We start from the raw sequence: 144,179 nt of genomic DNA on the forward strand, positions 1-144,179 counted from the left end.
GGATTTTTATAAGTGATAATATATGATGTTTTAATTTAGTGCAGTGTCTCAAAAATAGTAGCCAATTTCATGGCTGCAGTTACTTTACGATTATTATTTAAATATTGTTGTAGACGAACAATAATCAAAACTAATTTACCGGAGTTTTAATTAATAAAGAATACGAATGATACTTATTGATGTAAGGGCTCCATTTTAATAAATACATAATTGGGCCACAATCTTTCGTAAGCTGTCTAGCCACTGTTTGAGAAAATGACAGTAAATTATGTCAAATTGTCAACATCTTTTGTACATATACTTGAAATTATAGCCATATTCGCATATCATACCTGTAACTATGATAAGTCAAATTCACATATTTTCACACCCAGTGGAAGCCTGTTGTAGTCGAGATTTATTTGACTCAATTAAACATTCCCATATTGGGTCGGATTGCGGGAAAAAATATACCTCCAATCTACCGTGTAGTTACCAACTTTTTGTAGGTATATGTAATTGACAATAATAGCCTAATATAGCAACGCTATTAAGCATTGATGTCCATGTAGTACATACATTAAAATATTTTTATCATATTCATTTGTAATTCACAGTTCTAATTATTATACAATCTAACTTACAGTATACTTAAAATTTATAAAAAGAGTGTATAGCAATAAGGAAGACATCGATAGCCTGCATGAATTTCTTCATCAATATAGAAATACAGTACATATAGCCACGTGATTCTCTAAGAAAACATTAGCACGAATATCATTTCTAACGGCACCGGCTTTCATTTATTTTGACCGTTTTGTAATAATTTATGCATAAGAGCAATATTTGTATAGGTATTATGTTCGAACTAGCCGATGTTTTGGAGAAGCACATCACTGTCAAATATATATATTCAAATGTTATTTATTAAGCTTTATTTCCAGGGGGATTCTAGTAATGAATACGATGTAATGTGGTGGCTTAACCTGAAATTAAATCTGAAGTTCAAACGTTCACTAACTATGGCCCAAAATAAACCTTTTTAGACATGACTATTATTTGAATGATACCGTTTCGTTTGTGTAGAATATCATAAGTATGTAATTGTACGAAAATGGTATTTGGGCATATTTTTTAGCTTTTCAAACAATTTCAGTAGGTCTTAAAAAGATTCACTTTTTCATACCACTGTCTTTGGTTCGCATTCAGACAATGTCTAAATGAGACATTCGTCTGAAAAAACAGTCACTTGATATTTTAAAAACCTGTTTTTTTTTCTAATAACCTTATATTTAGTTAGTTACCTGTTGGAAAATTTCTAAACGAATATAATACATAACATACACTTAGCTAAAGGTTTCTAAGTTTAGGTAAAAAAACTGTAAAAAGCAACTACTAATTGCTATTGTAAACAAATCTTTGCTTAGTTGTTATAACGAACTGAAAGATGAAAAACAATGTATTTCGTGTTGTAATTATTAAAAAAAATGACATCACAATTATAAACATTAAAATTATTCATTTTTGAGTGTATTCAGCAGCACTTGAATGTAGCAAGCAGGAGCTGTCACATTTTTAATAATGTCTAATTTGTTAGGTTAATAAAATTTGTGAATTTCTTATTTTTACATTTGCCTTTCTGTACAAACAGATTACGTAATTTTTTCTATATTTGAATTCATTTCACTTACGAGTATCAGTGTTAACTCCACAATGACATGCTTGTTACTGTAACGTTTTCATATTTGTAGTAAAAAGCCTTATTTTTTTGTCCTAAATATGCATTATGACAATCTTTTTTCAGTGGCGAGGTGTCCTTAGAACTCGCTTTGCACTTGCTTGTATTATTATTATCAGGGCCCGTACTTTTCATGCCGTTGACAGAAAAATTACGTCACGCTACATAGAGTTTGATTCCAATTAATATTTTCGTAATAATTAATCATTTGTCAACCTCTTTAGGCAAGTTATACGTATACTTGACAATCAGTATAGAAACGTCTAACTGACTTTCATCTTATTGTCACTCAAATAAATAACAGATTGTTAATTTATTAAATAATACATATTTTTGATTTTTAACAGCGTAACAAGCTTTTATTCTCGTAACAAGTATTTATTTTGATACCCGTCAATAAGTAAGTTATCTAAATTTGTAGTATTGTAAAACAACTCCCTGTATGTTAAATTACGTCATTTTTGCGTCAACGGCATGAAAAGTACGGGCCCTGATTATTAACATCATAATATGTTTTAGTCTGGAGAAAACCGGCTTTCTTTGAGAAAAGTCGTCAACATCTCTTCTGAATACCTAAAACAGGTATTGATATGTTCCTCGTTATCTCCGGAAAACGAATTGATTGGTTTAAGTTTATGGAGGGGGCAACGGGTCGAAAAAAAGGGGAGGAAAGATGGCAACCGAATATCATTGATATTTATTCACATCTTGAATCCTATGGGACCTACCGGTTCGTGTGAGGTGTGGTTTGAAAAAATATTAAACGTACTATTATTGTTTTCTGATAACTGATTTTCTACCGTGCATGGATGGTATAAGTACTGATAAATTATGCTTCTAACTCAATAAAATATAAATTTACCGCAATTAATGTTATTACAAAATATATGAGAAATTTTATAAGCTTTCCAAAAATATACTTAGGTAAGGTTTACTGGTGTATGATATTATTTAACCAAGTAATGATGAATTTTGTTCAGCATGGATCACTACGCATCGCCACATAAATGGTGGCCGACCCTCGTCGACTTTCCACTATTACCTGTGTTCTATTTTACTGATAAATTCGTAAAAGGTGTCACTTGAAAGAAAATTAAACGTCCTATTATTGTTTCTCAATAACTGTAGTCATAACTGTGGTCGTATATAGCGTGAAGATGTAAACAAATATCAATGATGCTCGGCCGCCATCTGTCCCCCCCCCCCCCCCCCTTACCCCCCGCCTCCATAAAGCAAAACCAATCAATTCGTATTCTGGAGACAACGAGGAGCATATCCGTATCAGTTTTAGGTATTTAGAGGAGATGTCTACGAAAATCGTGAACCAGACAATCTTTGGTATTTTTTTCTACATTCGGCACCGTCCTTTCATTGTTGTATGTACCCTATACAAAACAAAAGCACAAATGTACCTACTTATAGATTGGGTCAGAATCTAAACGTTTCAGTAACATTTGTGGAAAAACACTTATTTAGTCATCATCATTAAGAAGCATTTACCCATAATTATCGCATTTGTTTTCCATTTTCACCCCACAACACATATAAATTTGATACAAATTACTCACTCCTAGTCATGATATGTTTTTGTTACACGATTGCTCCTAGATCTCACTTAAAATAGCTAACCTGATATAAACATTCAATTTGAAAATTTGTTATAAAAAAATCGGCAACAAAGTTAAATAAGATATCCTACATATCATATGTGGTTTATTATGAATAACAGCAAACACTCATATTATGATATACAGACAAAAATAATATGAATAATATTACGACAAAAAAACTAAGAGACTCAGTAATAAAGGAGCGAGTGGTTTTGCATTGCCAACATTTTATACCTGATTTATATAATTTATATTGCATTTAATTTTTAAATTAAAAATATGATTTGAGATGATAGCTTGATTTCTTAAAAATAAAAAGATTTTTTTGTATATATTTGTGTTCACTATAACATAGCTTTTGCCAAATACTATTCTATAAGGTAAGTAAGGACATATTTAGGGACTTCTAGCTTTGGGGATAGGGCTGGTTAGGTCATTTTAAAATCGCTAACTTCCTAATTCAGTCTCATAATTGCGTAAGAAATTGAAAAGTTTAAATTTACAAAAGGTATCTTGAAGCTCCCCATTTAAAGTGATGAGCAAACAGAAAGATAGAGTAACCCAAACAGTTATACCATTTCTTCGTGCTTGATAGCTTTAAATGTTGCTATTATTAAGCTCATTTCAAATAGAAATACATTAGGTACGTAGTCATTTCACAACACTGTTTTTCAACACAAATTTAATTGCATTTTAGAGTAATTGTCCATAATATTAAATAGTATCTCAAAGTAGTTGCCTCTTAATTTTAGATAGAATAGAGTAAAATATAAATATCCACAATAAAAAATAAATTAATATACCAAAGAAATCACATTGCTTCCGACAATACATTCAATTCCTACCACAGATATTTCTATGTATTACGCTACAGCGATGAAGTGTTATAAGTTATATAAGATACACCAATAACATAAAGACGATTAGTATACGGGCGGCGTGGGTTCGAGACGAGGAGTTCTCGGGGCTCACGATCATCACTGGCAGCTGCGTGGGCGCGGGCTCGATGCGAAACACGTTCACTGGAAAAGGACGCTTAATACAGTAACCGAGTGGAAGGAGAGAGATCATGTATTTAGGCGCCCGTTAACTAAATGTTCTGTTCAGCTTTACTAATCACTTGATTCATTTAATTAGTTAAGATTATTCCAGAAAATAGTATTTTACAAAATTTTACATCTTTCTTTCACTGTGATCATTAAAATAAGTGGATAGCAAAATTAATTGAGTTTCATTTTTTGAAGAAAATGTCACTCAAAGATCGTGTCATTCGCGAAGACGTATATCTTGACTCGTATAAATCTGCGCGTCATCGTGGATGACACGAACTATTTTATTATAATGCTCTCAGCGTTCGGATATCAACTGTTTTATTGAAACTCGTTTGACTCGTTTCAGTCAAATGAAAATCCTAGTTATCAAACTATAAATAAGTAACAAACTCGTTACGATATAAGAAAGTTATTAGATAAGTTTCTGATTCATTATTCCAGATCCAGGTGGTCTAAATATAAAGGAATATTGTCTTTGAAATAATAAGGAAAGAATTGCAATAGCAATAAACGTCTAAATCGTAAGACCTTGGATCTAATTGGATATTGATATTGATAAGCTGTGTCCGATCATACGTATTTTATCTTAATATGTCAATAATTTGCTACCTACATACCGGGAGGCTTTACGAGTATCTACTACATTCCTAATGGTTTAGTTTTAGTTTTGATTAAGAGTGGAAATGTATTTATAAAAATAAACAGATGATCAAGTTCTATATGACCTATCTAGTTAATTGTGGTGACACTTGGGGGAGGCCTTTGTCTAGCAGTGGACGTCTTTCGACTGAAATGATGATGATGATAAAGTTCAAAAAAATTCAAGATAGTTACTTAAATAGATAGGCTTCTGTAGGATTACTTAGGTATGGTTTGTAAATTGGCAAACGGGTGAGCCTTTTCGGTTCTTTAGTTACATGTGTTTATGACGTGTATGTGTATTTTGACGACCGGTTTGGCCTAGTGGGTAGTGACCCTGTCTACGAAGCTGATGGTCCCGGGTTCAAATCCTGGTAAGGGCATTTATTCGTGTGATGAGCATGGATATTTGTTCCTGAGTCATGGGTGTTTTCGATGTATTTAAGTATTTATAAATATTTATATATTATATATATCGTTGTCTAAGTACCCTCAACACAAGCCTTATTGAGCTTACTGTGGGACTTAGTCAATTTGTATAATAATGTCCTATAATATTTATTTATTTATTTATTTATTATGTGTGATAGGTAGTACCTAATGAACTAACCTACTGTACAAATATGACGTTATTTTAAATGTCGTCAAACCCATCTGAGAGAATTAGCTGGTGTTTTATTTTTGCTTTAGGCTTATGACTGACTTACTTACCTGGCATGTACATATTGAACTAATTATGTCGCGAACTCGAAAGATGATGTGGATCTTTAAAAATCTTGGACACGTAGCAACAAAAAAGCTACTTAATCAAATTTACATTTCTCTTGCTCAGTTGGTTCTTGCATACTGTATTCCAATCTGGGGTGGTGCCACAAAAACTAAGTTTATGGAATTAGTAAGGGCTCAACGAGCGTTAATCAAGGTAATGTACTTTAAGCCCTATTCATGCCCTAGCAGTGAGCTCTACCAAATTTCGGAACTGCTCTCAGTTAGAAAGTTATATTTATTATTTATTATTTATTTATTAATGCAGTTTTACGAAGGTTAAAGAAACCATATATGAACCCGAAACAGTCGAAAATAAATCTAAACGAAGAAAATCTGATGTGATAACAGCTGCAACCACCAACCAAAATCTACCAAACTCTGCCAACCAAAATCTGTTTTTGCAAAGAGGCAGTATGTAGCTCAGTCGGTTAAATTGTATAATTTTATAAATAAGTTGTTAAATATTTACCCCGTAAGCGCTAAAGAATGTTTAAATAAACTAAATTTATGGATTATAACTAAAAGCACACGCACACGCACACGTACACCGCACACGTACACACACACACACACACACACACACACACACAGAACAGTTTTTTTTCTTTCTATCTTTTAAGTTATTAAAAAAAAAGGTTCGATTTAAGTCTTAAGCCTAGCTATTGTACCTATATGTAAAAATTCTGTTACCACCTACGAGAGAGCTGTGTCTCTTGACACAAGTGTCATGTACGCTTAAAAAGAGGCACCAGCCCAGTCAAAATCACGTTTGTTTGTGCTAACTCAATAAACATTTTTATTTTATTATTTATTTATTTATTTATGCTTTAGTTATCTTCTTCGTCTGTTCTTCAAAACAGAGGATCGAGTCCACCAACATCTCTTTGACAAAGTTGTCTTACTTGCAACCTTACAAAGAGGTGGCCCTTTGTTGACTTGCAAATAGATACTAGAAAAAAATTAAACTTACTAGAAATTGTGTGATTTTGAATATCAGCGAATCCGTCGACCACGCTCGCATAGCTAGGGATGGTACTCAGGCAGGTGATGTCTACTGTCTGATTGGGCGTCCGTTCGAGCTCAGACAACGGGAAATGCAGCGAAGACGACGTGAGGCTCAGCTGCATGCCGTGATGCCGCCGGTGCACTGGCGTCGTACCGTGGGGGATCGTCAACTTCTCGTCTACCTGTCGTTACCATTAAAGCATTAATAAAACGAGTCGATCGAAAAATCGAAGATCATCTCGAATCGAAGATTCTTGGATAACTACTTTGATTGATTCACGAAAGCTGGCGTGGACAATATGTGATAGATCTTATGAATCAAATTATGCCTACTTATTAATTACTATATATCCTACTAATATTATAAATCCGAAAGTAACTATGTATGTCTATCGGTCTGTTACTCCTTCACAATTCAAACGTTGAACTGATTTAGACGATATTTGTTATAGAGATAGTTTTAAATAGTCCCAGGAAAGGACTAAGGATAGTTTTTATCACGGAATTAATTCCTGAACACAAACACAAAACACACAAAGCTAATGGATTTGTTGGACCCAGTAGCCTTCATTACGAACTCTTACTTGTTCATTACGTATCGCGGTAATGGACGATGTCGTTCTAAGTACCTTCTGTACCGTCTGAAGTCCGAATGGGTTTGTTAGGCCTGGTAGCGACCGTTTCTCTAGTGGGAACATAGTTAGTTAGTACAGAGCCGGAAACCGCTATTTACTTTTAGTATTTTGTTGGGTATGGATCTCCAAAACCGCCAGGAGATAGCGGCGCAGGCCGTCTACTCCAGCGGAATGGCTACATCAAAATGACTCCCGCCTCGTTGCAAATACCATGCCCAATAACATACCTACTAAAAATTGGTAGCGGTTTCCGGCCGACCGTTGCTATAACGCATATCTCTAGTTTACGGATGTAATTTTTTTACTTCTGGGTTCACTGGACCCATGAGCGACTAAGTACATGACTATTTGTCATTAACTAAAACGTTTAGTTAGCATAAAAGATTTTAGGGCATTGTCAGTATAGTATAGTAAAAAATAAAGAACCACTTAATTGACTATGATAATTAACTGATTTATTAGACTCTATATATAGATCAGTGGTGGCATCATTGTTCCATTTATATCACTTGTCACTATACCCGTCACTTTCGCACTTACATACTTGTTAGAACGTGACAGACATGGTGACAAATGACAAAGAGCCGACCATCATAGCCCTACAGCTATGGCAGCATGGTTCCATTTTTATCGCTTGTCACTATGCCCGTCACTTTCGCACTTAGGTACTTGTTAGAACGTGACAGGGATGGTGACAAATGATAAAAAACCGACCATCTTAGCCCTACTGTTTCCTTACCAAAATGCGAGTTATTTCGTAGTCGACATCAAGTAGGTGGTGGATTAATCTGTACCGCTGCTTGACACCACACACTTCTCAAAAGCCCACACTTGTCACAACTGTCGCGACTGACGAAAAATGTATTGCCAAAACAAATTACAACTAATATAACAAGCAGAAAGATTTGAAAATGGAGTTCCGGTTGATCCGGTTATAATATAAGCTGAAAATTGTCGAGTTTAGAGTTTTGTTCGTCGCGACATTAGTCTATTGTCGGCTAGCAGTACTGATAAATTCCGCTACTTGGCGCTAGATGTCGACTACGAAATAACTCGCATTTTGGTAAGAAAACTGATGTATGGAGTTATTACTCATTACTTATATTTCTCTCATTATGCTTATAGTTTACAATGTTTATAAGTACCTAATGCAAGTTGATTTTGTATTCTTCAATAAATATTTGATATAAATTCCTAATGAATTTTTTTCTAATCAATCAATAGGTTTTATAGCAGCTAGACTAGGCAGCACTTGGGTATATTCAAATAATATCTCAAAGTGAACGATGAGGTTGAAGCATCGTCTATTAATTAGGGCATTATTCATTGTCGAAATCAAAGATTACTTACTTATTTCAAACAAGAAAATGTGCTGATAAAAAGGGGCAACAAAGGCTTTATTTTAAATTATGATTATTATAATATTTATAATTGATTGAAGTGATAAATAGACTGAAGTGATTAATAAGATAATTTATGTAAATTGTAAACTTAGTACGTAAATCTACTTACATACCTACTTAGTATTCAAACAATTATTTGAGAATTGTATATAGTTTAAGTAGTCGATTTTGCTTTGGAATAGGGCCTAAAGTAGGTTACACAAAATTGTTGTTACATTAAAAATAAGGCAGACAAATGAACGCTGCAATGCAACAGCTATCTTTTGACTAGTTACGTCTTCCGCAGATCGCGATGTTGCGATTAAATCATGGCCCGGGTTCGAGCAGGATACGGCCCGGCTAAGTAGAGCGGCTGGGTGCACAAATTGCATATGCCCGTAATAACATTCTACTCGTTTACCTGGAACTGAGGGCTTTTCAATTTTCTCTCAAAAAGGTTTCAATCTGAAAAGGAGCGCATAATTTGATTTTTCGCAGTTTATTAAATCCGAGTTTTAGTGATAAAACGTGGTTCGTATTTAACCGATGTCAAAAAAATACTCATACTCATACTTGTTTATTGGTAAAATATAAGAATTTTACATGTCAGCAATTAAAATAGATTGTACAAGAATAGCTTAATGTAAACTATATTTTCATACATAATATGATTGAATATTTTTCTATCGAAAACTTTTTTTACACTAAAGAAAGTTAGTCCGGATCGACTTAGTGAAATAATGGTGATATTAATATTTACATAGTACCTACCTGATCAGCATTGACATAAAAGTTTTGATTTTATTTTTACAAAATGTCTCGTACCTAATTGGACTTTTAAATGTTAACCAATTTTATATACATTTGGAATATTCGATATGTACCATTAATATTGGAGACACATACCTAATAATTTGAAATAAACATCACGTCTTTTACAACCCGCTGCATTTCGTTACTCGACATCTGCTACAGTAAAACTTCACAAGTGAGGTCGTTAGTCAGCGGTTACTTTTTTCTTTCCGAGAGACGAAGGTGTTCAGTGACACAGAACGTTCAACTTCAGTCTTATTTAAACTTGTGGAGTTCTACCTAAACTTTACCTTGACATTATTTATAAACCAGGTGAGGTGCGGAGCGGGGTGTGCGGGGGCGCTGTGGCAGGTTGCATCCAGAAAGTCATTAGGTGAAAACCGTTTGTTTTTAATCTTTATTTTCGGCCGATACCTCTGGCGCACTGTAAATATGGGAATAATTAGTTGTTTGTGATACAATTTTACAAAATATATTTTTTAATAATTAGAAATTACGACACGAATTGAATACTGACTTTTCGCAGGCACTCGAAAAAAGATTAATGACAAAATGTGGATTTATATAATGTTCTCATTTGCACCGATTTCTAACATGATCTCACCAAACATAAAAAAATTCAAGATGGCGACTGTTATTTACAATGATTACCTATATAAAAATTAAAATAAAGAGGCGGCAGTCACTTAACAAATATGAGTCATTGGCGAGAGCAATAATAAGAATGTTATCGAAACCTTGGAAAAGGATGTAGAACCTTAAGATGTTACACACGTTCAGTTCAGGAATATTTTTCTATTTCTAAAAGTTGTATATTGTATAAAGATAACTTACCAATAATATTGAGTTCATATACTCTAGAGACTTTTGAGTATAAAGGCGAATCTAAGGCAATCTCACAAGCGTATGATCCTGAGGCTGGGAAATCTAATTTTTCTAACGTCACAGTGGTGGAGGATACGGTTGCTATCTGAAAGAGAATACGAATGGTTAAAGCAAATATGGAACACACAAATCCAAAAACAATAAATCGGCCAAGAGCATGTCGGGCCATGCTCAGTGTTAGGGTTTCGTACTTTTCGTAGTTATCATTATATACAGAACAGGTCAAACGGGGGCTATCAATTAGTAAGGGCCTGTTTCACAATGTCCAAGTAAAGTCCTGAATAAGCTACTTGCCACTTATCTCACGAATAAAAAGCGGCCAAGTGCGAGTCGGACTCGCCCATGAAGGGTTCCGTACCATTTATGACGTATTTAAAAAAACTACTTACTAGATCTCGTTCAGACCAATTTTCGGTGGAAGTTTGCATGGTAATGTATATCATATATTTTTTTTTAATTTTTCATTCTGTTATTTTAGAAATTACAGGGGGGGGGGGACCCATTTTTGCACTTTGGAAGTGTCTCTCGCGCAAACTATTCAGTTTAGAAAAAAATTATATTAGGAACCTTAATATCATTTTTGAAGACCTATCCATAGATACCCCACACGTATGGGTTTGATGAAAAAAGATTTTTTGAGTTTCAGTTCTAAGTATGGGGAACCCCCAAAATTTATTGTTTTTTTTTTCTATTTTTGTGTAAAAATCTTAATGCGGTTCATAGAATACATCTACTTACCAAGTTTGAACAGTATAGCTCTTATAGTTTCGGAAAAAAGTGGCTGTGACATAATTGGACAGACAGACGGACATGATGAATACTAAGCTTTTGTTTTTTTTTTCAAAATTTTTGGACTGAAAAGTTAGAGGGGGGGGGGGGGGAAGGGGGGGGCGTAACATATTATTTCTTTCGGAGCGATTATTGCCGAAAATATTCACTTTATTAAAAGTGGTTTGAAGACCCTTATTCGTTTTGAAAGGCCTATCCAACGATACTCCACACCCCACACTTATGGGTCAAAGCAAAACTAATCAATGAATATAATTTTGTATGGAGGGTACCCTAAATACACGCTACGAGCAAACGCACGGATTGCGGAGGTTGCGGGTTCCAGTCCTGCCGGAAGCGTAACTTTTCCATTTTTCCTTTAATATAAAATTTTGAGTATCGCTCGCAGACGTATCTGCTTGTTCAAAAAAAAAAACTTTAGTATGGGTTAGCAAATTGTTACTGGTTAATTCTCAATATAACTTGAGACTCCCTTAAAAAGATGTAATCATATTTCGGTAGATGTCGCTTTACGCCACCACAAAGGCGTGTATACGTAAGGGAATAAATGGAAAGATTTGCGAGGTTCTGGTAGGCTTCCGAAGCTCAATTGGTTAAGAGCAAACGCCCGGATTGCGGAGGTTGCTGGTTCAAGTCCAGCCGGAAGCGTAACGTTTTCTATTTTTCCTTTAATATAAAATTTCGAGTATCGCTCGCAGACGTATCTGCTCGTTAAAAATTACTTTACCCTAAAAATAATATTTACAGTACATATGGGGCTACTTTATAGCACTAGTGCGAGAAGTAGCATATTACGTTACTGTGTCGAACATTTAAAGGGCCATATGTACTGTAAAACGTTGTACGATACATGTGCGAATAGGTAATTCGCAACTCGTGTCGATTTAAAACACTCCCTTCGGTCGTGTTTTCATTTATCGCCACTCGTTTCGAATTTCCTATTTTTCGCACTTGTATCGTAATGTACTATTTTTGTAGTTTTATTAGTATGTATCCATGCCAAAATTGCAGCTTTCTAGCACTAACAATCACGGAGCATAGCCGCGGACGGACGGACAGACGGACATGGATCGTTCGATAGGGTGGGCATACCTAGAGGCCAATTTGAACTTTCAGTGAGACTTCCAAATGATATCTAAATGATGTCACAATGTACGTTTGATTGGCCTCCTATTAATAGCGCCGAAATCAATAATAGGAGCTACCTTAATATTCAAATACCAATTTCAACTTTCATTTCTGTAGTCTGAGCCCAGCTTTTACGTTAATAAGTTAATTAGTAAATATATTGATTTTACAATATTAGAAGTACAATGCGATAGCTGGATCGTGTTTTTAAATTGAAGATGATGTACTTAATGAAATAACTTGATAAGGTGTAGTCCCATCTGTGCCCGCCTCGCGTGACCACCGCCATACAAGAGGGGGGTACACATGGGAATGTTTTTTTTTTTTTTTAACATTTATGGCCTGGATGGACTAATGGGAATGAATTGTATGTAGCGTCTTTTCCCATCTGTGCCCAGCGGGGACGGATAAGACGAATACGAATAGACGTAGTCCCCATTTTTCTCTCTGGATATTAATATTATGAACGAAAATATAATTCCGTAGGTATACAAATTTTTGGAAGCTAACTCATAAAATAATAAAAAAAACGAGGTAAACTCGTAGATACGGTTAATACACACTAAATTGTGTAATAGTACATTACTGTAGAGGCCGGGAAACGAAGGGTTACAGGCCAAGTAGATATAGACAACAGAGTGTAGCGAGGTCGGCTAGGGACACGCGGCCGGCAACCGAGATTGTATAGTGCTTTTCTCAAACTTGCAATGAAATAATAATAAAAAATATGATGATGATGATGATGATTGTTTCATGTCCTAGTGTGATAGGTGCGTGGGGTATTGAAGGGGAATATTTTTTTAAATTTGTTTTGCGGGGGAACGTAAATTTGATTATATACTAAAATAAAAAGCGGCCAAGTGCGAGTCGGACTCGCCCATGAAGGGTTCCGTACCATTTATGACGTATTAAAAAAACTACTTACTAGATCTCGTTCAATATTTTACCACTTTGGACACACATTTTACCACTTTGGAAGTGTCTCTCGCACAAACTATTCAGTTTAGAAAAATATGATATTATAAACCTCAATATCATTTTTGAAGACCTATCCATAGATAGATACCCCACACGTAAGGGTTTGATGAAAAAAAAAAATTATGACGTATTAAAAAACTACTTACTCGATCTCGTTCAAACCAATTTTGGGTGGAAGTTTGCATGGTAATGTATATCATATATTTTTTTTAGATTTTTCATTCTGTTATTTTAGAAGTTACAGTGGGGGGGACACATTTTTTCACTTTGGAAGTGTCTCTCGCGCAAACTATTCAGTTAAGAAAAAAAATATATTAGGAACCTAAATATCATTTTTGAAGACCTATCCATAGATACCCCACACGTATGGGTTTGATGAGATTTTTTTTTTTTAATTTTATGACGTATAAAAAAAACTACTTACTAGATCTCGTTCAAACTAATTTTCGGTGGAAGTTTGCATGGCAATGTATATCATATATTTTTTTTAGAATTTTCATTCTGTTATTTTAGAAGTTACGGGGGGAGGGGACACACATTTTACCACTTTGGAAGTGTCTCTCGCGCAAACTATTCATTTTTGAAAAAAATTATAATAGAAACCTCAATATCATTTTTGAAGACCTATCCATAGATACCCCACACGTATGGGTTTGATGAAAAAAGATTTTTTGAGTTTCAGTTCTAAGTATGGCGAACCCCCAAAATTTATTCTTTTTTTTTCTATTTTTGTGTGAAAATCTTAATGCGGTTCATAGAATACATCCACTTACCAAGTTTGAACAGTATAGCTCTTATAGTTTCGGAAAAAAGTGGCTGTGATATAATCGGACAGACAGATAGACATGACGAATCTATAAGGGTTCCGTTTTTTGCCATTTGGCTACGGAACCCTAAAAAGCATGATGGCAGAATTTTGCATATAGGTTTTTTTTGGTTGAATGCCAAAACATGTCACAATTTGACGTTTAAAAACAAAAGCAGGTTGCTTTCCAGGCCTAGGTGTGTAAGATCGTCAACTGTCCTCTTATGGTGAGATGTTGTGCTTACTAATCAATCTTCCAATTTTAAGAATTACTTGTAATTGTTACTCCATTCCAGATAAGCAGATATTATTAGATCTTGAAATATGACAAGATCAGGGATTCTAAGCCTTTTATGTGAAATTTTAATATATTTTTTTTATATAGAGTACCTATATTTTTACATCTCCTTTCCTTCTTCCTCGCGTTGTCCCAGCATTTTGCCACAGCTCATATGCCTGGAGTCCGCTTGGCAACTAATCACAAGAATTGGCGTAAGCACTAGTTTTTACGAAAGCGACTGCCATCTGACCTTCCAACCCAAAGGAGTAAAGTAGGCCTTATGGGGATTAGTCCGGTTTCTTCACGATGTTTTCCTTCACCGAAAAGCGTCTGGTAAATAAATATCAAATGATATTTCGTACATAAGTTCTGAAAAACTCATTGGTAGGTACGAGCCGGGGTTTGAACCCGCGACCTCCGGATTGCAAGTCGCATGCTCTTACCGGTAGGCCACCAGCGTTTTTATAGTACCGATATTTTGACCAAAAATGCTGTCATGACCTACTTTTTATTTTATAAAAATAACATAACGAATTCTTAATGGACTTCCGATTATTTTTTTAAATATTCACTTAGTCAAAAATCGGTATTTTAAACCCCGTATTCGTTTTGAAAGGCCTATATAATGACACCACACACTAAGGTTGAAGAAAAAAAATTCACCCTACGGTTCAATTTGTCACTGTCTGTGTGATTAAAATAATACCCATGCCAATTTCATCTTTCTGGCACTAACGATCTCTGAGCTAAGCCTCAGATGCAGAGACAAACAACAGACAGACAGAGCGAAATTATGTTTTCCTTGTTAATAAAATATGGAAAAAATTGCTGTTAAAAATCATGTCCCATAGAAAATGTCAAGGTTAGACAGCCAAACTGTATGAAACAGCCAAATTTTTTTCATGATTTCGGGGTTGGTCCCATAGTAAAAGTTATCCAATATGATCTATATATTCACCCCGTAAATTATTGCAGGTCACTAAATAAATACCCGTGTATGTAAGCTTAGGCCGCACAATTCTATGGTTCAGACTACTTACATCTATAACAGCTCCAGTAAGAGGAACGATTTCATACGGGGGGTCTCGATTTCTGATGTACCTCATGAAGTGCTTCGCATCTTTGTAGAACACAACCTGAAATAAAAATTCAATTAGTGCCCTGTATTTGTTTGTATTGTGTTGTATATCTAGAGAAGTATTTTGAATAAAAAAGAATACAGTAAAATAATTATTTCATTATGTAATGTTCGAATGTCACTCCGACAACCAGAAATTGATTTTAATTTCTTGTTATAAAAATGTGTATTTATGAAATAGGGCGTATCGACATCCTGTATTTATTATATACATACTACTGCAACTCTGTATAATGGCGATGTGATTGCATTTTACTTTAGCAAAAATAGCGAAATCTGTTACTGAGGTACTTATATTCGTATATTGTAACAAAATAAGAAACTTGCAATCTCTTATTTCCATAATGTAGCACTCTGATTGAATAATTGTGATCAATGGGATCCACAGACACGGTTGCACGTGTGAGTTAAATAATTTGTCATTGATTTTATATTGCTCGGGGTGCTTTTTTGCGCGTACCAAATGTAAGTGAGCGATGATGTACTGCTGGTATGGTCACGTCTGAAAATATCGATACGACCAAAGTGCCAAAATATGTATATGTTATGGACCAAGTGATAAATTGGGCATTTTTCATAATGCCCGGGCATTATGAAAAATGCCCAATTTGAGATGGCCATGTGATAATAAATATGCAAATAATTAAATTGCCCGGGCATTATACATACTGCCGCTCACCTATTGGGCAAAGTAATAAAAAAACATTTTTCAATACTATTATTTTTAATTTTAACATGAAAGTGAACGTAAACTTCCTTCGTTTCCTAAGATGCATATAGCTATGATCATACATCATCTGCCTGCGCCATTTCCCATCATCTGGGGTCGGCTCTCCTTGTCCGTTTTCTCCATTCTGGGAGATTTTGGGCGATATCTGGGTTCATATTTGCTTGTTTCAGGTCTTTTTGGACCGTCGTTAGCCAAGTGGTGGAGGGCTTTCCGCGGCCATGCTTCGTTGATGGTATGTCTAGGGCTACTCGCATCATGTGGTCTTCAGGGCGCCTGAGGATGTGTCCATACCAGCGCAAACGTTTTTCTTGGACTTTTTCAACTATGGGGGCGATTTTAAAGCTACCTCTGATATATTCGTTCCTGATTTTGTCGAGCCTGGTGACGCCCGCTGGCCAGCGTAACATGCGCATCTCAGTGGTGTGCAGCTTTGTGAGATGTTTCTTGGTAGGTTCCATACAAAATAGCCGGGCGGATCGCGGTTTTGTAGAGTTTCCCTTTGGTTTTTAGGGACATTCTTTTTGTTTCATACCTATGGTTATACAACTAGAAATATAACCCAGAAGAAGCCTAAAGATACTGCTACAAAACAACAACCCTAGAAGATCCGATACTCCAGCATCGTGGCGCCGGTGCTGCTTAACTGAGTAGCGGTGGTCAAGGGAATCACCGCGGAGTTGGGCCGAACCGTCGACGCCAATCCGGTGAGGACAGGCTTTCGGTTCTAGCCCAAATCAGAAGAGGAGTACCGTACAGAGTTCAAGTATCTCGAAAAATTGGACAATGCCCTAGAGTGGAACACCTACGAGTTAGACTCGGATGAGAAGATGAAGGTGGCGCTCCAAGCTTTACCAGCAGACACGCCACTAAACGAAATCAAGAACGCTTGCGTGGACCTCGGGTTCACTGTAGAGCACATCAAGCAGATAAACGCCAGAGAGGGCAAGCCGGGCTGAGTTTACTTCTTGCAGCTCGCCGCCCTTCCTCCCCCTCCCCCTTGCGAGAATATACCACGATCTACAGGGTGAAAGAGTTTCTCTTCCTGAACTCCTTTATAATAGAAGCATGGAGGGGGAAATCTGGACCACCGCAGTGTCACAGCTGCCAGGGCTTCAGACACCATTCGAAGGTCGGTCATAGTCCGCAAAAGTGCGTCTTCTAGTTGTGCAGACCTCATCCAGCAATAAAATGCCGTAGGCCAAAAGAAGAGCCCTATACATGCGCCAACTACACGGGCTCTCATCTAGCCAGTTACAGGAGATGTATCTGAGAGAGGCCCATAATTGGAAGGTGGGCATGAACGCACACACGGTCCGTAAGAAGGCAGGCCCGGTGACGAAGGCTAGCGTTGCAAAACCCACGGTGGAATAGTCGGCGCCCGCATCTCTGATGGCGCTGGCGAATGCCCCTACTCAAGGCGGCGAAAGAGACCAACCAGCGGCCACCAACACCACCAAAAAGGCTACAAAGAAAAACATAAAAAAGACGAAGCCCACAGCTCCTGAAGCCGCAGCTCCAACCCAGCAGCAAGTGACAAGGATCTGGCTGTAATATTATTATCGTAAGGCTTTATTGAAATCAATTTTTCAGCATTTAATCTTATATGTACATCTATAGCTCTATATAAGTTTGACAGCCAATCCCTGGCATCCGTAGTCATTGCGTGCAGATTGCTTTCATGCCTCCCGAAAAACGTCTCTTGGGGCATTCTTCCACAATGTGCGTAGTTGTTTGGTCTGGCGCGCCACATTACAGTTTCGTGAGGGTTTGTAACCCCATTTGTAGAGGTTGTGTTTACAGCAGTGGTTATTTTGTTGATCTCGATACTGATACGCGCATGTAATACCTCTGGTGTTTCAGGCGTCCATAGGCTACGGTGACTGCTTACCATCAGGCGGGTCGTATGCTTGTATGCCACTGTCGTGGTATAAAAAAATACTGTTGGAAAACTGAGTTTGTGTGCAGTACGAGTTCCAGTTTTCCTTCCATTCCAGGTTAACGTCGAAGCATACTGGGCCCTGGATTTGGAAGTCTGACCATCTGGTCTACGAGATTTGAGCCGTGCGTTAGGGAAGCTACCCAGTGTTTTTTCTGTTTTATTTATGTAGCTAACCAGAGTCCTCTCCTTCTACATCGTTGAGAGGATGAACCTGAAGAAGCATGTCGTCGCAGTATTCCTCGACACAGAATAGGCGTTCGACAAGGTCTGGCATGAGGGCCTGCAAGCCAAAGCTGTCAACGTCATCGGCCCCACGTCGAGTCATACACGTTGTCAACTCCTTCCTCACCAACCGACGCTTTCAGGTGGCAGTTGACCTCGCGGGAGTCCCATAAGAAAGCTATCTATCGCCATCTTGTTATGCTTGGTACACCGATGATATTTCGGTGGTTGGCCGCGTCAAGCTGGGTCTGTTCGCAGACGACGCAGTGTACTACGCGTCGTCCATCACACCAACCCACGCCTCACTGAAGATAAATCGCTAGCTTGATGTCCTACCTGAGTGGCTGACCAAACGGAGGTTCTAGTTGGACGTCACCAAGACGCAGCCGCTCCTCACGAGAGCAGCCCATGCGAGCAATTACTAGGCGAGGAGATATATTGGAAGCTCATGGCACAATTCCTAGAGGTCACACAGGGGCATCACAACGGAGCAACACACGGAGGAGTTAGTGAGACCGGCTATAACTGCTTCGTCTACTGCTCCACAGCAGCCATTCCCCATACGAACAAAGCTGGGGATCTATAAGACTTACTTGCCAGGACTCTCCTGCTAGGAGACGCTGAGTCTCCAAGCGATTGTTAGAGCGCCGCCAAAAAGGGCCAGAAATGGCCACCTCAAATCCCCCAGAAAGGGAAGTAAAAAAAAGAAGTAGGTTTTTACTATAATTCGAAACTGAATTACAAAAATAAGATCCGTCCGCGTCCGCACGTTGCTATCACCGTCTCTGGTTGGTCAACGCGTGTCACGCGTTTGTTTTCCTCCTCACACCTCATCCAATGTATCTTTATTATCAAATTGCCCAACGACCATGTAGCAATATTCATAATGACCAGACAATGTGATAAATAATGAAGTTCAGGTAATAATTTATCACTTGGCCCGATATAGCTTGCCATTATTCATAATGCCCGGGCATTATATATAATGCCCACATTAATCACTTGGTCCATGACATATACATGACTTTATTGCCCATATATTAAGGTAGTGTATACATACTTTTGGCACATTTTTCGTATCGATATTTTCAGACGTGACTGTACCTGATATTAAATCAAAAGCAGATTGTTAAACTCGGCATGCCACTCCCTGTGACGGTCGACTCAATTGAAGTGAAGCACTGATTTGGCCAATTGTTGTGGAAATACTCTTAGGAGCAAAACTGTCCCAATAGCATATTAGTAGAATGTGGAGAAGTTGATGTCGATCAAGGGGAGAGGCACATGGTTAATACATAACAGTACTCCTTGAAATTGTCTACAAATCCGCCTAACGTAGATGTACTTGGCATTTACGGTTATTTTTTAATTTCGAACCTAAAAGTAGAAAAAACACATTTTTATTTTTCCAATATTTTTATTTCCTCCTATCGAAACTCCAAATAGGGAACCATGAATAATTAAGGAATTCTGCCACTATAAAATCATCATGAACTTGTTTTAATGGGGCATATTTTTGAAGTTACTTTTAGGTGACTTATAGTTCGGTGCAAAAGTGTACCATTAGCCATAGAAAGTGTCTGTTAGTTCAAACTTCAATGTTAAAGACGACTGTTATAACTAGAAAACTATGTTCACGATTTAAACAGTTGATACCTCATTTTAGAGTGGCTAAATTTCTTAATTATGTATGGTTCCCTATTTAGAGTTTCCATAGTACGAACTAGAAATGTTGGAAAAAATAAAAATGTGTTTTTTCTACTTTTCGAATCGAAATTGCAAAATAACCGTAAATGCCAAGTACATTATATGTTAGGCCGATTTTTGCCGAGTTTTATGTGCCCCTCCCCTTGATCGACATCAACTTCTCCACATTCTACTAATATGCTACTATTGGGACAGTTTTGCTCCTAAGTGTACATGTGCATTGATCTCGTGTATGTGCTAAAACGCATGTTACGCGAATTAGTAAATGGTTACATTACACTGGATTCATATTCGTTTATTCATAAATAAAATATTTTTGAAATACAATTGCATCGTGATTGCCATATTTTTATCATGTATATCATGTAAATAATCCAGATAGGTACTTATTTGTTTTTATTTTAAAATCAGGTTCGATAAGTAAAGTATTCTGACTTGAGACTATAGTTATAATTCATAAATTTCACTCGTTAAGATAATGAATCGCCATTAGTCTTAATGATTTATAAACTTATATTACTTCTTTGTGATTTCACGAACATGACTGTCTACATTGCCACCTATCACCGACATAAATATTTTTAAGTCCATCCATTACCATGTCTATAATATTATTAATAATAGGTATTATCAAAATAGATATAAAGAACACATAAAACAGATAAGATTTATTTCCTTTAAAATTAATCAAAACATATTAAAATACATTTGACTATACCTTACACGAGTCTTTAAAAAAAATCAGATTAGAAACCGAATCGTTTGATATTACACGAAAGTAAAGAGCCACGAGTTCATAAAATATGAACTTTTTAACGTTTGTTTCAAACTCCTTGAAAATAAATATTAAATGTAGATTTGCTGAGAACTATAGAGAATTGAATAATGGCGGATTTCGTCCTTTTATTCAGTACCTTTACAGCTATTTTCCAAGTTATACAATTTACGGCTAAGATAGGTAATTTAAATGTTAAGAGTCTCCGGCAAGCTCGGCCGAATTTCACCTTCTCATACAATCGGAGTTTTGCTTTCATTTTAAAACTACGTGTTGGATTGTAATGAAAGTTTGCACATACAAAGCCATGTTGTATATCTATGCCTGTAATAAGTTTATATAGCTCCTGCTTATAAAACAAACGAAACAGAGCAAAAACAAGTTTTGTATGAAAACCTTAATTCGCTAATGTAAGTACAAAGTTTCGACGCAATTTATCTAGTACCTACGTTTTAAAATGGGAGCGTAACTACGTTTGTATGGAGAACTGAGCTTGATGTGGGCTCTTAAGTATATATTGGTTACCTAATTGCTTAAATAACTCAAATGTCATATGAAATTCCTCGCGTTTTCAGAAAAGGTACAAAGCAGTTCACTTATTTTCTTAATTTTACCTAATAATGACGATAAGGCCCTACTAAAATTAAATTAAAATTGAATTACAAGCCATTATTTTTACGATTTATCTATTTGGATGTGTGTGTAGCCAGTAAAAGGAAAGTACACCGCATAAAATAACTTCCAATGAAATTGCTATTTCCAAAATAAAATAAAACTACGTCTAATTTAAAATAAATTTTCGTCTGCACTACTTATAGATTGTATACGTTTGTTTTTCTAATAAATATACCAGTAAATACTCGTACATGAGTATACACACAGTCACACGGTACCCTAAAAGTTATCGTTAGTTTAGGACCAATGTAAACAAATACTTTGTGACACAGTCAGTACATATGCTTCGGTCTAGAGTCTAGAGTGAACTTGAAGTTCCAATAAACATTTATTTATGTATGTCAAACTTTTGAGCAATTACGAGACAGTACAATGGCGGATTAAATTCCTCAGAGCATTCTACGAGTCAACTGTTATAAACCGAATACTCAAACTAATAGCCTTGTTTGTAGTAAAAAAGGAATAGTGTGTGACCAATAAACTTCAATTTTACTAAATTTGATAATAAAAAAACATTTTTGGCACGGAATGAAACCTCCTTTACAGAAAATTTAATTGAATTCGTCGGAGCCTTTCACAACATTATTGAACAATACTATTTTTTATTTCTTCTGTAGGTACTGATTATATTTCTGGATTGATGTTCTGTCAGCTATCTAGAATGTTATTTCTGACCTGCTAGCATGAGTTGCGTTCTCGCGCGCGACTCCATACATCTAGATCGGCGTAGCGCGGCTTCAAGTATGGACTCGAGCGCGAGAACGCAACTCATGCTAGCAAGTCTGATGGTTCCAGAAATAAAAAGAGAAATGAAGATTAGAATCAGGCTAAAAATCTCTTAAGAGGGAAAAATAGCTTTACGAATCTCACCAAATAACAGTATTTTTTCTTTTAAATTCCATTTCGGGAGAAAACTGTATCAATCTGCAACAGGACCTTGATAGACTATAAGTACTTACTGCCAACATAACAAACTGTCGCTGAATATTGCTAAATGTTATTCCATCTCATTCTCAAGAAAACGTAATCCTAAAATTCATAATTATTCTATTAATAACGTATATCTTCATAGAGTAAATGAGGTTAAAGATCTCGGCGTATACATCGACAATGAGTTGCAATTAACTACCCATGTAAATAAAATTGTTCAGAAAGCATACAAAATGCTCGGATTTATATTTCGACAAAGTAAGGATTTTAAAAATCCAAACACTATCATTCTTTTATACAACGCCTTCGTTTGATCCCACTTGGAATATGCTTCTACGGTATGGTCTCCTCATTTTGCTATTCACATTAATTCAATTGAAAGGATCCAAAATAAATTTATCAAGTTTATGAAATATAAATTCAAAACTTTTGACCACAACCGTCTGTAGTGGTTTTATGTAAAATCTTTAACCGATCGATTGACTCACCTAATCTGCTTTCGGACATATTCTTTCGATGTCCAGACCGTCGAACGCGTTCCTTTAACTTATTCTCAATACCTTCCAACTGAACTGTGTACGCGAAGAACAGATTTCTCGTAAGAGCATGCAAAAGTTATAATGAGAAGTACTATGATATTGATATATTTAATTCTACCTTACCTAAGTTTGTTTCTGCAATTAAGAACATAAATAAATAAATAACAGTAATAATAAAAAAACAAGTAGTAAATATTAAATTTGTATTCTCTAAGATAATGAGCTGCATGTAAATTAAGTATAAGCAAGGTATAGCGTCTTTCTTTTCTGTTGTTAAAGTTTAATAATCCTACCTAAATCTACTTTACAAATTCATAGAAGTTAAACCAAATTGTATAAGTCTGGTTTGAGCAACAAAGAATGTTATTATTCTATAAGTGGAAACTGTTATGGCTTGTGTGTATTCTATATTTGTTTAAAAATATGTATTATTTTCCGCTGTTTGTTTCCCAATAATAAAGAAATAAAGTAAAAAAAGTTTCCACTAACTAAATCTTAACAAATCACTTTGATTTTGATGTCTATCGCTACAGTATAACATTTATAGGTTTCGTTTTTTTGGAAAAAAAAAAAATATGTTTTGCAAATAAAATAAAAAGAAAACCAATAACCCTAGTTTTTCATCGTGTCAATAACATATTAAAAAATCATGAAGAATAGAAAATATTTACAAGTGGAAAAACGTTTTCATTTGTACGGACCATCACGTGGTATACTTCCCTCATAACAGATTATGTTAAGAGTCACACGAACCTAGCTGCCGCCATACAATCGAAGATACTTAATTATATAATTTCATATATGTTTTGGTCAAACTCGACAAATATTTTTTTTATTACCCAAGTATTATTATATTTGTACGTTTTCTGCACACAACACGTAATTTCTTTTTACATCTTGGCGAAAAAAAAACATTATAACGAATAAGTAAAGTTTTTCGATTATTTACAGATAAAAATTGCGAGTTTCCTTTAAAACTTTTATGTCTGCCAGTAGGTATATCTAAACCAAGACAGCGTCGCAGCCAAAAGGCGTTTTTCACTAAGTTATTACAAAAAACAAATTTTCACAAAAATTTACATTATCTCTAAACAAGACCGATTTCTGAAAATTTTATATGACATTTTAGTTTCTAAAACCGGTCAAGAGTACATCTTTAAAATCTGTTGGGTTTTACCAGCCCACATATATAGACTCCTTTCCGAAAGAGAAGAGTCGTGGAATGTATTGGGCCACATACATTCCACACAGACTATACTAGAATTAGTCGTTTAAAGGTATAACATATTACCCTTTGTCTCATCTTGGGAGGGGCATGGCCGTGCCCCTAGATACATATACATATCTATGTCTGGGAATAGTTTTTATTGGTAGAAATTGTAATACAAATGAATTAGGGCGAGTAGAAACTTTACATACAAAACATATACTTTCTCTATTTTCTCTGTATACATTTTTAAGACACATAGATATATGTTATGTAGATGTTCATGCCAAGTTTCATGTAATTTAAGCATATTTTTTAAAATGAGAGCGTAACTTCGATTGTATGGGAGCGGAATTCTGGTGGCAGGTTCGGATGACTCTTAAATAATAATATCCCTCATAACTTCCCTAAATAAAACAAATCTAACGGGACGAGGTTTCTCACGAGTTGAAAAATATCGAGCTTTATGGGCCGCTGGTCGTAACAATTACGTAATTATGCCGAATTTTATTCCCTAAATAAGTAATCATTTAGACACGAAGCATTTAAAATAATACCTAACAGTTTGGTTTTGACTTTTTTCTAACACTGAATCCCTGACTGAAGTCTATAGAGATCAGAAATAAAGAAGAGATAAGTATTTAATTTTGAGTAACCATAACGTCAATTTGAAAGAAATGTAAACGAAATGTAATTTTTTTTCAAAGAGCTAAAAATATTTAGGTTTTTTATTAATCGTCAATATACCGTTGAATTACTTGTGAACTTTTTTTGTCTCTTTCTTTTTGCTAATGACGTGAAAGGGACAAAGACAATAGAATCCAAATATTTCGAACTTGTATTAGGCCCCACACGTTGAAATGACATTCGAATATAAAGGTCACTTGAATGTTATTTCGTCTCACTCAGTGAGTAAAATGCAGTTTTTAAGCAGCAAATTACCCTTGTTCGAGCTGTTGACGTGAAAAAATATTTATTCGCCGTTTTCCACAGATTTTCGAGTGACGAATTCGAGCGCTCGAAATTAAAAAATCAGGTTGTACAAGTCTGCCAACACCACATGCAAAGGCCAAAAATTTACACGTAAAATTTTAGTTTCTTTTACTTTTCCCTAATCAGAACACAATCCCCACTATTCCTGTTACAACCTGTATAACAGCCATCGCCCGCATCGTATTTTGAGAATCAATGTTTTATGCATATCGCCAATGAAATTGGACCCTACCAAAATTTATTCGAATACCGCCTGATAATTCATAAAAATGCTGGAGTTTGAGGAAAGCCTCGATCAAACCCCGGGTTATCATGCATTCTTTGTGAGCACTTTTCGCTGAGATTTCTTTACAGAGTGACCTTGGCTGAGTGCCGACATTACCTATCCTTTTCTTTTGCTCTCCTTAGTTATTTCATTAGTTTGTGGAAAAGTATGCTGTTAATGGACAGTTATTTAATGTCGCTGCAGCTTTTGTATCAAACTGTCTGTAATTTTATCGTGCCTAATCGTAGTATCAAAAAATCTGCAAGTAAAGTAAATTTGTCAATTTATAATGACCTATTGTCGGCGCTATACGTGATAAATCAGCTCGTCAATTGTGTGTGGTGCATCTAAGTAAGTTAAAATAATTTGAATGATTTTTGTTAGGTGCAGTTCCGGCAGGTCGCAAAACTCAAACGTAAATGGAGAACCAATAAGAGCTTAACAAACGTTTGTAATCTTCGTTTAGGTACTTAAAAATAATGGGCCAGGGTTCAACCTTTCTTCGTCTCATTCGACATATACTCGTACTTACTACCAAAACGAGACGAACATTTTGGGTAGGCTTGACATGTTATGGCATTGGCTCATATAGGTATCTACCGCTACCCAGTCTCTGTTGTTTCCCATAAAGTTTTAAGTCATAATGTATTGTTCGCGTAAACGATAGAAACGCGTAACTTTTCAGGATTGCCATAAAACAAACCTAACCTAACCTATTTATAGTATAACCTAAGGAAATTCCTGAAAAGTTAACGGTTTCCGAGTTATGACTAACGATAATATGATTATCATAACATTATGACTTTCAATAATTATGCCAAACAATGGGATCCGACCGCTACCTACATCGATTTAAATATTTTATTTTACTCATATCGCCTTAGTTTGTTCACCATTAAAACTCACACACAGGCCTTCGTCCGTTGTTCCGTGAAACTCAGATTTGGATAGAGTATAAATAATTTTACCTATCTCACCAATTTGAAATGGATTATCTTTGCTCTAAGTTATTTGACAGCGGTTGTTATCAAGTTTTACTTCATTAGTAAAATTCGTTAAAAGTACCAAATGCCTACTCCATTTTCTTTGACAGTTCAAGTATTTTCCTGAAGTTTAAATTGTTTACATTAATTATATATTAATGATCAGGTAAAAGGCAGCAACTGTTTGCGTAACTAATTAGACAAACAGGTTTAAGAAAATCCTTTTAACGAAGTGGTGTATTGAAGGTTGGTAAAGTGCAAAACGACCAAGACAAAGGACCATGCCCAGCAACAGTTAAAACTCCTAGGGGATTAACTGGAATAATTACAACTTTAGACAAAAAGCATCTTGTCAAGAGTCACAAGAAGATAGATAGGGTTGAATAGTTACTCGGGTCAGCATAGTTTAAAATGTATGAGAAATCTAAATTAATTCGCTCATCGGAGATTTTTTGAGATGTAATTACCTATGTTACAAATACTATATAAAAAAAATGCTTCAGATAATATGCCCTATTTCTTTTTTAAATCCGAATTATTATTAAAATATTCATATTCATTTATTCATAAAATTAAAATTTTACATGTCATTGGTGTAATATTAATCACAATTCATTAAAATAATTATCATCAAAAAAAGAGTAAAATAAAAACAATAAATAACACGTAATAAATACTTAATCAATACAATTTACATAGTCAAAATTAAAACATTACATTAAAACTAAATTAATGTTTTGATTTATTTAATAGAAAAATAAACCAATACATTAATTGCCACACTTGAGATTTTGTAATATACTGTTCTCAAACATAATTACTCATTATGTGTTTATTTTTTGCGCTCAATAATTTTCGTTGCTAATAATATTTTTTACATAAAATAACTAAATTGTACACAACTATTACATGTTAATGTTAAATGATTTAGATTTATCGTGGGCACTTGATATTGTCACTCATGGCAAATCAATTTCTCCTCTATACCTTGCAGTTCTTGGTATGGTGCATATTAACAACGAGTGGGATATACGCGACTCATGGATGGCTGAGTGGGATGCCCAACAACTTAAGAATGAAGAACTTTTGATACTCGACCCAAAGAGACGTCCACCTGGCCGCGCCGGGTATAGAGTCAACTAAACCGCATTCGAACAGGCGTTGGAAACTTGGCATAAATGGTACTGGTGTGACTCCCGTCAGTGTGTGTGTGGTGACCCTAAGCAGACGGTCGAACACATTGTTCTTCAATGCCCTCTCATCAAATTCAAGTCACGGATCGAAGACCTCGCGAACCTCAATGAAAGGGCCATCGAGTATCTGAAGATCTCTTGATTCATATTTAAATTAAATCCAGTAACTAAATGCCATATGATAAATAAATAAACCTTATAACTGTTTACCTTATAAATAGAGTCTGCGTCGACGTTGTGATCGCAGTGGAGTGTGGCGTTGTGCTGGTGCACGACGAACCGGGGCATCCGCAGGTCCACCCACACGTCTGACATACCGGCAACTGTTGACAACAAATGACATTGTCATTTAGTGTCAGATAATTTCCATATTATCTGCCATTAGACTATTATATAATTATTTAAGTTATTTGGTATCCCATTGGGTCTGTTTAGAATTATAGAAGTTTAATCGGTATAATATAACTCTAACCTCTATCTAAATCTAAATCTACCTAAATCTCTATATGTCTCTATGTATCTGCTTTGCCTAAAGCTTGACTGGTAGAGAATGCCTCATGGCATTAAGTCCGCCTTTTTTACTATAAGGTTTTCTTTTGTGCAATAAAGATTAAATAAATAAATAAATATATGTCTCAGCTATTGCGATGATATAAAATAATCGAGCTTATAGTTTCAGATTTAGTTCCAGATAGTCCCATAGCTGTCCCAAATAGAACACTATATATACATTTTAATATGGTCGCAGCTGACAAGTTCTTTGGTAATACTAAGAAGTATATGTATAGATTTTGTTTTTCTTGGTAGAGAAAGGAAACTGTTCAACTTATTTATGCAATGGAGTGTAGTTTCTGTCGTATATTTTTTTCTCATATAGGTGACTAAATTTCCTCGATGAAATAAATTAACATGGAAGATGTGTAGGTTTGCTTTTCTTTGTAACTGCATATAATGGTGCAGTATAATTGAATGTTTAATGATAGCATAAAATGTAACGGAACAATAAAATTCTTTAGCAAATGCCGATGATTTTCTTATTAGAAAACGATATTCATAGTAAAAGTCCTAAATATAAATAAATACTGCTGGTGTATTTTTAAACTAAAGAAGAACCAACCTATACAGTGTACTCGTATATATCCAATACGGGTAATAATATTATACGGGACAAAAATCATGAATTAAGAAGTTTTTTGCAGTTGCACTTAATTATGATCCCGGAATTAATATCTGAAAATTTACCGAGCAGCCATGTACTGCAAACATTACGAGACATAACTTGATGCCTTATGGAGGTTGACAAAAATTAGCAGTAAAGAGACTGCAATACAGGCGTATCACGGCTATGTTTGCTCTGTACTTAGATATGATATTCTTGTTTGGGGGAATTCAAGTTATGCAAATCAAGCACTGTTAGCACAAAAACAGTGCATTAGAGCTATTTGTAATGTAGACATAATGACCTCATGCAGACCTCTATTTAGAAATATGAAACTTCTGACTGTGCCAAGCATGTATCTATATGAAATTTGTTTGTTTGTTAGAATGCATCCTGAACTTTTTACTACGTTTAAGGACATTTGTCAGTTTAATACAAGATACCCTAATCGTCTCGTCATACCCGCAAAAAAGACAGTAATGTATGGAAAGAGCGCTTACTGTATGGCAATAAAAATTTATAACTGTCTCCAAGATGAACTGAAATCATTACCATTTAGTCTATTTAAGCGTAAACTTAAAAGTTGGTTAATACAAGAGTGTTTTTATTCAATTGATGAATTTTTTGACTATTTCCGATATGATTAGACACTGATAATTGCAATTAGATTAAGTATGACATTTGTTTTTTTTTTTTGTTATAATTATAAGAAGTGACATGTATAATATTAGATTTATTAGCATAGTTAATAGATGTATGCGTGTTTGTGTTTTTGCATGCCAGTTGCTGGTAAAATATGCATGTGCTTCATTACTAAGTCCATCTTGTATACCATATTTTATGCAAAATAAAGATATTTTGATTTTGATTTTTGACATGGCACTACGAGATACGAGCTTTTAATACGAGTAGAAACTATCAACAAGCGTTGACAGTTACTTTAAAAAGCTTGTATCTCGTAACTTCTGAGTTTCTTTCTTTGCGGGCCGAATTATTTTGTGTGGAAAATTTAACTCAATATAGTCCTCACATTCAATACGGGCGTATATTTAAACGGTGGATAGTATAGTATAGGATAGGAATGCTATCCACCGTTTAAATATACGCCCGTATTGAAAGTACACACTGAATATCTGAAAATAAAACCCCGTTACGAAAAGATTCGTCTATGTTGGTCTATAACATAAATTGCAATCTGCGAAACTAAACCTAAACCTAAGGGTAATAGGTGCTAATAAATACCGGCCTTTTTCATTGAAATACTTATTTCCGAGGCGTTTAATATGTGACGCGCGTACGGCGAGCGCTGCACGTTACGCGTTTTATGATGATCACATACTCGCCTACAGACAGAGAGGAAGCTGAGAAAACACTTCAGGGCGAAAGCTGACCGTTTATCAGCTAATGTTTAGTTTACAATAAACGCCTAATCTCGGTTGACATATTTAGTAATACGCGATCTAACTTTGAGCTTGCTCTTTTTATCTTCATAATAATTTTAATTACCTATATTGTAGCTTCATTTCTTTCATATTGTTTATTAACTGTGATGTCTCTGATTTGGGCCTAACTCAATAATCCTATTTTTGTGTTTATATACATAGGATGTGATAAATATCGTAATCGTTTAGTGTTAGTATAAGTAACGATATCTGTTTTAAGTTCCGATTACAACGCTGTTGTAAAATTACTGTCCGAACTCCTAGAGGGAATTGTGTTAGGATGTAGGCTAAATCATTTTATATGGCATGTATCTGTTTTTTCCCCCAATAAAGAAAATAAAATAATGTAGATAACCTTGTTCAGTTCTAGGTAAGTCTGTGATAATTCTCAAAGCGGTACCTACTTGCCTAAGAAACGCAAGAATAATGAAAACATAATAATATCAGCCGTCTATATTTATCATTAATCCTATAGGCTGCAAGGCTATCAGATCAGTTTGGGCTCTCATGGGGTTTCTGAAATATTAGAACCAATGCCATAACTTATCCGCCACGCTGACTTGTTTTTGATACGATACCTCCTAAGTAATACTGAGTCAAGTGCCGGATTGTGCCACGATTTTAGAGAATAGGGTAATTAATGCGTTAATGCATTCACTGCCAACGTTTTCGTAGCGCTACACGCGTAGCCGATTCTAGCGTTTTACCGGTTTGTAGAGGAAAGCGACTACGGACAGAGCGCCCGCTGAGCGGGTTCCCGGCACTCAATGTGTTAAGATAAATAATGATTGAAAAAAAACACGCTCCCTGCACCGTGCACTGACAAGCCCTCTACATACAAGCCTTCTTGAGCTTACTGTGGGGCTTAATCAATGTGTGTACGAATATCCAACTTTTATTTATACTGTAAAAACAACGGAAAACCTACCTGATGTGGTGGCCTAATTTTCCCACATTATAATCATGAAGGCGTTTATGCCGCCTCCATTTATTGTATCGATCCCTCCTATCCAAACGTTAACGATGAACAAAGTATTTATGACATCTACTTCATGAAATAATTACATGTCTTCTTCCTCGCGTTGTCCCGGCATTTGCCACGGCTCATGGGAGCCTGGGGTCCGCTCGACAACTAATCCCAAGATTTGGCGTAGGCACTAGTTTTTACGAAAGCGACTGCCATCAGACCTTCCAACCCAGAGGATAAACTAGGCCTTGTTGGGATTAGTCCGGTTTCCTCACGATGTTTTCCTTCACCGAAAAGCGACTGGTAAATATCAAATGATATTTCGTACATAAGTTCCGAAAAACTCATTGGTACGAGCCGGGGTTTGAACCCGCGACCTCCGGATTGCAAGTCGCACGCTCTTACCGCTAGGCCACCAGCGCTTGCACACATGCATAGACGTAAAGGTTTAGGTTTCGTGTCATACCAGAAGGTTCTTTGTACGCCTTTTTACTAAGAAGGGAAGACTTTTTGCAATAACTCAAAAACGACTTAACCGATCATGTTCGTTGTCATGTTTATCCATTTTTTTTATGAAGCTTTACTTTTACGATTTTTTTTTTATATATTTTGGACACATGGTTCTATGGAGGGGGCACATATTTTTTCTATCGGAGCTTTATCGAAAACTTGATTATGTAAACCAGTATTCGTTTTGAAAGACCTATCCAACGATTCCAAAGACACCCTACACTATAGGGTTGAAGCGAAAAAAAAAACATCCCCAGCTTACGTGTAGGGGATACCACCCATTTTTTTTCTAGTTTTTATTTTACCACTTTGTTGGCGTGATTGATTTATACATCTATGCTAAATTGCAGCTTTCTAGCATTAACGATCACGGAGCAAAGCCTCGAACGGGCAGACGGATAACCAGACATGGCGAAACTATTTATAAGGGTTCGTGCTTCGTATTTGACCACGGAACCTCACAAAGGAAAATATTATATTATAATTATTACACGAACATTGTAGATTGTTATAAAGTATGCGACCTTAAACTTTTGTACTTGTATATTTAATACTAATAAAGTAGCCCTTGTGCTTCCAAAATGCTTTAGACTGTACCCAACTCGCAAATGAGAATTAGGTAATTTAGAGGTCCGAATAATAATAAACGCCTCAAGTCATAAAAAGAAGCTGTACTTGTTGTACAAAAAAACGAAGTTGTTTTCGACAGTCAAAGGCAATAAAAAATGGGTAGGGTGTGTTTGCGTAGAATATCTTTACAAACAAACCGTACTGTGGTTTTATCCTTATTGTTTGTATTAGAAAATAGATGAGGCTTTGTCTCTGGGGTGAAAGTATAATGTTTATTATTCTTAGGTTTTAATTGGCTTCTTAATGATACATTTTTATTTTTTTAATACAAGCAATATTTTCTATGCTATGAAGACAAGCGCCATCGGATACCAATCAGAACACATTAAATCGATGAAATAAGTACCTGAAGTTAACTGAAATATTTGAGAAGAGTAGTGTGTTTACTTGCCTCTAATATTTCTTATTGCAAAGCGAAGTCTCCATTTCAGCTTGGAAAAAATGCTTTCTTATGAACGTATGTTCTCCTCTACAAGTCGCATCTTTCAACCGCATGTCGTAAAATTTGTTGACAGAAAAGTAGGTAAGGTTAGAGTTGCGACTCCCTATAGTATTGAGCTGTTGAAAAAAAGGTAGGTTAGGTTAGGTTTGGTTATAACTGCAACTTCCCATTGTACTATTGCCAGAAAAGAAGTTTGGGTTAGGTTAGGAACTGCTGGTGTATTCCCATCTGTGCCCACCCCCCGATCTGATAGGGGGCAGACACAATTGGTAATGAATCATTTAGGCACAGGAATGGATCCTTCCCATTTGTGCCCGGCGGGCACAGATGGGAATACAACGATCTGCTGCCAAAAATGTAGGTAAGGTTAAGTTAGAACTGCGAACTAAATTTTTTGGCCAATGAGTCTAACATACAAAACGTAATGAGAAAAAACTCATAAATTATCATCGGTAAATTTGCATTTACACAGTCACAAGGCTGTATCTCATGAACCGTGAGTTGAAATTTTCACAGATGATGTGTTTCTGTTGCCGCTATAACAACAAATACTTAAAAGTACGGAACCCTCGGTGGGCGAGTCCGACTCGCAATTGTCCGGTTTTTGTTTCACTAATGAGTCAAATATTTTAGCACGCACTTCTAACCTAATCTAACCTCATCTACGTTTCTCTCAATAGTTTGATTCTGGAGGTCACAGTTTTAAACTAACTTAATCTACTTTCTGTCTATATTTAGTTTTTTTGAGGGGTCGAGGTACGCACTTACAACCCCTCTGGTGTTGCGGGTGTCCATGGGCGGTGGTAAATAATCGCTTTCCGTCAAGTGATTCGTCTGCTCGTTTGCCTTCTATATCATAAAAAAACCCAATCTAACCTAACCTACTTTTCTGTCATCAGTTCAATTCTGTGGGGGTCGCAGTTTTTGTATACTAAAACATAAGTAATTTATTTTTTGTTACACTTTTACTTATTTCAAGATCAATAATTTGAATGTATTAAAGTCCAAAGCAAAATTAACACTTGATAAAATTTTATTTTAGTTAATTCGTCCATTAAGTATATCTATTTTACTTCATCTATCAGGTGTCATGTCCGACTTTAGGTATTCCGTGCATTAGGTATATCGCCGTAAGGTATTCTTTTAATTAAATGTAACAGCTTTATATATTTCGTCTATTAAGTAAATCCAATTAAGGTATATCGTCCAGTTTCGTGCATTAAATAAAATTATAGCCAAGTAATTAAAAATAAGATGAATCGAGCATAGGTGTTTCAACATATAAATAAATGTTAGGTATTCTGATATGTAACCGTGTCACCGACTGAATCGATGAATGCCGAATCCCAAACTTAAGTAACCTAATTAAACGTACATTGTATTAAAACAATGAAGATCCGCATGATAATTACATTGTATTCCAGTGATAGTACTCTCTCGCCTCTTCTCTCGCAGGTTGCGTCGGGTTGATGATGCCATAACTCACGGGGCTAAACCATTCTGCAGGCAGTAGCTACGGCTCGTAAAGGTGTAAATTTAATCCTCTGTAAATTCAATTCTAACTCTTATTTTCATCTGATGCTAAACCCAAATTGTGTGTAAAATCTTTTTAAACCGTACTTTTATCTTCGTATTTACATTTTTTCCTTCTCATTTAGTAGATAAATCTAAGAGCGGAATTCAGACATGAAAAAACTATTATTGTTTCGTTACTGATATCACTTGTTGTCCACATTAATACTTATCTATTTGTTTAAGCAAGATGCATGATGGGCACCTAATTCTAAAATGAAATTTTATATTATTTTGTTTTTTCACTAATTGAATATAACTGAATTTTGTAATGGTTTCTATTATAATGACCACCGATAAAAAACAATGATACCCAAAAAACATTACGAAACACCAAAAAAAAAAGGGCTAAAATTACAAATCACCAGCTGTTTTAATCACGACTTCAAATTGTATTGGAACACCAAATATAATTAATGATCACCAATATTATCACCTAAATAAACCACTATGATTACCAAAAAATGTATACTATTACCAAATAAAGTAAATTGATGCCAAAATTAATATCCCCTCCCGCTAAACCCACCGCACCGCACATGCCGCGCTCGTCCGTCCCAATCATCAAAGTGGGTTAGGATATGTTAGAACTGCGACCCTTACAGAAACGAAATGCTACTAGAAAACTAGGTTAGGTTAGGTTTGAACTGCGACCCTTACAGAAACGAAATGCTACTGGAAAAGTGGGTTAGGTTAGGTTTGAACTATGACCTTTACAGGAAAGAAATGCTACTAGAAGAATGGGTTAGGTTAAGTTACAACTTCGAACCGTACAGAAACGAAATGCTACTAGAAAATTGGGTTAGGTTAGGTTTGAACTATGACCCTTACAGGAAAGAAATGCTACTAGAAGAATGGGTTAGGTTAAGTTACAACTTCGAACCGTACAGATACGAAATGCTACTAGAAAAGTGGGTTAGGATAGGTTACAACTGTGATCCTTACAGAATCGAGTAGCTATCATAAAAGTGGGTAAGGTTAGGTTAGAACTGCGACCGTTACAGAAACGAAATTAAAATTTTGGTGGTCATTTACTATTTTTGGGTTTCCAATGATTAGTTTGGAGTTATTGTGCACAATGAAAACATTATTAAATACAGCAATTTACATTAAAATGGAGTTCTAAATTTGGTGATCATTACAGTTTTTGGGTCTACAATGATTAGTTAGTTTGGAGTCGTTTTCTGTAATAGGATAACAAAATTTAAAATTAAAATGGAGTTCTGATTTTGGCGATCATTTAATATTTTTGAGTTAATAATGATTATTTACCTGTTTTAAAATAAACAAAAAAATGTAAAAAAATAGTAATAATTTCACATTAAAATTGTGTTTTAATTTTGGTGATAATTTATTATTTTTGGCGGTATAAACGATTTATTTGATGATAAATTTTACTAAATCTTGTGATCAGTTAAATACCAGACTTTTGTAATATTTTAATATACAGCACATGAATCAATAAAAATCGAGTCAAATGTATGTTCTAAAATGAGTTTAAGGTGGCGTACATTTTAAAGTTTAAATCGGTCTTTAGTTGGAAAATAATTAAAATCTTTTTTTGGTCTGTTTAAGTAATCCAAACACAACACAAGTCTAATTGTAAGACTAGGTTGATTTGTGTAAAATTCTCTTATACCTACTATTTACACGAATTTATTTATAATGTGGTTTTAATTGTCGTTATATTTCAAATGCAAAGTCTATGAACGAGCATGTCAAACAAACGGACTTGTCAAGTTGAGCTTGAACTCTAGCGCAAACCCTTTATAAACATAAGTTTGTGTTATATGCTACGTAATACATATAGTACCTAAATGTTTCACTTATTAAGATGTTAGGCAAACTACTTGACGTTACTGCCATGGTTTCGCAGGTTACTTACTTGTTATGGGTCGCTATTAGAAGGGTTGACTGTACTTATCTCGAGGAGTAGTTTATAAGTAGACTTAACATACTATATATTACACTTTACTTGATATAAGCCAAAACATGTTAAGGTTTATGTTATGGGTCTCAAGGTTTATTAAAATCGACACTAACTTAGCTACTACTACCTACCTACCTACCAACAAAATTAAACTACCTGACTAACTAAGATTATGAACACTATTGTAGACACTTATCGCAGAAAGGTCCGCCTAAAGCAAAGGGGGTGTAAAAAAAAAAGTTTTTTTTAAACCAAAAGTACGAATCATAAAAGACAGAAAATTTTAATCAAAAACGCTAAAATAAGCATGTTCTGTAGAAAAATCTTTTCTCTAAAATCAAAAACACTTTTTAACAAAAAATAAAACCCACTTCAGAAATTACCAGAAACGCCATACATGTATCTATAACATTTGAAGAGTTCCCTGGATTTCTCCAAGATCCCATCATCAGACCCCGACTTGGTGCCAACGGGACCATCTCGAGGTTATACCCGTTCGATTAAAAAAAAATTGAAAAGCGGTTCAAAATTCTCGGAGATACAAAAATAATAATAAACAGTCGAATTGAGAACCTCCTCCTTTTTTGAAGTCGGTTAAAAATGGCCGAGATAGACGCCTTCAAAAATGGGATGATTTTAGAGAGGGTTTTGATTTTAGAGAAAAGTTTTTTCCGATAAATGCTTAGTTTAACGTATTCTCTACGATAATAGTACATTACGATACAAGTGCGAAAAATAAGAAATTCGAAACGAGTGGCGATAAATTAAAACACGACTGAAGGGAGTGTTTTAAATCGACACGAGTTGCGAATTACCTATTCGCACATGTATGTTACAACGTTTTACAGTACATATGGCCCTTTAAATGTTCGACACAGTAACGTAATATGCCAATTTTCGCGCTAGTGCGGTAAAGTAGCACCATATGTACTGTAAAACAATAAAGAGTATGTGTCATAATGACACTACATCCATCGAAAATTTTACAAGTCCTAGAATCCTCCCAACTTTGAGGTCATCCAACACGTCTTTGGGTGAATCAACTTTTTTTGTTTTGTTATCCTGTCCCGTTGTCCAAGGGACAACAGTGGCACAGTTTGTTTGAAGAGACGTTGTATGCCGTTCTATTAACATGCTTAGTAGGGGGCCCATTATGGACATTGGTTATAACGACCACAAAAACGCAAGTTTAACCCACTTGTTACTGGACATACCAAACACTTCCGATTCGAATGAATTTTACTTGATGTATTATAAAAAATAAACACTATACGGGAAAAATATTGGAAAAAATGTATGTTTCATGGAAAACTGGGAAATAGGTGTTCTTTTAAAAGGACGATAGCAACATGTACCACCATGAGCATACAGGACGCCTCTCTATAACAAATGTTGATTCAAATTAAAACCCAAGTATATTATTAAACAGTTTTTTTTAGAAGTATGAAAATTTTCAAAACAAAACTTAGAGTGCAAAGTTATGTCACATTTTGGGCATATGAAATTTGCTTTTTAATGGCATTCGATACACCGAAGCTGAGTATTTCTGTAACGTTTTATATGATCTTTCCCTTCAAAGCGTGAACAATTACGGAACATTAGGGAAGTTCATGTATCCCTCCGTTTTTTTTTATAACTTTCAAGAAAAGCTGTTGCTACATATCTGCAAAAATTCAGAAAGTCGAATGCGTAGCCATGTCTAGTGCGTGGTAAATCAAGGAGAATTACAATTTTTTACCCCTAATCGTTGTTCTATACAACGCTATATCGGACTGACTGACCTGATTGGACCTATCGACGCCGTCCATATTCTCATTATACTTCTTTATTACAGTCGGCTGATCTACTAGTATGTACTTTTTTTGTTGCTATTGTTACTGCATTAGATGTAACTGTGACAACATGCCACTTGCAAACTACTATATTTGTTTATTTCGGGTTGACTGATATTGGAATGTTCCTCGAGGGGACTTCTGTAGTGCCTTATTTGTAGGCAAGAGGCATTTTGCCACACAATTTTCACGCACATTTCCAGTGGCTTGAAACCTCGAACTCGTAGTTCATCAATCTTCAACCACTAATCTTCTGATTCCACGCGTCTCCGTTTTGAAAGTTGGATTAATGGCACATCCTCGTAATCACTGGAGTCTCTTTCCGATCCAAAACAAACCTCTCCCTGCTGGGATTGAGATCCGGGTACATTGTTCAAATTCACTTGATTTTCATCCCCAGAGTCTTCATCTGTGATATCAGCATTGCAGTTTTCGGGAGGCAAAATAATGATAGAATTAAACTAAGAAACAATTATCTCACTTTAACGTTAAAGGTCGTGACCAAGTCGTCTTCCGCGCCCTAAAATGCAATACAAGTGATAGTAGCACATAACCCTATTGGTCGTTTAAAAGGACGGCTCGTAAAATCGCAATAAAATAAGACTTTTAATAATTTTTTCAATGTAAAATGATTATAACTCGATAGTAAACACTTGTTTTCGCTATATTCTTATTTTTATAAAAATATTGATTTAAATTTTATTTAGAAATACATACCTCGAAATTTCCATTGTTAATCACCGTAATTAAAGACGTATAATAAAATAAAAAACTGTATTTAATACACACAGTCAACTAGGTGTCCACTTACAATACTCGAAACGATTCGACTGAGTATAAACAAAAGCTTGATAAGTACCCTCATTGTTTGTGAGAATTTTAAATTGTTGACGTCCTTTTAAAAGAACTATAGTAACAAGTGGGTTAATACATTTAAGTACCATAAAATCAGTATTTCAATGAACTTTTGTCCCCTGGACAACTAATCGTAACTATGACAACGAGTGACGCTAAGAAGTTGATTCTCCCCTTTATCAGTCAAATAACTTGTTCACTGCTGGCTGTTAGTTGTCTATTATTATTAGAGCGCGAACTAAGGCGCTATTTACTGAATGTTACTGAACTGAATAAAACAATGTGAAACTATTTTGTTCCAAAACAATTCAAATAGCTAAATTGCTCTACATTATTCTTAAGTGATTAAAGTAATTTAGATATTGCTTATTATAATAGTTTAATTCAAATTTAATGAAAGGTGTTATACACATTTAATGATACTCGTATTATTAAATTAAAAATAAATATTATAGGACACAGATTGACTAAGTCTTACATAGATTATTATAGCGACAAAAGAAGTACATTAGAGTTTACCATATAAGAGGAAACATTAGTGATAATTTTTCCATACAAACGTTCCTGACATTTTCCTCTCTGGATTTTGGCCCTAAATGAATATTTAGAGTAATATATATGAGTTCAATATTACCAGTAAAGTTTACTTTAAAAAGTGCCAAATAAATGCGCCGTAAACAGACGCCTAGCTAGCATACAAAATCGGCAACAATAAGCGCATAATCGAAACTGTCAGACACAGATATTTTTTTTCTCATTCTGTTCCCAAAATTTCGTTACGATTGGTTAAGTCGTAGGGGGAGGAAAATGTCGAGAACGAAACCTCGATTTCGGATTTTTTTGCGCAGCAGGGTTTTTCACCTAAGCTGTAGTAAAGTTGTCCTTATCACACAAATTTTAGGAGCTGCCCCCGTCAGCGTGACGGAGATATTTCCCTAAAATTATCAAATCTGTAGTATCGCATTTTATAAAAGTTGGCACCACTGTCCATAATAACTTTTGAGGATTCAGTTTTATTTATTAACTTATAACATTACCTACAGACCCAACGTATCAAAGTCTCAGTTCCTGGAACTTTGTTAATTTAACTAGAAGCTTGTCTAACAATTTTAAATTAGATTTGAATAGGTATCTAGCTTACTAAGAGATTCAACTCCCAATAGGATTTGGTGACAGGGAATTAATTTACAGTAACTAAATATTTTTAAATAGTAGTTTGTATGACTGCTACATAATGTAGTGTACTTATGGAACACTACTGTACATAATTAGGCATTAAAATACGAGTGTGGGTTTAAGAAACGAACATAGTGAGTTTCTTAAAATGAACACGTGACTGTGTTTATCTACATACACATTATAAACTTTCTATGATATTATATTCACTAACCTCATATTACAGCCAACATTGGGGCATTGTTGCTTTCTTGGCGGAATTTTCGGATATAATGTGGCGCCTCCGAAATATCTTTATTGCTCATTTTCCACAGAACAAAACTTAAAATTAAAATTAATTCGAAGATTATATTTGTACATTAAATGGCGGTAAATAAAAACGTTTTTCACGCATGGCACACATCCGTAGTTTTTTTTTATTTTGAGACAAACCAAAGTCCCCCTATTTCGGTGTCGTTCGATACAAGCTAAAATGCGAGATTTTGGTGTAATAATGAAGCAATGACTACATTTTCACACATAAGAAATTTGTTATATCAACAGTTTATCTTAATATTGAAAAAAATTAAAAAACAAACATTTTGGACTATGGTTAGTGGTTAGTGTAGGGAACATCAGGTGCAACAAAAATTGAAAGGTGCAGAAAATAACCAGCGGCGTGTCGGGTGTGCCCACCTGAAAGGCATTAACGGGCCCAGGTAGATCTGAAGGGTATTGGATTTATGTGTTCTAAGGTATGTAAAAATATATTAATGACAACAAAAAAAAAAACTGCACATTGTAAATATCTATAATAGTTTGTTCTGTGTTTTCATTAATCGTAAGGAGGTTGTACTTTAACAATAAGTTGCCAAATTTTTCGTGGGTATTTTTTCATTCCACATCTCTGCCATTGTTATTAGAACGCAACGTCAAACAAGTTTGTAATAGTAGATTGTTAACCAAAGGTTGAAATGATGCCTATCATCCGAGTTAAACACTCTACTTTTTATTTAGAATACGAAAAAGTAAAATACATGTTATTTTTTTAGGGTTCCGTACCCAAAAGGTCAAACGGGACCCTATTACTGAGACTCCGCTGTCCGTCCGTCCGTCCGTCCGTCCGTTATTAGCCAGCCCGTTCGTCGTTAGCCAGTTGAAATTTCTACAGATTATGTATTTCTGTTGCCGTTATAACAACAAATACTAAAAACAGAATAAAATAAATATTATTTTCTAATCTCGAGGTTCTCATCCAATCAACGAAGTTAAGCAACGTCGGGCGGGGTCAGTACTTGGATGGGTGACCGTTTTTATAGATAATGGTACGGAACCTTTCCTGTGCGAGTTCGACTCGCATTTGGGCGTTTATTTTTCAAACATTACTAATTAGATTTTAATAGCATTTCTTGAGGGTGCCTTCAATTAACCATTTAGGTAAAAGGATTGTTATTTATGGAATGAGCTTTTCATACACCGAAAATATTACTCGACTCATTTTTAACTTTACCTAATATATAATATGTGTATCGTTTACCTAACTAGGTATTGCAATTTTGTATATAAGTTACGACGTTGTGACGTTGGTTATATATAAGGAAAACAAAATCCGACGATTAATTGCCAATTTCAGAATTCGACAAATGGATGAAACAAAAACAAAAACATTTTGACTCGTTAAAACAACAATCAGAGCACGCTCTTTATTATCATGTAACCTTGCTATAGGGCTATCTCACTCTGTTGGAAATAAGTTCTTTGGAACAAATGGAAAAGTAAAAAGCACTAGTTCGCGAAATCCAACTTTCCGCACGCTAAAGAGCTACCGTAAAGTAGCACTTTTTGAGCAACTGTATTAAAAATATATTTTACAGTACATATGGGGCTACTTTATAGCACTAGTGCGAGAAGTAGCATATTACGTTACTGTGTGGAACATTTAAAGGGCCATATGTACTGTAAAACGTTGTACGATACATGTGCGAATAGGTAATTCGCAACTCGTGTCGATTTAAAACACTCCCTTCGGTCGTGTTTTAATTTATCGCCACTCGTTTCGAATTTCCTATTTTTCGCACTTGTATCGTAATGTACTATTGAAATTTTCACGATTTTTACACATTATTAACTAACACAAACGGGACTTAATCGCGTAAATAATTAAACAGATTGATAGATAATCGGAGGTAAATTTAAAAATAATATTATACTAAATATAATAAATATAATAATAGATTAAGTCCCGTTTCTGTTAGGTAATAAATATATTTTTAATTTTAATTCAATCTTTTCGTTAATATCTACTCTTCCAAAGCAATTGCGTGAAATGAAAAGTCGGACTGTGAATTCTTCGTCTATAAAATAAGGAACAGCAATGCAATCGGATTGTCCGCGACCCATCCTTTCAGTAAGTCGAGCTCATAGATCCTAACCCACTGGATAGTGCATATAGAAAGACTCGCGCTCACCATTTAGAGGAACCATATCAACAATTCTTGAGACTGACAATGGACAATATAGAGTTTCTTAATCTAAAACAAATCACAGACGGAGACCCCATAGCTCAAGAGGATTTTTTTATTTTTTTTATTTGTTGTTACAATTACACATAAGCGGATGAATAGCAGGGGCTTAGCAATAGGCCTTTTAGCGTTCTTCAGACATAATGGCCAAAAATCAGATTAGGACTACTTAATAAAATAGTGTAATTTAGTCAAGTGACTTACGACGTCACACTCTACAAGTAAGTACATGAGATTATATGGTGAGCTGAAACCTTCGTATATGCATCATAATGCGGCATCTATGCGAAGAAATCTATGGTCGTGTTCAGATATAGAACGCGAACAAAATTTACATTCTACCGGGTTACGCCGGGTCCACTCGCCGTCTAGCAAACTGCTTCCCGCCAAGTCAACATTTTCATTACTCTTTAGAAACACAGCTTGGTTTTGGAGGAACTAAGAAGGAATTGAAACTGAATTGTTACTGTAAAAGCGGGAATACTATACAAAACTGAATGATGATATTAAAATAAATTAGAAAAAATATTCGTAGCATGCACTCGTAAATAATCAACGTTAGTAAACCTCTTTATTAGTATTTCGCATGTCATTTCGTGGCTTCTGCCTACACGAGGTCCTAGACCCAGAATAAGTTCTGGGGTCACTAGTAGACTTAACAAAGCTTAAAAATCTATTTAAGACGGCAGATGCCATTTAGCACAATCTGAATAGAACTAACCTCTCTTGGACAGTCCTGAAATTTGGTATGTATGTAAATTAAAGGCCCCTTATTCATATCCATACTATTGGACATTTGGGGACCTCGAGTAAGGTTAATATGTACCATTCTGGAGAAATTCGCGTTTTACTCAAAATCTACGTTATCTAGGAAAATATGGTTAAAGACAATTTAATAAGCTTCCGTTTCGCCATACACAATATTCACATAAAACTCATAGGTCCTGAGAAAAATAGAAAAAACAATAAGTTTTTGGCAAAAATTTCATTTTTGGTACAAGCTTTTATCGCTGACTGTACTTTAATTTCCACAGGCAACTAATACTCATCGAGACAATTCTAAAAACCCCAAACACAATTGGGTTGCGTTGTTTTATTACAGATCCTACGGCTACCTCCTGTCTCCATCATCAGATCAGCTTGTTGGTGCCATAATATTGCATTGTCACTCGACTTACATATGCATGCAAATTTTCAGCTTCATCGGAAACCGGGAAGTGGGTCAAATTTAACTTGCAAGATTTGTCCCATACATACTAACAGGGCAAGTTAAATAAAAGCTTCTCGTGGTCCCCAAAGCTCGATTTTTAAGGAATGTTAAAATGGATCCCAGAGACTGTATGTGTCAAATTTTATCACTGTCACTATTGTTTGAACCCCATTTAAGACCTAAAATCTGGTTTTGCAATCACAATATTTAGCCCTAAACATTTTACCCCTATTCATTTGAGTAATTTTGTATTGCATTGCATACGTGTACCAATTATGGATCTACTGATGTCTGTTTTATTGAAATCCGCTCAATAATTTAGGTGGTAGAAGAAAAAATATGATTTAATATTCTGCGTCTTCTCAAGGCGGCTCTACTGATTTTTCTTTATTAAAACAAGAGTAAACAGGTTGTGAAGGGCAAGAGGAATCTACCAATATGTCATTTTTAAAACTCCAGCCAGTATCCTAAGCTACAGGGTGTACTGAATCATCAGTACTTTACTTTCTGGTGAACTTGCAGTCAAGTAAAATGTTGATATTGGGATTTAGATCATGGATATAAGATGTATTTTCTTCGCAAAGACATCTAGGACTTTTGTGTGTAGAATTTAATAAGCTTTAATGTTGCCTTATACCATATTTTCCTGAATAACGTAAATTTTGAGTAAAACGCGAATTTCTCCAGGATGGTACACATTTTCCAAGATGGCTATATATAGAGATAGCGTAAAATGCTTTAATATCTTTAGAAATATAGTAGTAGCAGCAATCACTTTATTGTAGGTACCCACACAACACAGGATTACAAAAATAAATTATAATAATGGAAGTACAAAAGCAAACTTAGTCATATAAGTCAAATAAACCAGAATATATATTAAGATAAGCCATTAAATAATTGATAATACCTTTTTCAACGGTAACCACAAATCTCTCTTCGTGCTACCTCCTATTACCATAATTTGATTTCTTCTGACTTTGCTCATCAAAACGAAGCCTTCTGAATAAAAGTATTATGCCGTAAAGTTTTTAACTGGGTTTTTTATCTGATTATTCATATTTTTCATTAAGTATTGTATCTGTTGAAGTGGTTTTCCTGTGGGAATGTTCCATTCTGATTCAGAATTATCTGATGAGTTAATCATGAGCATTTCTCGTGTTTTCTTTTAAATAATTATCCTGCTCAAAACATCAATTACGTTACTTTCAAACTACTGCAACGGGTGTGTTATGTTTAATATAATTATAATTAAACTATCATACACTTGTCATAATGCCAATGGGCATTATTTTCGTATATCATTACTTGTTTTCATGTAATTTTTATTGTACGATGATTTTGTTATGTTATGTATTAATGTAAACCGTAATTGATATAATGTCTTTTGTTATATTATTTTTTATATAATGTACCTAATACGTTATGAAATCAAAATCATTTTTTATACGAGGTCACAGTTTTAACCTAACATACCTAACACATATTTTTGAAAGATTTTTATTTGTGCAGAGACCTACATATAATTATATAATGTCACTAGTTGATTAGTGAATGTAGAAGAATGTTTTTTTTTTTCGTTATTCAAAATAACGATATATTAAACTATGATATATGAAAAGTAATAATAAAACAAATGTAGGCAGTACACCCTGCTGCAACTATTCTCAGTGGCCAAAAGGACTCATCATGACATGATAAACTTTGGTTATACTCGTACACATGACTTTGTCAGTTTCTCACCCATCGGACGGCGGCATGTAGTACCTAACGCCTTTATTTATATTTTTTTCATCACCTATTACCATCAACTGTAGGTATAATCTTTTATAGTTTCCCACTGGGACACAGAAAAACGGAGCGAGCCAATATTTGTGGTTCAGTTAGTATGCAAACATTGTGATGGAATATAGGATGTATGTATGAAAGAATGGACAAGCACATGCCACTATCCACTCTCATATATTATTATCATAATCGATGCACGAGAAAACCAATTAATTGTCAAAAAACAGGAATTGATGGAATTTGAAATTGAGCGTTTCTCTTTATTGGTGTAGGAGTAAGGTGCCCGTCATGAAAAGGTCTCTAATAGAATTATTGATATACATAGATTAAAATAGAACATACGCATTGCACATTTTTGTATACCTCTTTATTTAGATACATCCTGAGTATTATAACCCAGGCTAATTGTATTTTTTAATAATACGTCGGTGGTAAACAAGCATACGGCCCGCCTGATGATATTTAATTAATATAGGTATGATATTAAATTTCAATTTTTACTCGTCCGTTTCCCACAGGTTAAAATTAGACATACTTAGTATTTTTTCCCTTTTTTGACATAAAAATAGTAGCCACGTAGTTTCTCTGAAATATAATTACCGAGCCGCAAGTAAAAGGTTAGTTCGTTCAAATGTTTGCATAAACTCGGAGCCATTAGCAAAGCAAAAGCTTTGTTTCAAGGACGGAACACAATTTGTTTTAGCAACGAGTAGGCAAATCGGGTCTAAATTACTAGCTGCCGAGATCGTGTCGAATAACCGAGTTTGAGAGTAGCTTTGTTTGCGACAAAACAGAAATAGGATGAAAAATGGACTTGAAAACGGGGCTTATTACTATTAGTCAGGTTCTCAAAATTGGTAAAAATCGGGACGTCAGCTCCAGCGAGCTTCGCAAACAACGCCGGGTGAGTAAATAGTCATTTTTTGTTTGCCCACACCCCGTCGACAGGAATACGTAATGACGGACTCGGGGCTTTGACGGTTTCTGACATTAAATTATAAATTACATTATCTGCCCTCGCTGTTGAGTTTTATTTATAAATCAGGCCTTGACAGCTTTTTATTAGTCGGTAGGTAATGTATAAATTGCCAGACATACGTGACATAAAATAACTCACAGCAATTACCCTACCCTATGATTTTCTTTCACGGCTATTATTATGTGAATTCGTGACGGTTAATATTGTAACTTCAAGGACAATTTTTCGACAATCAGCAATACTATTCGCTTAGCACATTTACATACAAACTTCTAAGCATCAGGTGTCACTTTTCTCTGCAGCTGACTGTACCTACATGAATACTATATTAGTTTATTATATGAAGCTTAATAATCACTATATGGCTGGACATTTCGTGAAACTTTGAATACGGAAGATAATGGGATGTCGGTAATAACTTTTTTCTGCTCTTCGACTACAATGCTTAAATGTGACATTATCTATGAAAAGGGACCTTATTGTCGATGGCGCTAACGCCACATTGCGTAGCGCGGCGTTGTTTATAATAAAAAAAAATAAAAATAATAAAATGTTTTTATTTAACCTCACAAAAGAAAATTTTACAAAATAAACTTAAGTTATATAATATGGGAGCTTCGTTGATAATGGCGTAAGCACCACCGACATTAAGCTCCCTTTTCATAGATAATGTCACAAATTAAGATTTCGTCTAGCAAACTATAATTGCGTACTTATCATGTATGGGCTCCCAACTCAACTGTATGATTCTTTTCGGTACGCTGTAGTCAACTATAAAAAAAATGATCAATCACGTGCCGCCGCGATTTCATAGAAAAGACTAAACGGGCACAGGGCGCGGGTTTCGTACTATATTTTTGTCTACTGAGATACTTACCAATTTTCATTAATTATTTAGGTTCTATAGTAAAAAATATATAATTATAGATGACTCGTAAAAAAAGTATTGTATTCAATAGTGATCTAATCAAGCTTTTTAATCTCGTACCTTACTTAGGCAACTCAGTAAGCTTCGTTGCCTAAACACGGTACTCGACTGAAAATCTCTCTACTATATCATGATTTTATAAAATGCGTATTACGTACGTAATACGTGTTCGACAAATAACATTTAATAACATTTAACCATTTTTCAATTATTCCAATTAAAAGCCGCTGTGTACCCGCCGAATTCACCTTTTCAAACAATTGACGTTACACTTTCATTTTATAAGGATATGCTGGAATTACATACCTGAAATCAGTTTTTGTTGCTAAAAATCACAACACAAATGCAATATAGCGATTATATTTTTTTCATTGAAATCTTCTAATCGCTCTATTTTAAAATGAAAGTCTATCTACGTTTGTATGGCGGCGGCTTTGTACTGGCAACTTTAAAAATGTTTGTTACCATTATTGCTACAATACCGTTAGTCACGCTGAAATATCATACATATTAACATTGATTTTTATATCTGAAATTAGACGCGGTACAAGCTTTAAGTACAGTCATAAATAAATTTAAAAAGTGTGTTTAAAAAAACTACTTTTTTAGCGGAAACTTAATTATAAATTATAAAAGCAGTTCCTAAAATAACAATATTTATTGAATATAAATAATAATAAGTAACGCAATTTTGGAAAAGAAACAATATTGGACATAACGCGTAATAGCGATTATTTTCTATATTATATTTCCAAATAAATTACAAGTTCAAGTTGATTGTCCAGTGTCGATGTCGCATAATATTGTCATGAACATGTTGGGGCAACCGTTAAGGCACGATACTTACATAAAGTCTATTATCGAAGGGATAATAGTTAAAAAAAACCGGCCAAGAGCATGTCGGGCCATGCTCAGAGTAGGGTTCCGTAGTTACTCTTCCGTCACAATAAGCTAAACTGGAGCTTAAAGTATGGTAGATTGTTAACCAAGGGATGAACTGTGGGTGTACGTCTTTTTACTATGAAGGGGAAACTTTTTGCGATAACTCAAAAACAGCTAAACTGATCATATCCGCTATAGTTTTCATTTAATGTCTTAAGCTCTACTTCCAAGATTTTTTTTCATATTTTTTGGACCTATGGTTCAAAAGTTAGAGGGGGGGGGACACATTTTTTTTTCTTTCGGAGTAATTATCTCCGAATATATATTTACTTTATCAAGAAATGTTTGTTGAAGACCCCTCTTAGTTTTGAAAGACCTTTCCAACGATATCCCACACTGTAGGGTTAAAGCAAAAAAAAAAAATTCACCCCCACTTTACGTGTAGGGGAGGTACCCTAAAAAATTATTTTTTTAGATTTTATTGTACGACTTTGTCGGCTTTATTGATTTATATATCCATGCCAAATTTCAGCTTTCTAGCACAAACGACCACGGAGCAAAGCCTCTGACAGACAGACAGACAGACGGACATGGCGAAACTATAAGGGTTCCTAGTTGACTACGGAACCCTAAAAAAGAGAGGCAAAGGAAGACCGAAACATGCTTTTTAGGACCAAGCTAGCAAAAAATTGACGTAGGTAGTGACGTATTAGGAGCTCAAAACAGTAGCAGATAGAAGCAATAGAACGTAGTGATTATTTGCTCTTTGGATAGAAGAATGGAATGGCGATTACTCCACCAACAAGAGCCATGCTCTTAAAATTCTGATGATGATGTTTTCGAGCAGAATTACGATCATAATGTTTAAAGTCTATTTTACCTGAATACCGCAATGGAGTTATAAACTTTATCTTAGCTACAATGCTCACAGTTTCATGATACATTTTGCTTTGTTATAATGAAACTATCTAAAACTTTGTATTCGTATTCATTCCGCAACGCCACTTTACCGACATTTTACTTTCGTACGATACCTAGTTGGACTTGATCGTAATTCTACAAGGTAATTGAAATTTGATTACTTACCTAGAATGTTTTATTTTACCTTAAATTTAAAGCCTGACATAAGTATCTAAGTAATGTTCAATCACAGATTATACAGACCATGGACCTAGAATACTAAGAACGTAGTTTCGCTAAAACACAAATAGGATTCCATCATCCACCAATTTTCTAGTACTACGCGCACTCACATTGACAGTTATCTCTATAGCCTCATCCACCAATCTGCCGTCAGTCGAATTAAAACGTCAGTGCATTCATTGTTAGAAGAAAAAAATAAAATATGCGTGGTCGAATGTTGAAAAAATTATACCGATCGAAAGAAAAAAAAAAGACGTGTGGCACTCGGGGACTGCCGCGGTAAAGCTATTGCATAGCATTTTGTATCAACTTATGCAATTATAATTATTTATTTATTTTATTTATGCAGTATTTCTTTTTCTTTGATATTAATACCACCATAACCAACCACCAGTAAACCAGTATAACGATATGATCTCAGTTGATAGGGATCTCGAGGTTTCACTTCTGATGGTTTTTTCGGAAAAGACAAGTACGCTTGACAAGAGATAATGTAAACACTGGTAATTCGTAGTTACTCCTGGTATTTATATATTCCAATCGTTCACCGAGCGCACGACTCAAGATAACCAATATAAAAGTGTGAACCTTGTTTATTCATAGTTACGATACGTATACGGATTCACTTATATTGGACAAGTTGTAAGTCATGGGAATAAGCGCCTTCGCCTGTTTTAGAGTGAGGGAACTAGCACGAAAAACTGACTTACAAACTCGACGCCAAAGCGGCAAACGCTTTCTAATTCAAAAGTTATAATGTGTTGACGGACTTGCCTTGTAGACGGTCTTGCCCACAGTGACCTTATATTAAAATAAAAACCGGTTACATTCTATAGTTTCAAGGAATAGGAGCACATGATTTAAAAAGTTGCATTATTTATAAAAAAAATTGCTGACTCGGGCATGCATGCACTGCATGAAGCGGGCATGCCTACTTGACACTCGGATAAACGTGTTTCTCACATGGGTAATGCATTATTTAGCTGTCGCGCTCACTCAATAACAAGGAAATTTTTAATTTTATTTAGAAAAAATATGTTTTCAAATGTTATAATAGTACTTACGAATGAAAAGTGATACCGTGAGCTTTGTTTTTGTGCTTGGAGCTATTGAAGCACTGGAAAAAGGCGCAACACGGCATTCTTTGGCAATATTTTATCGAATTTGATGACAATGTTGACACTTCAGCGTCACCCATACGACTAATTCAATATAGGTCCCGGAACCTATATTTTGTGGCTCACGATCGACCGCCTGGTACCTCATCTACCCCTATTACGTACATCAATGATACATACAGATTACTATAAACAGCTGCTTATGTATTTGTCCGATTTCGGAGCAGCTCGTCTCGATTCGTGCGAGTTTCGTAGAGTAGTACCATAGAAATAGGATAGTATAGAACGACTGTCAAACTTCAAAAGTGTGACCAAAAATGAAATGCAAGTGTGTGCGTAAATTGTCTATGTGCGAACAAAAATAGTGATGTCATGTTACAACATATTAATAATCTATCGATGTTTAACTGCTTTATCGACTACTTTTTCAAATGTGTTTGTTTTTATAAAAAATGTAATAGGTATGAGTATTATTACTACTATTAGACCTTATTAGCGCCTTTAGTACCTTTAATTTTCTTTTACAGCGGACGCATAGTAAATAACAATACTGATAGTGATAACCGAGGCTACAGTTACAGTCGTTTCAGTCAGCATCAAAATGGTCAAATATATAGGTACACATGTGTCACAATGGTCAAATATATATTGTTACTTATTTTACAGTACATATGGAGCTACTTTACCGCACTAGTGCGATAATTAGCACATTACGTAACTATATCGAACATTTTAAGGGCCATATGTATTGTAATACATTTGCGAATAGTTAATTCGAAACTCGTGTCGACTTAAAATCGTATCGCCACTCATTGCGATTTTTTATTTTTCTCACCTGGTTTGGTGTTCTGGGACGTTTACTTACTTACTACTTACTCCGTTGGCTCAGCGACCCAAAATGAGACTTGGCCTCCGACACAAGACAGCGCCACTTTTCTCGGTCCTGTGCGACCTCTCGCCAATTGTCGACTCGAAGCTCGCGCAGATCCGCCTCCACCATGTCGCTCCAGCGATACCTAGGGCGTCCGATAGGACGTCCTGCTAGGCGACCCAGGTACGCTCTTTTTACGTTTTTTCGTTTTTACTTGACTAAATTACTAACGTAGTCCGATCAAGCATTATGGAACCCGGCGCTGTCGGTAAAGCAGGTGACTCGCGTTGATAAAGCAGGTTTCTGTCGTATGCGGGTGTGAGTGGTGTAACATGTGCAATGTCGTTAACACAAACACATGCTAAGTGTTAACAGTAGGCGCAAATAGTTGACTTACCAAAGAAAATTTGAAATTCGCGCCTTTTCCGCCTGACAAGTTGGGTTGGGTGTGTATACGCTGTCTTGTGTTTCCTTGTGTTAGCGGCAAAGCCGTGGAAAAGTGGTTAAAATGTAAGTAATGTGTTGGAAAGTGAAGTTTAAATTTATCGCTGAACATGTGCATCTTCAAAAAAGGTATTATAACAATCGTTATTATTTTACGTCGGTTATAAAGGTTAATATCTTAATGATGTCTTGTGAACAACTAATTCCATACCTACTAATATACCGACAAGTTATCGATACAGTCATATGAACATTTTGTCAAGCCCTAGCGTAAAGTAACAGTTTAGGTTTTTACACAAAATATTCTAAATTATTGACTAATATCATGAAATATTAACACACAATTGAAGAAAAACTTATAATGAACTGTATAAATTGGCTTTTTACACTTTTTATGCTGTTAATTTGATATAATATCGTTACGAAAATTTCGCTACGATTATCATAATTACCTGTGAAATGAGTATTTCCCTGGGTTTTTTGGCCCTGAAACACAACAATCCGGCACACAACATGACACCATCTTCACTAAATTACTCACTTAATATTTATTTTTGATTTTGATTCTCGTATATTTTTAACGTTAAAAAATACGGCAATATGATTTTGGCCGCCTCGGCCGCCTTCGAATTCAAAAAATGGTTACGTTTTCTCATATGTAGTCTGCCTCTTTCACACTCGTGGCTTGTTCATATACGTGATGGCTTCCCTTTCGCACACTTCATCTGTCTGTCAAGCGAAGCGTATGACAAGTCTCTGAGTAGTACAATACGTCTAATCGCACGCACACAACGCCGTGTCGAAGACTGCCGAACTGAAACGACGTTAGACGAAGTGGGGAGCGTGAGGTTTTTTCGTTACGGAATTTCTGGATTCGGTCCCCGCGCTCAAGGCCCGCGATAGAAGCTATGCAATAGCTTAAAAAGTCGGATTAATGTTCATAAATAAGTTAATCAATTATCACATTATCTTTCGTAAAATACGATATTAATCCATGAAGTTGTACCTAAAGTAGAGGGCGCTCTCACTTTTTTTGCCATACTAAATTGCACCTTATCCCCGAGCTACAAAGATGTTCGTACCAAAATAGAGAAAATGTACTCAATCCGCCTAGGTATACATTCGTGACACGCACACATTGAATCCTTCCACCATTGCAGTGTCACAGCTGGTCGTCAGTTCCGCGGCCTCTGTCAAATTGTTCCTCTATGATACAGACTATGATTATAAAGCGACACGATAAGCACAGAGAAGGATCATATAGCGTTTTAAGTACTAAGAGCGTATGAAATATTTCAATTTCACATGAAAATATTATGCCGCAAATACTAGGTACCAGACGTGGCTCACTCCGCGATTTCGCCGTGCGGCTACAAGTAGGTAAGTATATGTGGCCTACACCAGTTTTGGTGTCTAGCAGTGGTTTCCGCCTACCGCTACGGGACGGATAATTTTTGAAACTTTTGTATATAGCCAAATTTGTAGATTTTGTATTAGGTAAATGACATATGTATTTGTTGACATTTTCTGCAGTAATGCAGTCTACAGTATTGTCGTGCTGCAATACTGATACAGTCGAATGCATTATTACTGCAGGAAATTTCAAAATCTGTTAAAATAGCACGATTAACATAACATAATAATAGGTGACGGCACTTTCGGACGGTGATAACCCTAAAGGTAGCCACACTCATTCCACGCCTTCCGAAAGAGTCCGTTAAATCACCAACGTTTAGGCACTTTTGGTATACCTAAACAGGGGTTTTATTATATAGTGAACCTTCTGTACGTAGTTCTATTATTTATTCTATGCCCATAGGTAGAACTAAAAAGGCTCAACTGTAAGTATTGATCGGATTACCTACTCTCTAAAGAAACACTGGGACTTCATTCAATGTGGTAAATAAAGTAACGCCTTTTACATGCTCCTTTTAGTTAAGCTCTATAAACAAGTTTATTTTCCTGGTTAACCGTAGTTCAAACACTGTTGCCTTGGGAAGAATAATTTTCCATAGTTGAATAACGTAAATATTGCGGTTCGTGGATTGAACACAAATTGGTTGATTTGTTAACCTCAAACTAATTTTCCTTACCAGTAGCATTGCAAAGGAAAATATTTTCTGTAGGTACCTGTGTCTTAAACAATGCCATGCCCGAGGTTAAGTACATATGGAAAGAAATGATTTGTTAATTTTTTTCAAACTGAAGGCACTTTAATTTACAATAACAATACACATATTGCATATATACAGAGGATAGCAGTTAATTTAATTTCAATGGAGAATGTAAAACTTACCCTTTAGATCCCCGAATAAGCGTAATTTGCTACGCTAAAACAGTGAGAATTCTGGTAAATATATTAATAACATGATATGGCGTATGGTTTTTTTCTCACATTCATCATTACTGCTGTTTTTTTTACCGGCATTGTTAGTTTTTAGTACCTAACTTTAGTGCAATAAAGATGATTTCGAATGGCTTTACTATAATCACTAGGGAATCAATTTTAGGATGTTCCAAATCGGAACATTGAAAGATACGACAAGTAAAAGCCATTCAGAAGATTTTTAGGGCGTTTGAGGCTCCAATCAGTTTATTTATCCAAGCAATAAAAGCTAAATATTGTGCACAACCATTCTAAGGATATATTAAGAATGTATTTAAAAGCATATAAGTATGAAGAGTATGAGTGTGTGTTATCGCGTGTCTACTGACTATAAACTTGGAATTAAGCATTTATCCAACCCGGTGCTGTAAAATTTTATCAAAGTTCCGCCTTCCGCCACGCAGTGTTTTTATTATATGTTATTGGATGGGGATGTTCACAATAATATTACATGACAACGCTAACAAAGAAGACGAATCGCCAATCGTGAAAGACATGTCGTACCTAAAATAAAAATACACCCACTCAAACATATTACGTACCTTTCTTTCATCACTAGCCGGGCAAAAATCCAACTACGCAATATGGGAAGAGGAAAACACCAACGAACATAATGCAATCAATATTAATAAAGTAAAATATAATAGATAGGCTTCTGGGATTTAATTTTCGTAATTAAATAATTACATGTCAGAAAGACTCCCGCGGGAAATGCATGTTAGCGTGAATACACAAATGATCCAGTTAACTTATTACCCCCATGTTCGCTCGTAACTCTAGTTACTCGCATATTTATTCTCGCAAGACCTAATTAGCGCTGGAGATTTTGCCCCGATAAAAATATTGTTTGCTGTAAAAAACAAGCGATTTTAAAGAGAAGATATTTTAAACGAGGAAGCACAAACAAGTAGTAATTAGAAAGTTAAGATATTTTATTAGTCCCATGGCTTGTTTTAATGTCCATATTCGTAAATTTTCATTTGCTCATTCGGTCAATTCGAACTTAAATTTTGATATCAAAAAGATATCTACGTGATACCATTTCATTTCGTTAACATTCTCGTGTGCATTTTACTCGTATTTGTTCGTACATGTACTTATATTGACGCAAGCGAGATGCACGTGCAAGTATGATAAAAAATTACATCTTTTTATGTCAAAATGCAACTAGTCACATTTGCCCATTTTTTCGAATGAACACGATTTTCTAAAATAAGAACTAAGGTAATGTAACTTATCCCGACCCTCTTTCATGAGACACGGCAGACCCAAGATGTACCTTAACCTAAACGAACCAACCTACCCCACCTAAACGTATACCTGCCCCTTAAATTCTACCCCCTAATAAACCCCAGACCTAATAAAATACGCAACCTATGCACAGCACCGATTCATGGATGGAAATATTTCGTGTAGTTTTTAGGGTTCCGTAGTCAACTAGGAACCCTTATAGTTTCGCCATGTCCGTCTGTCTGTCTGTCTGTCTGTCCGAGGCTTTGCTCCGTGGTCGTTAGTGCTAGAAAGCTGAAATTTGGCATGGATATATATGAATCAATAAAGCCGACAAAGTCGTACAATAAAATCTAAATTTTTTTTTAGGGTACCTCCCCTACACGTAAAGTGGGGGGTGAATAATTTTTTTTGCTTCAACCCTACAGTGTGGGGTATCGTTGGAAAGGTCTTTCAAAACTAATAGGGGTCTTCAAAAACATTTTTTGATAAAGTGAATATATTCGGAGATAATCGCTCCGAAAGAAAAAAAAATTTATCCCCCCCCTCTAACTTTTGAACCATAGGTCCAAAAACTATGAAAAAATCGTGGAAGTAGAGCTTAAGAAATACATTAAATGAAAACTAAAGCGGACATGATCAGTTTAGCTGTTTTTGAGTGATCGCAAAAAGTTTTCCCTTCATAGTAAAAAGACTTACTTTAATTAGGTACTGATTATGCAAATTTGCCTATTTGTTTAACTCGGGTAAAAGGTACCATTTCATCCCTTGGTTAACAATTTACTATAATTTAAGCTCCAGTTTAGCTTATTGTGACGGAAGAGTAACTACGGAACCCTACACTGAGCGTGGTGATTAAAATTGGTATCATTATATCTTATGGTCTCCAGATAAACATACTAAAAGTCCAGTAAAAAACGAAAAAGAATATAAAATGTTTAAGGGCCCCTACACCAAAAGTAGGGATGATTTTTTTTGGGTTCAACCCTATAGTTTGGGGTGTCGTTGGATAGGTCTTTCAAAATGAATACGGGTCTTCAACAACAATTTTTTGTTAAACGTAATATTTTTGGAAAAAAAAAATCCCTGAAAATAAATAAAAAATATGTTTCCTTCCCTACTTCCCCTAACTTCTGAACCATGGGTCCATAAAATATGAAAAAGTCTTGAAAGTAAAGCTTAGTAAAGGCTTTCTAGGAAAACTATAACGAACCTGATCGGTCTAGCTGTTTATGAGTTTTTGCAAAATAGTCTATGTTGACGGACGGGTAACTACGGAACCCTACACTAAGCATGGCCCGACATGCTTTTGGCCGTTTTTATATGTGTTCAACAGGTGACTAAGCATGCTTATTGTAAAAAAAAAAAAGATTTATGATGAAGAATTACGAAAAAAACGACGTTTTCTTAAATCGCCTATCTTTTTCCACTTTGTTAACTTAAACACCCTGTAGCTCCTAAAGTATTGATCGTAGAGTCAAAATAAACAAACCAAATTTGTAGGAAATTTTATACTTAAACTTTTGTCCGAAGTAATTATAATGCTATTTGTACAGATATTCAAGATATGGGCAAAAATATAGACCCTACCCCCTCAGCACAACTACCACCCTCGAGGACTTTTAGTATATTTATCTGGAGACCACAAGGTATAACTGTACCAATTTTCAAAACTACACGAATTATTACTCCTGATTTTATTAATTTTCTTGAGCTAACCGGTGAACTATATAAAAAACATGCCCGACTGATGAATGATTAAAGCGTTTCCTTGAGATTCTTTCGAATAAAAATATATGGTATGGTAATTTTTTTGTAAGTAGTTCTTGCAGCCCAAATGGTTTGACGTTGAAGATGAACAGTATGCGGAAAAAAAAGGGCGGGAAACCGAAAATACTAGGCGGCATTTTTGAAAATATTTTAATTATAGTGTTTTAAGTCCTTTTTTACTGACAAAACCGAGATATATTTGCTCACTTATTATTAAATTTAATGTTAGATTAAATTTCTGATTCTACTCGTTGAATGAGGCCAGGAGGCGGGGGTGCGGGCGGCGGCCCCTCCCCCATGGAAACAGAAACCGCCAAAACTTCAACAAAAAGAAGAAATAAAGATGTTTCTGATACAGAAGTCACATCATGTAAGCAAAAAATGACATACATACGAAGTCGTCGCGGTCTCTTCAAAGACCACAACCCTATATATGAAGATTTGACAAAAAAAGAGTATCCTGTACTACTACAATCTGCTTCTAATGAACTGACTCATAAAGTCCCCATGGACATCCTCAAAGTTAATGGAATATTAAAAGAGATTTTGGGGGTGCAATATGTAAAGGCGGCTGGTAACTTTTATGTTAAAGTTTATTTCGGATGTGCCAAGGATGCAAATGCATTTTTGCTAAACAAACCTGTACTACAAGAAAATAATTGGAAAGCAACAATTCCATATGACAGCATAGAGTGCCAAGGAATTATTCGTGCTCCTGTGGATCTTAGTGAGGAGACATTGCTCGAGGACTTAAAAGCGAGTTGTATGATTCTTGGTGTAAAGCGCTTTACCAAAAAACAGGACGATGGGCAATTCAAACCTCTCCCAACCGTCCTGGTTACATTTATGGCCTCGTCTAGACCCGACCACGTAATCTATGACCATATCTGGATGCCTGTACAGGAATACATCAGACCTCTGCTTCAGTGCTTCAGATGTTATAAATTTGGACATGGCAGTGGAGCTTGTAAAAGCACTCAAGTATGTTCCATTTGTTCGGCGGGTCATTTTTACAAAGAATGTACCACACCATCAGTCTTCAAGTGCTCAAACTGTAGTGGACCCCATTCGGCAGTTTCTTATACCTGTAAAGTGAAGGCAGAAAAAATTGCACAAATTAAGAACAAGATAAATGGCAAATTCTCTTATGCAACTGCAGCTGCAATAGCTGTTACACCTAATAATAGTACTAATCCAAATAGTAAGATTTTAAAAACACCTGCTAAAACACCTCACGGACGTGCTATGATTGCTGACATTATTAATTCTGATATTGTCCTTAATGCAATCACCAAAACAATTGTAGAATTAATGAAAAAAAGAGAAGTCAATAATACTTCCTCTGGTCCTTTACCAATATCCTCCCAAATGATTAAAGAGCTGCTTGTAACAAGTTTTACCACTTAAATTATGGACAGGTTGGGTATCAAACAATTAAAAATACTTCATTGGAACTCCAGAAGTCTATTTCCAAAACTAGGTCAACTTATACATTTTTTGCATGGCTGTGATGAAAGTGTCGACATTATACTATTTAATGAAACTTGGCTGACCCCTAGCAAAATTAACAAATTGCCTGGGTTTACTGTAATTAGAAGAGACTCAAACCATCCCCATGGTGGTGTTGCAATTGCAATTCGTTCCAAATACAAGTTCAGTATTGTCAACACTTTATCACAGTACCATTTTCAAAATATATTAATTAATATTAACATTCATAATTTTTCTCTAGATTTGTTATGTGTATACGCTCCTCCACCTCCAAATGGTAAGTTTACTATAGATTCATTGAAAGATACATGTTCAAAATTTGTAAGTAATAATCGTTTGATAATAGGTGACTTCAACGCACATCACTCATCTTGGAGTTCAAGAGTCAATGATGGAAGGGGTAAAGCTCTTCATGCTTATGTGGAGAATTCTGACTTAATTTGTTTAAATGATGGCACTATCACCACTTTTGCTCCGTTTGGCCAACAAGGTAATGTTCTGGATTTGGTATTCGCATCCCGAGCTCTTAGTTCTAGTTGTTCGGTATTTGTTCTTGATGATCTTCTTAGTAGTAATCACTTCCCTTTGCTCATTAGTGTGGTTTTTGACTCGCCCACTCATACATATTATTCTAATAACTTATTTAAGGGTCCAGGTATTAATCTTCAACAAGATGATAATTCGCTAGCTAAGGTAAATTTTAAAAAGCTTGACTGGTCTAAGTTTAACAAGTTATGTGATGATAAATTTGAAGTTTTTCAATTTGTAAATAACCCTCTAGAAAACTATAAGAAGTATTTGAGTATTTTGCATGACATATTAATGACATTTCCTAAAAAGTGTTACCATCACACAAATAAATCCTTAAAAGCTACCCCGTGGTGGAATGATGAATGTGACCGTGTAGTTTTACAAGCTAAAATTGCCTTACGATCTTACAAACAATATCCTTCTATGGAGAATTACATTATATACAAAAAACTAGATGCTCTAAAGAAAAGAACATTATTTGAAATTAAACGCGTGAGTTGGTTGAATCTTTGTTCCTCCTTTAATCGTATGACATCGAGTAAAATTATTTGGGACCATATACGTAGATTTAAACATGCAAAACTGAATACCGTTTCTTCATCTTCAAACTTTTTTCAAAATCCTGATAATGTGACATTGTTTTTAGACAGAATTGTTTCCGAAAATAATCAAGTATCAAATAGTGACCTTAATGATTACTTTGAAAATCGTGGCTGCCCGGAGGCTCAATGGATGGTCAACCCATTTTCTATTAGTGAATTTTTAGCCGCATTAGAAAATAAAAAAGAAACTTCACCTGGTCCTGACTTAATTTCTTACAAAGTAATTAAAAACTTACCTCTTCATGCCAAGACAATACTCTGTAAAATATTTAATGATTTGTGGCAAAGTAATTGTATTCCCCCAACGTGGAAAATGCAACATGTCGTCCCGATACTAAAACCTTATAAGGATTCTAATTGTGTTGAGTCATATAGGCCAATTTCCTTAACGTCTTGCTTTGCGAAAGTTTTTGAAACCATTTTAAAAAATAGACTTGAGTGGTTTACAGAAAATAGCAAAGTCATTCCAAGTACTCAATATGGTTTTCGGAAAGGTAAAAGCACGATAGATAACTTAAGTTGTTTAATTGGGGATATTAAGAACAATTTTCTTTCTAATCAATATACTTTGGCGGTTTTTTTAGACATCAAAGGGGCGTTTGATAACATAGATCACGCATACCTTATTAAAAGTTTATCTTTATTAGGGTTTCCTGGTCATATTTTACGCTGGTTATTCAATTTTCTAAACAATCGATCTGTAACTCTAAAAGTTAATAAATCTACATTAATAGGTTCTAAAGTTTCTACAAAGGGTACTCCTCAAGGTTCTGTATTATCTCCCTCTTATATTCATTCTAAGTTTGGTTTGTTTCATGAAACAAATTCCGTCTTCTGTTAAGCACTTATTTTACGCTGATGATTTGGTTTTATATGTAAATTGTAATGACATAAAAAATGGTGAATCTATTATGAACAGTTGTCTGCGTAATATTCATTGCATATTAACAAATTCGCTAAAACTTGAGGTTAATGTTTCCAAAAGTTCTGTAATTCTCTTTTCTCAAAATGGATTACATTATCCTCAAGTTTTATACAATTCTAACGTTATTCCTGCTCAGTCTTTTGTCAAATACGTTGGCCTATTTCTTGATTATGATCTTTCTTGGAAAACTCATATTGATTCAATTTCTAAAAGAGCTGAACTGGGTGTAAACATATTGAAGTCGTTAACTGGAGTAAAATGGGGTGCAGACCCTAAGGTCCTTAAAACAATATATATCGCGACAATTAGAAGTCATTTTGACTATGGTTGTATGTTTTTTGCTGATGCGAATACCCATCTTTTAAGGAAACTAGATATTATCCAAAATAGGGCCCTACGAATTATTACGGGGGCTATGATGTCATCTCCAATTAATTCTCTGGAAATAGAGGCTGGCATTGTTCCTTTATTTGTACGCAGATGTTACATCACTGACAAGTATGTTCTTAAATTAGTTAGTCGTGGTAACGAAGTAATTTATAGATACTTAAATAATATCAATATTCCAAATTATAATTTAATACCGTTTCCTAATTCTTCTTCCATAAGTGATGTTATAACTTATTTAAACTTTGAATTTCAAGATATAGTGTATTGGTCTAATTTGCTTCCCTGTTTTGAACATGATTACAATGATATTATGCGAGACGTGGTTGTTGAACTGGTCAAATTTGAATCGAAATATGACTTTTTGGAGTTTCTTGATGATAAGACTGATTTTGTTAAGTTATATACTGACGGCTCTAAAACTAAAGATAGGACCAGTTTTGCATTTTTTGACTCTTTTTTGAACATAGGAAAAGTTTTTGAATGTAGTAGTTATTTTTCAGTATTTTCGGCTGAAGTATTAGGCATAATTTATGCTTTAGAACATATTCGTAATTATTATATAACTAAAAATAAGTTTTTGATTCTATCTGATTCGATGAGCGCTTTACAAGCGCTTAAAAGTAAATGTGTAAGTGCATCTGTAAATTATTTAATTTATAAGTTGAGAAGTTGTTTAAGTTCTTTGTTGAATAGAAATATTACTGTTGAATTTTGCTGGGTTCCGGGACATTCAGGAATTTTTGGCAACGAACTAGTAGACAAGCTTGCCAAATCTACAGAAGATATACAAGTTTGTGATTTAAAAGTACCTCAATCCGATTTAGTACCTTTTGTTAAAGAACTTATGATTAGACGTTGGAATAACTCATGGTCTAAATCCAAAGAAGTCAAAGGGAAATGGCTTGCAGAAATAGTCCCGGCACCCAGCTCCAAGTCGTGGTTTGAATACCAAAGAAAATATGTAGAAAGGGCATTTATTACAACTATATGTAGATTGCGCATTGGTCACGCTCGTTTTCCCGCACATTTTTTTAGATTAGAGCTAAGTGATTCTGCTGTTTGTGCACATTGTAATTTTGATGTATGTGATCTTGAACATATTTTTTTCCATTGTCCTTCATTTAATTTACAAAGGTTATTGTTTGTTGCTATGTGTATGGATACTGGTTTGCAAGTTCTGCCAAATTCAGTACAGGGCCTTATGAAATATCCACAATTATATCCTGTAATCTATCAATTTGTTACTCATACTATAGGTAGTTTGTAAATATTGTAAATATCTCATGTAACTATTAGATTCGTGTCTCATTTTTATGTGAATTAGTTATAAGTACTTATGTTACTTTTGTATTTCATGCTTGAGCTGATGGCCTAGTTGCCAATGCTCGTAATAAATAAAAAAAAAAAAAAAAAAACAGTATGCGTGTTTTTTTTTTTATAAAAAAAAACGGTTTTTATAATTTGTTTGGGTAATTATCCTGTTTTATTATATATCGGTATGTCACATATTTATTAGTAATCTAATAAGTTGGATTGTACAAATTACTTATAACTTGGCTCCAAAGAGAAAACTTTTATTAACAAAATTAAGACGAAAGTACACGCAAATGAAAGAAACCCATCAAAGAGTTGTACAGCGAAGAGGTTGAAACAAGTAGCAAGAAATACTTCGACAAAGAAAATAGTAATTACTTCAAGAAATGTAATTACACCGGGTTCTTTGTGAAAACGAATAGAATGCAGCTTAGAGGTTCACTTAGAAATGGCTTTAGTCACGTGAGACGGACGCTGCGTGAAACAAGATTGGAACAATGGAAGACAATATTTAAGTGGAAAGGGGACGATCACTTTTCGATACAAAGGTAGTCTTCATTTTCCTCTGGATATTGACATAATGGAAAACATTTTCACACAATTTGATGTATTTTCTTCTTCTTCTTTTAAAATATGGCTTCCATCAAATCTATGATGATTTTGCCAATGTCAAGTTTCGTTGCAAGTTTTAAGTGTGCTCGTAGAGCATGACGTTGTTCAGTAGTTGCTTTTAGTAAAGAGATAGCTGGACTTTACTAAAAGCCACGATGGATTGCCGGATGTTGATTAAAACATGGTTAAACGCGTTTCAAGATTAGTTTTTCATTAACTGCACACTTCCACGATAGTTCACTGCATAATAAGCTATCAATATTACACTTTGAACAACATAAATGAGCAAAACACAAAAAAATATTCTCGAGACGTCTTCGCCATCTTGAATCTCAACGACAACCCCCTGATGTATTTTCATCTGTGCCCGCTGCTTGATTTTTTCGATTTTTAAATTTAGAAGCGAACGAATTCCATTTTTTTTTTTTAAAACCTCCTAATTCTTATAATTATTCAAAAATCGAAAACAATCAAACGAGTGGGTATAGATGTGGTTGATATACATCAAATCGTAACAGCAAATGGATATTTGTGTTATTTGAGTAAAGATAATTATATTCTTTATATTATAGTTTATTATTTAATTCTGTCACAGGTATTTTATACTTACTAGAAGACTCCAACCTTTACAATTGAACCCTGTATTATTAACAAATAAAACATTTTTCATCGATGGATGGAGGACAATTTTTTGGTGTAATCGTACAAAATTCAGTCGATTTACTGTATACCAATTAAAAGAATTTTCGTAAAATAAAATATTTATTTAACATAAAAGAGATAATTTCTTAAAAACAAATGTTGCACTTTAGCTATATTGCACATTTTGCAATTAATATATGTACTTATTAAATTAAAATATTAAAAATCTACTTTAATAATATCATTGTCGCTCTCTTATTGTAACTTTGGCCTTGTAATTAACGATATAGCTCGTTAAGCTAATTTAGGTGCTTATTAAAATTTCGAGAATTTTTGGTCATATGAAATATTTAGTTCTATACATATAATTTGGTTGCATGAGAAAAAAAAAAAGAAACCATGATTGAAAAAAAAAAAAAAAAAAAACAAAAAAAAAAACGGTAAGTACACAAGTAACTAACTATTGAAATATTTTCTAGAAGTTGTCGTTTTGCTTGAGCGGTGAAACGAATTCCAAATTGCACTATTTTATCAAATGAAATATAATTTAATTTTACTTTTACCCGACTAAGGTAACGAAAAGGAGAGTTATGATTTTTATTTTACCGGTACGTATGCGGCTTTCTATGGTTATTAAAAACCTTTTGCCTTTATTTTTGTCTTGATTTATTTTTAATGGAATATGAAAAACAAAATTGTAAATATAAATTGCATTCAATATATTATTTTATGGCCATGGACTTCTTAGATAGGTACTGTGATTGCAAATTGAAAGTTGTCGACGACGTCGTGACGAGTACAAATATAACAGGAAATATACCAATTTTATAATAATGTTCCACAATTTTTCAATTGAGGTGGTTAACATTCATCAGCTATACTAAAAAATAAAAAAGTGCAATGGACATAAATACTCATGGCTGTATTTTTTCGCATGTGGTTAATTCAGAGGTTTATTTAATGTTAACTAATATTAAATTTTAAACCACCTAAAAACCACAATGTTTTCAACATTTCCTTCGTTTTATTTATAGTAATGAATTGTTATTGTGAAAGCACATACATTTTAATACCATATTGATTTCTGGTATTATGAAGGTATGGAAACGTTATTTACTCGTAATGCTGTGGTTAGATTTAGATTTATTTATATGAAATTTCGTCAAAGAAAATTGATTAATTACAAACAATTATATGTACAATGTCTAGAAATATAGTATAAACATACAAGTACCTACAGTACAGTCAATACCGCTGAAGCGCATTTTCACATTGAAACACTTCTAACTTTTTTTTTCTTCTACTATATAAGAAAATACTTCTTGTCAAATTTCGTGGTGGAAATAGATGGGTAAACGAGAAGTTAGTAGATATTTTTGTGTGAAATATGCGACATGAACATACGTATATTTTAGTTGTATTGGCTTAGAAGTTAATTTTTGTTGTCAGCTTTGAGGGAAAGACCTGAGAATTTTATATTAATTTCAATTCGATACGTGCTCTTAAGAAAATTCTCTTGACAAACGCTTGGACTCCCCTTTTTGGTACGAAACCTAAAAGTGTTTCATGGCCTCAATACTGTCGCATGAAATTTAAATTTGGTTTAAAATCGACTGCGACACCGCTTTGTACACAATATGCAGACAGCTACCCGTTCTAGTAACCTAATCGTTGCCAACTGGAAGTGATTACTTCATTCATTTGATTTTTTACGACTTATTTTGTGTTGAATCTAAATGATTCTTATCAAAGCATGACGTAGCAAACACGCTATCGCTTATTCGCTTCGAAAAGTAAATTGCTAAGTGAGAAAGAAGTATTAAATCTTATATTTCGTATAGATAAGTATCTACTTATCGAACCGACTTGATAACATAAAAAATATACTAATAAATTACTTATAGCATACATTTTTGTACGTGGCTGGTTGTTGGTTCAACTTGTCCTCAATCTTTGACAAGTTAAAAAAATATCTACTACTGTCGATCCTAACTAAGTCTATCGTCTATATAGTTATGACTCCCACAGCCCACAGCTGAGGCAAATCAAACTGAATCTTATACAAAAACATTCGCCGAGCATGCAAAAATACTTAAAACAGACAAAATTATGTAGGAACTCGCACCACATATTGTACACCAAGCTGCAAAATTGCATGACCACTTTATGAATTGATTTAATATATAATTTGCACATTTGCAGCTCGCTGTAAGTACTTACATGCAAATGATACTTAAGTATATTGTTAGGTTTAGTTGTACAATGGGCTGTGCTCTGAGGAATTGTTTGACATGATGCCAACGGCCACTTTCTATCACCGCACCACTCACCGTCGGCAGGGTGTTCATCCTCACACCTTAGAACCTAAATGGTCTCGTATTGTGCGGTTCAAGAGGAATTTCCTCCTCAGACGCTCCGGCTGTGGAATGAGCTCCCTTCCGAGGTTTTCCCGAGGGTCTACAGTATGGGGTTCTTCAAAAAAGGAGTGTACAGGTTTTTAAAGGGTCGGCGACGCGCATGTAACACCTCTGGAGTTGCAGGCTACGGTGACTGCTTACCATCAGGCGGGCCGTATGCTTGTTTGCCACCGTCGTGGTATAAAAAAAGGCGTCCATAGGCTGCGGTGAATGCTTACCATTAGGCGGGCCATATGATTGTTTGCCACCGTCGTGGTATAAAAAAAAAATTGCCTTTCTTCATATTCAGTCGGGTAAGGAGCTTTTCTATACAAAGTGAGCTATAAGGCTATAACACTTATTATCTACCTACGTCGCAACAACCGATCCCGAAATCAAGATTCTTCAAGAATCAGGTCACACGTCGTCAAGTCGTCTAAGTTTCTTCCAGGGCTTCTATTTCTAGCGCGGGAAGATTTAACTGGAATCACTTTGAAAGGCAGCGCGGGTGCGCCAAATGGCCAGCCCGGGGAATAAATTGCGCGTAATTTTATTACCGGTCCCTTAACAGGGAAACTTTGAACTAGCACGAGGTGGGCGGGAACTGTCCACTGTCGAGAATCCCACGCGTGCGGCATTTGTTGTTGGAAAATGATTTCTAATTTAATTGCCACTGTTTGAAATCGTAAAGTGGACGCTTTTTGAACTCGGACAAAGTGTGTTGAAATTAATACAAAACTAAGTACCTATTTTAAACGTGGATGGGTCAGTCTTATTGGGCGTCAATTATAGAATAAATATGTACCCAACCTTGTGCTACTTCGATATGAAACAATCATATTTGTACCACTGCCATAAATAGTCTTGAGAGCACCTCGTTTTGAGAGCACTCCCCTGACTGCCACACCCGGTATCGGAATCCTTGGCGTCGACATCTCGAGTGAAGTCCAGTTCCGCGGCCATCTATAGAGGGTAAGGCTAAATTAGCCTCAAAAAAGCTCGGTGTGCTCAACAGATCGAGACAGTATTTCACACCGGCCCAACGCCTACAGCTTTATAAGGCGCAGGTGCGCCCGCACATGGAATACTGTTCTCATCTATGGGCAGGGGCACCCCAGTACCAGCTTCTCCCTCTGGACCGCATCCAACGAAGAGCGACTCGAATTGTCGACTGCCAGTGTATTTCGGATCGGCTTGACTCCTTGGCGCTGCGTAGAGATGTGGCCTCGCTCTGCATTTTCTATCGCATGTACAACGGGGAGTGCTCCGAGGAATTGTTCGGATTAATCCCTGCCGCTTCTTTTCGCCATCGCCCTACGCGACAACATTTCCATCCTCATCACTTAGATGGTTGGCAGTCCTCAACTGTGCGTTTTTCCAGGAACTTTCTGCCTCGCACAGCTAAACTGTGGAATGAACTGTCGCCTGCGGTATTTCCGGACCGATACGACCTTCAAACCTTCAAGAAAAGAGCGTACTCCCATCTCAAAGGCCGGCAACGCACTTACAACCCCTCTGGTGTTGCAGGTGTCCATGGGCGGCGGTAATCGCTTACCATCAGGTGATCCGTCTGCTCGTTTGCCTCCTCTACCATAAAAAAAAAATAGTAGGTATCACAGAAAATGTAATCATAGTGTCGTATTAGAATTTCACAATAAATATAGGCTAAAGATATTGTGATATAACAACAGAATAGTTACTTCGTTGTTAAATCCCTATAATGTCTGTTACCTATACAACATCATCGTGTGACAGGGATAATATGATATTATTCATAGTGTTTTATTATTTTGTCTCTGTTGCACAATGTTATATGCCGTTATATACATACATTTTGTAAATAACATTTATTTTATTTTGTTTTGTCTTTTTTATGTTAACCTGTTTATGTGCAATAAAGTGACATACATACATACCAGTCAGTGTGGGACCACCATTACAACTTCACAGAGAACGAGGGTGCGAAGTGTTAGGGTTGGTAACGCGCATGTAACTCATCTGGAGTTTCAGGCGTAGATTATTGTCTACGGAGACTGCATATCATCAGGCGTAGTATTAAAAAAAACAGGCATGTAAAGCTCTGACCTCAATTATAATTTAACCCAAGGATTTTTTCGTATACTCGTAAAACGTCATTGGAAGTTAGTTAAAAATGTACCCTACATACATAATTCACCAAAATCGGTTCAATAGTTTTAGCAATACGATGCCGAGGGTGGAACACATAAAACAGCCATAAAAATTTATAGGCAACATACCGCCTAGTTTGGTTAGCTATTTGGTTCCTTTAGTTTAGACTATTGGGAGGCCAATTAGAACGTATACTTTGACATCAAAATAATATCTAAATAATGGCAATTAGTTATTATTCGTGCATAAGTACATTTCGCTCGTATTTACTTCTTCGTAACATGTATTGGTGCGAGCGAGACGCACAGGCGATTAGATATAATTTTGATATCGAAGGGTAAGTTTGATTTGGCCTAAAATATGAATACATCCCAAAATAGTGACAGGGGAAACGAGTGTCATTACCATTGAAAACATATCTTTAATATTTAAGAGGCTGTCAATAGCCAAAGCACGACGCATCAGCGCACACTGTCTATTTTTATCGGAGTAAATGAGATAGCACTATCACTGTTACTGGGCCCTAAAAGGGAATACCTAATAAGAAAACTATTTGAAATAAAATAATATGTGGATTATTTGTGTAATATTACTCGTTAGCGGTTTACGTATAAATATTTTGAAATTGCTATTTTAATTATGCATACCAGTCACAAGTTACATTTCTGTCAACACATTTCACGAGAATCGGTCGAAAGACGTCTGGAGGAAAACATTGGGACATATTACTAAACATTTTTCCTAAACTGAAACGGTGACCTTCGCTTCGCGATAAGAAATATTTGAAAAAGTAATAAAAAATACTACTTTTCTCAAATAGTTTAGTCAATTTGAGATATTTAGTCCATTCGGTATTTCGTTCGTAAAGTATATCTAGCTCAGTTTTCGTTTATATAGTTCGTTAATTCGATGTATCAAGCTTGGGTAATTCGTTTATTAGGTATACGATCTTTAGGTATTTCTTGCATTCGGTGAATCAACCTTAAGCGCCAATACACACTTCCCGATAACGGGCCTGATAATTTGTTTTCACGGAATATCAGCACATCGTTAACAATATTTGAAATGTAAAAAATACTTTGTCTCTAATTGCCAAAAATGTTCAATGTTTGATATTTTTGCATATGAACCATTTTTTTACATTTCAAATATTGTAAACAATGGGCTGATATTTGGTGAAACGGAACAATATTCTTTCTCGGGCCTGACATCGGGCCTGACTTTAGGTGCATAAGTATTCTTCGCTCAGGTAAAACGTACATTAGGTATTTAGTTCATTAGGTGTTATCAGTTTAGGTTAATTGATCCTACTCCTCTGGCTCAAAGTGTATCTTGGCCACCAACACGACTAGTCGCCACTAATCCCGGTCGTGTGCAGTTTCTCGCCTGTCAATCCTTAAATAATTCATACTTAGGTGTTTAAAGATTAGGTGAATCCGAGCATTATAGTTGTATCAACCTTTGGTAAATCGGATTTAGGTATTCTGCTATGTAATCCGTTATTAGTCACCTAATGACGGATTGAAGCTGCTCTTAGCAATCGTAGTGTTCTATTAAAGTAAAATCTTCAAGGAAATTCCCTTTTTGGTGTGACTTTGAAATACGATGGAGGTGAAAACAATAATGGAGCCTAATTAAGTTGTAACAATAGAGCCACCTCATTTAGTAAACTTGTCTAATTACCTCTCAGATTAATCGTGAATAACTAAATACCTTCATAAAAGAGCTCAACTTACAATTTTTTTTTAAATAATAACAATTCGGTCTTCAAAACCTATTATTCGTTTGAGCACATAGTATCAGTCAGTGTTGATTTGAATGTTAATTTATAATATAAAATATTCAAAATTAACCATTACAAATTGAACCGTAAACTGTAACCGTCCGTTTCGGTTTTACTTTCAATATTTTCAATTCTAATTAACGTTCGGCCAACACTGTTATCAGTAGTAACATAAAATTAAATAGTATGTACCTACTTAAATTTCAAAGAAATCATATTATCGTCTTTATCATTTATATTGGTATTTTTAGTGATTTAAAAACAAAACATAATTCTATTACTTACATTACGATGTTTCGAGTTTGCGACTAGAGGAAGAAAGTCAAGCCTCCTTTTGTGACTCCTGTGACATGTTAATTTAACGGTCTCAGCCATAGGTTCAGGAACACGTCTAAGATATCCTTTTATCTTCATTGACCTGTTTCTGCTCCAGTGATTCTCTTTCGTTATTCACTTACAGACATGTATATCGCTGCCTGATTTCGGCTTAACGGTGAGGGCAAGCAATATAAATATTATTTTCGTAGAAATTCTACGCTGCTTAAAGAAAATAAATTATGTCTAGTCTATGTGGCTTTTGTACTCTTCGTAACAATTAAAAATGTAAATTAAATCTTAGAGTAACATTTCATTAAAAATAAAATATTATTTTGTTATGGCGTCCTTAAGAAAGTAAAATTTGGACTGCTAAATTATATAATTAACTTCGTCGACGCAACTTAAGCAGATTATGAGTCTGTTAAGAGCGCTTGAGGTTGTCATTCGTTTAGTTGGATTCTTGTGTCAAATTGGGAATAAAACAGACTTATGGAGCAATTTCCTAAAATTCTATGTTCATTGAACTTCGGTCTTTACAACTTTAAGATTCACCTAAAGAGACTCTGTTTTCGCTAAACGTTTCGTAATCGCGTTTGATGGTTTTATTGGTGAAAAGGTTTCATTTTCAATCGGCGTGAATATTTTAGTCCATTTAGCTTCTTAGTTATTTGATGTTAATTCTGATAACAGATATCTACGCTATTTCATCCAATGTATAAAATATATAAAATGAACCATAGAGACTCACTTAGAGATGCGTTTAAAATTGTGTAAGACATACAAATTAATATCTAAAGTTTGCTTATTTCTAAAGCCTTTATAGCATACAAGACTACATGAATGATGAATAAATCAGCGTGGGATTAAGTGTGACTGAAAACAACTAAGCAACTCTGGGGCCCTGGGGGTAAGCGCCCTTACCCCCAGGGCCCCAGAGTTGCAGGGTCTTCAAAAAATGTAGCCGCAGGTTAGTGGACTTGACACGTGGCCAGAGGGCTGAGTCATATCTAGCACAGCGGATCAGCATTGCCATACAACACGGCAATGCTGCCAGCCTTCTGGACATGCTGCCAATAGACGGCGAGTTGGGGCAAATTTTCTATTTATAGTTTATTTAAAAGTTTAGTTTTTAATTTTTACTTTAAGGCCTAATTTTACTGTTTTTTATTATATTACTTGTTGAATAAAAAATAGATAATATTATGTTAACATGATGAAATTGATATTTCAATTAGGGATTGCAAACCGGATTGGTTTTCAATCCGGCCGGATCCAACCGGATCCGGTTTGGTATAGAGATATAAAAGTTAATTAAATGACATATTTTTCTACTTTTTTGCGTAATACGTATTCCTAAATCTATAATTTGAAGTTAATAAATAACTTCTTAACAATAAAATAGAACTTGGTAGTAAAAAGTGTCACAATGTCAATATAACATTAAAAACAAAATTTGAAATCGGTAATTTATTATATTTAACCATTCAAAAGTGCTCAAATTTTCGTTTACAATTATAAATTTGATTAGTTTCCAAAGCCTGATGATGGGATGTGGGGTGGGAATTGGAGCTCCTTGAAAGGACAAGTTTTCGTAACTGTTCTTTGATTGAACTCTTTGTAGAATCTGTTCGGAAAGAGAAGAGTCGTGGAATGTATTGGGCCCCATACATTCCACGACTCTTCTCTTTCCTCACAAACTCTAACGTTGACATCCATTCTAGCATAGAGAAATAAGAAGTACATAGAGTGCTCACTCCATACATCAGTTTTGTTATCAAAACGCTTATTATTTTCGTAGTCGACATCTAGCATCGAGTAGCGGAACTCTCAGTACTGCTACTCGACAATAGATATCGCGGCAAACAAGAGTAACCGGAACTCTATTTTCAACTCCTACGCTTACTATTATTTATTACTTTTAACGAAGATATTTTACTTTTAACCAATTTTGATATTAAATGCGCTCAAGTATTATCTTGCTCTAAATTTTTTGTCCGAAAAAGTAGTAGACTGTATGTCTTAAAAAAATTGTACCTTTTTAATTTATGGAAAAGTATATTGGTCAAATTATAGGGAACAACACACGACACGATGATCTCATGCGAAAAATAATAGAATGTAGGATTGAAAACCATTGCGGAAAGGGACTCCCTAAGAAAAGTTACATAGATCAAATAAAGAATTGGCTAGACGTAGAGTAGCATGTACAGGAGATGAAGGAAATTGCATAAGATTGGATGAAATTGTAAAGACAAAAGATTCTCTCTTAAATTTGAATAGAAAAGAATCTATATTTTATCATATATATACATATATCGGAGAAAACTAAAGATTATCAATATTATCATATATTCTTCATTCACACATATTGATGAGCCCAACTGTAGTCGGTTGAGTACCACCGACTTAATCCTGCTCATTTGTTTACTTTTAATCTCCTATCACAACATTATGACACGACGTTAACCTTCTCTTTAGCATAAATTACAAATGCCTTCCATGGCATCTCCATCTTTTCATTTTTCCTTCTATTACAGTATTTATGTAATCGTCATATCGTGCCACCAACATGAAAGAAGAAGAAATCCTCTTCTGTTCCCAGTCATCGTCATAATAAATATATTTTTATCTTAATAAATTTAAACGTTTTTTGTTCTGTTCAACTTCATACCTCGTATCCGTTGCCTTTTCCTCATCTGAAACGCACAGCGCGTGCTGTATTTAGGCGTTTTTTTTATTTTACCGGATCCGGTGATTTTTACCGGATCCGGTAACTCCTGAAAAGTGCCGGATCCGGCCGGATTACCGGATCCGCCGGACCGGATTGCAATCCCTAATTTCAATGTATATAAGGTAATCCGTTTTTATTGACATTTAGATTTTATTCTAGAAAGCTTGGTGAAATTTTGGTGTTTGACGATCCTTTTGTGAAATTCTTATTATTATTTTGACATTTCTATAATAATTCAATGTTTTTAAGAACAATAATATGTAACTGCATCCATAAATTGCTCTGATATTTAGATTATGATGATATTTATAAATTTTACACTTAAAAAGTTCTTGTTGCTAGGCCAATTTTAGTAAAGAATATATTGACTTTCACTTTGAATATATGTGGTATTATATTCAGGACGTTTTACTGCTGTCTTTTGTCAGTTCACTTTTAACCAGGAAACAGATCTTTAAGGCAGAAAGTCGCTAATGGTCGGGACGCACGGATAAATTTAGTTAGGCCCCTCGGCAAAGTTTGCCTGTACGAATACGTGAGTAAGAAGTTTTCCGATCGAAGCACGTGAACACATTTGAAATGTTGTTTTATTATTCCCGTTCCCGGAATTTTACTCATCTGTCCAAACATTGATGTTTTTGAAGCCCCGACCAAGTTTGGTTTATGGTAAATGATTTGGTAAAGGTTAATGTAGGTATTTTCTGAAAAATCGTCTGCTAATAAATTTGCAAATGGAGCTGTTTTTGTAGACACCGAAATAACGTATCGACGATGGAATGGTAACCGATTGACTGACTCGTAAATCGCACAACTTAGTGACAGCTGCAATCTGTAAATAAGTTCTAATGTAGTTTACATATTTATTATGCACCCCTCCATGAAAGTTTCTACGCTAGATTGTTACTTTTACTGTAAGTACATACAATTTGTAACAATAATAGTTTCGAACAATGACTGCTTGTCGACATCAGTAGTTACAACGTAAATATTATATATGAAGAATATTATTTATGTGTTGTACACTCTGATTTTGGTATCCACAGCCAAGATATACAGTTTTGAATAAAATAACTCAGTGATGCGACGGGCGATATTAAAGCTTAGAATAAATGTTGGTTAACTTGGTTGAGGTCTTGACTCAGATGGAAGAGCACAGGGCTCATGATCTAGGTCATGAGTTCAAGTCTCACCCAAGACAGTACATTTTTCCACTTTTGAATTTATTCTAAGCTCAATATCATCGTTCACTGATGTTTCTGCTTGATACAAATTTAATTGGGCGATATTTAGTTACCTACTTAACATAAAGTAATATGAAATACTAAAACTATTAGCGGTGTATAGGAGCAAGTGGTTTATTTACAATAAATTCCAAATCCCTGTGGATTTGGCAATAGAATAGGTAAGGGACCTACAAAACCTACAGTCATGATCCTTCAGATAGTACCATTTCACAATCTGAAGGTTGTCTGGAAGAGACAACAACAAATGTGAACATCTATAACTGTACCCTTTTCAAGCAAATAAATGATTTATGATTTATAAGATCCCTGTTTACCGATAGGTTCACCTTTTGTTACCTACCAATATATACTTTTTTTAAATTCTGTACCATTTTTATTTTATTTTTAGTTTAGTGTGCAATAAAACATTTTATTTTTATATTTATTTATTTTCTTATTATGTTAGGTTTTTACAATATGGATATAAAAATAATATAAAATACTTATAAACATAGTATCAAAAACTTAACCTAGCGTGCCGCCAGCGGCGGGGCAAGCCCCAAGCTGTCGGTGGTCAAGGCCGCAGAGAGAGGATTTATTAATCACTAGCTTCTGTCCACACACTTCGTCTGCATAGGAAGATGATTATTGATATAAAACCATTCCTATGTCCTTTTTTTTGTAATCCGCCTGATGGGAAGCAGTCATCGCAGCCCATGGACATAAGCAACATCGAAGGAGCCACTTATGCGTTGCCAACCTTTGAGAACCCTAAATACCTGCTTCTCGAAGAGCCCCATGTCATAGCGCAAGGGAAACACCTCAGAAGGTAGCTCATTCCACAACTTGCACATTCTGGGCAAAAACGAGCGAGATGCTCGCTTGTTCTTGGTTTGCCACGTGTCGAGAAAGTGAGGATGAACTTTGTTTCTTTGGTGCGGTGATAAAAACGCGACGGTAGCACCAACTCAAAAAGTTCTTCAGAAAATTCCCCATTGTACAGACGGTAGAACAGGCACAGAGCCAACGTCTCTCCTAAGACTGAGAGGTTCCAAACCGACTGTGAGATCGGGGTCACCAACAATACGAACTGCCCGACGTTGGATGGAGTCAAGTGGAAGAAGTTGGTATTAGTCCTTACTATGGCCTTAATTTATCTCCCTAAAAAAATTAATTTAAATTTGTCAACTTAAAACTAAATGATAACCGGATCGTCAATAAATTCGGACTAATCATTTTTGAATTTTAAGTTTTACACGATTAAATAAGAGTATAGATAGCGTATTTTGTTTTAAATAATAACAAGAAAACATTTTTTTTTTCTATTTTCATATTTGTTCGTTCAATTTGCAAATCATGCTTACTAATCTGTTAAATACGATGGTTTCACGCTATAAGCCTAAAAGCTTTTTGACTGGAAAAATAAAAGCCTGTTAACTTTAAAAAATATTGTATAATTTACTACAGTTTAGGTAAACTTTGGAAATTCACTACCATTGTATCTTAATAAACGTAGGTATCCTGAAAGTTTAGTTCAGACCTCAGAAGAGTGACTTTATTAATACAAAAGTTTCAATCCTAATACAGTGTATAAATCCAATACTCATACATAAAACAGGTAAACAAATTATCCGTGTATTATAATTAAGAAGTTTTTTTAAGTTTGACACACGACATGACATTACGAGATACGAGCTTTTTATAGTAACTGCCAACAACAGTGCCAACGAGCGTTGACAGTTACTTTAAAAAGGTCGTAACTCGTGTGTTGTTTTACATTGCGGTCCGAATTATTTTGTATGGTTAATATTTTCAGTGTGTTTAAATATTTGTCCGAATTGAATTCGCACACTGTATATCTTTTGATATTTCATTTCTTTTTATATATGTATAATATTTTAACTTTCTTCTTCTTCTTCCTAGCTTTACCCGATTTACTTGGGGTCAGCTCTCTGGCCTGAGCTGGGTCGTCTGGGGTGTTAGTTGCGCTTTTTTGAGGTTCCTTTGGACAAGCCCTATCCATGTTGTCTGGGGTCTGCCGCGTCCCCTAGGCTTTTCACTCATCTTCAGTACCTTTCTTGTCATGCGGTCTCGTGGTCGCCTCTTGACGTGGCCATACCATCGAAGTCGATTTTCGGTAAGTTTTTCTTGAATATAATATTTTAACTTTAATAAAATTCGACATAGTGTGTTAAATAATATGTATGCATTACCTTATGAAGGGTACGTAGTGGAGTTTTAAATGGGGCACTGAGGGCAGCTACCAGATCACGTGTGGCTGCGTTTACGTCAATATATTTGGTCATTGGAAACTTATGCCCAACTATTATTACATTTACATATTTCAAGTGCTGGTGGCTTTCATACAAACGTCAGGGCCGTAGTTTAGAAGAAGCACTGGTGGCTGGGCCACCAGCGCGGTAAGAGCATGCGGCTTTCAATCCGGCCGCGGGTTCGAACCAATGAGTTTTTGGAAACTTATGTACGAAATATCATTTGATATTTACCAGTCGCTTTTTGGTGAAGGAAAACGTGAGGAAACTGGACTAATCCCAATAAGGCCTAGTTTACCCTCTGGGTTGGAAGGTCAGTTGGCAGTTGCTTTCGTAAAAACTAGTGCCTACGCCAATTCTAGGGATTAGTTGCCAAGCTAACCCCAGGCTCCCATGAGCCGTGGAAGAAAATGCCGGGACAACGCGTAATTTTGTAATTCTCTATTTGGAGTTTCCATAGGAGGAACTAGAAATATTGGAAAAAATAAAAATGTGTTTTTTTTTCTACTTTTCGATTCGAAATTACAAAAAAAACATCATATTATATTAGGCCGATTTTTAGAAAATTTCAAGGAGTACTGTTATGTATTAACCATGTACCCCACCCCTTGATCGTCATCAACCGCTCCACATTCTAATAATATGCTACTATTGGGACAGTTTTGCTCCTAAGTGTATGTAAAAACAATACAGGTAGAACGGAATTCAAGCACCTTGGATTCACAGGACTATAGTAGCCGTTTCAAACAGTGCTTTGATAGAGTGAAGGCCACTGATGTCTTCAGCAGTGTTGCTGGTGCAACGTTGCGGTAGCGGGAAATAAGAGATGACAATGTCAATAATTACTTTCAAAGATTACGTTGTATTATTCTTGTATGTGTTTTTATAGTTTTTATTTTTCATGCTCTGAAAGTGGATCATTGTTGTTTAAAAAGTGTGCAGAAAATTATACGCATTTGCTCTAGAGCTCTGTACTTTCTAAATACGTTTTTAAGTGGGATTTTTTGAATTTGTTGTACTATTTCCATTCTGACAGTTAACTCCCCGTTCCCTAAATGACGATATTTTTACCTAAATTGTTAATCGAACTTTTGTTTCCATATACCACTTCCATATTAAATTCCACCTCCCTTTTGACACCCTTCAGGGATGAATAACCGGATTAAAAACTACCTTTATGTCATATGAAATTTCGATTTTAGTTTTCACGATCCTCAGGCCTATTCTAGTGCACGAGGAGGAGCAAAATTCTACAATTTAACAATAAATTTATTTTCAATTCGAATTATTATTTCTTCCATTTGTGTAGTATGTTTACGCAGCTACTCTGCTTCGCGTTTTCCCTCGCTCAATCTTGTTAGGTACTCATCGCCCACACAACAGAAGTGGCTTTGCTCTTAAATATTAACGCACCACACTGGCGGGTAAATTACGCACTCCGAAGAAAGGGCTACAACAGTCATTTATCAAGTCAACACTGCTTTTAAAGTACACACGATATACGGAGCATTAACTTGAGACGCTCATAGTATGTTGTCCATTACACAGTTTAGGAAACAGCAGCCTAGAGACCGAGTAAAACTTGAAAGACAGAAAGAATTTAAAGAGGTATACTTATGATGGTAGATATCTGGGGGCACGGTAGTGCCCCCGCCAAGACGAGCAAAGCGAAGCGCAAGGGCACTACCTACCTTTTCTCGAAGCACTTCGTCGTTTTTTGAACCCTCATAACTTGCATTCGGATTATCCCAGATTAACAAAATTCTTGGAATTTAATCTCAATAGTGGACTAATTTAGCATAAAAATGTTGAATTGCAGCTCTCATACTTTAGATTTTATTCATAACTAAAAAACCCCGATTTCGTCACTGACTCACTCACTGATGATCATCAAAACCCTTAACGTACTTCCTGAAGTCCTAGGAAGCTGAAATTTGATATATAGGATACTATTAGTACACAAACAACAAAAAAATTCGAAACATTGAAAGTTTTAGCCCCTGAAGCGGTGAAAAGGGGGTTGGAATATTATATGGGGAATCAATAACCTCTGAACCGATTCAGTTAAAATTTGGTATGTAGATAGTTTTTGTTATGGGTAAGGATATATAATAGTTTTCAACCCCAAAAAAAGAGTGAAAAGGGGGAGGAAAATTAGGGAGTTGAAGTTTGTATGGCGAATCATCAAATAAACCAGATTGTATAAAAGATGCCCATAGATACGTATTTCAGGATTTTAATAGTACCTAAATCACCCCCAACTCTTTAAATTAGGGGATGAAAAATTGTTATAAGCAACTTACAAAAAGAAGTGAAATACCATCAAAAACATTTTTATGTAAAACTTTGCCAAGACGAAACCATAAGGCTCGCAATGTCAAAAAATTATCAGATCTCTTGTAGAACCAAGCTTCTGACTCTACAAGCCCTAACTTCACAAACTACACTTTAGTTAAAATATGTGGCTTGGCGGTCGGGCAACATTTTACATGAAAATGTTTTTGATGGGTGTCTATTTAGCATATTACCTATATTATTTAACAAATTTATGTTGATTGCATATTCTTACATACATTATTTACCATTTAGTAAATATCAACTTTTCGACGAGTTTTTTTGTTTCTATTACTATTTACTCTATTAAGAGTTGTTAAACAAGTTCAATACCTTATTCATATTTTCATATGATATCTACAAACGAATATACAAATTTATGTGAATATAAGTGAGTAAGTGGTAAGTTATTTTTATTACGTTTAAAAAGACTAGGTGTGGGAAAATCACAAACGAATTTTGTAAAAACGAGAACTATATGTCTAGTCTTTTAAATAAGTATGTACCTACCAAAGATAAATTGATTGAGTAAGATGCGTAAAATCTAAGACAATTTCGTGCTTCTAATTTGACAGGTAAACGAGATGGCGCTGTACAGCTCCCTACATTTTGCGGTAACTTTGATTGTCAAAAGTTGACGTTTGACAATTCAGTGACCGCAAAACATATAGCGTAGTACGGTACCATCTGTTTTGGACGGCAAACTAAAAAGCACGCTTTTTCTTGGATTTTATCTCTTTATTACAATCAATTCTTTGGTACCTACTGACCTAATGGTTGAGCAACTGTGGAGTTGTTAACATTTTGGTCTCGTGGCTTAGCCGCACGGCGACAATAACTTAAACAGCAATTAAGCTGAATTGTACTTTGTCAAAGTTTAGAGAGTCACGTTTTTGTAAGAGATAATGAATGTTAACACTCTGGGAGCGGTGCGAACTCTCTAGTTAAGGTACTAGAGATCGCAAATTTCATCACTTATGCAAAAGACATGTCACAAATGTTATTTACTGTTTTAAATTTCAGTAAAGATATTGATAATCTGTAAAAAATACCGTACAGATAAAAGGGCGTATGTGTGAAGACGTTTGTGCCATACGCCACTTACATTGGTTTGCAGAAGAGCGAAAAGATACAAAAAAAAAAATGTTTTCGAAAAGTTTTATATTTAGTCATTATTCAACTTATTTATCATTTAGGCAAATAGGTATGTTTACTATTTAACGTATTCTCAGCCGGCGATATTAAGAGTGTAGCCTTTCGAAGAAAACTCGCACATCGATAATATTCAAAATGCTTTTCGTTGAAATAATTTGTTTAGAGTTATTCTATTCATTCCATCTGACCATTTGACAGACTGACATTGACATGCTATTTTCCTTTTCACCGCCTCGGACTGTAACATATCCCCCACGCTCGTATACCGGTATAATATTATTATTATTTTTGTTAATATTAATACCAGTAACTAATTCATAACTAATAAGTGACTTCTATCGATAATAAAGTCACTATCCTATGTATAATACAAACCACACAACCCATGACTGTGTGTTACGTCGATTTGGTGCTGCTGTTAACCCCTTCATAATGAATCGTGATCAATTTCACTTACCTAACACCACCATCATGTGCAGAAACAGGGGTATCTTCCAAAACCGATGCGTCTTCATTTTGACGACCACTATTCAGACGCGGGATCATCAGACACACTCGTTCACTTACACACACTCACTTCACACACGCACAACATCGAATATGATCACTATTATGCTGAAGTAGCACATGTTGGACCTTCGCCGTATCTGGAAAAAAAAACATTCACATTAAATTCATATACAGCTTGATGAGCATGACAACATGACTTTGCAAGTTTGAGAAAAGCACTATACAAATCTCGGCGAGGAAAGGGTTGCCGGCCGTGTATCCCCATCCGTCTATATCTACTTGGCCTGCATCCCTTCGTTTCCCGGCCTCTATTGAAATGTACTATTAAACTATTATAATTTCAATAAGACTAACGGAAAAAGGTTTGCAAGTAGGTAATAAAAGTGCTGACGCTTTTAATTTATAGCATTTACTTCGAAGGGGAGTCATATTTATTATTACGACTTTAAAATTGCTTCATATCGATATTGATAACATAAATATATGAACCACTGGCATTGGACCAGCACCAGTGCCACTGGTACATAATTCCGCCGCCAAACAGGGGTATGCTGACGAGCTGGTGTTACGCAATAATGTCAGTGGCATATAGCAACCATTTTGAAATAATAATAACCATTTGGTCACTTCCGTAATTAGTACCTAAGCTGCTAAGGCCAAATGAACTAAAAACCTACGCTTATTTCAATAATGCCGCTAGTTCGGAACTACAACTTGTGAAATTACCAATTGCTCGATGACATGAAGCAAGCACGCAAGCTCCTGATAAACCAGTATCGACATCAGATAAAATTTGTTTGGCTTAGGCGGGAAAAAAATCTCATTTTAGAATAACGTTTTAAATCATCTACAATTAACCAGGATAAGTCGGAAAAAGGCGAACGTTTAAAATAACTCCAGACTTTGAATTAAATAAATTAAATCTGCCTGTAAAGATTTGTGCTAGGTAAAGGGTACTTTGATACAAAAATTGCCTTGGGTGATTAAAGAACAAACCACGCGGCCAAAATCCACCATGGATATTCTTTACGACGGTTGTATTTTTATTCCTTAACGTAAAATAAATTACACCATTATTATTTTTAACTAGTAGGTAACTATACCTATGTATATTCAAAATTGGTTGATTTGCAAAGCCAGTATTGTTTTCATTATCAATCAAAATCAATCTTCCTTGTCATATCCGGCAATGGTGATTCCATCTCCATCAACAATTTTTATCCGTATTATGAAATGTCTCTTAATGTGGCTCGCAAAACCAAACTTTGTGTTGAAGACGCGTCTAGACGCGGTCACGTGATGCGCAACAGTCGAGTTACGGGTGGAATGTACGATGTCGAGTACCTACGTGTAGGAGGGCTTAGGTCGCTGCTGCTCAAATTCATCTACTATTTTATGAACACTAGAACGCCATTCCGATCTTCATTAAGCACATACACTACAATGGAAGACACATTAAAAGACAAGGGAAGAAAACTGAATTATTTATTTGGGACAATTTTCCATTATCATTTATGACGATCCATATCAAAAGGGACCTTATGGCGGCCGGCGGCGCTTACGTTGCGTAATGCCGCATTAGTATTGATGCGCCGCTAATAACGGTGTAAGCGCCGACCGTAATAAGGTCCATTTTGATGTGGACTGTCACATTTGGCCACGTTCGTGAACAGGACATTTATTCATAAGAAATATTTTTTCTCTTTATTACAAATCAGTAGTCTATTAAAGGTATTGTCGTATTTGGTCGTGCAAAATATTAATCATAAATTGTTAAAGAGAAAAAAAACTAGGAGGAAACTTATCTAGGTATGTCATTTTTTGCTTCCAGACCAAAAGCCAGATGATAAGCCGATTACAAATATACATATGTATATGTATACCAATATTGTTTGTTATTACCAGTAATCGAGCGAGTGACTTTATTGGATTATGAGAAAAGTTTACTTTGTGTAATTAGGTCGATGGAATCGGCCGGGGACACAAAGTTTTTGATAGGAAGGTGATAAGAGGAAAAGTTTAATTGGTTATTTAAAAAAGCGGAGACGCTCGTTTTTATTGTTTATAATATTGCTAATTACGCTAGTTAACCTATTATTCACGGTATTCTTACTCACTAGTTATAAGAATAAGTAGTGGGCGTTATATATTTGACATGTTTCATAACTCTAAATTACTATTTAGAATTAATATAAAAAATAAATAAATAATCGGAATAAATTATGACAGTGCCACCTAGTGTAATAAACTAACACCAAAAGAACCATCCCTTGTCTTCCCTTCACTGAAAACTGTGACAAAACGTCTTAAGTAATTTTTATGCACAAACACGAAAATACACTCGCAAACAAATAGGTAGCCTTTCGCTCTATAAATGCATATTATGTATCTATCTGTCCTGCTGGGGGTAAAAATACAATTAATAGTTCAAGTACGTAAATTAAGTATTCTCGTAAATAATTTCAACTAATTAGTCGGCTCATGAACTTAATTCAGGCGTAGGATAGAAGCGCTACCTCACCTAGGATCACCACCATATAGGGATTGCAAACCGGATTGATTTTCAATCCGGCCGGATCCGGCTGGATTTTGGCCATAATCCGGCCGGATCCGGCCGGACCGGATCCGGTTTGGTATAGGGATATCAAAATTAATTAAATGACATATTTTTTAGTTTTTTGCGTAATACGTATTCCTAAATCTATAATTTGAAGTTAATAAATAACTTCTTAACAATAAAATAACCCTTAGTAGTAAAAAGTGTGACCTTGTCAATATCACTTAAAAACCCAAATATGAAATCGGTCATTTATTATATATAACCATTCACAAGTGCTCAAATTTTCGTTTACAATTATAAATTTGATTAGTTTCCAAAGCCCGGTAATGGGATGTGGGGTGGGAATTGGAACTATTTGAAATGACAAGTTTTCGTAACTGTTCCTTGATTGAATTCTTTGTAACGTTGACATCCATTCTAGTAAGAAAATAAGATATTTTACTATTAACCAAAATGATATTAAATTTTCCCTCATTTTTTGCCCAAAAAGTAGTAGTCTGTATGATTTAAAAAAATTACCTTTTTTTTATTTACAGAAAAGTATATTGGTCAAATTTTAGGGAATGGAACACGACTTACACGACACGACGATCTCATGTGAAAAATAATAGAGTGTAGAATTGAAATCCATCGCGGAAAGGGACTCCTTAAGAAAAGTTACATGGATCAAATAAAGAATTGGCTAGACGTAGAGTAGCATGTACCATTAAGGAAATTGCATAAGATTGGATGAAATTGTAAATACAAAAGATTCTCTCTCAAATTTGAATAGAAAATAAACAATATTTTATCATATATATATATATATATATATATAAACTCGAAGTAAACTAAAGATTATCAATGTTATCATTTCATTTCATACATTCGTTTTCAATACAAACTTACAATCTTATATTCATTCACACATGTAACACATATTGATTAGCCCAGCTCTAGTCGGTTGAGTACTGCCGACTTAATCCTGCTCATTTGTTTACTTTTAATCTCCTATCACAACATTATGACACTCTTTTCTTCTCTTTAGCATAAATTACAAATGCCTTCCATGGCATCTCCATCGTTTAATATTTCCTTCTATTACAGTATTTATGTAATCGTCGTATCGTGCCACCAACATGAAAGGCAACTTCTGTTCCCAGTCATCGTCATAATAAATATATTTTTATTTAACTAAATTTAAACGTTTTCATTCGTTTAGTGCTCTGTTCAAGTTCATACCTCTCATCCGTCGCCTTTTCCTCATCTAAACCGCACAGTGCGTGCTGTATTTAGGCGTTTTTTTTATTTGACCGGATCCGGTCCGGATCCGGTGATTTTTACCGGATCCGGTAGCTCCTGAAAAGTGCCGGATCCGGCCGGATTACCGGATCCGCCGGACCGGATTGCAATCCCTACCACCATAATTATGTTAAATTGAGAAATTCATTCAATTATTATACTTGTATCGTACGCATGTCATGATTTATTTATGTTTACATTTAAGATTGCAGTTAAATAATAATTATACCGTGACAACATTATTATGTTACCCCGATTAATACAGGGGTAGTTGGGAAAATAACATTATACTGTTGGCAACACGGTAGTTTTAGCAAGTGGTGGGGACACGGTAAATGTTGGACAGGCTCGTTCACTTGGGTTGAGGCCGTCAAAGAGGACGCAGCGTAATGAACTGGTTAGGTCAGAGTACCTGCAAGTATCCCGATTGTTGTAGTAGTAATAGTTTAGAGTAAACATGCGAGAGGAAGCACTATACGCACAATGCTCAAACTCATATGGAATGTATAGCAAAAGTAATAACACTGTACGAGTAGGCGGAGGCGGTATAATAGGGATGTTGACTAACATAAAATCAGCTTTTATTAGCATACTTTTGAAAGGATAACCACCTATAAAATTTATATGGAATACTTGCTCGTAACGTCGGGATCATTTTCCTTTTCTTTTTTAAGTTTTTCCTGATTTATCAAATGGAAATTGTGTCCAAAACAGGCTGAATTGAATTTATTTCGTGCAGGCTGTGATTTTGTTTTAATTAAGTCAACATAAGGATTTTTATATACGTAGTAGTTACTTACCTATTTTATTTATTTCCAATGATCGAGGGCGTAGGTTCGTGACCTTAATACAATGGTGGATGACCACTTTCCTACCTGGATTTTGACATTATAGAAAAAAATACGTCGGTGGCAAACAAGCATACAGCGCGCCAGATGGTAAGCAGTCTCCGTAGCCTATGTACGCCTACAACTCCAGAGGAGTTAAATGCGTGTTGTCGACCCTAACACTCCGCACCCTCGTTGAGTTCTGGCAACCTTACTCACCGGCAGCGACCGCGAAATTTAAACACATACAATTTGCAATTTTATTTTTACACAATTTAAAGTATATTGACAATAGCTATGCCTCTTCGTTTTATTTTTATTTTCTAATTATTATAAGAGTAAGAGTTCATTTAGACGGCGCGCGAACTAGCATGCGATTTTAGTTACATTGCGGACTATTTAGGTTACATCCACTTTGCCAACCGATCAAATACCGCAATGTAGGTAATGAAATTCGAATGCGAGTCCTCGCACAATCGGAATGAGCCCTTAGCTTTAAAAAAAATGTATGAAGTTTGTAATGGAGACCACGTTTGTATGAAGAACCCGTCATTCCCTTTCCTCTTAACGGAAATATTGTTGTGTGAGGTGGCAACTAAAGGAACATGTAGCGGTGGCACGTGTCGAGCTCGTGAGAGGGTCGGTACATAATGTGGCGTCCGGTCTGTCGCTTTTCTTTATTCATAAAGTGAAATTCGCTCCCGTCATCTATATTTCCTGACAAATATGATTTAGGTATCTTCAGAGCATGAATGAATTTCGTGCAATTGAAACACACGTGAGCTTCGTATTGCTCCTTCTTTGTTGGCGAGATAGTTTAAAAAATAAAAACCCAAGCCGGTTTGTAACAATCTGCTTTGATAAGTAAAGATAAAGATAGTTTATTATTCAAGAAGGCATATTACAATGCGCTTTTGAACGTCAAATAAAACTACGCCAGCTCTAACCCTACACCTCTGACCAGAGAAGTTTTAAACCCCCCCCCCCCCCCCCTCCTCAATTGAAGGAGGATATCCCAATATGAGACCGGCAAGAAACTTGGCGGGACATATGTTTTCAAACTATTACATGGATTACATAAGAAAAAATACAATTTAAATTACTAAAGAAATCATGCAATTACATACAGTAGGTAGGTACTTTTCATTATAGAAATTTGATTTAAAAATATATAGTAGAAGTGTCATATCAATTCTATAATACCTGGGCGACCGAGCTTTACTCGGTTATAATTATTTACTGTAATATGGTGGTGTTTAGGTGATAATCTACATAAACTTAAAAACTAAAATGTGAACTGACAATTATTATTATTTACAATTGATCTCTGTGTAGAGCAGGTGTTTAATTTCAGTGATCCTAAAAACTGATATGATCACATTAAGGCTTTCCTTACGTTTTTAGGGTTCCGTTTTTTGCCATTTGGCTACGGAACCCTAAAAACGTAAGGATAGCCTTAATGTGATCATAGATTATAGATTCGTCATGTACGTCTGTCTGTCCGATTATGTCACCGCCACTTTTTTTATTTAGGTCCTTTTTCAGAATGAAAGGTCAAAATATTAACCACCAAAGTCACTTACTTGTGATGTTATCCACATTAATTTGTTTGTTTTTTTCGATATTCGTAATCTCAACCTTTCTCAAACAGAAATATATATATAAGGTATAAGATACGAGTAAATACCAGCTGGTAAATACTTACCTACATTACGATATGTTTAGAGTTGACGTGAAAATAATGTCGATATTATGGAAGGAATGAAATCTCCAAGTACCAAAACGTGTCCGTCAAAAAACCTTATATAGGTGGCGCTACAATACCTAGAATATTTGAAAAAAAAAATGGTTGTCTGTACAGTCGGTTTACGGAAGATAATTTTGCGTGATAACGTCATAAGGAAACAACACAACAATATTGATGAAAAATTGCATACTTTTATTTATGAATTGGATTGAATTATTATCACTGAATTATTATTATTTAGTATAATACAAAGAAGGAGTTACCATGGACATCTGTCCACAACGTGACACTTTTTCGTGCATGCTACCGATGTTCATCAATTTATAAGACGTTATCACGTCAAAAAAATCAAATCATAGACAGCGCACTTTACACCGTCAATAACGCCTAAGAGGTTCTTAGCTATTATTTATAGCTGACAGCTGGACACCTTTGCAACAGTTCTGCCTATGGGGATTTCATTCCATACTCTACCTTCCATGGTCGATATCGATAATTTTTGACATATAGCATCGTCACGTAATTCTAAAATATTATGTGAGCTGAATGAATAGTTAGCCTACATAATTTTAAAATTTTGTTAAGGTTATGTTATGTGTGTTATTAAAGTGGCTCGAATCAATGTTAGTGTAAATATTGAATATTTAGACTGTCAATAAAAATAACTGAATAAGTTTTGCAAGTAGGTAATGAAATAGCTGAGAATTTTAATGAACAACGTTTGTTACTAAAAGCTACCACAGTAGCTGCCATATACCTTCTTAAAGCAGCTTTTTTTTTACCGTGAAATGATTGAAGACGACAGTAAAATTCCATAAAGTAATAGGATTCAGCAAGCTTATTGATCCAACTGGTATTCAAATCATTAGAATTATGTCAATAAAATAGGACAGCCAATTATTTAGATCAAACGGCAACACGAAAGATAATGTAAACAACTTACTTAATGCCGGTGACGTGGATGAGTGGCACTGATATACAGATTCGTACCTTCTCGTAGCTATAGGATAGGAGGTATATAGTGAGGGATATCGATAAAATATATATACATTATTTCACGTTTTCTGGAACAAATTGTCTTTTAGTTGTAATAACACTAAATTGTAATAAAATTATCATAAACCGATAAGATTGGATTGAAATCTTAATCACAAAAATGTAGAAAACATCTAAGGTCCATTTTATTAGGGTTTGTAGTTAACTAGAAACCCTTATAGATTCGCTATGTCCGTCTGTGTGTCCGTGCTCGGCTTAGTTCACTGACAGTTAGTGCTAGAAGGCTAGAATTTATATTGGGAATTTATAATTTATAGAATAGATATTGGGCTAGTTTCGTTAGTTTTTAGTTTGAATATTGAAGAAAACATCCATTTCAAGCATTGAAAACGAAAAATACATAGGTAATTTGACGCTGCGAGATTTACTAATAAAGCAAGAACCGTGAATTTTAGCCTTTTACCATCAAAATCAAGTAAAAAATACTTAGGTAGTGGCGTAGGAAACTTTTGTACAATGGAGAACCAGCAAAAACGCCCAGTCTTTCTCAGAAAACGTGTTTTTAGCTTAGGCACTTCAATGAACTGGTAAATAAGTCCCTATTACAAGCCCAGCTCGCTTTGGTGCAATTCTTTATTAGATGTCAAAACTGAAAGCCACCATATTGAAAATTGTACTTTACCTCTTTTAACAATTAAAATTTGATTAATATATAAGTTTTGTTTGTTTGGGTGTGGGGTGTCGTTGCATAGGCCTTTTAAAACAAATATGCGTCTTGCAAAACTATCTTTTGGTAAAATAAATATATTCAGAATAAATCACTCTAAAAGGAAAAAGTGTACCCCGCCATTTTCACCGAAGGGTAACTACAGAAGCCTACACCGAGCATGGCCCGACATGCTCTTAGCCAGTTTATTTTTAGATATTCTGGGTGGGACTAATCGGGTCTACTATTGTTGATATAAAAAATCTACTTCTGTCGTACACTGTCAAGGTCTCGTTCCATTAGGTACAAAAAAAGTCATGTCATTACCATGTCACAAGGTTTGCAAAATCACGACCTGTCAAAACAACGCGGCATTATAATGTTGCAAAAGAGTTATGCTAATGTCATTACACTCATTATAATCCAATGGCACCAACACATGTACCTGAAATATGATGATACGCAACAATTTCAACATATTTACGAAACTGTTTCGGTCCGTTGAGTTTCACATAATATTATTATACCCTTGTCGGGTTTGGGACCCTGTCCTGTTTGGTGTATCTACCTCAGTCATTCAAGGCGTTGAAAAATCGCGGTAAGATACGAGAAATTTTCCAAACGGCTCGTTTATTTTTCAAGTTTCTTTTGAAAAATAAAAAATGAATATCTAGTATTTCTTTTTTCTTGATAAAACTGAAAAAAAAAAAAACGAAAAATGTAAAATTTCCGAAAAAAGCATTTGATTTTTTTCCGGAATTTTCATCCCTAGACATTCATACAAAAAATTTGCGCGAACTTATAGAGTAGATATGTAAACAGATGTAGGGTCGATGTATGGGCCTTGTAGCTTAACTCAAATTATAATTAAATATAGCCTTTCGTCTTTCAAAATTTGACGCGGCGTGACATCGTCAACGACTGTCACTCGAGTCAAATTGAGCCCCAGGTTATACTCGAGTAGGTAAGGGTAAGTTTTGCTACTGTCTGTATATTTACCATTTATATAGTTAAGTTCTCTTCGAATAAGTGCTAAGTAATCGTTGTTATCATTATTAAAGATTTTATTTATAATTGAGAAATTTAAAGAGCAGGATGTATAATTATGTATTTCCGAAGGGCTTCCTTACACGAAGCTATAGTGTACTAATTGGTACCAGTGTAAGCTGCAGAGATAACTGACCCCTCCCTCTGCAAACAAATTTTCATTTCTCGTGCTGTGAAAGTGAGTCGTTTTCTAAAAAGTGTGAAGAAAATAATACGTTTCTGTACTCTACTCTAGAGCACTGTACTTTCTACGTACGTGTTTTTATTTTTTTAACGATAAGCAATTAAAATTTTGGTTTTAAATTGATTTGTTGTACAATTTCCATTCTGATAACTAACTTCCCATTCTATGTATAAATAAAAAAGTATCGTCAAGAAATAGATACATGTAATTTATTTTCTTCGTATTCGAAATGAAAAGTGAGTGTTTAACTCGGGTGAAAGGCACCATTCCAGTGGAACCTGGAACATTGTGAAACAGACCCTTAGTATTGCAGAATATTTTATATTTAAATTTTTGCTCCTGGTGCGTGCAACGTCCTACGCGCAGTTTTCGCTACATCATAGCGATGAAATTCGAAGCAACCAACGTAAATATAAAAATTTTACAGAACGGCACTATTTTCTTAACATGATTTATTTTCCTTCCATTCGAATATTTTCTTTTTGTTTTTATTTTTTTATTAGGTACAATCAGATTTTTAAAAACTAAAATATATTGACTAAATATTGTTTCATGACTAAAGTATTTGATTTGTCGACCAGCTATTTTCAAGCTAAACTGAGCTAAGCTATTATTCAAATATAAAAATGAAATATGAGATGACTTTATTAAAAAGCGGCTAAAACTAAAATGCCAGTTGACGTTGCAAATTGAGCATTTTTGTACTGTAATAAAATTGTTATTGTGTCATCATAAGGTTTCTCGTTTCATTTGGTTAAATTAGGTAGGTCTTTAACCTAGGTAACTTTGATAACAGACGACGTGCTCAGTGTTACTTTCTCATTTGTTGATCTTAAATAATCAAATAGGGACATATTTATGTTAGCGTGTGGATATAGTCGATTTATAAAAGTAGACTCTCTTCAAACCATAGAGAAATAAGTAAGCATAGAATTCTCACTCCATACATCAGTTTTCTTATCAAAACACGGGTTATTTTGTAGTCGACATCTAGCGCCAAGCAGCGGATTAATCACTACTGCTACTTGACAACAGATGTCGCGACGAACGAAAATTCTAATGCTCAAAAATACGCTACTTGACGCTAGATGTCGACTACGAAATAACCCGCGTTTTCGTTATGAAACTGATGAATGGAGTGAGCACTCTATGTTTACTTATTTCTCCATGCTTCAAACAAATGTATCGGATGCACTGGCGGCGCTTAATAATTAACTAACGATATGTATCCGCTTCGAATGCACAACCTCTCGATAAAACTGGGTTGGCAGGGAAGAGCAGTAATTGCGTCTCAAGTTCACGAATGTTGATTTCTTAAACACGCGACTGTCAATATCCTTAAAGTATTTAATGCATTCGTTGTATAAAAGAGATAGCTGGTAGAAGCCGGAGGCGAAATCAGAGGCGAAAATGTGTAAGAAAAACGCCACGAGCATTTTTTGATTCAGTTATAAGTTGCGCACAATATTTCGCGTTACTAAACTAGCATCGAATTATAGTTCCACCACCTATAAGGATATCAATTTGGAATACGTTTAAGTATAGTTTTCACAATAAATAAAAATAATCAGGCGAAGTTGGGGATGAAAGGCGAAGTTAGGTTATTTTGAGAAGTTATGTAATAATTTTAAAGTATTTTATTATATTTTTACGCAGCTCTACTTGTTGTTAATTCAATGGATATGTATTAATTTTTGTAATTATTTACTCAGAACAAAATCAAGTAAATCTTTTCAGTGTAAGCACTGAAATAATAAATAAATATTATAGGGGTATTCTAACCCAAATTGGCTAAGTCCCACGGTAAGCCAAGAAGGCTTGTGTTGTGGGTACACAGACAACGATATTAATACACAAATACATAGAAAACATCCATGACTCGGGAACAAATATCTGTGCTCATCACACAAATAAATGCTCTTGCCGGAATTGGAACCCAGGACCATAGGCTTCATAGGCAGGGTCACTAACCACTAGGCCAGACCGGACGTCAAAATGACTATGAATAGTACCAAAGAGAATTGATTTTAATAGGCAGTTAAAGACTGATTAATTCCTTTGTTTTTTGCTCATTAAATTTTTTTTTTAATTGTAATATCGATAACTTAAGTACTATACAGTAAACTAATATGGTAGTCTGCAGTGAATGGAGAATTCAACTTGAATCGCGTTTAACCACCATTTTGGACTCAACGGGCGGTAGTCTACTTGTAAAGTCTAGATATCGCTTTACAAGAGCTAATAAAATCACCGTACCCTGTATAATTTTAGTCGTATTTAAAACTCTTAATACATTGATACTGGCGAAATAGTCCCACTGGACTGAAGCCATAATTTTAAAAGAATGAATGAAGTGCAGTGCTATCTTGTTTACCAGTCAAATTCGAAGCTCGAAATGATCTTATATTTTACGCATCTTACTCAAGCAATGTATCTTTGATAGTACTTAATACTAGAATGCAATTAGCAACTCTCGTGTGTTAATCTAGAGCGCTTGGACGAAAGCAGAGGACTTGCGCGAAATCACCTTTTCATACAAATCTAGTTCTCATTTTCCTCTCTGAATATTAACATTATTGAAAATATTTTAATTATTCAGATATTTCTGAATTCTTCATGTATTTCGCCAGCAGCGCCATCTAATGCATACGATAGTCGACCTAGTTGTGTCCGTCTAATTACGGACGCGATATATGTAATTATGTAAAGGTGTAGTTATTTAAGACGAAAGTGGAGGACCAGCGCGAAATCACCTTTTCATATAAACGCAGTCCTCATTTTCCTCTCTGGATATTAACATTAATGAAAATATTTTTAAACATTTTGTTGTATATCAACCGCTTAAGCCTCTACGTTTAATTTTTTGATTATTAACTAACTCTTAAGTTATGAGCATTTAATTTTTTTTATGAAATCTATTGTAGGCATAGCTATGGTTAATATACATCAAATTGTGTAAAAATATTTATCATAATGTCAATATCCAGAGAGGAAAATGGGGACTACGTTTGTATGGAGAAGCGGCCGTCCTCTTTGGTCTTAAACGAAATATTAAGAGCAGTAAACAGGCTTTTATCTTAAATCATTATAAACAAAAGTGTAACAGAGTTAAACTTGACATTTTATAGCCAGGCGTGGGCAAAAGTAGGTCGTTATCAAGCTCTTACTTGTTGCTCCGCGCCATTCTTTATCCTCCTGATACGATTCCTTATAAAAATGTCGTTTATTTACTCCCCCGTCTTATATTTACATGTAAATATGAAGGGTGTGATAAAGGTGGAGACGTGAGTTGGGGGAAGATAACAATTTATGACAAAGGAACTACAAGTAGACAGAGGTTTTCGTGAAATATTATCATATGAATAAATCGAGCTTGCCAATCAAATAATGGGAGTACATGTTGAGAAAATAGAATTGATTGTAATACAGAGGTAAAGTCTAAGATAAAAACGTGCCCCTTAGTTTGTCATCCAAAACAGATGGAGCTGTACTGAGCCATATTTTTTGCGGTCAGTGAATTGTCAAACGTCAAGTTTTGACAATCAGAGTTGCCGCAAAATGTATGGAGCTAGCGCCATCTAGTTTAACTGTCAAATTAGAAGCACAATTTTTTCTTAGAATTTACACATCTTACACAATCAATGTATCTTTGATGTTGAGAAATAAACAGTTATGTAAGTCGGAACATACTGTTTTATTCAAAATAAAACCGTAATTGTCATCATTTATGAACAAACCCGACAGTTAATTTGATTAATTTTAAACACCCGTATGGCATAATTTAGGTTTTCGGATTTGCGTTGTAATAGTGCATTGCGATCTTAGCGGAAAGAAGAAGATTCGTATAAATAAAAACAATGTCGAAGGGAGTGGTTTAAATTGACACGAGTTTTGAATTTACCTATTCATACGTGTATGTATTGTACAACGTTTTACAGAATTTCCGATAACAGTTACATCGTTTTTTATGATATTTTTGATCTTACAAAATGGACATCCTTATACTTATATTTAATTAGTGGAAAAATCGTTTTCTCATATTTTCACGCATTAATACAAATCAATCGCCTCTGTTTTAACGAGCGTACATTTATCGGTTAGCCAAATACTACGAATAAAGCATGCACAAAGACTGAACCGAATTAATAAACTAAATTGTGTTTTTCAAACATGTATATCCCACCAAAAACATTTTCATATAAAATGTTGCCAAGAGGAAACCATAGGCTACGCACTGTCAAAAAATTACCAGATCTCATGTAGAGTCAAGCTTCTAATTCTACAAGCCTTAACTTCACAAGCTCTACACCTTAGTCAAAATATCTGGCCCGGCCGTTTGGGGGTTGGGGGGTAAAAGTTCAAGATTGTAGATTTTTTTTGCTGTTTGTGTCCTTGTTTGTGGCTTACAGTACCAAATTCCAGCTTTCTAGGACTTCAGGAACTACCCTCAGAGTTTTGATGATCATCAGTGAATGAGTGAGTGAGTGAGTCAGTGTCGAAATCGGGTTTTTTAGATATCAATTAAATCTTAAGTATAAGAAATATGCAACTGAAACTCTTTATATTAATTAAGGTCCAATATTTTCATCATATCCCGACAATTTTGTTTATGGTATAATCCAAACCCAAGTTGTGAGGGTTCAAAAAAAAGACGAAGCGCTCTGAGAAAAGATAGGTAGTGCCCTTGCGCTTCGCTTGGCTAGTGTTGGCGGGGGCACTACCGTACCCCCAGATTTACGAAAAGGTTATGTTAAGAAAAAAACCTGTAAAGATCCGTATAATTAAAAATAATTTTGCATCAAACTTTTTTGATTGCAAATCACTATATAGATACATTTATATACCCATATTATGTTTTGATCTTTATTGAAAAACTCATGTATATATTGTAAAAACGAGGTACCTATTGAGTCAAAAAGATTTGAAAAAATAAGCTTCAAAAGGCTCCTCGTATCTAACCCTTTCACTGTGCATGACATAGCTATTTACGTTTTGCCCAAACCTTCACCTCAAATTTACCAATTGAAGCTGAAGCGAATAGAATTAATGGAATCATTAAGCCTTAAAAGAACGCGTAGTAAATATGTTTTATTAAAAAAACAAAAAAAAAAACACTCGGAGCCGTAACGATACCATGATTCCATGTTAATAAATGACGGATGGTGTATGCACGTTATTTTCAAGCATTTAAAAGACGCATTTATTGATTTTTTTATTGTAAGATTGAATCAGCACTTCTGTGTCATAATTCTCGCCTCGAGTTCCATAAGGTCAGATGTGAAAATAGTCAACTTTTCAGGAAAGCCCAAAAGAACATTTAAGTATGCTTTTGTTTGCCAATGTGTCATGAACCATTTGAATAATCTAGACCATTTTTATGGTTCCGTAGCCAAATGGCAAAAAACGGAACCCTTATAGATTCGTCATGTACGTCTGTCTGTCCGATTATGTCACAGCCACTTTTTTCCGAAACTATAAGAGCTATACAGTTCAAACTTGGTAAGTAGATGTATTCTATGAACCGCATTAAGATTTTTACACAAAAAAAGAAAAAAAAAATTTTGGGGTTCCCCATACTTAGAACTGAAACTCAAAAAATCTTTTTTCATCCCATACGTGTGGGGTATCTATGGATAGGTCTTCAAAAATGATATTGAGGTTTCTAATATCATTTTTTTCTAAAATGAATAGTTTGCGCGAGAGACACTTCCAAAGTGGTAAAATGTGTCCCCCCCCCCCCCCGTAACTTCTAAAATAACAGAATGAAAAATTAAAAAAATATATATGATATACAATGCCATGCAAACTTCCACCGAAAATTGGTTTGAACGAGATCTAGTAAGCAGTTTTTTTTAATACGTCATAAAATAAAAATAAAAATTTTTCATTAAACCCATACGTGTGAGGTAAAAAAATTTTGGGGTTCCCCATACTTAGAACTGAAACTCAAAAAATCTTTTTTCATCCCATACGTGTGGGGTATCTATGGATAGGTCTTCAAAAATGATATTGAGGTTTTTAATATCATTTTTTTCTAAACTGAATAGTTTGCGCGAGAGACACTTCCAAAGTGAAAAAATGTGTCCCCCCCCCCCTGTAACTTCTAAAATAACAGAATGAAAAATCAAAAAAAAATATATGATATACATTACCTTGCAAACTTCCACCGAAAATTGGTTTGAACGAGATCTAGTAAGTAGTTTTTTTAATACGTCATAAATTACGGAACCCTTCATGGTCGAGTCCGACTCGCACTTGGCCGCTTTTTTTTAAGTTTAGCAAGTTATTTGTACCTCTTATTTTGAATATGTCAACACTGTTTAAATTATTAATATTATATAAAAAGTAGGTATTTGTGCAAAATTTTACAGTTCCAACTATTTGATTTCTTCTCATTGAACAGTACAATCTACTCTACAAATATTTATTTTATTTTATTTTATGTTCTCAAGCTAAAATCAAATAAGTATTTCTGTTACTAAAATTATACATAAAAACTTGTATCTACTAATATACACCTCACAATATGTCTGCATTTTAGATGCATAAACTTTCTAGTCACTTACTGCCATCTACAAAAACGAAACATTTGGTAAGCTAACTATGGATACAGTCGAATGTTTTCATCCCTGACGGAAAAATAAGAATCGTCAAATCATAGAAATAGTACTGGTCTAGAGTAGAGGTAGTAGTATTTCTATTATTTTACAATTAGTAGAACGGTAATCCGTTATGTTAAAATGTCATCGATGTTAACATCCGACGTTATGGGATTCGAGGCGAGAATTATGGGTGATAACTGATAACCATGCGCGCTACGAACGCTACGCCGTAACGCTACGACAAGATTCGCATGTACTCGTAAAATCGTGGGTACTAACTACATGTGATATTGATATAATATTGAACTCGAGCAGCACCCGTATTTTGGTTGTAATATCAGAGTATAAATTTGTTCTAGATTTGTTATGGATATAATCTGCCAGTGTCAAAACTGGCGTTTCCGTTTGAAGATATGGCACCCAAAACAAATCCCAATCAGATTTAAAATCTGTTATTACAATCAGAATACGCTTCAAGGTACCTTTTAGGTTTATAAATAGGTAACATTAGTGGGAATAAATTAATCTGCACTCTCTTTTCCTGCAAATTACGTAGGCGGTAACATATGTTCGGTGATGTACTCGTAACGCATGACGCAACACTCAGTGTAGGTGGATAACATTTGTTACACAATTATCCGTTTCAGGGCCCTCTTGGGCCAGAGTGGCGTATGTTTCAATTACTCAAGTCTCTAAACACTACTTATTTGTATTAACCTCCGACTATAATTAGATACTTGCTGTACCTACTATTATTAGATACCGTTAATTAATTTGAAATCTGGGCGAGCGTGTAGCTTGCACTGGTGTAAAAAGGAAATTAATATAACTAGTGCGCCTCTGTGAGCTATAGATTTCGCGAACCTCCAATGCTCCGCTGTTTAAAAAAATCCAAAAATGATTACGAGAATTTTGATTTTATCTCTCACCAAATTTTACGAGAAGCAATTGAGAAATGCGACCTGTAGAGGAGGAGCCGGGCACAATACAAAGCATTATTGCCCAAGCTGAAACCGAGACGCTTCCGATCTGTCATGGCTTTCAAATGTATTGTTATTTTATCAATGTGAAAAGTAGAATACTATCTTAACTTAATAATCATACCCCGGACAGATGGGGACAATTTAGGTTTAACAATATTACAAAGGTAAATGAAAGTTGAAAATCAAGCAGATATGTCTGCATTATTTTATTTAACTTATAAGTATTTATTTAATTTACAGATTTAATTTGCGTCAGCAATTGCCCCCGTCTGTCCGAGGTATGTTAATAATCGAATGAAAATTTCCAGTCTTAAATGCAAAAAAATAAAAATAAAAAATAATTCTCCATATTGCAAACAACTAAATTTGTCGGAAGGGTGGAAAAAACTGAAATGGATGTCGGATGTATCCTCGTAAGGCCCAAGCTATTTTTAGGACGTTTATCATATCTACCCAATGGCCTAATTTTAGGTACTTATACTAGCGGCCCAGACCTTCTACTTGCTATAAAATCTGAAATTGGCATATTTTTAGCTGAAGTCTTATTAAGTACTGTAAATGTAAGTATTATGAATAAAATTAATTTAAAATTACTCGAAAAAAAAATGTCCTATTTTTAGGTCACTGGGATTATATTTTGTGAATATTTGTTATTTTATCTAGTCACTACATTTGCAATAAACCAATGAAATACCTGTGAATCATTAAATAAAAACGAACATACATATTTTATAATTATTTTTATTTATGTATAGGTAGGTAGTACATTACAGTTGTACAAAAAATCTAAACTTATGTATTCTAAACATCAACAAAAAGTACTTTCTTCTAAAATATTATCACATCAGCCTCAACTTTGTTTAACAATTGCACTTTAGTCTTTATTAAGGATGAGATCAAGTTTCTTTTTTTTTATTACACTCTGGCCTCCTACATCTATTTTGTTGTTCACCAGCTAATGGCATATGAAGTGCACCGTATGTCCTGAATTGTTGACTGGGTAAAGATAAGATTTAAATAATTTTCTAATTCTGCATCCCTCAAGCCTGTAACAATGCAACACTCGGAATAAACGCCCGAAGTCCCAAATTTATGACAAAACAATTATATTGTACTAATGCAATAACATTCCATCGACCTAATTTTAGGACATCGAAATTTGCTCGCATCTCCTGCTCGAAATAAATCATAACGGAAAAAATTTTTTAGTGATCTTCATAATACAAAGCTTAAATAAGTATTTTTAATTAAATTTAGGTTAAATTAATTTAAGATTCTGGTGAAAAAAACGGATTTACTTACAACGTTTTCGCGAGGACGCCATCTTCCCAACATCCGCGTGCCAAAAGACTGTCATTTGATTGTCAAACGTCAAACTGACAGGTAATCATAATAGCTGCGTTCAATTCCGCCATATTTAAGAAATAAAGGCTTCTTTACACGCAAAGATTTAGGATCGGTACGTGTCAGAAGTGAATGACCTAATTTTAGGACTCTGGGCCGCTAATTGATAAATTAATATAGTTGCTTGGGCCGGAAGGACTACATTTCTCAGTCCTAAAAATAGGACGTTGGGCCTTACGAGGGTATGTATACGAAAGAAAAAGTGACCATGCTCTCTGGTGGCCGTGGTGGTGGTGTATATTTTAATAAAAAGAATATGATCTGGGGGGCAAGTTTTGAATTTTGGGCGCTCGATTTCGTTACTCGAAAATCTAAGGAAAACGTTGAAATGCTATTTTTGAATACAAATGTTCCCAATTTCTGTTATCGATCACTCGTTTTCAATTCTATTGGTAGAGTTTAAATGCCTAGTAGTGAAAATAGTTTCGAAAGAAATACACAAAATCGACGGTCGAAATTAAAAAATCGGTTCCTGTCCCCTACTTGTCTTTGTATATTTACGTTACTTTTACTTAAATAATAAATAAGTACCTGGGCGACCGAGCTTTGCTCGGTTATAACTATTTATTGTAATATGGTGGTGTATAAGTGATAATTTTAACTACATTTTTTTACTAAATTAAACTTGTCTAAAACAATAAAAATTATAAAAAATTATATATCAAATTGACTAAGTCCCACAGTAAGCTCAATAAGGCTTGTGTTGAGGGTACTTAGACAACGATATATATAATATATAAATATTTATAAATACTTGAATACATAGAAAACACCCATGACTCAGGAACAAATATCCATGCTCATCACACGAATAAATGCCCTTACCAGGATTTGATCCCGGGACCATCAGCTTCGTAGGCAGGGTCACTACCCACTAGGCCAAACCGGTCGTCAATTTATTTTTATTAAATATAAATAAAGGTAGACCGTCTACAATGCTCACATATTTCACGATTACAAAAATTAAAGACATGTCTGTCAGTCAATATTATAAAAAAATCACGTTTTCCGTTTAACACCAACCCTCTTATTGACAAACATATAATAGCTAATTGAGGCTTGTGGAGCATTTAAGCGGTTTAGAGAGCGGACAATGCCATAAGTCGTGGCATAATTTAGAAATATCAAGTTTTTTTGTCATTGGGGGCGAAATTACAAATTTCAAGAATAAAAATGACTGCTTGGACATTTTAGATAAGATTATGTTTATTTGTATCTGCATTCATTTATTAGAGTAAAGCTTTTAAGTTACAGTGTAATAATTATCTTCAATAAATTGATGTATGTTCTATTTAATGAAAGTTTATTTTACCTAGATAATTTTAATGTAGTAAAACTTTCATAATAGGTTTTGTAAATTTCTACCTACTATGGAATAGTAGATTGTTAACCAAGGTATGAAATGATGCCTTTCACCCGAGTTAAATACTGTACTTTTAATTTCGAATACGAGGAAAGTAAAAGTTTAATTTCTTATAGCATTTTTTGAGGGTACTTTTAATTAATCATTTACACAAAAGTATCGTTATTTATGGAATGGGGAGTTAAATATCAAAATGGAAATTGTATAACAAATCCCTTTAAAACCAAAATTCAATTGCTTACCGTGAATAAAATCGTACTTGGAAACTAATATGCTCTAGTGCAGAAACGTATTCCTTTCTGCACACTATTTAGAAAAACAATGACCCTCTTTCAGAGCAGGCGAAATGAACAAATTTAATCCACATCACTAATTAGCTACTGATATCAATGGCGCCGATATACGAAATATACGTGTATCTAATTGTAAGTATACTTTCATTAATTATTAAGTGTGAAACTCAAGAAAAGCGGCCAAGTGCGAGTCGGACTCGCCCATGAAGGGTTCCGTACCATTTATGACGTATTAAAAAAAACTACTTACTAGATCTGGTTCAAACCAATTTTCGGTGGAAGTTTGCATGGTAATGTATATCATATATATTTTTTAGATTTTTAATTCTGTTATTTTAGAAGTTACAGGGGGAGACACATTTTTTCACTTTGGAACTGTCTCTCGCGCAAACTATTCAGTTTAGAAAAAAATGATATTAGAAACCTAAATATCATTTTTGAAGACCTATCCCTAGATACCCCACACGTATGGGTTTGATGAAAAAATATGTTTGAGTTGCAGTTCTAAGTATGGGGAACCCCCAAAATTTATTGTTTTTTTTCTATTTTTGTGTAAATATCTTAATGCGGTTCATAGAATACATCTACTTACCAAGTTTGAACAGTATAGCTTTTATAGTTTCGGAAAAAAGTGGCTGTGACATAATCGGACAGACAGAGTCCGACGAATCTATAAGGGTTCCGTTTTTTGCCATTTGGCTACGGAACCCTAAAAAGTAAGTAGGTACCAATTCAAAACAACAGACTTAATAGACTATAATATCTATTTATGAAAGTCATTTGACCCCAAGGCAGGGTGGCCCTTCTACGCGTACGTCTCTTGCCACAGATGAACCACGACCCCCTTTTAAGGCCGGTCTTTATTATAAAATATTAATGAGTAAACACTTTAATGCTTTACTTTAGGGGCTTCTAAAAAGTTTCCGCCTGCCGTTAAAATTTGCCAGTTAATTTTTGTTATAATATTTGACCTAAATTATATAAAAGCTCTCGAAAGTGCAACAGAAACAAATTGCTTGCGTCATCAAACTCCATCGCAAAAAACGGAAGAATTATTGCACAAAAACACCATTTAGCAGAGGCAACAATAACGACCTGTTGAAACGTCGATGTGCTGCGTCTCGCTCTAGCGTGCCAGAGTGCGGGTAAGCGTGTATACGCGTCTCTCTCTCGCGGCGTCGTGCAGGCGTCCGCGCGAACCGGCACTTCGAGACTCACTGGTCGCCGCGCGATCTATAAGCACGGAGCCACCCCCTCAACTCTAAGTAGGGCGGTAAATTACAGACACCTGTACGTAATAAAACTATGGGGGCAATTTTAAATGTGTGAATAATTGAAACATTGATAGTGATATGCCGTAGGTCACGTGAACTTGTCCTTGATTGCTAGGAGTTTTAAGCCTGGGAGTGGTACTTCAATGGCGGAGGGCAGAATTTCATCGCACTTCACACAACAGCTTTTCGATAAGTGAGACAGGACAACAATTTCCGAAATTACAAAGTTAAGACAAATCGAATTATTGTTTATTAATGGATAAAATATATGAAATATTTTAGCTGTTTTTCAAATATCAAATATCAAACATTTATTCAGCAAATAGGCCACAGGGGCACTTTTACATGTAAATTTTTACAAACAATAAAAATTACTAAATACATTTACAAATATGGAATTGATGAAATAATATGTACCTTATTAGAGATGTATACTGTGTCTAAATGTCGAATTGCACAAAAAAAAAGGAAAATCAAATAAAAACAACAAATACTAAAATTCTTTAGAGATGTATTAAGTCTCTAAGTGTCAGAGATAAAATATAAAAAAAAAAATTAAATCATCCTTAGAGATGCAGAGGGTCTCCAAGACTTGAATTTTTTTTAATACTACGTCGGTGGCAAACAAGCATACGGCCCGCTTGATGGTAAGCAGTCTCCGTAGCCTATGTACGCCTGCAACTCCAGAGGAGTTAAATGCGCGTTGCCGACCCTGGCATTCCCCCCTCCCCCCTCGTTGAGCTCTGGCAACCTTACTCACCGGCAGGAACACAACACTATGAGCAGGGTCTAGTGTTATTTGGCTGCGGTTTTCTGTAAGGTGGAGGTACATCCTCAGTTGGGCTCTGTTCTAGATCTGGAATCTGCTGGCTGTGCCCTACCACACAAAGCGAGATGACATTCACAATGCCCATACCTCTCTTATGGACGTAGTTTAAGGACATACCCGGGTCCGGGTCTTATATAGACAGACAAGAACCGAATTTGTAGTCCCCATTTCGTGGAAAATTGTATTAAATAGACTTTGTATTTAGTTCTCTTTGAGCGATTTTTCTTCTAAAATGAGCTTAGTATATATACCTACACGTGTAGTTTGACAAGAGTCGCTTGTCTGTGGAGCAGAGACGGAGAGAATCACACTGTTTTTTTCTTATGCTATATAATTTTTTAAACAGCATGGGTACAGTAACATGTCTCCATACAATTTATAACCTTAAAATGCAAAATAAAATTGTACTAAGACGACAACGGATCCTGTCGCCGTATACCCATGCTGTATGAAAAATACTTCAGTATTATAACTCCAAATGAAGACATGGATAAGATGTAGTCTTTATTCTACTGACAACATTTTGAGGTCTATGTAATAATAGCAATGAGGCTTGGTTCAGGGATTTTCTTAACCTGGCCGTTAAAGGGTTAAAGTATGAAAATAGCTAAATTACCTCACTCTATTTTTGAACGGGACTAAAACAGAATCACTAGGTATGTACCATCAATTAGTCGGCGACTGGGTTGCAAAATTAGAGAACTGCTGAATTTTGTATTTTAAGTACGAGTAGGTACATACTACTTGTGTATAATTTAAACAATCACGGCTTCAGTATGAGTATGTTATTGCTGTTCTTGTTGTAGATGTTAACCGGTTACATTTTCCAAATATATAGTTAAGTATAATGTTATAATTGGTTTTATTCGTGTTTTTAATGTTGATAAACACAGTGGTTTTTTTTTAACTTCGAGGTGTGGCTAAGTAACATTTATGGAACATATAACTAAATTACAGTTAATGTTCAAAAAAATATTTTTTTAAATGTTCCTAAAAAGTAATTCATTGCTGCATGCATATAGCGCTGTTGTAACACGGGCATCATGTTTAACCTAAACAAACAATTGAAACATATCGATCGTTCCCGTACTTGCGTTTAGTAGCAAAGGTATAAACTCATACTAAACACTACGAGTAAACAATGATTATGTAAACAGGCCCTAAGGCAAGTAGTATATACTACTCCTTAGCCTTATTAGATAAAAAAGTTGATTACCTTCAAAATGGAGTTCATTGAAATACCTGTGTCTTCAAAGTAACTTGATTTAAGCTCAGGAATGCACACTCGAAATGAACGAAGTTTATAAAAACACGGTGTATATGTATACCTAGTGTAATAAATATTTTTTTTTTTTATAGTACGTCGGTGGCAAACAAGCATACGGCCTGCCTGATGGTAAGCAGTGTCCGTAGCCTATGTACACCTGCAACTCCAGAGGAGTTACATGCGCGTTGCCGACCCTAACCCCACCCCCCTCGTTGAGCTCTGGCAACCTTACTCACCGGCAGGAACACAACACTATGAGTAGGGTCAAGTGTTATTTGGCTGCGGTTCTCTGTAAGGTGGAGGTACTCCCCCAGTTGGGCTCTGCTCTAGATCTGGAATGACATCTGCTGTGCTGTGCCCTACCACACAAGGCGAGATGATATTCACATTGCCCATACCTCTCTTTATTAATTAGAGACGTATCTATGTAAGTTATCATCATCATTGGCCTTTAACATCAATTAAATCATGGTTTAAACAGCGCCCATAACATTGTGGCACTTACGTAAATGACTAGTAAGTCCAATTCGAGAGCGGCAGCCGCGACCGCATAGTGGGCAGGAGAATGTCATGCCCGGTGACGAAGGTGGGAATCTCAGCATCCAGCGAGAGATTATTACTGTAACTGTAACTGTAAGTTATATAAATAAATAAAAAACGGGAGAGCACTAATAGTCCACGACTGAAAGTTTTTCATCCGAGTTCTATCTACTTCACTCTACTTTTCATTCAAATAAGGTTAGACTATCACCGGGGCAAGACAAACACTTGTATGGAATCCTCATACTGTTTGTCTTGCCTGAGCAAAAAAAAACTATGTTCGTCTTACCTCACCTTACCTTGTTAGAAACCAAATAAAAAGAGCTGAATTTGCTAAATCAGTAATTTCTGATAGTCGAAACCCGGGATGAATGAAACTACTAAGTACTGGCCTTAGCGTCTATTTCAGACGATCTAGTTCAGTTCAGTTCAGTTCAAATAAACTTTATTCATGTAGGCCTAGCAACAAGCACTTATGAATAGTAATCTATGGTGCAATGTCCGAAAAGTATCTTTTTTGGTGGCTTAATAGACCGATGCGAGAGCGGCATAATTTGCCACAGAGCTGGCAAGGGAAGTTCGCGACGGATTGCGACGTTTCGCTACGGTGCCTTTTTTCCCTTTTGTCTAAACCAGGCCTCGTCGCAGAGCTTGCGACCATCTCCAACGCACTTGCGCCACTCCGTTCGCTTCTCCGCAAGCTTCTCCCAGTTTCAGTGGTCGATCCTAAAGGCTGCCATATCCCTCTTGGCGCGGTCTTTAAAGCGAAGCAATGGCCCAACACCTCTTTTCGCATTCGCTACCACACCTAGAAGAACACGGCGTGGCAGTCGAGAAGGTTCCATCCTGTGCATATGCCCCAGCCAATGCAGTCGCTTCTGTTTGAGAAGCGCGGTTAGGCTGGGCAAAAACAAAATTATTACAAAATGTCAAACGACATTTTGTAATAATTTTGAGAGGATACCTGACAATAATAAGTTAATTTAAGTAATAGACCTACGGACATTAATATTTCCTTAGGACTTACTTGCAATCAAGTCCTATAGTCTATCTCCTTAGTAATATCCTGGCGATTTCGAACCCATAGCGAAAAACGAGTTAACATTTTTTTATGAACTGAAAATAAAACACATATAAAACATTTATTGAAACTGCGGTATTTTTTTTATAATTTTTTGTTCATCAATGTATGAAAATCAGCGGTATATCCTCTTAATTTTTAATGTTTTCCTTTTTTCATTCGCACGAAATTCAAAATGCACGGGTAAATAAATATAATAACCATTTTATAAATAATCGCTCTGACACAAACCAAAAAATGTGTCCCCTTCCTTTTGTTTGAAGAAACTGCCGCCAATCTATCTACATTCGGGCGGGGTGGAGCGTGTCCATTTTGTATGAAATACTAATATTTATACTACGCCTTCACGACAGGTACATAAAAAAAAAAATTGGCCAAGAACATGTTCGGCCAAGCTCGGTGTAGAGTTTCGAACTTGCCATTCAGTCAGAACAGCCCAACATTACAAGCATAAATACTAAGCTTTTTTGCAATAACTCAAAAACGACTGGACCGATCATGTTCGCTATAGTTGTCAACTTGTCATAGATAATTCACGATTTTTTTTCATATTTTTTGGGGCCCTGGTTTAAGAGAGGGGGGGGGGGGGGCACTTTCTTTCAAAGTATTAGCAAAAAATAGTTTGTGGATTTAAATAAATATGCATTCGTTTTAAATAAATAAAATATTAAAATACTTATGCAACAATACAACACTAGTGGGTCAAAGCAAAAATAAAATAAATAAATAAAGATTTTGTATGGGAGATATTATTTTGTAGTCAATGTAAATTAAATTGTAAATTTAGGTATATTATAGTGCCTTTCATGCAAAAAAAAAACACTGCTTAACATGATTTAAGTAGAGAAATAAAATACTAGGTAATCTACTGCCAGCAAAGATGTTCTGCCGATAAGATCTCATCGTTAAAATATTCCATGAATATTATATTAAGTATTTTCATGCTAAACATCGTAGGTACTTACTAGAAAATAGATCTACGTAGTTTACGTAAAGTAATTGGCGAAAGGAGTTAATACACTCTGAGCTTCTCATTCTGGGAATATTCTGCGTTCCGTAAGTTCAACTTTCACGCATCTCGCAGTAATTAAATTTCACGAGAAATTATGTCGCGAGAATTTTAGTGATTTAACAATTAACATGGTAAGAAATTGTATAAAGAAAACACACTGTATACTAGCATAAATTGTGTTTAGTTATACATATAAAAAATAAAAAACCGGTCAAGTGCGAGTTCGTTTTACTCGCGAACCGAGGGTTCCGTACAAACTTTGAATTATCTTGTATAATTATAAAGGCCAAAGACTTGATCAAAAGTATCTATACTAAGTATAATTGTGTACAGCGCCATCTATCGGCCAATCTTATACCTTTAAACGAGCAATTCTTGTATATATATATAAATATATTTCTGTGATCTCGAAAACGGCTCTAAAGATTTCGATGAAATTTGGTATATGAGGGTTTTTGGGGGTATACAATCGATCTAGATTAGTCGTATGTTTGGAAAACGCGTGTTTCCGAGTTTTCATACGTTTTTCTTTAGACGCAGAATATGGTCGCTAATTTCGTGTTGCTGGCCACTATCCGTCTGGCCCAGCGGGTTAAGTCGCGGACTGCTAAACAAATGTTACGGGTTCGAACCTCGCCCGGTGACTTAACTTTTGTTTTTTTTTATATGTTCAAGTTTATAAATATTTTTTTAATTTTTATTGTTTTAGACAAGTTTAATTTAGTAAAAAAATGACCTATGTAATAAGAGAAATTGACAATAGATGGCGTTACTCTGTGACAAGTGCTGTAAGGTTAAAATCGATTGTAAATAATAATAATTGTCAGTTCACAGTCATTTTACTTTTTAAGTTTATGTAGATTATCACCTATACACCACCATATTACAATAAATAGTTATAACCGAGCAAAGCTCGGTCGCCCAGGTATTGTCTCTAATTTGCGCTATGTAATGCACGTATGTTGGTTTTTCGACGATAATTCTTTGTTATGTGAACCAATTTCAAAAACTGTTCCTTTATTTGCAAAAGGGTGTCTTTAATGTAATCTCATAGAAATTTCAAGTGTAAAATCATCACAAGTAAAGTTGGTAAAATTCCAAACAGAATTCGTAAATGTTTTTGTTACTTTAAAAAAAGTGACCAAGATGTAAAATTTATAGTAATATTTGGTTAATATTATGTAAAATATCATAATTTTTCCTCGGTAAATTTCGGAGATAAGGAGGGGGGGGGGGGGGTATTTTTTTCCTTCATAAATCTGTACACTTTGAGCTCTTTCAAATGATGATACCACACATGTCCTACTCACTACTAGACTTTGAGATTTTGCCCCCTCTTCATATTAGGCATTATCCATATATAAAAAAAAACAAATACTTACTTTCAATGTGTCTAGGTTAGCGTTGTTCATAACTATTCCAAATTTCAAATCGATAGCTTAAGTGGTTCTCGAGATATTTAGCGTTGTGACAAACAGACGGACAGACAAAGTCCATAAGGATTACTTTTGTATCTTTTTGGTACGGAACTCTAAAAACGCCAATAATACGAGTATATTAGGACAATTTTACAATTTTTACACAGATCGACCTAGTCCCGCAGTAAGCTCAATAAGGCTTTTGTTATGAGTACTAAACGAAGATATATGTATACAGGGCGACTGGTAAATCGACCTATTCCTTGAAAGGGGTTATTCTAGAACTTATTTACGATGGTTTTAGCCCACTCAACTAGGCTTCTAAATTCAATGGTTTTCGAGTTAGGTATGCAAGTTTTTATTTTTTATTTTCGAAAAAACGCCATCTTCCAACCTTAGAATGGCGATTGTAAAAAAAAAGTACATGGTTTAGGATGGTTAAGTTTTTCTTGTAGCCAGTAAACAAAAACTTTATTTAAATAAAAAATCATGTGAAAAATTATCGATAATGAAAGGTCACATAAATACACAAGTTAAAGTATTTTTTACATTTTTTAAAAATCAAAGACGGTTGCTCAAAAAAAAGTGTATGATACTTCAGGTAAAAATTACAGAAAAGAATTCCTTAATTCATAACCTTAGGTACTAAAAAGGTACAAATGTTGGCATGTTTTACTAAATTATTGAAAATAATAAAATTAATTACAGAGCAGGTAGCGGATGTGCTGGAAGTGTACCTAACCCAAAATCGGTTTGTTTGTGCCACTTTTGTTTTGTTCGTGCTTTGTTTGCCCTCATCTGATCTTGACTTATCTTTTGTTATCGTTTGAGGTTCAAGGTCAAGACAGGTTTGTGATAATTCGTGATTCTATCACGGTCGAGGTTGGATTCATCTGTCCACAAGATTTTCTTCAGGTACTCTGGATCTTCAATGTCAGCATTAACTACATATCTCTAGTAATCCATCCTTCTAGCAGGATCTCCCTCCTCGATGGCATGTACCGGAGTGTAATGGTATGGATACAGCTGTGCTTAATGCAGTGTGAACCAAACCCTCCATTGAGACATACCGCGCTGGTTAGCCACAACTCTTGTCGAAGTAGTGCCGTCTGCTCGGAACAGCTCCAGGATTTGTTCTTCTGTACAGCATCATTAACTGGGGGTCTTCCAGCATCAGCTTGGCGTCGATAAGTCGCACCAAACACGCTGACATCAGGTAAACGGCGAGAAGAAATTAAACGTATGAAGAACGTTTTTTCAGTTATAGCGTTTCTAGGGCCTTTAGGTAGGTAAGTTCTAAGAATATTTTAATTTCGAACAGAGGGCCTACCGCAAACACGAAAATCGAAATTCGTTATTTGCCTCTCTACTTATCACTCTTGCTCTCAGAAATAAAATCTATTGGCATCAAAAATGTTTTCTGCAAAATGAAGATTTTGTTGCTGACTGTACGTTTTTCCAAAATCTCCAAATCATCGTTAATTCAAAAGTTATTGAAGGTCTCATAATACCATTTAGGTGGAGCAGCACAGGATCAGGTAGCTCCCTCAGTGCCCCATTTAAGAATTCTACCCTGTAGGTATGTAGCTGTTACAATTCGGTTGAGTAACGATAAATTACTCTTAAATAATACAAGAATATGGATGTCTTTAGCTTTTATAGAGGTGTATAATCTTTAATGACTCGCTCATTACCTGGGCCATCCCATTACCAGGAAACTAGGGCATGATGTCATCTTAAGCGACGTCACAGTCGAGGAATAGAATGGCTAGTGTTAACAAAGGGATTGTCCTAGAATTTTAAGTTTGCCTGCGACAGTAAAGTCTCGTCCAAACAAGCGCAGTGAACCTTGTATCCGAGAATATTAGGGGTATTTTTCATCGTCGGTAGTGATAAATTTGATACAGCCAACTCTTCGTTTTGCGCGATAGGCGTTTCAGAGGTACATTAATTAGAAGTGCAGTTAGTCTGGCGGTAAAACTTTAATTTTAAATCGTGACAAAAATATATTTACATCACACTTGCTCGAGAAGGATTTTAATTCATGCAGGTGTACTGAACCCATTGAAGGACAAAGGTCTATTAAGTATATTGCTCCCGGGGAGTTATGGATTCTAAAAAAAGCTATAACTCCCTCTGGAAACATGGAAACCTAAACATAGAAATCGACCCGTTTTGATGTGGTTTTACTGAATTGGTGGCATCTCTGGACGGTTTTTACGGTTCCCTTGTGTAGTTTTGTTAAGGCTGTCTGTCTGTTTGTCGTCGGGTATGTTTGTTTTTAATTTGAGTTTATCCATAATCAAGTTAAACTTCCCTTCTTTAAAAATAGTACTATTTTTGGTACAGCAAGGTGAACATTTCTGAGCAAAAGAAAACGTTATTTTTAAAATGCATATTTTTAACCAGATAAAGAAAAAATAATGAGTGAATTCAAAGAGGTCCGTATTAATTCGCGACACGTAGCCACCTACGCGTCTGGCAGGAACGTGCCACGTCTACAGTTCGGGCTCGCATCCGACACAGTTACTTACAAGTACACATGAAGATGCTGTTTACAACCCCACTTGGCAGCGCTTACGTAAAATAAGGTTTTGTTACGTCGAGCTTTTATTTTAAAGTAATTTTGTAATAAAACTCTCGACCCACTCTGGCTTCGCACGGGCCAACAAATTATACACATAAGAGAGTTTTCACATTGTCCGATCCGATATCGGTTATGGAACCGATATCCGACATCCGCTAAAATGCTTCCGATGATATCGGATCCTACATCCGATAAAATTTGTTAACACACTTTTGCGACCACAACCACTGCGTCGAAACGTCGGAAATAAGTCTTTTGATAGGCTTGCGTGGGGATATAGATCCAACACGTAGAGCCCCCATGGAGAGCTTTAATGTCATGTAGAACGCCTGCTGGAACCCGTTCACAGGCCCAACAATAGACACCCATGAACCGGTCGCAGCAGGCATTGGGACTAGCGTGCTTATTTCCTTTATTGCAAACCATGGTACATATATATGTTGTTACAAAAGATTAAAGTATCACATGGACCCTGACAGGGTGTAGCAAGTATATTCTTAAAAATAATTCTTAAAGTTACTTCTTAAAACAAATGCAATGGGGTGATAACAATTCTTCCGTTATAGGTACTTATCCTCCAGGAACTCTGCAACAGAATAGTAGGCTTTCTGAATTTATAGCGTTTTTAATTTTGTAGTAAATAAGTTAAGTTATTCTTCAAATTTGCCGCCTTTTTCTCATTGATAGAGCTGCCTTGCCAGAGAGTATTAAAGGACTAATAGACGGGCATAGCCCGCGACGTTAGTCGCGGTCGCGGCCGCGGCCCAGTATGCCCACCTATAAGTGATTTGAATATGACATGTCGCGTTGGTTTATTATGCGAAAAAAAAATATATTTTAACATTTTTTAACGAAGTTTTTAAATTATAGCGTAGACTTGGCCTAAAAGACTGGTATCCAGAATATAATTTAAAAAAAATCCTCTCACTTGACACTGACAGCAGAGCGTTCAGAAATTATGATTCAAGGCATGACCAATTATTGAAAATACAGGAAACATTTAAATTTCAGATTAAATCGGAGTCAAATTGGCGGCAAATTACTCACCTGATGTAGAATTGATACTTAAGGAAAATAATAAATGCAAAGGTAATTCAATCATGATGATTTCTACCTAAGAGTGTCGTTCGAAAATTGATATATTCACGACATATTCGAACGTTCATACGGTTCATACTTCACAAAAAATAAGTGAAGTAGCAAATAGATAAAAATAAATTTTGTTGTTTATTTATCCTGGAAACTGTGTTCAGATTTCAGATTTTAATTAAAATGTCCTTACCTGACCAGCATGGAGTTCAACTCGCGTTTATAGAGGCTTGTCGTGCCTGCCTTGATACAAAAAGCACGAATTATGTTCAATTGAGTAGTGAAGGCGGTGCTTGGTCAGAATTGTATCAATTTTGCGTCGATTTATCGGTAAGTCGCATTCGTTGATTTTATGAATGAATAGTCGACTGGAAAAAAAGGACTAGATGAATAGATTACCAGTCAGAAGTATAATAACCGGGATACACGAGGCAAATTTTTCAAGCCAGGATAGCAAGCTAGTGCTAGTAAGCTAACAAGGTACTGCATCTATCTTTGTGTATACAAAACTAGCTTATTTCCAGGCTAGTAAGCTAGTGCTGAAGCTAGGATAGTTTTAACAACTTCCCGTTCTATTTTTTGAGCTATCACTTCCAACCATTGATTTTGCTGTCCTGATAGTTTAGTGTGGCCGGCAAAGCTAGAATCTCTTCAGCTAGTGCTAGTTAATTTTACTACATGAATATGTTGTTACTTACTGTCACAGCAATGGTATGGTTTACCTACCGGCTTAAAATTACACTGGCATGTTCCAAGAGTGGACAGTAAGTCAGGGCAGTATGTTTAGCTATCTAGCTTGTTATCCTGGCTTAAAATAATAACCTCCTGTATCCCGGCCCTAAGACCAGGTATTATTTTAACAATTATAGAAGTACAACATGATTCCATTAAATACAAAAAATAAATAAAAATAAATATTATAGGACATTATTACACAAATTGACTAAGCCCCACAGTAAGCTCAATAAGGCTTTTGTTGTGGGTATTTAGACAACGAAATATATAATATATAAATATTTTTAAAATACTTAAATACATAGAAAACACCCATGACTCAGGAACAAATATCCGTGCTCATCACACAAATAAATGCCCTTATCAGGATTTGAACCTGGGACCATCTGGCCGCCTAATTTTCCTGATTACAGTGTCCAAAACTAATCTAAAAAAACTAAAATGATTAAAAGCCAGCCTTTATAAGATGTAAACATGTATCATAGGATACTGGACGGGTTTGGTGTATTTTGCTATAGGGGGTTATATGCTCTTTTTAAGTTACCTTACCTCAAATCTGCTAGCTCCTAAATGCTAGGAGACTTCCACTGTGTATTTATAATATCCAGTATGATATTAGTGTCCACCAAAAAGTAGATTTTTTGCCAAAACCCAAACCAAAGTTTCGGTTTTGTTCCAGTGTAGTTAGTTACCTACTTTACCGAAACATGATCCTTATGCTAAAGCCTGCCAAAACTGAGACCAAAACTTCAGTTTGATACTATTTAAGATATTAAAGGACATATATTATCTATGTGTTAGCTCATAATCTATGTGCCCAGTATGATATATAGTGCATATCTGGAATTATGATTATTTATGTACTTTGTATAGGTATCAGTTGATGGTGGCTCACAACTCTTATGTAGCAAGTGTGCAGATCTAATAAAGCTCTATGCAGAATTCAAAAAACAGTGCCATAAGTCAGAAGAATTTTGGTGCTCCCTACTAACAGATGCAATGGTGAGTTATGATATGCTAATAATATATTTAAGAATAAGTATGTTGTAAATTTACAAGATAGCTTAAAATATAAGCAGAAATAATTAATTATTACATCAGAAAGAGGCTTTCAATTGTATTACTTGAGCTTACATGTAACAGGTTTTTCATATACAAGTTGTTTTTTAGTCACCTGCAAAAATTTACAGGCTGAATATGTATATAGGTCATGCTAAGCAACTTTTGCTATAGGACCAACCCAGAAATCGCAAATAAAAATTGGCTCTTCCATACAAAATACCAACATCAGACCAGCCAAAATGTATGAAACAGCAAACTTTTTTTCGCGATGTCTCATAGTAAAAGTTGCTCAGTATGACCTAAATATAATGTAATGTAATAAATAATACGCCGTAAATTAATGCAGGTGATTAAAAAAAGACCTGTATGTATATTTTTGATACTTAATTCATTAAATTACAATTTTGCTTAGATCACTTGGTACTGTATATTTGATTCAGATTTTTCATTTAAATTTGAACCACTTCCCGGTGTCTGATATTGTAATTCCGATGTTGTCAACAAAATCACATATTATTGCTTTGCGCCAATAATATGCTAACACAAAAGTAATCTGACGATGCAGTTGAAGGTCGTCACATAAACTCATCAAGGGAAAAACACAAATACATTGAATTTAGTCTCTTTAGAAAGATCTTTAGATTGTACTTTACATGCAAAAGAGTGGAAGTAGTCAGCAATAAAATAGTGTATAAAAAAATTTTTTGACTGTTACTTGTTATTTATGATTTATTTGAACATAATTTGTCTTGATCCTCAACCATCAGGTTTGTTTAGGATATTTCAGAAATATACCTACATAATTTCAAACATTAGATTCTGATCATCTTACAATCTGATGGTTGAGATTACAATAAAGTTAGATGCATTTTTGAGGACATACACCTGGGGTTCGTCCTTACTCCATCATTTGCAAAACTTGGCTTATAATAAGTTTTTGACAAGCCTGTTACATGTAAGACAAGTACTTAATTCCCAATTGTTTTTTTTGTAGAAGTGTTCTGTAAATAAGATCGACATAAAGGTGGAAAACCATGAAATTCACATTGTTGAAAGTAACAGTTTAGATATAGACGGACACACATACCACTCAGGAATTGATACTCATAAAAACCATGATGACATTGATTCACTCAAAGAAGAGTCTGTTGAAGTATTAGAAGAAAGCATATTTGAGGGAGCTGATTCTTTCATGTCAGATATAGACCTCAGTGTAATAAAAAAGAAAAAATCCAAAGATATCAAAAAGAAACTAAAATGTGATACTTGCCAGAGAGAGTATAGTAAGTGTTTTTTAATAAAATAAGTATTCATGTTTTAGTCCAAAACTTTGAAGCAATGTTTTTTGTTTTACAGAAAATAAAAGATGGTTACTGAGTCATTTAAAAACTTGTGAAAATACAAGTAAAACAACAGTTACTAAGAGTGAAGTATTATATTGCGGTAAGATCTTGTGTTTAATTAAAATGAATGTTTTCGTATGTAACAACACGCAACTGTTATTTAGTATGTACAAAAAAGTAAACGCTCTTCACGCATGCACGTCAGAGTAAGAGGGATTGTACCTTAACTATAGATCGTGTCATACACGACGACGCGTGCCTTGAATCATAATGTCATGTTATTAGGTTAGATTTGACAAATTTGCGCGTCATAGTGGATGACACGAACTATACCTCCATCTAGGCCAATAGGCCAATTCGAATGATCAAACCGATTTTTGAATCATATTAGTTAGCTGTCATTCGCGCGCGCGTCTAATGGGTACCTTTAAACTACTAAATAAAAATGGTGATAATTACAATTTAACTTATGATACGTTTGACAGTTGTATTTTATGGGCATTTTTATAAATATGCGACCGTGCTGACGCCACAGTTCATCAGAGAGCCTAGCCAAGATGCCAATCGTTTTTTTTTATACTACGTCGGTGGCAAACAAGCACAGTAAGGTACGGTAACCTCTGTATCACTCTTCCTTATTAGTGCGATAGAGTTACGTTCGCTAAGGGGCGTAAACGATTTGCATCTTGGCTAGGCAGCCAAATGTGATCGGTCTACAACCCGGTCCCAGACTTATGCTGCCCAATGTGCATAACAGTGTACCCAGCAGCGTTGCGGGAATGTACTACCTACAATCGTTATCATTGTAGTGTCAACCTTTTTTAAAACATAAAAAATAGCATTTCTTTTGTCTCGTTACATTTTCAAACAGATAATGGGATGCATTAATTAACAACACAAGTGAATTAACTCTTCCTTAGCGACAAATAAAAGAGATATTGTCTCGTGAAGCATACTTACCCCGGTGTCTTTATATTATACTAGGTGATACAGAATAAGGAAGTTGATGTTGCATGAAAAACGAAAATTATACTAATAAATACATATTATTAACTAAATGCAAAGATTAAAGGCAATAGGAATCTTTACACATGAATAAATTCGTCGGATTAGTTACTTAAAAACTGTTTGAAAACTAACTAAGCTCATTGAAGAGATATATAGCACAAAGTTATATAAGGTACGACCACAGAATATATTAGGACAGTACAGTACTAACGTTACAAAACGCTTGCAAGTGTTCCATAAAAATATCCCCCAGTTTTTAGCAGTCTTAAACGAAGGCGTATTAACGCCAATTATTGGCGCTTCTGGGCGCCCTGTTTTCATAATCTCCATAAGCCTCGTAGCCTCGTTTCCGCAAACAGTCTGGGACAACTTATCAGCCTAGATTTTATCTAAGGGGTGCTCTTTGTAATAAGCAATTAATAGTTTGAACCTCATTGGAAAATCCAATCGTGCCCAGACAAGTATGCAATACTGGCTTCAATGTGTATTTTTAAATGACTTAGAAACTAATTTACTGAAAAATAATATGTTCTAATATTTCAAGGTCTATGTGAATTTACATCCGATCGGGAGCTAATGAAGGAGCATTTGGACGGCCATGATATCAGCAATGAGATGAAATGCGGAAATTGTGATTTTGTCGGTAAAGATTTCGCGAGTATAGTTTCACATAGGTAATTCTTAGAATCTGTACGTTGAAGATAATTTTACGAGTATATTGTTCGAAACACTGAGGCGAGATGTTTTTTCTTCGCTCGGAAGCTAAATTATTATGCGTCTTCAAATTTTTGGAATTGCTTTTTGCACCATTCTTTCAATTTTTTTTTCAGATATTCTCATCAACCTAAAGATTTAAAAGCCAGGATTTTTTGTCATGTGTGTGACGTGACTATGCGTTCATCTGCTGTCCTTCAGTATCACTACAGGACAGTACATTTAAAAAAGCCAGGCTTAGATTGCACGTTGTGTAAAAAGTCCTTCAAGACGTACAAGTGCTGGCGAGACCATGACCGGTGGCATAGAGTTGACAAATTCATATGTGACATATGTGGAAAAAAGTAAGTAGGTAATTCCCATTTCATAGTTATGTGTTGGTTACTAAAATACTTATAGTTCGTGTCATCCACGATGAAGCGCAGATTTGTCAAATCTAACCTTTAATATCATTATCGCGTGAGAACCCAACCCCGAATGGGTTCACCCTAAAAATGTTAAGAGAGATCTTCCACTCCCTGATTGAGTCACTCTAAAAATGAAGCCGGCAAACTCGTCCCCTATGAGCAGCAAGCAAATATGAAGCATGCAAAGGCAGTTGCGTCAGCTGTCCCTTTCATGGCCACTTCCAATGGACGCGTGCAAAGCTTGATTCAGTCAGTCCCCTCATACATCAGTATGAGGGGACTGACCTGCCTGTCAAGCCGTCTGAACAGTATATTCCCTCGTGGAACTCAAATGTGCATACTTAGGGCTTTATACTCTTGACCATGAACCACGTGCTTCGCCAGCGCCCAGGTCAGCCGTGTGAAGTGTAGCCGCTGCCCCTTAAATAAATAAATAAATATTATAGGACATTATTACACAAATCGACTAAGTCCCACAGTAAGCTCAATAAGGCTTGTGTTGAGCGTACTTAGACAACGATATAAGTATATAATATACATATAAATATTTATAAATACTTAAATACATAGAAAACACCCATGACTCGGGAACAAATATCCATGCTCATCACACGAATAAATGCCCTTACCAAGATTTGAACCCGGGACCATCAGCTTCGTAGGCAGGGTCACTACCCACTAGGCCAAACCGGTATTCACTAGAGTGAATTTCATTATTGTATGGAGTAACTGTCAATATCAAATGCTTTTGGATTTTTTTTGGTATTTTAACACATTTTTTAAATTAAAAATGTAAGGAATGCAGAACTTTCCGACACATTGCTGATTTGTTAGGGAGAACCGCCGGATACTCCACAATATTTTGATATTTAGACGAAGAGAAAGTATTCTTACCTATTTATTATCTTTATACAATCTTACCGGTCTATAAGGATTAATAACACTGAGTATCCATTTTGACACTTTTGTTATATTCCAGATTTTTATATAGAAATGCAATCGAAGCCCACATGATCGACCATGCAGAGTTCAACAAATTCATTTGCGAAACATGTGGCCGTGGTTTCAAGCGACTCTTCAACTTGAAGGTACTTTGTATTGATTTTTCCGAGGATTATGCTTGCTCCCACACTCGAGTCGCGAATCGCACGTCTTCAACGGATGCCAACCACGAATGCGAAGTCGATTGCGACATTTACATGTTGATAATTCGAAAATCCCGAGAACGCCTCATTTCGCCTACTGGCAACAAGTGGCTTTTTTAAGCCACTAATGACATATAATGGTAAACTATGTGGTAGTTTTTGATCGTTAATTCTTTTTTCCACTTTGTCCTTTTTTATAGCTATTTACTGTAGTCTGGCAAACAGGTTGTGTCAGTAATACATAGTAAAAAAACCAAACTCTTCCGTCCTTTTGGGGCTTGTAATAAAAAATATATTATAGGATTTTTTACATATGTTGACTAACTCCCACGGTAAGCTCAATAAGGCTTGTGTTAATACGTACTAGCATAAGAAATACTTAAGTTTTTAGTCAAAAAAAGTATTTTTGTTGATACAAGCTTATCGCTGACTCACTAACACGATTCTAACAAACCCAAACACAAAAAGGTTGCGTTGTTTTATCACAGAGTTCCCATGGCCACCTCCGGTCTTCATCTTGAAACTTCTTGAAATAGGATAGGAGAGGATATATGGATACATCGCTATGTACACGTCTTAGTGTTATGTCAACTTCTTTGGTGCCAGAAGAAATGTACGTATAGCTCTCTTAGTCTCTCTACGTCATATTTTCTTCTTATGTAATGAAATGTGCGTATCATGATGCATCCTTAAAACCTCACTCTCAGTTCTAATTAAGTTGTTGTTGTTGTCCTAAATCACCCCAGAGGTGCAAAGGGCCTTCACAAGCTCGCGCCACGCCTTCCTATCTTCAGCTCGCCTTCTGGCCTCGCTCCAGCTCAACCCGACCACTCGTAGCTCTCTTAGGACGGACCGTTGCCAAGAGTGTACAGGGCGCCCGGACCACGGCTTCCGTCCGGCGGTTTCCGAACGAAAGCTATGGTAGCGTTATTCGTCTCCCCTCTTCAAATAGTATGTCCTATCCATCTCCATTTCCGTGTCGCGATTTCTTCGTCACTGAGTGTTTGCCGGCATATACTCCATAGGTTTTATTTTTGGGTCTAATCTAATTAAGTTACTTAATACATAATCGAAGCCTAATAGAAATTTACAATAAAAATAAACAAATTATTAAATAAAACTCTTTATTTCAGTGCCACGTATCAAATCGACACATCAAACACGCCCCGGTCAAATGTTCTCATTGTGACAGGACATTTAAATCCGACTTTACTTTACAAAATCACTTAAGATTCGTCAATAAAGAAAAGCCTTATAGTTGTCCAGTTTGCACTAAAGGGTTTCCATCAGAAGTGACACTGAAGAATCACCTATTTTGGCATAGCGACGAAAGGCCCTTTAGCTGTGAATTGTGTGCCGCCAAGTATAAAGCTAAAAGCCAGTTAAAAATTCATATGAGACAACATACGGGAATAATGCCATTCAAATGCCAACACTGTGACAAAAGTTTTGCCAGTTCAAACCAGTTGAAGGTACACTCCAGTGTTCATACAGGCGTGCGTCGCCATAAGTGCAATTATTGTCATAGGACTTTTCATGGGAGGAAGCTGGTAGAGGCACACTGCGCCGCGCAACATAAAGACAAAGAGATTAAACTAGATGTTCTTATTTGAAATGTTAATTATTTATGTACAATCAGAACTAACATTTGTAAAATTGAAATTGTTTTTCATTAAAAAGTCAACAATAGTAGTCTATTTTACTCACATCTGTGTCTGGTTTTGTAAGGCACCTCAAATTGGGGGTAGCTTCACACAACACCAATATTGTGCTATCGTAGGATTTTCCGTTCTAGTTTCCCGTGATCTAGAAATAAAGATTCTGGCTCGTCCTAACTGGGTCCTGCGTCCTGGGTTTGAACCGATTGCATCTCAACAACTGCTGCTCCAAGCCCGGGGTTCGCTTATCTAGGAATTCTTGGTAAACATAATAATGTTTACCAAGAATTCCTAGAAGAATATTAGCTAGTCATATAAATACAAAGGCTAGTCTGTCCCAGTTTTGAATGATTCACGGTTAGTTTCACTAGACTTAAATTGACCGGTATATATACCGTGATTACCTTTTATATTGTTTTTATGGAGCTCCCGATGTTTCGACGCAGTTACATGCATCTTGTTCACGGGTAACTGGACGCCGCACGCACGAACGTTCGACGCGCACGAATGAGGGTAGACCGAGCGCGGTCTATACAACTTTGACACTCACCCGCTATCTCCAGTTACCCGTGAACAAGATGCATATAACTGCGTCGAAATATAGGGAGCTCCATAAAACAATATAAAAGGTAATCACGGTTTATTTGCCGCGTGCCGGTCAATTTAAGTCTAGTCTATCCGAGTTACCTATTTGATAGATATGCTTGGAACAACCGTTTATAACTTTACGTCTAAAACTTAATCATGACGTTCAATTTACAATAGGAACTTTGAAACTTTCCAGATCATATGCATTCTTCACACTGATTTTACTAGAGAAAAAGCTGTATACGCAGTTTCGTATGCCCCGCTTCGCTGGGTGGAAAATTTCAATAACCTAACCTAATATTTTATGACGGAGACGCTCCAGTTTTGCATACAGTTATTGGTCCATTTTTTACGCATTTCTCCGGTCCTTACGTTTATGCAAGGGAGAAAAAAGCGTAATCCATCAACGTCGGAGGCAGTGTCTCGTTAACATAATGAATTAGTGCCTCTTGATAGGACCATTATAAGCTGGTTACCGCTTCACCCTTGACTTATGGTTGCGGCAAAAACAAACACGTGTAAGTACCTAACTGTAGAGTTAGGTGCATATTTGAGGTCCGATAACTTTGATTGGTCGGGTTACGTTAAACTAACTTTTAAATAATATCCAACTACTAGATCTTTGAGAGGAAGTTTCAAAGATTATATTATAAGTAAGCGTGTGTAGTAATATTTGTTTCGGTGTTCAGTGTTACTCTAGCATTCAAACTTACAAGACTGCTGTATTTATTAGACGTTGAAACTTAGTACCTATTAGGTAATTTAGGTTATTTAAGTAGAAGTTTCATCAGACCTGACAAGAACAAGTGACAAGAAGTACTTCATTCGTTTAGACACTAGTATTATATGATCTGTGGTTTAGACTCAACTTAGACTCGGGCTCACCTCTTATACACCCTTTACATTCATATTTCTGTGGTCTTTACTTTTGTTTTACCTTGTAAAGACTAGCCACACTACTTACTTAGTTTATAACACAACAACGTAGTTTACCGCTCAACTCAATTTTTATTGATATTCTAGGGAGACTTTACAAGAGCATCTATTTTCGTGAATATGGGCGCAACTGAAATAGTTGCGTACTCACAGGTAGGATTGATTGTAATAGAGAGGTAAAATCAGAAAGCGCTGTACTTCGCCATATGTTTTGCGGTCACTGAATTGTCGAACTTTTGACAATCAGAGTTACCGCAATATGTATGGAGCTGTACAGCGCCATCTCGTTAACCTGTCAAATACGAAGCACGATATTGCCTTAGATTTTACGTATCTTTGGTAGGCAGGTGTTAATTACCTATAGCATGGGAGTGCCAATGCGTGGTGATCGCAAATCGTCTTATATAATCCGTTTAGTCGCAAAGGGATCTGTGGCCTAAGCGTTTTACGAAGGTTTTTATGCGCATTCAATCCTATTTCATACAACGCTGGTTGTGTACCAAACATGAGCCGCACAATTCAATAGAATAATGGCCAGACAACCCCTTGTGGGACGTAAAGCCTTGTGCTCCCGGCAAATTGCAAAGGTCACCCTTTAGCTACCTACACCCTTATTTCTACATCAAATATGCATTCGACGATCTGTTCGTTACGCTGTTCCCCAGAATTTCATAGATATAAATCCGTATTACAGAAACATGGCAGGGTGCTAGCACTAAGTATAGCTATAGGGACGCTTTTTAGGGTTCCGTAGCCAAATGGCAAAAAACGGAACCCTTATGGATTCGTCATGTCTGTCTGTCTGTCCGTCTGTATGTCACAGCCACTTTTTTCCGAAACTATAAGAACTATACTGTTGAAACTTGGTAAGTTGGTAATGTATTCTGTTAACCGCATTAAGATTTTCACACAAAAATAGAAAAAAAAAACAATAAATTTTGGGGGTTCCCCATACTTAGAACTGAAACTCAATTTCTTTTTTCATCAAACCCATTTTTGAAAATTGGTTTGAACGAAATCTAGGAAGTATTTTTTTTAATATGTCATAAATGGTACGGAACCCTTCATGGGCGAGTCCGACTCGCACTTGGCCGTTTTTAACTCTTTGTATTTTAATATTAACCATTCTCTAGAATTTATAATACTACATAATACCTACCTAATGCCACGGTACATTAATTAAATGTTATTTGTATAAAAGTATAGGTACTTATCATGAATTGAGGCGATTGTAATGACCACGCATTCTGCCGCTGTGAGCGAAGGATCTGATAGGAACTTTCAGTATATAATAATAGCGTTTATTAGCATGAGTAGTTTAGAAAAGTTAATCACTGTCGGCTTTGTGACGACAATCAAGCATTCATTGGGAATCAATGTTAGAGTTCTGTAGTCTAGCCTTATAGTTTCGCCATGTCCGTCTGTCTGTCCGTCCGCAGCTTTGCTCCGTGATCGTTAGTGATAGAAAGCTGCAATTTGCCATAGATATGTATCCATCATATGCATGTATGAAATCATGCACGGCGATAGACCGGTAAAAAAAAAATCAACACAGCTATGGCCCAACCATAGCTGTGTTGATATAGAACAAATTGTGTCAAAATATTTTGAATAATATTATTATCCAGAGAGGAAAATGAGAACTACGTTTGTATGAAAAGGCGACTTCGCACGGGTCTTCAACAAGTGACACAACATTTTATAAAGTTTATGTCACTAAGGTAAAAAACATTAACAATTATGACTAACTTAACTTTTTTAGTGCTACTTGCACCATCCGACTAAACCGGGGTTAACCAATTAAACCGTTAATCCAGTGTCAAATTGTACTGGTAACCATGGTAACTCCGGGTTTAACCGGTTAATCCCGGGTTAGTGGGATAGTGCAAGTGGCCCTTATTGGTTTGATTATTTTCTTCTTTATGCCGGAAAGGAAAGTTTCCTCATCCATCATTTATTAGATAATGATATTTCTATATCCAGTATCTGTTTGCTTAGCAACTAGGCGAACCAACCCAGTCGTATAGATTGGGCGGATATGTGGAAATAAGAAGAAATCTCATCTAGGCGCCGCTCGTCCCAAATATCCGAGCACCTTTACAGCTTCTGCCACAGTTAAGGCATTTTTTATGTTACATCGGCCGTGTCCTGAATCTTTATGGGAGATTGCAAAAAGTTTTAGAGGTTTTGCACTTTTATTAAACCGCTCAGTGACGATAACCGATAATGTTCCCTTATCGAGAGGACATCCAAAACAATATCCGGAGAAAAAGGTCGCAATGAGGAACTTGGCAGGGATCGGGCTGAGCAAAATGAGATTTGAATGACGGTTAATTTCTTTAGTTGGTAATTTTTGCGTAACTAGAACCTTTTTTCATCGGCACTAATAGCGGGTATATTAAGATGGAATAGCTAACGAAATAACGGTACTTTTTCTATGAAATTTTCATTTCTGGAGAAGACTGTTTCCACTAACTAAATCTTAACAAATCACTTTGATTTTGATGTCGATCGCTTCCGCATAATATATTCTGGGTTTATTGGTTTCCCTTAAAAAAATGTATTGCAAATATTGAAAAATAGGATAACCTATAAACGTGGTTTTTCATTGTAGATAAAATATTTAGAATTGTTTTTTTTTTTATCTTTTATTATTTGGTATCATCTATTATCTTTTTTTCTTTTATTTGGTTCAGCGGATAAGCATTGCTATTCAGAGGGGCAATGCAGCCAGCCTTCTGGGCACCCTACCAAGCGGTCTCGACCTGGGACAATTTTTTTATTTATAAGTTTTTAATGTCAGTTTTTAATTGTATTTCCACCCATTTGTGTTAAAATGAGTAAATGAAATGCCGTTATTTTTATCTTTTTGTATGGACGAGATATTTCCCTCTTAAGGCAAATAATTGTAACTAAGAGAAATAATTATATTATTTTATAAATAAATGCCAACGTCGAGGCTAATTTATTTTTGGAAATACCTACACTACAGTTTCAATTTACTAACTACAAACTAACCAAGTCAAGTCCTGTGAACCTGAATTACTCAATAATTTTTAATCAGGAACGGGACTTTCTGCATAAATCTGAAATGAAAAGAATATCATCCCATCATCACTACACAAAATAAATGCTCGTCACGCCTCGCTAACATACACAATGGGGACATACTTGTGTATGTCAACCATTAAATGCCTAAACTCGTCCATGCATAGGTCATGAGTCAGTTTAATATCCTAAAAGCGATTCGCCACAGTACCCTGTCCCGGCGGTCCCCAAACCGGCGATCACGCCGCCGCCCATCAAATCTATTCGACGTGTCATCGTCACACCGCCTACGCAACAAAGTGATATGGCATACAGAAATAGAAAGTAGGTACCTCTTAGTTCATATCACCTAAACACACAACGTACAGGCCTACTCGTATACGGTCTACCCACACCAAAATTGACTGCTTTCTAGGTCGCTTCGTTCACGGTCACTAACCTAAGCCGCGGACGGACAGATAGACGGCGAAACTAAAAGGGTTCCATGTTCACTGCGGAACCCTTTAGCCCTAAATATATATGTCTATTCAAGTGCCCGACTGCGATCACAATTTTATTCAATAAATGATTCGAGATCACAGCTACCACTGGTGATTTTTCTTTCGTCTGTGTTTGACGTTCGTATTACCATCGCTAATTAGGTTAAATACTCAGTGCGTATTTTGATATGAGTAGATAAACTAGGCAGTTTACCGTCCTATATTATGGTGGTGGCAGGTGAGAGCCTTTAAGACTTGTATTCTACTAGGCGTCGTCTGAGGTCACAGAAAGCTAACTACCAGCTGTTACACAAAATAATAAGAGAAAATATCAACTTGTTTGAACTTCCCTACGTAAATCTGCGAAAATGTCGAGGATAGTCATCGTAAATTCGACCCACCCAACCACACTTCAAATTAATTATTGTCAAAACTTCAACAAAACACCCCAAAGATATCTTTAGCGGGCACTTCGGAATCGCTAGTCCCCAATTCGGCGATAAATTAAACCATCTTAACTGAAATCACTTAAGTAAAGCCTTTTCAGTAGGCTTCAGGCCGCTTAGACTTAAAAAATGTATGCAATGGTAGGAATTTATACCCTCCTGACCCGTGAGTTTTTTTATTACCGTTACTAGTATTTTACTCAAAAATCTGAGCCCATACAAACATTAAATATAAAATGATACAAACAAAACATAAAATACTAAGTAACATGAAATTGAAAATGTTCAAATTTTTTGCTAAAAAAAAAGCAAAATCAGAGCTAACTGCGTTTTTTGTATCGGTGCCAGTTTCATAAAATAAAATTTTACTTTAATGACATAAGTTTTGTGAAATGAAATTATTTTTTTCAACCCCTATTCTGCATTAGGTACTTACTTACTCTTAAAGTAAGTACTTCACTAAGGTTAACATCCGGGCCGTGTTAAATATTACCTATTAATTTTACGTAGGAACCTAACGGATTGGCTTAAAGTAATGAGAAGTTTTATTTTAGAAAACATAATGCCTAATAAAGACATTGTCAATATGATATCCATAAACGAATAGCTATTGTCTTTATTCTTTGGGTTTCGAAAATAAAAAAATCTTATTACTTTAAGTAATTTAAGCCAACCAGTTACTGAGATGATCGCTATTTTACTCACCTAATGTGAAAGTGACCGAGGTGGTACCTAAAATTAATCGTGGCTTCGCTTTTAAAATATCGGTTACTAAAACATCAAGTTGTATAGATAAGGAATACTAGCCTCTGCCCGCGGCTTCGTTGCGTAAAATGATGATGATTATTGATAAAAAATACCTTATGTCCTTCCCCGGGTCTTTCATCTGCAGCGGTTCAGCGATTCCAGAGCGTGTTCGTTCATTTGTTCCAGCGTAAAGAGGTAACAGACGGACAGTTACTTTCGCATTAGTAGGGATTCGTGTTTGGCATCCAACATTCGGCAAATTTTTATTATGGTAACGTTTTACTTGGTAGAATTATTGTTAAGATCTTTATTTCTCTTTCTTCTTAGGTTATGTTTTTTACAATATGGATATAAAAGTAAAATATAAAAATACATCAAAAATACTATACAAAACACATATAAACACATTGTAAAAAACTTAACCTAGTGTGCCGCCAGCAGCGGGGCAGGGCCCAAGCTGCCGGTGGTCAGGGCTGCAGAGAGAGGAACTATCCGCGCCGTGTCCAAGATTACCGCCTTCTGCATCTGACCCTTGATCCAACCACCTAGCGAGAGTCTCTCAAGGTGTTGGTCGAGACTCTTCGCTATGAGACCGTTCGCTGAAACGACTATTGTTAAGATTATTATTATGACACAACATTTGGAATACATTCCACTCGCCAAATAATTCAATTAGCCAACTATTTTTTAATACAATAACGTCAGTCTAGTCTTGTCATTTGACAGAGTCCAAATTGGTGCGACGGCGAGCGAAGCGAGGAGGAGCGTGTTAAGACAACTGCGAGTACTGCGACCAAACAGCGCGAACGCCAGACCGACTTTAGCATTGTACGATGTTAAATGCAAAAATAAACCCTTTATATTTTAAAATCGAAATTAATATATTAATAATAGGTTTCAAAATGACATTTGGTACCTAATATATAATTTTCGGCGACGATTTAGAGAACCACCTACGTTACTTTGCGGAATTTAATTTCTATGTTGCAATGAAACTTCTGAAGTTTCTATAAATGTAGCTGTCTGTCAGTCCCACAGTTGAGCCTATCAGTGCACGTACACAGTTCATCTGTGCGTTCTCTAACATTTATTTGGCGTTCCGACGGTTAATGTCAATCATTCCCAAAGTTCATCGGATCTACTCGAGCACACTGCTAGTGTCTATTAACTACTTCAGGGTCCCGGCGACTCGTAAATACGGCCATTTCCGAGTGATGTGGAGCTTTGGGGAAAACCGTATGTTTTACTTAGTTTTCCGCCCGAAATCATTGCTCAAGGATTTACCTTTTCCATTCCGAGGTTTTGTGTATTTACATGAGTTCGAAAATTATTCGTAATTGGGATCTTTCGAGGGTAGCAACAGATTGTTATTTTAAGGCTTTTATAGGTATCATGTAAAAAATCAATTTTGAAAAAATATAACTTTATGTAGATGTATTTAGACCATGTCGGTTTAAGTAATAGGTATTATCGACAATATAAATTTACGGTTTACTAGAAACAAAATTTAACTTGTTTCTCTAAGTACAGTCAGCTGCAGAGATTACCGATCCCCCTGCATAGAAATGTTTTGGCGGGGGTCAACTATCTCTGCAGTTGTTTAACCACTCATGCTAATATTGATATCTACGGGAGCAGGCAAAATACTCCAAAATTGATTCTAAAACTGGAATCTTGAAAGTAGCGAAGATTTCAAGGCAGGGTTAGACAAACTTTGCTAACGAGTCATTCATCATTCATCTTCCTCGCGTTGCCAACTAATCCCAAGAATCGGCGTAGGCACTACTCATATTATATAGTTTTTGCGAAAACGACTCCCATCTAACCTTTTGTAATTCTATTAAGACAATTAAGACCGTTCCAAATCAATCATTCGAATAATTGATTAATTGGTTATTTGAACTTACGTAGCTATAATAAGCATAGGTTATTCGTTGTTTCGGTTAAGTGATCATTAGGTAATTTAAAATTAGGTGAATCAAGCCAAGCATATGTGATTAAACACTACTTACTTACTTACTGCTGTGGCGCAGCGACCCGAAGTGGATCTTGGCCTCCGACACCAATGCCATGCTTCTCTGTCCAAAACTGTTTCTGTCGAGTCGACGGCGCCGAGTTCGCTAAGGTCTTTTTGCACTTCATCTCTCCAGCGGTACCTAGGGTACTGTGCCTAGGGCGTCCAGGCGGTCTTCGGCCAGTTGGAACTCCAGAGTATGCCGTAGAATAGAGAGTGATTAAACATTACGTAAATTAATTTTAGGCATTCTGATATGTAACCCTGGCGTCATTCCTGTGTGAGTAAGTTTCTCACAGTATTTAGACAGGTGAAAGAAACAAGCGAATTCTCGTTTTAGAGAAAAAATGTTTTTCATCTCTCCTATTCGGAAAGTTCACCTTTCATAGGCTGATAGCCGGGTGGAAAATTGCATTTCCCACCCTAGGGTCAAAAGTATTTTTTTTTTTGTACTTCGAGGAACGGCTGACAGCCATATATGCCATATTATTCAGTTAAAAGCTCTCATATTAGCTTCCGCAGTTTCAGACAAAGTATTATCGAAATGAAATATCAATTGCATTAAATTATTATTAAATTATACTATTTGCATTTAATATTTAAATGTATGTATGTATGTATGTATGTATGTATGTTTGTTCTGCTTACTTTATGATGTCACAGCAACTACCGCTACCACTTCCATGCTTGTCATCTCCTAATTTGTGTTCAGAACATTATACTGAATGCACTGATATCAAACATACCCATATCCGAGACGAAATGAGCGAAAATCGATTTCTAGAAGACTTTTCGGGAAAAGGCCAGGCCACTATAAAGAAATAGTGATCGAACTCTCCAGTGTGGTGCACTTTGCAACAATAAACATAAATATTTGTAATAAATCAATATAATAATAATATATTCTTTATTGTGCACCACATAATGAAAAGGGAATACAGAAAACGAACACCCATTACAATAGGTAACAACAGGCGGTCTTATCGCTCAAAAGCGATCTCTTCCAGACAACCTTTGGGTAGCAGGAAATCAATAACTTACAACAATGAACGGGTAGTGCTGATACGAGATTAGAATAATACTAATAGATAGAAACAGCATCACATATCAAGCATGAATATATATGTTGAAGAATTATTTTATTTTATTTTATTTATTGAACACAATGCAAGTTTACAGTGTCAGTGTGTATGGTGCGGTTGTCTGGGATCCATATGAGGCCTTCCCTACAAATACAAATTAATTTATATATATATATACGTCCAACCGACGTATACGAAGTTGATAAAATCATATCAAATCTTAAATCGGATAGCGCTCCGGGCCCAGATTCTGTCACACCACTCTTTATTAAAGAAATCAAAAACACTATCATTGAACCGTTAACCTATATTTGTAACCTGAGCTTGGTCTCTGGATACTTCCCAGATAATTGGAAATTGGCTCAGGTATCTCCAATTTACAAAAATGGATCTAAAAGTGACCCCAACAATTACCGTCCTATATCATTACTCAATGTTTTTTCTAAAATCTTGGAAAAAATAGCCAATACTCGTCTCACAAAATTTCTGGACAAAAACAAAATTCTCTCAGACAATCAGTTTGGCTTTCGAAAGGGAATGTCAACCGAGTCCGCAACCATCCATCTATCGAATAAAATATCCAGCTCTCTGGATGGGGGAAACAAATGTCTCGGGGTATTTTTGGATCTCTGCAAAGCATTTGATACGGTTTCAATCGATATCATACTAAGAAAGCTTGAGGCATCGGGTGTAAGAGGGATATCTCTCGATTGGTTCCGCAGTTACCTGACAGATAGACAGCAAGTTGTTAAGATTGGAGAGCACAGGAGCGACCAACTGCCAATCTCCTTTGGAGTGCCGCAAAGTAGCATTCTTGGCCCTACGCTCTTTCTTATTTATATTAACGACATCCTTGAACTCAAGTTAGATAGAGCAGATATAATTTGTTACGCTGACGATACTGTAGTGCTTTTTCATGGTAAAACATGGGAGGATGCTTTTACCCTCGCAGAGTGTGGTTTGAAAGACATTAGGAAGTGGCTCGATAACAATCTGCTCACGCTCAATGTAGCGAAATCTAATTTCCTTGCGTTCGCTAAAACATCTGCATCTACAGCTTCTTCCGACAGTAATCTAGCCTTACATGATAATAATTGTCGCAACCTTGTCAATGGTGCTTGTACGTGTGATAGTATAGCAAGAGCTGTAAGTGTCAAATACTTGGGTCTGATAATTGATGATAAACTGTCATTCAAACAACACATTTCCACACTATGTGGTAGAGTAAGAAAATGCATTTACATAATGAAAAAACTTCGCCGGTGCTCCTCTGAGCAAGTGCTTCGCATTGTATACTTTGCGCTCTGTCAATCAATTCTTCAATATGGTTTGATAGTTTGGGGTAGCTCGACAAAAAGTACTCTTTTGCTGCTGGAGAGAGCGCAGCGTGCAGTCATCAAGGTGATGTTCAGTAAACCTAGCCTTTTCCCTACGGACGCCCTTTATCGCGAGACAAATCTTCTGAGCGTAAGACGGTTATTTATATTTAAAGCAGTATCTAGAGCTCATTCCATAGTAATAAACTTACACAATTTTCCTCAACTTCTTGCTAAAAGAAAATTCAGAGTCCCTCTACCAAATTACAAATCAACCCTTGGTAAGCGTTCTCCAGACTATATACATCTACGTATTTATAATAATATATGTAAAGTTCTTGAATTACAAAATTGCACATTAGGAAAAATTAAATCATTCGTAAAAAAGTGGCTTGTGTCTATAACTTATCAGGACGCGGAGGCCCTTCTTCACACCAGTTGATCCACAGGTACTAACTCTCTCACATACACTATATACACACATACAGACACACACACACAGACACACTCACACACTATATAAGTTGCATATGCGCTTTTTTTTTACCTATTAGTTTAATCATAGTCATAGTCATTTATTCAAATAGTATAAATATAAATGATATTGTAAATTATTCATGTAATTGTTTGTTGTTTTTAGAAATTGTATAGTTAATGGTATTTTGTCGAGTATGAGTATAGCATATTAATCTTAATGTTAAACTTGCTTTGCGCTCCAGGGCCCCAAGATACAGGCTTAGCCTAGTTTGGGTTCCACCAGATATTTCTTATATGGAAAAATTGTTACTGGTAAACAATAAAAAGATTTTGATTTTTGTTTTTTTTTGATATGACATACATATATATATAATATAATACATATACATAAATAAGGCAAATAAAGGCAGCGAGAGGTAATGAAGATTTTAAAAGGTTTTGAAATATAATTGACGATAAATATTTAAAATATTATAATTTACTTACATTACATTCATTTTGTGTCACTTTTTTTAAGGCGCGTATTCATTAAGGCTGTTTCTGGCACATCCCAATTTAAGATCGGATTGTCTATAGTTTTAGTTTTTTTTGCGATCAAAATAAAAATCAAATAAATAAATTGTATCATGTTTACCTCATGTTTTTGCACCGCCTACAACTTATCTGCTTTGCCTAAAGGTTGACTGATAGAGAATGTCTTACGGCATTAAGTTCGCCTATTGTACAGTGTGTTTTCTTATGTGCAATAAAGATTAAATAAATAAATAAATAAAATATAAATAGCGCCAATTCCAGTCATAACCTACATTTCTTGTGTTTGACTTTCCTCATAGTCGAAATGAAAAGAAGTGTTTAACACAGGTAAAAGTAACGAGTAAAATTCTCGGGTGATAAGGTTCATTTTGCACCCTTGGTTAACAATCTACTATTACCTATCTGTTGGCACGAACAGAGCCCCACCGCTCAAGTTCTAACAATATCTAGGGGATCTTGCATTTGACATTTTGCCCTTTCATCATACCGTCAACACGTCAAGATGTTAATGATAATGAATTTAGACAATGCTCCGGTGATTGATATGACAAACGTGACAGTGATTTAAACAGACTAGGCGCATGATTCCATTACCCTCATGAGATAAAATCTCACCCACTCCATCGTAAATCATGTACGGTAAGGGTAACAGCGCGTATGTAGGTAAAGTTTCGCGGAACGGAACGCGCGAACGTAATAAAATGTAGGAGCTAATTTTCAAGTAAAATACAAAATATTTGTATTTTACTTGAAAATGGTAATTTTACTAAGTAATAGAATATAATACAGTGTGTATACTAATTGAACCTTTACTCAAACCCGTTAATGTAGGGTGTTAGGATTTTTTACGGCAGGTCTACAATAGATATTTGTTTTACAAGGGGGAAAAGTTTTTGTTTAACCGCTCGTGCTTAATATTGATACCCGAGCAAGCGAAAGATTCCAAAATTGAACCAATTGCGTAGCGAGTGGTTCGAGAAGTGGAATCTTGAGCGTTGCGAGGGTTTCAATGAGGGTTACACAAACTTTGCCTCCGAGTGAAACACAAAATTTTTCACCACACCAACACGAGGAAACTACTAACTATGAAATACCAAAAAATTCAAATGAAATGAAATCCAAATGAACGTAATTAAAAAATAATCATTCAAAATCATAATTTAAAAGTCAATTCTACTAGCTAAATATAAGAAAACAACTCAAAATTTGCATCTGATTACTTTGCCCCACATGTGGATAAAATGCAACTTTCTCATTCGTTTTTGAACTATCAAGAGGGCCTTTACCATTTGGTGTGGTGAAAAAAATATTTTCGTCTATTATTTCAAATCAAAAGGGGGATTTAAAAATGTTTTTTTTTACATACTTATTAATGAGCATCTAATAACGCACCTGAAAGAGAGGCATGATACTTCACGTTGAAGTTTGAATTTCCTCCTGGTTACAAATAAACAATGCTAGAGGTACAATAAGTATAGAGATGAAATGGACTGGTAGAGCCGGCAAATGACTGAACGAGATGCTCTTATGGAACTTTCACTAGGAGTAGCTGAGAAAGTGCTTTGATTGTTTGTCCTTGTCACAGTCTAATTTTTTTTATTCCCTACCGTACATTTTAGTATGGTTTATGGTGGGCAACAAATAACCCGACCGAATTACGTAGATTGTTTTTGGTATATATGTTGTTAGGAATGTTAAAACGTGTTTTTAATTTGGCGCATTGCGGTTGTTCTGTCCCTCATATGGGCGCGCGCGTATAGTACATCTATTTGGTCTTACCATCTATGGAAGAAATACTTCTTGGATTATTTTTCTTAGCGCCACTTGCACCATCTCCATAACCTGGGGTTAAACCGGTTAAACAGTTAACCCTGTGTCCAATTGTACTGGTTACCATAGTAACTCCAGGTTTAACTGTTAACACGTTGAACGCCATGGGGGGCACCGGCGACCTCACGAAGTCAACTGCAACACGCCATGGGGGGCACCGGTGACCTCGTGTTAAACCTGTTTTTAAGACGCTATCCTGCGCCGCGTGTAGCAGTTATAAGCAATGCGTTGTATGCAAGGGACCGGCATGGCGCTCGTTAGTAAAACGGTGGCTTGGGACGTGGGTGCAGTTAGTGACATAGTAGATTTGTTGAAAAAATGAAAAAAACAAGGCATTTTTTTCAAATCACAGCTTTAATTCTATAATTTATATAATTAAGTATTTGCAATAATTATATAATTAATAGAAATTAATTTCAATTATCTGGAGATACACGACAATTATCAAAAAATAAGAAAAAATAAATTTCCCAATGCAGACACACACCTGATACATGCATTCCACAAAAAAAACATCATAAAAACCCAAAATTAACAAAAATAAACAAAAACAGCGTATCTTCTTGAACCAGTAGCAGGAATTGCCAAACCAAGCTATTGTCACACAATGCCAAAGCAGTTAAATTTTATATTATAAGCATATTTTAGCGGGTGCGAATGTGACAGTATAATGACCGGCACAGTGACCGGCGTGGCCGGCGGGGGGACCGGCGTGGCGTCATGGTAACGGTTTTTGAAATATAAACTTCACAGCGCCACGGGGGTCATCGGTGACCGCGAGTTTTTTTTTTTTAATAACTTTTTAACTAAACCTCCAATAACAAAATAAAATATATATCTATATACATATCAAAGTAATAATTGAAATTACATCAAGTTTTTTTTAAAGAAAAAATGAATATTTTGGTCTGGCGTTTAACGTGTTAACTCCGGGTTAGTGGAATGGCGCTTATAGCGTTGTTATATTTTGCAATTTAAAAATATATCCAGTTTTTCTAAAGCCATGGTAAAATAAACCTTTTATTTCTTAATTATTTTCATTTAAGTATATTCCTTGTATTTCTTTCTTTGCTTACTTGTATATTTCAAAAGACTGTCCCCATAAAACTTGATTAAAACTAGTGATGTACGAAAACGAATCATGGTATACGCTAAATATTAAAAAGTTATTCGATTTTTTTTTCAGTGCTTGTTTTAAATTTCTATCCTACCTAATAAATGAACTAATTATTTATAATAAAGTTTTACATCGAAAGCCGTTGAAGATATTCGTAGTATCATTTAAGACATTTGTTCTCTTAAGTATATACATACACATTATAGCTATGTGCTAGTACTTACCTAATATTCAGTGAATGATTTTTTTTACATACCAACCTAATTTGACATGTAAAATACTATGTTTTATGAATCTGGATCCGATTCTCTTAAAATGAGAATTTAAATTTGACCTAATGCTATACAACAACTTGGTGCATTTAATTTTGCATGTCAAGGAAGCACGACTAAATTCTCATATTGATTCGTAATTGATATAGGTACATAGATAACCCTTCCAAATTTCAACTTTCTAGTACTAACGATTACTGAGCTAAGCCGCAGAAGGACAGACAGACGGACATGACGAAACCAATTAGGAAACCTTGTAATATGTAATGAGTTTATTTATGTAGGTAACTGATAAAAGCCATGGTAGGATAAGCTAAGTGAAACGCTGGGCAAAACCTATTTCATCTGAATAAATAAAATAAAACGAACAACTTCGGTCATGTCATCAAAAAATATATTTGTGATGAACTTATGTTTGCAGTTGGTAGCCATGTTGATATCCGACAACTCCAAGGTTGAGTTTATACCTCAATCATAGCTGCTATTCGTATCCATAAAATTTTGAAAATACTATTTATATACGTAAAAGTACTATGCGTCGAATCACTGATAAAAACATAGCCCTGTTTATAAATTAAATTATACTGAATTGCAAATAATGTTTTCTTACCCAAATTCTTTTGCAATGAAAACTCAAAACAATTCTTTCGACGTTCAATCTTAGTCTTGAACAGTTCCAATGTTTTCTGTTTCCGTTCAATTTCGTCGAAACGACAATTCCTAGCGGCTTTAATGGTTTGAGTTTCACTTTGCTAAGCAATACGACACAGGTTAGCGGCTACAGTCTAGCCCTTTTAAATGAGATTGCTTTTAGTAATTTACCTATTGTCGATAGATATTTGTTTAGTAAAACACTAACCCCCTTATTCAAAACGTGTACTAAAGTTACGATGCCGTTAATAATCGTTTGTCCCTTTCCGACGTATTGGTATGATAGAAAGGGACAAACGATTATTAGCGGCATCGTAATTTTAGTACACGTTTACTTATGAATAAGGGGGTAACTGATTAAAACATTTTCAAAGAACTCTTTTTTGATGCGTATGCTGCTAACGTGAGACAAAAAGTACCTTGGCATTTGAAAGTTACGTAGTTTCATTGATACCAAATAGAATTTGAAATTAAGTCAAAAAACGGCTTTCTAAAAGTTTTAATCATGTGTAGAAAGATGACAGTAAATTTACTCAGCTACAAAGTTGTCTTTGACAATCCACCTCTATTTCAAATTATTCTTGATTATCACCAATAAATAATAATCATTATCACAACGCTCATATCCTATTGTAGTGTAGTAACAAATGATAGATCCAATAAGCACATGTTATTCTCCTAAATGTTCGATGTAAAATATCCAGCAAAATATACGGATAATACTTGCGCTTACCTGCACTTCAGGAAAACGTTGGTCAATAAAAGTACGGCCGCTCGAGCGTCTTGATGGCTTGACAGCTAAATGGTGAAAGCGAATATTACGACTAAGCAGTTTTTCTCACAAGTAATCGGTAAAATCCTTTTTCGATTGATTGCCTCACGCGAACTAAGAGCTTTTATTAGAGAATATTTACTCCAGCAGTTCCATTCCATTTTTATCACTTGTCACTATGCCCGTCACTTTCGCGCTTACATACTTGTTAGAACGTGACAGGCATGGTGACAAATGACAAAAAGTCGACCATCTTACAAGGAAAGGTACCCAACTGTCCGGTTCCGATTTGATTTATATTTATATATGTTATAGAGTAGTCTAAAATAACGGACACGTATTTTTTTTTAGCTGCCCAAACTCAACCTATTGGGAGAAATTGTCCTCCAAAGTACTAAAAAGTTACTAAATCTTCTAACTCCCATAGAAAGTGATGCTCGAGCAACTTGCTAGTTAATGGCTTGTTTGAGTATATGTTTGAGAACAGGAAAAAATAATGTACACGTGTTTTGTTATATCTGCTTCAACTCAAGATTTCCTAAAAAAACACCCGTCTTCATGTGTAACTTTAGCGATAAGATATAAAACTTCGAATATCGATTTTTTTAGGAAAAAGTGAGTTTTAGCCGATATAACACTGAACTTCTACTTAATCTTGCCCTTAACTAATTGTAAATTTATGCTAAATAAAACTAACTGTGTAATTCTGTATAATATTCTTTATTTAAGCAAGTACATAACATAAAATGAAATTGTAACATTAGTTAAACATTTACATGCACACACACAGACACATACGCGCGCGCAAACACACACACACACACACACACACACACAGAGAGAGAGAGAGAGAGAGAGAGACATGCACCCAACTACAGGTTCCTATTTAGCCGTAAGGCTATTATTACTACAACTGCTCTGTCGTCGTAATGCGTAATAAGTATTTCTAGTTTTTAAGTTACAGATAATTAATTAGATAGTTACAATTGTTACAAACAACCACTGTTTATTATGGAGGAGCGGGACTTCCTGACACAGGTATTTCTTACCTACTAGGAAGACCCAACCTTGTTTGTCATATGTGTACCCAACATTTATGAAAGAAATCATTTTCATTTTCATAACAAAACACGTACTCATTATTTTTTGCTGCTTTTAAACATATACTCAAACCAGCCATTAACTAGCAAGTTGCTTGAGCATCACTTTCTATAGGAGTTAGAAGATTTAGTAACTTTTTAGTACTTTGGAGGACAATTTCTCCCAATAGGTTGAGTTTGGGCAGCTAAAAAAAATACGTGTCCGTTATTTTAGACTACTCTATAACATGTATAAATATAAATCAAATCGGAACCGGACAGTTGGGTACCTTTCCTTGTTAGCCCTACTGGATTATGTATCTATACATTTAAAGTCGTTTTAGTTTAATTGAATCTCATTATAATATCTATCTCAGTATTTTCCAGAACTATTCAGAACTGAGAATCATTTGAGCCAGTTACAAGTAGGTAGGTATTACCTAATTATTTGTCAAGGTTTGTATCGTACTTAATTGTTTATGTGGTGAAATAAATAAGACAATGCTTTTCTTTCTGTATCATCGCTTAAGATGTTTTTTAAGTAGCGTTATTTTGGAGACGATGTAGACGAACCCTTTTCGCGTATAAAATCGCCTCAGGGAGCATGCGTGGAAGATACGTGCTTAGCGAAATCTTTATGACTCGTATCTCGAAGCTTTTTACGAGGTACCTGTTACAACTTTCTACTCGTGCCTTAATTTGCCCATGCTCGAAGAGCTACTTTTAAATAGACAATGAAATGTTCAGAGTAGATACTATTATAATAATACAATCAATATAAAACTAAGGATGACATTTATAGAATAGTCATGAGATTAGTAGTTAGAAGTAATATTTTATGTAATTAGAAGACCATTTTAATTTTGGGTACATCGAGGAACCGACGTGATCTTAAAAAAACCGGACAAGTGCGAGTCGGACTCGCCTACCGAGGGTTCCGTACAAATTCAACTTTTTTTGTACAAGAGTATTTGAGTTTTTTTCCTGTACTAGTAGTGTAAGAAGATATACATAACTTGCCAAATTTCGTACTTCTAGATTGATGAAAAGTACCCTATGAATATTGATTCCCTTGAGAGTGTCAAAATATAGTTTTTTTTTGCGCCATAAACGGCCTTATCTTTTTCTTACGTTACCTAACTTAGAAGTCTGCTTTTTTTCACAGCTTCAAGGGACTGTAGTCCTAAATGTATGGTTTTAATTTCAATTCGATACCTCAACGCTTTTCCGAGATAAAAGGTCTTGACAGACAGACAGACGAACGGACGGACAACAAAGTAATCCTATAAGGGTTCCGTTTTTTTTCCTTTTTAGGTACGGAATCCTAGAAAGTTCTACCTTTAACGCTCCGTAGCGAACGACACGCAACTGTCACTGTCGCACTAAAGGTAGACGTCCACGGGGCCGCATCTTTCGCATCGGACGCATCGCACGCAACGAATCAGTGGACGCACTTGTGTAACTTTTTATACAAAAAATACTAAAATGCTTTGCGTACGATGCGTCCGATGCCTGCGGATCAGTGAACGCACTTGTGGGACTTTCTATACACAATGCGTGCGAATCGTCCGATGCGTGCGATGCGACCCTGTGGACGTTTACCGTAATATGGAAGAGTGATAAAGAGAGATAACCACTCTACGCTACGAAGCGTTAACGATTGACATGTTGGCTACTTGGGCTAAACGGATTTCTACAATAAGTACCTACATTAAAGAAAATTGACCCCTGTAAAGCCTATATTTCGTTATGAAAGGTTTCGTAATAGCTGAATATATTCCTCATCTTTGTCAGCTCATCACTCATTCATTCAACGCGGCAACCATGCGAGGAAGGAAACTTCATCTCAGCGAACACAACTTGAAGCATAAGGTAGTTTCGTGAAATTTTCGACGCTACTCTATTCAGTGAGTATATTCCTAAAATTGTTTTGTATTGGTTAAGAGTCCGCAGCAAGCTCGGTTGTCCATACAAACGTAGTTACGCTTTCATTTAAAAACTAGCTAAGATTGCTCTGAAACTTTATACTTACAATAGGATAACGTATACATACTCGGTCAAGCAAATTTTGTCAGTCGCTTTTGCGAATTTGTAGAATCGCGGGTTAGCAACACTGTTTTCGAATAATTCCAAAATCGCATATCATCTGTGTTTTATCTGTGGAATGTGGATAGTGAATGACAGCCATCATGTTTGTTTACATTCTGTTTCGTTGCTATTTCAAGAGAAATTTCTGCTGTCACCATTAAAAACCAATATATTAAATAAGCTTATGCATGAACTTAAGCAAAGTCAAAGTGCCTACAATATACAACCACAGTCGTTGATAGTAAATATTTGTAAAATTTGAGGTTATGATGGTTACATGTTTTTGGTTCGATACACATTGCTGATTTTCTTAGCGCAATACCAACGCAATACTGCTTTTTGAGTGTTGCCCTACTTCACTTTGCTGTACATTGTTACTGACAATGCTTGACAGACTAAAGTTAAAGAATACAGCGAATTAAAATGTTTAAATACAAAACTTGTTTTTGCTCTAAATATTGCGTTTGATTAATAAGCTGGAGCTATATAAACTAATCGCAGGCATAGACCTCATGTCATTGTACCTAGTTGGTTACTAAATTCTGTTACTGCAATAATCTTTATCTACATAAAATATACGAACGAAAGTTGAATAAACTATATATTAAAATGAAGTACACAAAATCAGGAATTACATATGACAATACCATTCAAAATGGCCTCCCCTGGCCTTGACACAGGCCCTCAAACGACGACGCCAGTCATCAATAGCGGCACGCACGATTGTCATGTCTAATTCCGTCACTGTCTTAACTATGGCCCGCTTGAGGGAGTCAAGATTTGTGTGGGGTTTAGGACAGGCTTTCTCCTCAATAACCTGCCATATGGCATAATCCAGGGGGTTAAGGTCCGGGCTGGAGGACGGCCAGTCTTCGTGGGCAATAAAGTCATTTTTTTTCCTTCGAAACCAGGCTTGAGTTGTTTTTGCCTTATGTGCAGGAGCTGAGTCCTGTTGAAAGACCCATTGGTGGTTTTGAAATAGGCTGTAGCTTAAGGGCTTAACTATTGGTTCAAGAACGCTTTCCTGGTAAAGTTTGGCCCCAGTTTTCACACCTTTTTCACAGAAATGAACCTGTGTTAGCCCTGAGTATGACACAACCAGCCAAATCATCACATAAGAGGGATGATGGCCTCGTTGCACTCTAGGAACAGCCGCAATCGCCTCTTGACTGTTTTTTGCATACACTCTGTCATTCTGGCGGTTACAACATTCTTCAATGGTAAAATTTTTTTCATCTGTAAATAGTATTTTTCAATGGCCATTTTGTGCATACCGTTTCAATAGCACGCGACTTCTCTCTAGCCTCATAGTCTTTAATCGTCCATTAAGCAAATTACTTTTTTGTCTGCGGTAAGCGTGTAGTCCAAGGTCTTCATTAATAACTTTTTTAGGGAGTTTCTCGTCACAGACATCTGTATTGCCAACAACTTTTGCTTCCGGACGGGGTTTCTTGCAATTCTCGCCTTCACTGCCTTTATTAGAGCTGGGGTCCGAACGGTGCGTGGTCTTCCAGACCTCTTGCGGTCATCGAAGCTCTGAGTACTATTGTATCTATTAATTGTGCGATAAACAAATTGTTTGTTGATTTTTAGGTTTTCAAGCAACTTCAAAATCATGTTTGACGGGTGCCCACATTTGTGCAACGCAATTACTGCGATACGATTCTCTTTTAGGCCCCAATTCATTATAGATACGACGAGATAAGCGTTATGTGTGGTATATAATTATAACTCACAAATCTACCACATTATGTCATTTTTTATTTTTTCGGTAGCATTTGTTTTAACGGAAATAAAGAGGTTGCAAATCGAGTAACAGAACTTAGTTACCAACTAGGTATGTGCAATGTTTCAATACGATCCAACACGTAGTTTTAAAATGAAAACGAAACTCCGTTTGTACGGGAAGATGAAATTCGGCCGACCTTGCTGCGAACTCTTAAGGGTAATCATTAATATTAACCTGCTTATTTTTTGACTACCCGGACCATAAGTATATATCGATTCTCCGGTACCGTTTTTCGGAAGAATACAAGTAAAATCGGTACCTATTTAGGTATTTAGTAGCTTAATTTAAAGCAGCAACTTTACGACAATTTAGAGATAACACGAACATTTAAACGACTAAAACCTATTAGTTTTAAGATGATCTTTTATACCACGACGGTGGCAAACAAGTGAACGACCCTCCCGATGGTAAGCAGCCACCGCAACGTATGGGCGATTAAGATTTTAATGAATTAATTAAATTTCAATGCCAGGCACTAAGTACTTAAATAAATATAAATAAATATTATACGACATTATTACACAAATTGACTAAGTCCCACAGTAAGCTCAATAAGGCTTGTGTTGAGGGTACTTAGACAACGATATATATAATATATAAATATTTATAAATACTTAAATACATAGAAAACACCCATGACTCAGGGACAAATATCCATGCTCATCACACGAATAAATGCCCTTACCAGGATTTGAACCCGGGACCATCAGCTTCACCCCATCACATGCAGGGTCACTACCCACTAGGCCAAACCGGTCGTCATGGTTAAATACTTATACCAAATTAAATAAAAACAGGAAAACATAAAAGAACTCCCGTGTATATAATTCGACTCTTTTACGCAGGTAACTTCGTATAACACGTACACAGAAGTACCTATACATCAATAAAACTTATATGACGCTCCTATAAAAACCAGATGCTGCTTACACCCATCTTGGCCGGTCGTAGAATGTTAGTGTCATCACAAAGATCTGTCAACCTACGTTTCGTTCGGCTGAATTTGTAAAGATTTTTTTGTGAACCGTCTGAACTTGATAGTGATTGATTACACCTTTTATTGAAAGGCATCCTTCAATGCGTGACGTCTTCATACTCAGAAATACTTGAGTAAATAGGCGGTCTTCATATTGTATGCAGATTCGCACGCCGCTCCGGTGTGCGAGCGGTACATTATATACGCGCATAGCGCTGTCACGCTCATACACCGGAGCGACGTGCGAGTTCGCATCAGTGTCATAACCGCGATTGATCTGCTTAGTTAAGTAAGAGTACCTACTGACATGTTCTAGTAAAACAATTTGGATAGGTGGGTACCTTTTTAAGAATGTAGATAGGTAGGTATTTATTAAATTTTGATAAAAGAAACCGATGTGTTATTTAGAAATTTGGCACAATATTCATGCTATTCATAGCGCTACAGTATATTAACAGTTGTATAAATGCAAAATTATTTTCTTTAAAGTAATTAAACAATAATCATGCTATTCATAGCGCATTACAGTCAATTAACAGTTTTATAAATGCAAAATTCTTTTCTTTAAAGTAATTAAACAATAATCATGCTATTCATAGCGCATTACAGTAAATTAACAGTTTCGTAAATGCAAAATTCTTTTCTTTATAAGTAATTAAACATGCAACTTCGATGCGCAGCGCACTTAGTAACGTCATTTTTAGTGGTAAAAAGCGGATAAAAGTTGACGAAGCTGTAGAAATATTATTTAAATTTCTCGCAGTTTAATAACAATTTAGGGCCGAGAAAGCACAGCTTGAATAGTTCATTGTGGAAAGTTTCTCGAGTTGTCCGCGGAGATGCTTACATTTGAATTAATTTATGGTCTCTGTATTTTGATTTCACTTCTTTTTTCGCAGATAAACTCTCTTTAAGTATAGTGATTGTTGGCAAATAGACTCCGAATGCCAGCCTTTCGTAAATAATATTATGACTTAGGAAATTAATGCTTTTTATTTATAGTTTGTGCCTCCCTTAGGCGTAATGTCTGTTACATTATTTGTGATGGGGCAGACAACTGTTGGTCTTGTTTGTCAGAAAGGCATTGTATTTATTTTCATCACACTTGCTCGAAAAAAATGTTATTTCATGCAGGAGTACTGAAGGACAAAGGCCTATATTGTTCCCGTGGGAGTTATGGATTGTGAAAAAAAGCTAACTCCGTAGGGTGTTATAGCGAGTGTAAGCGAGCTAAGCGGCCAGTATCAAGATAACTATTCCGTTTTCATAACAAAAAAAGCTAGCCGCCTATTCTTGGAAATCTATAATTATGTCACCATCATTATCATCACTCAGCAGCTCAGCACCTTCTAATATAATATTAACATGAATTATGTTTATATACGTTTGGAAACTTGAACAATATATTTAATGTGGTGTCATTATCATTAAACTAGCATAAATAATTATTTTATAACAAATAGTGCTCATTAAAATTATAACAGAGCTTTTTTGGAATCTGTTCCACACAATTAAGGTTGAAATTGTAATAACAAGTTTTAAGGTTGTCCTTAAAACTGTTTAAATAATTTATAAAATAATTCTTGCATCAATAAAATTCATTTCTGACGAAACAGTTATAGCTGTTACATAACATAATATTCATTTACCAACGTTTTGTGTGGTTTATTGGTTTATTTACATACAATATGTATAGTGCTGATACTATTGGGTACTATAGTAATAAATCATATTGGGTTTATGAAACAATTAGTTCAATCGGCCATTATAATGTATGTGTTGTGTCAAGCTCAGCGATACACCTGCGGTGGCAGCATGGTTGCAGTTTTATCATTTGTCACTATGCCTGTCACTTTCGCACTTACATAC

The 144,179-nt window shown here is 35.6% G+C and overlaps 4 protein-coding genes across 5 annotated transcripts; 3 read left to right on the top strand and 1 right to left on the bottom strand.

The window, feature by feature from the left end:
- Positions 1 to 3,426: 3,426 nt before the first annotated feature.
- LOC133534805 (uncharacterized) lies at positions 3,427 to 103,125 on the bottom strand. Of its 2 annotated transcripts, XM_061874089.1 has the most exons (8): positions 101,996 to 103,125; positions 80,855 to 81,044; positions 27,993 to 28,105; positions 15,527 to 15,622; positions 10,456 to 10,591; positions 9,912 to 10,045; positions 6,757 to 6,973; positions 3,427 to 4,349 (listed from the first exon to the last, which is right to left on the bottom strand). In XM_061874089.1, the coding sequence occupies exons 2-8, from the start codon at positions 80,910 to 80,912 to the stop codon at positions 4,219 to 4,221; spliced, it is 885 nt and encodes a 294-aa protein (XP_061730073.1). In that variant the 5' UTR covers positions 80,913 to 81,044; positions 101,996 to 103,125; the 3' UTR covers positions 3,427 to 4,218. The 2 variants fall into 2 exon arrangements, with proteins under 2 accessions (XP_061730073.1, XP_061730072.1); XM_061874088.1 differs by lacking the exon at positions 101,996 to 103,125 and having other exon boundaries at positions 80,855 to 82,075.
- Positions 57,640 to 61,102, top strand: LOC133534789 (uncharacterized). Its single transcript, XM_061874066.1, has one exon. It carries the CDS (start codon positions 57,803 to 57,805, stop codon positions 58,952 to 58,954), a length of 1,152 nt encoding a protein of 383 aa, XP_061730050.1. The 5' UTR covers positions 57,640 to 57,802; the 3' UTR covers positions 58,955 to 61,102.
- On the top strand, positions 61,588 to 62,911 carry LOC133534790 (uncharacterized). The gene has a single exon (XM_061874067.1). It carries the CDS (start codon positions 61,797 to 61,799, stop codon positions 62,751 to 62,753), a length of 957 nt encoding a protein of 318 aa, XP_061730051.1. The 5' UTR covers positions 61,588 to 61,796; the 3' UTR covers positions 62,754 to 62,911.
- An 8,866-nt stretch (positions 103,126 to 111,991) lies between the features above and the next one.
- On the top strand, positions 111,992 to 120,100 carry LOC133534808 (zinc finger protein 845-like). Its single transcript, XM_061874093.1, has 8 exons — positions 111,992 to 112,327; positions 113,606 to 113,734; positions 114,789 to 115,077; positions 115,151 to 115,237; positions 116,690 to 116,819; positions 116,976 to 117,203; positions 118,246 to 118,354; positions 119,545 to 120,100. The coding sequence occupies exons 1-8, from the start codon at positions 112,181 to 112,183 to the stop codon at positions 120,022 to 120,024; spliced, it is 1,599 nt and encodes a 532-aa protein (XP_061730077.1). The 5' UTR covers positions 111,992 to 112,180; the 3' UTR covers positions 120,025 to 120,100.
- Positions 120,101 to 144,179: the final 24,079 nt, after the last annotated feature.

This window comes from Cydia pomonella, chromosome 2 (assembly GCF_033807575.1).
Source record: "Cydia pomonella isolate Wapato2018A chromosome 2, ilCydPomo1, whole genome shotgun sequence".
Taxonomy (NCBI): domain Eukaryota; kingdom Metazoa; phylum Arthropoda; class Insecta; order Lepidoptera; family Tortricidae; genus Cydia; species Cydia pomonella.

Excerpts from the sequence above, each read along its gene's own strand:
- LOC133534789 (XM_061874066.1), top strand. The coding sequence starts at position 57,803 with ATGAGGCCAGGAGGCGGGGGTGCGGGCGGCGGCCCCTCCCCCATGGAA.
- LOC133534805 (XM_061874089.1), bottom strand. The coding sequence starts at position 80,912 with ATGAAGACGCATCGGTTTTGGAAGATACCCCTGTTTCTGCACATGATG. Across the intron at positions 28,106-80,854 it reads GCACATGATGGTGGTGTTAG|TTGCCGGTATGTCAGACGTG; the intron begins GTAAGTGAAATT and ends TGTTGTCAACAG. Across the intron at positions 4,350-6,756 it reads TCAAAATCACACAATTTCTA|TGAACGTGTTTCGCATCGAG; the intron begins GTAAGTTTAATT and ends GTCCTTTTCCAG.
- LOC133534790 (XM_061874067.1), top strand. The coding sequence starts at position 61,797 with ATGCGAGACGTGGTTGTTGAACTGGTCAAATTTGAATCGAAATATGAC.
- LOC133534808 (XM_061874093.1), top strand. The coding sequence starts at position 112,181 with ATGTCCTTACCTGACCAGCATGGAGTTCAACTCGCGTTTATAGAGGCT. Across the intron at positions 115,078-115,150 it reads TACTTGCCAGAGAGAGTATA|AAAATAAAAGATGGTTACTG; the intron begins GTAAGTGTTTTT and ends TTTGTTTTACAG. Across the intron at positions 118,355-119,544 it reads AGCGACTCTTCAACTTGAAG|TGCCACGTATCAAATCGACA; the intron begins GTACTTTGTATT and ends TCTTTATTTCAG.